The sequence below is a fragment of the Emydura macquarii genome, unplaced genomic scaffold, assembly GCF_026122565.2.
Source record: "Emydura macquarii macquarii isolate MOO-44397 ecotype Brisbane River unplaced genomic scaffold, CSIRO-AGI_Emac_v2 contig_18, whole genome shotgun sequence".
Classification (NCBI taxonomy): Eukaryota; Metazoa; Chordata; order Testudines; family Chelidae; genus Emydura; species Emydura macquarii.
Window position 1 is genome coordinate 783122 of NW_027130155.1, and position 137086 is coordinate 920207.

General features: G+C 40.1%; 1 protein-coding gene across 6 annotated transcripts; it reads right to left on the bottom strand.

Annotated features, from left to right (window-relative positions):
* Positions 1-10542: 10542 nt before the first annotated feature.
* SCHIP1 (schwannomin interacting protein 1) lies at positions 10543-121170 on the bottom strand. Of its 6 annotated transcripts, XM_067545105.1 has the most exons (8): positions 121001-121170; positions 120013-120681; positions 44947-45065; positions 34100-34217; positions 32940-33137; positions 30557-30680; positions 25794-25887; positions 10543-15682 (listed from the first exon to the last, which is right to left on the bottom strand). In XM_067545105.1, the coding sequence occupies exons 2-8, from the start codon at positions 120661-120663 to the stop codon at positions 15631-15633; spliced, it is 1356 nt and encodes a 451-aa protein (XP_067401206.1). In that variant the 5' UTR covers positions 120664-120681; positions 121001-121170; the 3' UTR covers positions 10543-15630. The 6 variants fall into 6 exon arrangements, with proteins under 6 accessions (XP_067401206.1, XP_067401383.1, XP_067401294.1 ...); XM_067545282.1 differs by lacking the exon at positions 121001-121170 and having other exon boundaries at positions 120013-120824; XM_067545193.1 differs by lacking the exon at positions 121001-121170 and having other exon boundaries at positions 120049-120681.
* Between the last annotated feature and the right edge of the window lie 15916 nt (positions 121171-137086).

Genomic DNA, 137086 nt, shown 5'->3' on the forward strand with positions numbered 1-137086 from the left:
AAAGAAATGTTTTTATTTCATCGACAATTTTTTTTGTTTTGAAACAAACCAACCAACCCCAGCCCACTCACATTTTTCATTTTTTGATAACCAGAAACCAGTTTTTTGATTTTTAATAACCTGAAAAATGTAAACAAAAAGGGGAATTTTTCTTTTGAAAAATTTTGTCAAAAAGCCATTTTTGAATGAAAAAGAGTCTCAGTGCTATTTCAGCAGAATGCTGACAGCTTCAAGTCTGAGTGCTTTGTCGGTCATGGTGTGAGAACAATATAGTCAGTTATAGCCTCACTCTGCTCCCAGTGAAGTCAATAACAAAACTCCCATCAAACCCAGAACAGGACCAGCCCATTTCTTAGATCTGGTTAATAACCTTCTGGGTGGGTAGAGAGCACAGATAGGGAGCAACAGTGGAGGCTGTCAAACATCATTCAAGCAGAAAGAACAGATGATATTCTATATGTGCCCAACAACATAAGGATAAATGAGTTGAATAGTGGTCTGTTACTTTGCATTTGTTTTCCCCTATCATATGTGTATTAGCCCCTTTCTCTTTAGGAATGGATGTGGAAGGGGAATGAGATCCTTATCTATCTATTTGGGTTTTTATAATGTTGCCCATCAACAATGGTATCTAAATGCTTCGTTGTGGTACCTGAGTGCCCAGACACAGAAGTATGATATGCGCATACAATCTCTAGATAGAGACGGTGTTGTTCCTCCTCAACTTCCATGTGAGGCTCTTGTGTGAGGATGCTTTCTTCATGGCCAAAAAAAGGAACCCAAGCGCCAATATCTCTTCTCTACTTTGACAGGAAGTGGCTAGGACTGAAACTTCTCATATAAAATATATATATGCTAAGCAGTTTTGGTTCAATTTCAGAAGCAAGCTAGTCCTAAGCAACTGCCTACAACAAAAACAAATTTATGTTTAAATGCAAAATTGCATGTTTTTCAAACTGAGGTGGTCCAAGACATGTCAATTTAACACCAGGAAAAATCCTCTGATGCAAGGAAGGTGCAAAGATGGATAGAGAAAAAAGCAGCTTTTCTCCCTTAATGCTGGTATTTCTTGTATCTTAAATGTACTGAGAGATATTGAAATGGCAAATATTTTTATCTATTTATACGCTCAAAGTAATTACACGATTCAGTACCATATTAGTACCATATACTTTAATTTATGCAAATACTAGGTCTTCTGTTTAAATATCATCAGTAACATCAGAATGCTGGGTTCTTTCACAAATTGCTTCATGTAGTGGAAATATAGGGCCCAGTCCCCAGTTGGTGCATATGTACCTAGCCCAACTGAAGTCAGTTGGAGCTATACTGATGTACACCATCTGAGAATCTAGTCAAAATATTTTAAAAGCCACTCTTTTTGTAGTTCTTAATATAAGTAAAGCTGAGCATATACCACTATAACAACTAGTGCGTGGGCACTATTTTGTTTGTGTGTACAACCATTATTTTAAAAAACACATTTTTTGATGCAGTGATCAGTAGCAAGAACCAGATTGGTAGAAAATGGAACATAAAGAGATACAATAAATAAAACATCTTTTTGCTATTTCACTTTTGCAGCCCTTTAACATAGTCATCAAATAGGTTATTTTAGATTACGATGTGCATAATTTGATGTTATTTTGTTTTATTATATCATTGCAATTGCTCTGTTAAGTCAAACCATCTAGTCTAGAAGTCTGTCTCTGACAGTGGCCAGTTACAGATAGCTCAGAAGGTTCATAAACCCTCAGAGTAAATAGTAAGAGAAAGTATTTAAAAAAAATCCCTTTCAGTTAGTGGCTGGAAGATGCCTTGATGCATGAGGGTTTGTATCCCTTATAAAAAAAATCCTATGTAGTTTTACTTTGGATATTTTCATTATCCATATAATACATATTTTGTCATATTTTGAAGTCTGCTCTGTTGACCTGATAGCCACAAATTAAATATTCATTGCAAATTTTTTCTTTTTATCAGTTTTTAATTTATGGCCTTTCAGTTACATTATATTATGAGAGAGTAAGTAGGAATGATCTGTTGACAGCTCTATGCCAGTCACTATTTTGTATACTTCTGTTATTCATGTCCTTTGCAGACTCAACAGTGTCAATCATTTAATATTCCTTACGTGGAAATAGCTTCATGCCTTTAATCAAGCAACCCATTTCTGAAGCGCTTCTGTTTCTTCTGTACATTTTTTAGCGAGAATGATAAGAGCTGGAGACACTGTTCCAGGCCACAGCATACCATTGAGATATACAATGGCACTATAATATTTTCAGCATTATTTTCTAACCTTTTGTAAATACATTCTTAGTATCTACTTACTTTCTTGATTCCCCCATTGCACATGGGGTACAGGCTGTCACTGACCTGTCCACAGTGATGGCCAGATCGTTTTCCTGAGTAGTTAATGTAGCGCATCACGCTGCTCCTTCAGCTGCCCACATGGGGCTGTTTTAGACTGATGACGAGGCATCACCTCCTCTTGCTGGCCTTGGGAGCTCAAATTCTCATCTCCCACTTTGCAGGGACACTAGATGCCAGGTTGTACACTTATTATAACTAGGCCAAGCGTTCACATTTGTTTACCATCAACTTAACCTGAAGCCCACTGAATTCAACAAGTGTGAAATCCTGGCTCCGTTGCAGTTCCTGGGAGTTTAGCCATTGCTATTAGTGGAGTCAGGATTTCAGTCCATTGACTTAAGTGGGCTTTAGAGCAAGCCTGTGTACAAGTCAGAGTTAGTGCACACACTTGGGCCTATGAATAAGCATTTGCTTAATTCTCATTTTTCTTCTTAATTATTTTAGAACTCAGAACTTTCTGAACAAAATATAGTTTATGATTCTGAGTAGTTATAAACAGTGGCTTTTTTCTTTAGTTTGCAAAGGAAATATTAAATCTCTTTCATTGCTAGATGGCAAATTGGATCTGGAAAGCTTTCTGGTGGGTGAGAGCATAATTCTTTTCTGTTAACTTAGTTTAGAAAGAAATTGCTACTCATCTCTATAAAAATCCAAAATATTTTAAGGCTAAACATTGCTTATGGGAAGTCTTATTATCCTCTTTGCTTTTCTGTCTTTTATGGAGCAGTTCTAGCAGCATTATGACTTCATAGCTTAATGAAATTGCTTATTCAATTTGCTGCCACTGAGAACAGCTCATATCTGGCACTGTTGTAAGATCACAACTTTGATGGTCATTGTTTCTTCATAGTGAGTATTTGGGTCATGATCCAGCTGGATCCAGCTGGGCCATTATCATAGAAAGTAGGAGATAATAACTTGTAACATTCCCTGTGGCCCATCAACAGAAGACTAGTCAAGAGGTTAGCTGTGCTCAGCAGTGGGGTTCTTGCAGCTAATTAGCAATGGCCTCCTCAGGCAGTGCTACTACATTCAGGTTACTATGAAAAGATTTTAGTGGTATATGAATAACTGTCTGAGCCAACGGGAGTTTAACCTACTTCTCCAGTCCATAGACTAATCACATTTTGCACTGATCTCTACCCACATTGAATTGAGTTTATTTAATCTCTATTTTTTTTTAAATATCCAAATATTTCTCTTTTAATTTCTGTCATGTCAGGAGCTGTGAAGAATTGCAATCACCACTACACTCCTTGGGCTAGCCCTATGGCAGAAATCCCAACCTTAACATAGCATCTTGGGGGGATGCCTTGGAGCTAGATTGCGCTGATAGGCTAATGTCTGAAGACACAGCTGTCAGTGCAGGTTAATTCAAAGGTGATGTTGAAATTTCACATCAACACTTCATGCTGGTGACACTTAAAATTGATGTAGATGCAGCGTTTGTTTTGGTTTTGATCCCTGAGGTGTCTGCTGTAGCATGCCAATTAAAAGGTAATTTCAAACAAAACTATTTTAATACAAATATGAAATCAAAGTTTATCATTATAGTTTTCTTAAAGTAATTTAAAAGGGATTTGTGTGTGTGTGAATCAGATAGTTGGGTATTACTAAAGGGATTTAGAGTCTTCCTGAAAGCGTCAAAAGTTATTACCCTCTAATGGCTGTTCATGCACTAAGTGAAATTATTATTACTGATGATGATGTAATATTTGTTTATGGTAGCACCCACTATGTTCTAAGTACTTTCCAGGCAGACAAGAAGGAACAGCCTCTACCTTGAGGAGCTCACAATTTAAGGACGGGTTCAGCTTCATCGATGAGGCAGTGCAGGGATGTTTTCTGTGCTGTAGCAGCTGTTCTGCAGATAAAAAGCTCCCCTTTCCCGGGTTGTTAGGCTATGACTTTTCACAAGCACTAAATTGACACACACATATTGGAAAAAATTGTGGCATAGGGCTCAGTCATTCTAGCTGGTCTAGGGCTTGGGACCAGGGCAGAAATGGAAATGGAGCTTGGAAGGACCCCCTTGCTTTGGATTCTTGTAGCGTTTTAGTATTCTTTGCAGCACCATTTGGATACTTGCTGCAGTTCCAACACAGTGGGAAGTCTTGGAGGCCTCTCATAATGACAAAAGGAAAAAGTAAAGCAGGCAGGCAGGAATTTTTAAAAACATTTACCCAAGTGTCATAACTAGCATCCAAATGGCTGGCTTTACTCAACTGAAGTGACCCTTTTTTCAATGCTCTCCAGACAGAAGGGATCTATTTGCAAATTGCATTGCACACCAAGTCTGACAGCTGTGTGTCATACTGTACCTTTGCCAGAGAGACATATTGACTCCCTTTCTTTGAAGAGCAATAACCTAGCTGGCTAGAGAGGAAGCTGCAGAGTGACACCTAGGGCATGTGCAGAACATGACCTCAAGCTTGTTGTAAAGTTGCAGTTTGCTCTTAAAATCTGACAACCCCTCTCCCCTCATAATGGCAAGATATTTGAGAGTCTGGAAGACCAGAAAAGGGTAAAAAAACCTAGACTTGTCATAGGATCTGCAGTCTCTGAGGAAAAATAATCAGTGCTTTGTTTAACTTAAACGAAAAGAGAGACCCAGTTTGAAGTTGTTGGGAGCCCTGGATGTTTAGCATCTTTTGAAGTCAGAGCCTTATCCTTAAACTACAAATTAAACAGGGTTGGGAGGTGTGAGGGGAAAATTGTTACTTTTCTCCTTGCAAACGCCTGAATTTAAATAGAATTTAAAATATTGCCTATGCAATCCCCTCAAGGTACATTTTCCTACTTCTGGATCAGATCATTCATTTAGTTATATTTTACTATTTGATTTGCAGATGGATTAGCAGACCCATTGTTTGTGCTCTGAGACTTCTCTCAAGGTTACAGACAGTAACAAGGGACAGCTGTTATCTTTCTCTCTGAATGCTGTAAGGCACTTTTGAGCTGGGAAATCCCAACCTGCCACTCCAAAGACTCCCATTGTGTCTGTGAAGGCTCTAGAGAGTTTCTGTTTCTTGGTATATGTTGAAATAACCTAGAGAAGATGCCAAATTAATGTATTGTTTTCTGTCTGTAGTATTAAATTAGGGTTGGAAAAAGATTGATTAGAACAAAATAGTCTGCTGTTTTTAAGGGCGGCTGTATTAAATTAATCGATTGCAAATTCCTAGATGGTGAATGGATGTTGTGTTACTGAGCTGCAGTATATTAACTGAGAAAACACGTGCAGCACTGACGTTTATAATGTCAGCTGTGCCATGAAGAACTGTTTGAGTTAACTCATTACTACCTGTCTTTATCTTGCTAATTTAGACACCACAAAATCAAAGAAAAGAAATGATCCAACTAATAAGAATAGGAGCTTTTTAAAGATTGCACTAGTCTGCTTTAAGCAATATGTATTTATATGTCATAACTGGGGCACGGAAAGTTTTCACAAAGAGTTGTATTATTAAAAATATAATTTTAAATATATTTTAAAATGAAACACTTGTTTTATGGGTTCAGTGGTGTCCCACTAATTCTTCGTATTTCAGTTGTTGAGTCTGTTTGAATTGTTTGCCAATAAAATGAAAAACTATTAACATAATTCATGTGAAAGGTGGATTAAAATGGTGGATAGACATGTAAATCCTGTGCACTTGGGTAAACTTCACCTGAAGAGAACAGAAGTAGCTACCGGTGAGGACACAACTATTAACTTCTAGTGATTATTGCTTAACAGTGTGGCAGATTGTTCTGCTTATGTACAACATTATAAATGGTATAATGGCTTTTTTTATTAATAATCCCCAACTGATTTTCTGCCAAGGGGAAGAATGCTTTGAATTATAGCTTTCAATTTACCATTATTTCAGATTAGCCCTATGGACTTCTTTCAGTAGAAAATATACACTAATAGGACCAGCATTTCACCCCCTAAAGCCAAGGGCAAAACGCCTATTGACTTCAATGCTAAGATTTCATCCCAGGTGAAGTAATACCAAGATACTCCATAGTTATTTTCCTGTATGATTTCACAAAGAAGATGGGTAGTAACATATGTTGGGCAAAACTTAGTTTGCAAGCTGAGGTGGTTCACTCTTGGGGGTCAAACCTGTAGAGTGGGTGTTGGTTTAGAATTATTTAATTTAGCTGTATCTGCTCATTTTGCTTTGCAGTCCACAAGAGGATGGTAGTGGCAACCAATTGCTCTTACGAGTCTTCCGCACATATTCACCGAAGAACTCACACTTGTAAATCAGAAAAGAACTGAAGCAACAAACTACAGTTTAGCTTAATGAGTCCTTGTGTGCCGATTGCTATGGCATTCTAAATGGCGTGGTAGCAGAGTAGAACCAGCCCAGTTTTGGGTGGTTCCTGTTCTCTACCTTTCCCCCTCTTTAAAGCAGGAGGCAAGCACTTTCCAATGCTGCCCATTGTTTACTCTGTCAAGAATAAATACCACCTTCAACACAAGTGCTTGACACAATGATTTAATTTTACTTCTGCAAACTGCGGTGTTTTGGGGAAGATGGATGCATAAGGGAACTAGCTCAAAGGCATTTCAGTGGTAGCAGCGAAGTACTGACAAAACCCAAAGAGGACACCCGATGAGGATAATATGTATGTCAATGAAACTGAAACCACCAGCAGAAAAACCAAACTAGCTTTCATTCACTGTAATGATCATTCGCTCTCTGTGCAGGTGGGTGGACTGTAGCGTTCTCTTTCCCTCGCTAAATATTTACATATATCGTGTGGGTGTGTTCAGGCAGCTGCCTGAAACAAGTTCAGTACAGTGTTTCTTGTAACTTGGGTGTGTTCATTAACATCATAATGGAAACTGCTTATTACTGTATGTGCTGATCTTACTGTACCAAAAGGAACCATTTGACGAAGAGCTCCTTGACTCTCTTTTGGGGAATTTGTCTCCTGTGTTAGCAGACAGATAATGGGAATTCTCAGTGAAACGACACAAATCTCCCCATTCATTTAAAAAAAACCCAAAAAATACAGCATAAAAAAAATGAAGTGCACACTACGTGTGCTGACCTATAGTTCTACCAAACATCTCACTCCTGCCCCCCACACCTGGTTGCTGCGATTCTGGAAACTTTATTTCCTGTGATGTTTAGGAAGAAGAGGCTATAAAGCCTGGCTTTATTTCTAGTACTTGTGTTTTTACACACCACACACACACACACACCCCCCCCCCCCCCCCAGGTAAAATTCATACACACACAAGTTTCAGGATATAAAAGTTGTATTAAATGTATATAGCCAAAAATGACCGTCACATGCTAGGGGGCCACAGCCACGTCAGTGCTGTGCCCCGTGCAACTGCGGAAAGGCATCTGAGTGGTTAAGATGGTTTGTTTTTTGTTTTTTGTTTTTTAAAAAAGGCAGCTTTGTATTGCATCTGGCCTAGTGGGTCTGATCGTCAGACATGCTGAGGATTCTAAACTCCCAATGAGCGCTATGGGCCCTCAGCAGTTCTGAAGATCACTGTAAATAGCTATGACTGGTATTATGACCAGAGATGCAGTATAGTCTAGTGGTTAGTGCACTAGCCTGTGTTGTGGGAGACCACCATTCAATGCCTCCTGTGCCACAAACATCCTTTGTGACCCTGAGCACATCATTTAGTCCCGCTGTGCCTCAGTTTCCCATCTGTAAAATGGGTTAATAGCTCTGCACTACCTCATAGACTCAGGCTAACTACATCAATGATGTACAATGCTGTGGGGGGCCAGATAAATACCTAAGTACGAGCAAGGGAGTGAAAAATTGCACATTGCCAATAGTACTGACAGCTTTAATTATATCTAAGGATTTGACATTTACAGCCTTAGTTTCTGTAAATGTTTAATAATACGGCTGAAACATTGGTGATGGATTAACACCGGTCTAAGGGTAATGCATCGTTAAGGTAGTGGCCCTGTTGACTGTGTGTTGAACTAAGCAGGACGCATGCTGGAAAGGGCTTTCAGGACCTACAGCTACTACAGCTTTAATAGAACAGCCCTGTGCTTATGGACATTAGGTGATTCAAAAAATTTTTTTTTGCTGGCTATATTAGGTAGTTTTCATAAAGTTAAGTTCTTAATCTTGGTACTTTTCCAAGTAGGAACAGTCTGTCCTATTGCACACAGCTAGAGGAAGGTGGCCTGTTATAATAAAATATATATAATCAAATTCAGTGCCTTGTGTGAGTTAATTTTACATTTGCTGTAAAAGACAAAGAAAGGAGGACGTGATAATAAATGGAGGACAAGTGTCACAGGCCATGGGACCTGAGCATATAGCATGGGAAAAAATGAGCTAGCATAACTATGGGGAACATACTAGTTTTTAATTATATATACTCACAAAACAGAGAGATTTAGACTACACTGTAATTTCATTTTAGATGCCCAAGGGCATGGACAAATCACTCAAGCTTTCCACAGGTGGATTTTTGTCATTACTGAAACTCTCCATTTGGAATTAGAAATTTTGTACAATTTGGGGTACAAGTGAATTAGGTGTTTGACTGCCCAGAATCTAGTTTCAAATCCATAAATAGTGTAAATATTCCTTAGGGCTGCAGCTCCCAACTGCATGTTTGTGTGTGTGTGCATGCATACATACAACATTTTAAAAAGTAGCTAGTGTTTTTGAGTGTCCAGCTTGAGCCATCATTAAAAGGGGTGGGATGCTCAGCACTTTGAGAATCAGCCATTTTAAGGTGGCTTCAGTTGGACATCCAAAATTGCCTCAATCCAGGGCAAGGTTGTTATCCTTGGATGAGGCTACACTCTATATTTTAGACGGGACATTGTAAGTGATGGTGGTAATTTTTTTTAAAAAGGGAGAGTAAGGAATTTGGTGAAGCTGAATACAAGTTCTGACACTAAGAGCCAACAGTTAATTAGTTTAGGCAGTGCTCACTTTGTTTTTGTTTTTTACATGTATTTGTACTAACAGTTCTTCTAGTTGGTATAGCTGGAGGGATTGGGCACAGCTGAATGAGGATGGTGGTGAGGTCTCAGATACCATGGTATGAAAAACCTAGCTAGGCTTTAGAAACTAGGGATTTCCAGACCTAGAGGACTGCATGGAAGGAGATGCAGAAAAGCAGAGGTAGAAGGAAACAAAAGGAATTTTGCGGCTGGCATTGAGAAAACAGGAAAAGACAAGGTCATAGATGAAGGTACTACACAACACATTTTTGGTCTAGAGTAAGGGCTTGTCTACATGGTGTGGAAATGCACACTGGGGTGTGTGTGATGGTGGTTGATTTTTAAAGCACACCAATGTATTGCACATTAATTGGTCCAGGTAGACCCTGTTGGTGCATGCTAAAGGTTGCTCAGCATGCATTAATATAGAATGTCATAAAGCATGCTAGTAAAGCTTTAGTGCACACCAGCGTGGTCTACACATGATCAATGCACAACATGTTAGCATGCCTCAGAACTCACATCCCCTTTGGGTGCATTGTCTTGCCATATAGACAGCTCCTAAGTCTACATTTCTCAAATTCTCCATAGCTACCACTTTAGAGCTATATTAGGAAATTGCCAGACATACCTGTACGACTATTCCATTTAATATGTTAGGCTATGAACTTCCTTTTATGCCACGTAGAAAGGCAGCAGTGGTGTAAATGGGCTCTGAAAGTAAGATGGGGCTAATGATACTGCCCTCCTTTGTAATGTACTATATAAGAGCGAGGTATTAGTTATTATTGAAATCCCTGCTTCTGGCTGAGGGAGGAGTTCCCTAGAGGGAAGAGAAGAGAAAAGCTGCTTTCTGTGAACCCCCTTAAAAATCCTGGTGCAGGAAGCAGGGCTGCAGTACTGCAGTGATGCCATCAGACTGGGGAGGATTCCGTAACGTAACTAGGTTCCCAGGACTGTCTGATTTACTCTATGGACTTCTCCAGCTCCTGGAATACGGAGAGAGTGCAAAAGTGGTTTAAAGCTATCTTAGCTGCCCACCCCTCTCCTCGGCCCATGAGTTCTGTGCTGCATGTTAGCCAGCACCAAGCAAACAATAACCAGCACAGTAAAGGTATTGGGTATCCCCTGCTTGATAGGCATAAGCAGGCAAACACTGCGTAAGGCTTTGTAAAATATGACTGATAGGGACCAAATATTAACATTTCAAAGATTCACAACAAACTCGTGTGTTAAAAATGTAATTTAATCCATTAATTCTACAGCATTGTCATCATACACATCAGCACAATACTCAAGTACATTGGACAGATATCAAAGAAAGATGTAATTACCCAGCAATATTATTTTGTTAAAAAAAGAAACAAACGTCTACAGATGTAACAGGAAAAAATATTGGTAATAATTAACAGCAGGTTAATTGACTAAACATATGTCACTACTTTTCATTATCAAGTTTAAAGGCACTTATCAAGTTAATAAAACTCCAATTTGTCTAGGCTTCCTGTCTCTCAAGTGCCCGAAAATCTGAAATCTAGAGCGGCCTGAAGACCAGTTTCTGATCTCTCCTACCTTCCTATAAACTCCATAGAAGTTAGTGGGGAGTAGGATATTTCTGAGATCAGGAAATGGCCCTTAATATGCAGGCAGCGTTATAAAGCCTCACCGTCCCACAAGCAAATGTCTCTTGCCACAACTGTTGTCTGCTCCAGCAGCATTGGCAAAGGTTTCCTGGCTTTTGGACTATTGTCACTGCAAACAACGGGCCCAGTGTCTGTTTGGCACTGATGTAATGGCATTGATTCCCAATGGCATTATACCAGAGAACGTGTGACAAGAATCAGGCCCTAGCACACCAGATCACAACTATCAGCCAACTGCTGCACTTAGTTGCTGATATACCATTGTGCATAGGGCTGGTGACCTTTTGCTTGCCTGAAACATTTCTCATTCATGATGGGTCCGTTGCTCTGTCCCAGTTATTTCACAGCAATGATCCAAAACAAATCAAATGCAGCAGATGCCTGCATGCTTAGCTGTGCTGTGAAATGACTAGCTCTTGTGCATCGTAAATTATCTACTGCAGTCCTGATTGGACCACATTTTTGGAGGCAAGCTCTCTAGACGCTGCTGAGTTAGGGCCAAATCCTCCCCTTAAATTCATGAGTGGTATAGATTGTGTGTGGGAAGCTCCCTGCAGGCAAGTTTTGAGGGCTGATTTTGGCCCTAATCTCATAGTCAAGGGGGATTGCCTGAGTGAGCACTGAGCAAAAAGTAGCAACTAAGATCTAGTTACCCCTTCACTTCTAAAAACTTGCAGAGGAAACTGAGGTGCATGTGGAAAATGTGGGAAGCTTGACTCAGGTTACCTTGCAATTTCCCAAGGTTATCTTGTTCAGGAGATGGTGGCAGGATTTGTTGACCAGCAGAATAAATGGAGGTTGCGGGGTGGCTAGCTGCCAGAATCTGTGGATTTCTAGTGACTGACTGGAGGTCATGGCCAGCCATGCAAAGATCTTTCCATAATTTCAGGTTTAGGGGCCCACTTCATCCTGTACCTAGACAGCTTGGCTTCATATGCTGACAGACACTGCCTGTACTCTCTTCTCCCTGGAACAACCATTATAAAGTGATTTACAGCCTTCAACTGTATTAACTTTTGAGCTCATGTCCTGTCCTTTGCTTGGAGATGGGGCACACTATGTGCACACTATGTCCACCACACACATGAATCCCTGTTCCCACAAAGAGGTATTGGTGCAGTCCAAGGATGCTGCTATCTTCCCCGTGCCCCAATTCTTGGTGAGAATGGCGAGAGGGACTCATTCAGACAAAGATCTGAGCCTGAACACAAGACTTTAAACCTTCGAAATCCAAGATGACTGATGGATGGGGTGAATCAGAAATCGGAGATGGAAAAGGCCTATTGACTTATCTAGTTCATTTACCTGCAAGGGCAGGGATTACTTCTTATAATGTATTTTCTAGTGCTTCATGGAAAGCTATCCCTTTATGGAGCATTCGGGTCTAACCAATGTTGTGTGAGTGGGTGTTCACTGTTCTTTTTAGCAAATGGATTGAACAGCAACTCACTATTAGGGATGATACAGGCTTGGGACTCCAATTATATTTAATAGGATTTGTGTATACATCTTGCAGGAGGGAAACCCCCATTAAATCTTCAACTCTACACTTAGCAGGAAGTTAATGCTTTATAATAAATTAATACATCATAACTGAAGGTATAGCTTTTCCTAGAACACAGCAGCACTTGCAGTCGAACTGCCAGACATCTTCAGCTGTGCCATGAGGTTCATCCAACTACACTGTTCATGAGACATAATTTTGGTCTCCATTGCACATATTCAGTTATAGCATATCAGTAGTGTTAAATAATCTGAAAGTCTTTATCACAGGTGAAGGTATGTGCAAGAGGTGTTACTATTGTATCTTTATTACTGTATGTTATCTCACACACTCATACCAGGATTTGATTTTATTAGCCCAAAGTTTTCAAATTTGGGGCCTTGAAGACAAGCACTTTCAATCCAGAGTTAGGCACATGAATAAACAGCCTGATTTTCAGAAATGCTGAGCATCAACAACTCCAATGTCTAAGAGAAACTGCAGATGCTCAACACATCTGAAAACAGGCCACATATATATGTGTCTAATTTTGGTCTCCAAATTTGAAAATTTTGGCCTTAAAGCACTGAACACGTGGAACTTTACAAAGCAGAAATATAAAAATAGTTGAAGCACAGTGCACAACATCAAGACAACCAAGCCATACAGGGAAATTAACATCCAAAATATTTTTCTGCATAGATTCAAAGAAAGCAAAATAAATAATCTCAATTTTACATTCCTGTTTTTTCTGTAGGCTAACTCAGCAGTTCTCAAACTGATCACTTCTTAAAATAGAGATGAGCTCTCTCCTTGACACCTCCCCTTTCCAATTTTCTAACCCCAATTCAAGTTTTGGTTACTTACAAAACTAGTTTCAGGCCACTATTAAGGAGACAGAAAGAAAATCAACTTCTTCATACATTCCCACATTTTTTTCATGTGCTATTTACTCTCTATCTCTGGATGCTTGGAAAAGCACCTAGTGCTGGCCTAACTCTGCTCCTACTGAAGTCAATGGGAACAGTTTACCAACACTGAGCACTTCTGAAAATACCACCTGTAAGCTCCTTCCAAGCATCCAGAGATAGGGAATAAATAGCACATGAAAAAAATGTGGGAATGTATTGGGTTTATTAGTACTAAATCTCTCCTTGGTGCCTTTTAGCATCCTTGACCTGATTTAATCTCTTCAGGTGAGTTTGCACTTTGGTCAGGTGTGCCTGTGTGTATGCTACCTCTCCATTTTGGTGTCATCTCTATGCTTGAATCCAGAGCAACACCAGAAAGCATGCTGATGCAGCCACGTAGAGAGAGAGCAGTGTGTGCTTCATTTATATATTTTAAAAATAAAGTCCTGGACTGGACTGCAAATGGCAGGAAACACCGACTGGAGACTGCCAGATGCTTCATTAGCAGGACATGCCTCCTGAAAGGATCCACAGACCAGTCTGAGAACCCCTGTGCTAGCTTCAAATTAGTACAAACCTATAGTGGCAAATTCAGAGCAATGACATTCTTCCTGCTAGACTTAAAGGAAAAACTGTGAACACTTCCCTCATGAAAAGCTGCAGAACAGCAAAAATTTTCTAATAATAAAATACATCAGTGCTAGAAAGTGTGATCCATCCCATCCCCACTGCAGCAGATGCAATCTGCCGTGTGGAGACCACACTTAAGAGAAGTTTCTTACAACACAGTAGGGCTCTGTTTAAAAAAAACCTACCAAACTCCACAGAGTTTTGGCGCCTCATTTATGGACTGCATAATTTGTGATACACAACAAAATAAAATGATAAATAATTTTATAAAATACATTCTTCATATAAGATGAAATTTTAAAGTACCATATGGCTCTGTTAAAGCATCCTGAATAATTCAATAGCTATAACCTTGCTCAAGATACATTTATCACACCTCAGAGAAAAAAAATAAAGCAAAATGTAAAAGATAACCTGTTTTGCATAACGTATATTTCAGCTGCTGGCTACAGCTATCTAGTTCTAGGAATAGGTAGATTGACCTGGTACGTCAGTATTAAATCAAATAAATTAAAGATGGAAGAGAACTATAGTTTGGGCACTAAGGACTGACTAGATAGAAATATGCAGCAGATACTAAATTGATGAGGACACTAAATGTGATCTCAGCCAAAAGGTAGTGAAGTGGTTAATTACCATACATAATACATTTAATGTGTTAAGATTTTGCCATATTTATATTTTTTGACAGTTGGTGAGTTATTTGAATATTTAGCCCCCGACATTAAAATATAAAAACATCTACTGTATGTACCTGCTGATTCTAACAAGAGTCATGATATTAGGATTCCTAGTGAAATAATACTATATATAAGAATATCCTAAATCCATGTCACATATACTTTATGAACTTACAAATAAATAGATCTATAAAAATCCGGTCCTGTCTCCATTCTCGCTCTCTCTCTCTCTCTTTTTTTTTTTTTTTTTTTTGTAAAATGCGATATGCAAAAAAGGCTCTTTCTGGTGATGAGAAATTAGGAATTGCACATTTAGTAGGATGAATATATTACTGGTGCAACACCTAAGTCAACCACTAGTCAACAAAAAGACATCATATGAAATAAAATTTTAAATTTTATTTTACATATTTATACATAAAACTTTCAAGGTAACTCTGAATCCAACTAAACGTTAATAGCACATCTAAAAATGAATGTCAGATAGTCAACATTCACAAAATGTTGAAAACTGATTAAAATATACATATTACTGAACGCTACAATTTCACTACAAGGCAGGCATTTTTTTTTTTTTTCTTTACTTGTATAGCACCATCAATTACAGTTTCTTTGTTTAAAACTACAGTGAAGAATAAAAAGTAGTCAATGGTAAAATACTGTTCAACTTAAAATCTCTAAACAAACAAAAATAAAGGTAAACTACCTTCTCTTCTTATCCATCATTTGTAATGTAATAAGTACTGTACATTTTTTTGTAATAATATTATTAAAATGCCTGATATTTAGTGGCACAAGTAAAAAATTAAAATAAATTAAGGAGCAGAGGCCAATCACTGGACATAAAGCTTCAGACATTATCAATGACTAACACTCATTTTCTTGTGCGCCACCTTGAGCATCAGCATTTGTACAACCACAGAAGCAAAATAAATGCTAGCTTGTTCTCTAGTCTGATGGCTTCTTGTTTTATTTTGCTGGCATTTTCTCTGCCATGTGCTTCTGCTGACTTTCAGCATGTCTGGGAAGGGGGAAAAAAAGCTATGTTACTAACTACCAAGAAAAATGAAATTCATTACTCAACATCTTAAAACATACTTCAATGTAAATAAGGCTTTCCCAATGAAGAAAATATTAAGCAATTATCAGTTACTCTGTTCAGATTAGTTAAGTATAACGTTTCCTTCATAACTTTGGTCAGGTTACCTAGTATAAAATACATGTTCAGACGAAAGGAACATTCCTTAGAATAAACTAAACTCTCTGCAAAATTTTCCTTGCTCCTAGCCAAGGAAATTAAATTTGTTAATTAAAAACAATTAGATGGTGTGACAAGCTGACATTAGCCAGGAATTAGGGTTGACTGCATCCTTTGCCTTTCAATGACATGATTATACAGTGTAATATCATTAAGTGTAACAATGAAATACACCGCTATAGACACTTCTAAATGTTTAAACAATTTTATTTTCTTAATTGATGCAAAATGTTTTCAGAATGCTGAAATGTTTTTTGAAGCACAAAGAAATAGATGGAACATCAAACGCACACTGCAAGGTAAACAATGATCATAAGTGGTGTAAATCCTTGTGCAAATTTATATTCCTGCAGTACCCTTTACAACAAAAGGAACATACAACATTCTAAATATTATTTGACAACACAAGCATCACTCATTACTAGGATCTCTCAGAATTGATTACTGTCCAATCACCACAACTGCTGTTTGGCACAGGGTAGTAGAGGTGTTAGCTGTTCTACTTCAGGGAGTGGTCAATCCTGCCCATGTAAGCCTCAAGTCTCACTGGCTCCAATTGGTAGTACCGGATAAGGACCCCAGCTCAAGATAATGAGCAAAGATTAACAACAGATCCAGTTTATGAAGGCCAAGTTCCCCAACAGTGATAAAAGTGGATGAGGTGGACCACACAGGGTGAAAGAAGAGCTCTTCAGAATGGTCATCCATGCTGTCAGGAAAGAACAGTTAATTACCTCGTAACTGTTGTTCTTCGAGATGTGTTGCTCATGTCCATTCTGAATTAGATGTGTGTGCACCGCAAGCACCGGTGCCAGAAATTTTTCCCCTAGTAGTATCCGTAGGGCCAGCTCTAGCACCCTCTGCAGTGGCGCGCATATGCGCTCGTATATAGGGCACTGCCGGCCCCCCTCCCACTCAGTTCCTTCTTGCCAGAACTCCGACAGAGGGAATGGAGGGTGGGTTGTGAATGGATGTGAGCAACACATCTTGAAGAACAGCAGTTACAAAGGAAGTAACGGTTCTTTCTTTTTCGAGTGCTTGCTCATGTCCATTCTGAATTAGGTGATTTGCCAGCAGTGCCTCTGGAGGCAGGCAGGAGTTCAAGGCCGTGATGACTGCAATACCATCCTTCCGAATCCCACATTGTCTCGAGCTTGCTGCGTGATGGCATAGTGGGACACGAAAGTATGGACCGAAGATCATGTGGCAGCTTTGCAAATATCCTCAATGGGCACATTAGCCAGAAATGCTGCCGAGGAAGCTTGTGCTCTCGTGGAGGGGGCTGATGTTAGCGCTGGAGATGTTACTCCCGCCTGCTTGTAGCCAGCCCAAATGCAGGCCATCATCCACCCCGAGATAGTTGCATGGAGACCATGCTGCCCTTCATATGGTTGGCAATCGCTACGAAGAGTTGGGTTGAGCGTTGGAAGAGCTTAGTCCTGTCCAAGTAGAACGCCAGAGCCCTTCTCACGTCCAGGGAGTGGAGACGCCTCTCTTCACTTGACCTGTGCAGCTTCGGATAGAAGACTGGTAGAAAGATATCATGGTTCACGTGGAAACGGGAGACCACTTTCAGCAAGAATGCCAGGTGCGGACATAATTGGACCTTGTCCTTGTAAAAAACCGTACAAGGGAGCTCTAACATCAGAGCCCTAATTTCTGACTCCCTCCTTGCAAAATGATGGCTACCAGAAACACCACTTTCCAAGACAGATGAATGAGTGAGCATGACACCAGGGGCTTGAAGGGAGGCCCTGTCAACTTAGAGAGGATTAGGTTCAGATCCCATTGGGGGAACTGGATCTCTGACTGGTGGGAAGAGCCTCTCTAACCCTTTCAGGAAGTGCGCCACCATCTCGTGAGAGAAAACTATCCTACCTTGGACGGAAGGGTGAAACGCCAAAATTGTTGCCAAATGTACCTTAATTGATGAAAAGCCAGGCTTTCCCGCTTCAGGTGCAACAAATAGTCCAAGATCACCTGCATCGGGGGGGAAATGTTCTGATGTGCCAACCAATATGTAAAGTGCCTCCACTTTGCTCAGCAGGATGTCGTTGTGGAAAGCTTCCAACTTTCCATTAGGACTTCTTAGACCTGAGCTGAACAGAGCCGCTCCTCTGCACTCAGCCATGCAGCATCCACGCCATCAGGTGCAGGGAGGCATGGTCTGGATGAAGTAGCTGACCCTTGTCCTGGGAGATGAGGTCTGGCTGTAGTGGGAGCTTCCACAGGCAGGCCACTGATATCTCCATCAGCTTGCTGTACCAATGTTGACGCAGCTATTCCAGGGCTACCAGGATGACTTGTGCCCTATTGCTCTTGATCTTTATGAGGACCTTTTGCTACAGTGGAGTTGGAGGAAAAGCATACATGAATGAGGTGACCTGACCAGGAGAGGAGAAATATGTCGGTCAAGGAAGTACTGTCAATCCCTTGGAAAGAACAAAGCAGGTTGCATTTTCTGTTCTCCGAGGTGGTGAAGAGGTTCACCTGGGGAGTGCCCCACCTCTGGAAGACAGAGTTCATCATCTCTGGATGTAGCGACCACTCGTGGTGAGAGCAGAAGGATCTGCTTAGACGATCTGCCAAAGCGTTCCTGGCTCCGGGAAGGTGTACCGCTTCTAACTGGATGCCATGGCCCACACAGAGATCACAAAGTCACAGGGCCTCCTGGCAGAGGGTTCATGATCTGGGCCCCCCTGCCTGTTTATGTAATACATCGCCGCTGTATTGTCTGTAAGGACTCGCACGACCTTGTTGGAAAGTCGGGGAAGGAATACTTCACATGCCAGATGCACCACTTTGAATTCTTTTACATTGATGTGCAGTTGTTTTGTCTTTGGACCAGAGACCTTCAGTCTGATGCGCTCCCAGGTGCGCTCCCCATCCCAAGTCCGATGTGTCTGACACCAATGACAGTGATGGCTTCTGGGCCACAAATGATACTACCACCAACTCACGTTGGGATTTTGTCCACCAGCCCGAGAGGTAAGTATCTGCGGGGCGATGGTGAGCATCCTGTCCAACCGGTGACGGGCTGGGGAGCACACCGATGCTAGCCACATCTGCAGAGCTCTGAGATGTAATTGGGCATTCCAGACCACATAAGTACAGGCCGCCATATGCCCCAGAAGGCTGAGGCATGTCTTTGCTGTAGTAAGAGGGTGGGCTGACAGGATGGCTATGAGATCTGAAATAGTTCAAAACCTGGCCTCCAGCAGGAATGCCTTTGCTTGAATAGAGTCTAAGGCTACGGCTATGCTGATGGCGGCAAAGTCGCCGCCATCAGATCGATTTCTCTGGATCGACTTACTAAGACCACCTTCGCAAGTGGCGCAGTGCAATGAAGATGGCGCACAGAAGAGGAGCCCAGAAGTTGACGGGAGTTACGCAAGTTTTTTGCGTCACTTGCGTAACTCCCGTCGATTGCCGCCGAATCCCGGAGGTAAGTGTAGACAGGGTCTAAGAGTGCCTCTATGAACTCTATTCTCTGCACTGGTCTGAGCATTGACTTTTGCTCGTTTATTGGTAGGCCAAGAGCTTGACAGGTGTTCCACACAACCTCTATTCCATGTTATACTTGCTGCTTTGACTGGCCCTGAATGAGCCAGTCATCCAAGTACGGGAAGGCCTGTACGCCTCGCCGCCTGAGATATGCTGCTACCACCGTCATGCACTTGGTGAACACACAAGGCATCGTGGATAGGCGGAAGGGGAGCACCATGAACTGAAAATGCTGATTGTCCAGCATCAAGCGGAAGAATCTCCTGTGCCCCGGGAAAATGGAAATACGCATCTTGCAGGTCAAGAGAGGCGTACTAGTCACCTGGATCCAGAGAGGGTATAATGGTACCAGGGACACCATGTGGAACTTTAACTTCCTGAGATATTTGTTGAGGTTTCACAGGTCCAATATGGATCTGAGTCCCACTTTCGCCTTTGGGATCAGAAAATAGCGAGAATAGAATCCTGTCTCTTCTAGCTCCTGAGGGACTTTTTCCACCACACTGACCTGCCAGAGGGGGCAACCTCTTGAGCGAGAAGCTGCTCATGAGAGGGGTCCCTGAAGAGGGACGGGAGGGATGGATGTTGGAGCGGATGGGAGGTAAACTGGAGGATGTAGCCTGTAGCTACTGTGCTCAACACCCAGCCGTCCGATGTTATAGCTGACCAGGCTGGGAGGAACGGGGAGAGTCAGGGGGAAAACAGTTTGGAGACTAGATCCATGGCCCTCGAGCATACCCTCAAAAAGTATGCTTGCCTCCAGAGGAATGGTGGCTAGAACCTGACTGGTGAGCAGTGGCTGGGGAGCGGCTCTTGTGGCACTTAAATCCTTTATTATTTTTTCTGTAGAGTTTGTCACGATGATGACCCCTAGACCTCTGTGACTAGTATGGCTTAAAGCATTTTCTGGAAGAGGAAGGTGTGTAGAGGCCCGGGAGTGCGGCCCGCAAGTCCTTTAGCCCATGTAGCTTGGAGTCCTTTTGGTCGACAAACAACGCTGCCCATATCAAAGGGTAAGTCCCGTATGGACTGTTGGACTTCAGTGGAAAGACCCGAGGCCTGGAAGCAGGACGCCCTTGTCACAGACACTGCATAGGCCATTGCCCTTGCCGCTGAGTCCGCCGTGTCAGATGCTGCCTGCAAGGATGCCCTGGCTACTGCCGTTCCCTCCTCCAGGATCGCTTCAAGTTCTCCTCTAGCAGACTGTGGCAGGAGATCCAAGAACTTATTGAGGGACTGCCATATGTTATAGTGGTATCACCCAAATAATGCCTGCTGGTTGGCCGCTCTCAGTTGCAGGCTAGCCATTGAATAAACATTTTGGCCAAAGAGATCTAGCTCCTTTGCCTCTTTATTTTTAGGCATACACCCCGTTTGGCCCTGTCTGTCACGTTCATTTGCCACTGTGACCATCAGCGACCCTGGTGAGGGGTGAATGTACAAATATTCGAAGCCTCCAGCCAGCATGTGGTACTTCTTTTTTGCACGTTTGGATGTGGGGGGGCAGCAAAGCTGGAGTCTGCCACAGTGCCTAGGCCAACTTCAAACCCCTTCATGTACTGAGAGGGCTATTCTGGAGGGGGCTGCTGATGCTAGCACACCAAAGAGGTTATTGGCTGGCTCCTTGAGTTCCTCAATTTTGAGCCCCAGGTTACTTGCCACTCATTTCAGTAAGTCCTGGCGGGCCCTGAAGTCATCCAATGGGGCCAACACAGAGAGGCCCGCCACTGCCTCATCCAGGGAGGGGGAAGATGAGGCTTGTCCCTGAAGTGGCACTCTCTCCTGTTCCTTAGCCAGGGTGGCCAGTTGACGAAGCCCCTTCCTGTTCCGAGTCCACTTGATTCCGGTGCCGCTCCTTGGGTCACCGAAGGCCACGGCACCAAGGCACTGGTAGTCAAGCAAGGCTGCGGTGCTGTAGGCCGAGGGAACTCCCATGGGTTCCAGAACTGCTAGCTCTTACTACTGTCCCTGAGGCCAGGAACCCATCTGAGGCAGCACAGTGAAGCCCGTTGGATGAGGGGTGGGCTCTTGGTGGGACTACCACCTCTCCCTCCAAGTCCGAGGAGATGTCCCTGGAGTGACCATTGCGGGGCTAACGGTGCCGGTCTGCTCCTGTCTTCCCTTGACCGCCGGTACTCTGGCATTGTGGAGCGGTGCCAGGATTCTTCCCACTGGGGGGTCCCACCACCGCATCTTATCCCTTGGCTTTCTGTACGGGGTCAGTGATTGGTGCTGGAGTCCTGAGGACTTGTTCCTTGAGTCTGATCGGCACTGCTGTCTGGATGAGTGGGAGCATTTCTGCGAGCGATGCCTGCTCTCCAGGGACCGGTACCAGCTCCCTGGGGAATGACGGCAATGTTCTAATGAATGGGCCGGAGACCGAGCGCAGGATCCCAACCTCTCACAGCACTGTTCCAGAGACCGGTACCATCGGCTCGGCGACTGCCTCCCTGCAGGGGAGCGTTGAGGTCATTCTAATGAACACTTTCTCCTCAATGAGCCCCCCCAAAGGGGTTGATGGCTCGCGATATGTTTGCCTCCCATCCCTAGGTGTAGGCAGTACAGGAGCTGCAAGCAAGTCCTTCATTCCCTGGAAAGCTTCAGGCATGGTGGAAATCACCAGATGCCGCGGATCTCTACCACTACTTGGGGGTGGCAGTGGCACGGGCACCAGGTTCAATGCCCTTATGGGTGGAGCGTCCCTTGGTGCCAATAGTGGCGAGTGGCCTGACATAGGTCTCACTAGCGCCCCTGCCTTCTTAGCTGGCTTCAGTGCCAGTGATCGTCCCCTTTCCTCCTGGCTCTTCCTTGAGTGCTTCTTCTGTACCGGGGACTTTGAACAGTGCCGAATGGACTCTGAGCCCATAGGTGCATTCCTTGTCGACGTCGTTGTGCTCAGTGCCGAATCCGACCTCAGCTCCGACGCCAGTGTAAGGGCTGACTCCATCACAATGGCTTTTAGCCTAATGTCTTTGTCCTTATACGTTCGAGGATGAAAACTTTTGAAGAACTTGCACTTTTCCCAAACGTGTGCCTCCCCCAAGCACTTTAAATAACTTAGGTGCAGGTCACTCAGGAGCATCGTTTTTTTTGGCAGGAACTGCAGGGTTTAAACCCCGGGGACTAGGGCATGCCCCGACCCTGGGTAAAGTTAACCAAACTCACTGAGTAATGAGACAAACAACAGTAATTATATACATTAATTAAGAAACAAATCATTAGGAGAAAAGTCGCTTGCACAAGCAAGAGAGTATTCCAACACCTTCACTGGTGGTAAGAAGGAACTGAGAGTGAGGGGGCCGGCAGTGCCCTATATATGAGCACATATGCTTGCCACTGCAGAGGGCGCTAGAGCCAGCCCTACAGATACTACTAGGGGAAAAATTTCCAGCACCAGTGCATGTGACACTCATACACCTAATTCAGAATGGACATGAGCAAGCACTCAAAGAACCACCAATGGCATCTGGGGGAAGAGTCCATGGGAAGGGGAATGGTGTAAAAAACCCAACCCTCTGTACCTCCTCAATCCCAAAGAGACAGAACAAAATGAAGGGGAAACCAGCCATGACGGCAACAGCAGCACCAGAATTACCCCCCTCTGTTATTACTGATTCCTGGAGAGATCTGTCTTTCAGAATATGACAGGTATGACTGAAACCCCGCTCAAGGAAGGCAAAATCCCCAAAAGTCCAAAGCAGACATCAGAGGCATGTTCCATGTTGCCAGATGGAACATGTTAAGACTGAACGATACTGGATATAAGACAACCCTTCTCAAAGAACTAACACACTATAAAATAGTAATAGCTGTCATCACAAAGGGTTGCCTGCCACAAAGTGATCAAGTCATTGTGGAAGAAGCAACGTTCTACCATTCCAGTGGGCCACACCAAACTGCAGATGTGGCATTTCTTCTTAGACAACCCCTAGCATGGACCCTCATCGCCCAAAGCTTATTTTATGCTTGGCTTCAACACAGCCGTGAAAGATTACCTATTGTGTGGCCTATGTGCCAATCAATGGAAGATGCATCACCTGTGGAAAAGGATGGATTCTACCACAGCTAGCAGCAAAAAATCCAGTCAACTCTGCCATCTGACATTTTTTTTAGCACTCGGCGATTTCAATGCTGTGATTGAACCAGATATCAGACTGTGATAGGTCCCTCTGTTTCAGGCTCCCCGAATGACACCACCACCACTCAGCTCCTGACTCTGTGTGCCACCAAGAGTTTGTCTGTCTTGGGCTGCTATGTTAGGTGTCTCAATAACCATCAATGGAACTGAATTTCAAAAAATGGACATCTGCCATGAAAGAAATTGACTATATCCTCATTGGAAATCACTCCATAGTGTAATCTCATTGGGTCTTAGCTGGTACAGAAGCACCAGCAAATTCAGATCACAACTATTTGTTGCTCAGCTCTCAGAACATCTTACAACTTCTTGCAAGCCAGATGTCCACCAACAGTACAACATCCAGCACCTTTCCAAGGATCCTTTTGAAGCCATAAAATACATACACGCCATTGAAGATCACATACATAATCCTGGCACTCTCTTGGATGATGTGAAGATTGCGTGAAGTGGTATCTGTAATGTTATATCACATGTTGCTGCTACCAATCATTGCACAAGAAACGTTGGCTTCCTGAAGAGGCCTTTGATATATTTGTGAAAAAGGCAGAAGCACGCAAGCAAGGAATTGTCCAAGAACATAAATGGTTGAAAGGCATTTTCCTGGCCATGGAAAAATGTGACCATGAGACCTACACACCAACTTCCTGGTTGACAGAGCAGAGGATGGCCTAAAGCACAATAATCTGCATCCTACCTACAGAGCTATTATGTGCTTGGCTGACAGCTATAACAGCCTTCTAATATACACATCATGAAACCAGATGACTCTCCCTGCCCATCAAATGGACGTGGGCTTGGGCAGATGGAAAACATTCTAAAAGTGTGCTGAATTATGCACCAACTCATGACTTCCAGGGCTATGTGACCTAACAAACCATATGGCAGCAGATGCAGGGATGAACAATGATCCTCCATCTCTCAAGGAAATATAAAAGGCCATTCAAAAGTTATGGAATGGATGTGCTGCTGGATCTGATGGTATTCCATCCAAGCTGCTCAATGGTGCTTTGGAACCAGAAAGCACTGGCCTGCATGTGTTATTAAAAACATGGGCATCAGGCAGAGTAGCAGCAGAATGGTAAGACACCATTATAGTGTTAAGGTAAAGGATCTCATGCTCAATGGGGCAACTACAGGCTGATCTCATTGCTATCAATCCCTGGAAAGGTCTTTGCTCACACTCTTCTTGGTAGGGAACAGCTGCTCCTTAACAAACATCATTGTCCACAGCAATCAGATTTCACTACTGGGTAGTCAACAATGAACACTGTCCTTACTCTCTGATTTCTGGCTGAGCTGCACAGATAATTTAACTGTCTGCTTCATGTAGCATATATAAACATCAAAGCATGAGCCACCAGAACCCGTGATACAGGTGGGGTCAAATACGGTGGAGAACACTGGCAAATTAATTTGCTTAGGGTACAGAGTTCAAACAGTCACAGCAAACTGGACGTCCTTTGACAAATAGCCTCGCCAGCTCTTGGATGAAGTCCATGTCTTTCCTATGGACACAAAACCTCTCTGTGCTAAGACGAAGTTCAGATCTATCAAATGTGTGTACTGCCTGTATTGCTATTGAGTCAGAAACGTGGACGGGAAGACTTGGAGTGGCTAGAGGCATTCCATATGTGCCATCAATGCCAAATCCTGAGCATAAAATGGTCTGACTGTGTAAAATGCTGGAATCTTGTAGAAATCTGGCCTTCCTCCTGTTTCTCATTATATTCAAAAGCAGCATTGCATGCTCTTGGCCATGTCACTGGGCAGTTCCTCCAGGCAGGTGTGCTTTTGCTGACTGGGAGGGGGTCTGGATGCATGCGAGGATGAATAGGTCCACCTATGCATCCTCACATGCACACAAACTGCACAGCCCAGAATCTTGCTCTGAATGAACTGCCTGTGAGGAAGCATGCAAAGGCAGAAAAAAGATCTATTATTGTGCAAATCCTTCCACCCCAAAACAAAAATATGCAATTAGTGATCAAAGTGGTATCTTCTTCTGTTTTTATGATATCTAAATGCTTACTCTGGTGGTCCAATATGGTATTTGGCAGAAGGAAAATTTGTTCATTTCAGCTGCTCTGTGACAGCTTACAGATACAGGGTTTACCCATCAACACCGACTTTCAGGCCTGGCATTCTATCCAAATATTGCTCCAAAACGAAGAAGGTAGATGAAACTTGGAATATTATTAGCAGCAGTATTTAACAGAAGATGGTACTTACCTGGTCAAGTCTTCAATGTCTACCAGCATTGCATCCTGCTCTGTGTGCAATTCATCTCGAATAAGAAGCAGCTGCACCAATTCTTCATTCAAGCCTGATACCAGAGAAAAGGAGTTTATAATTTAATTTAACATAGATCCAGGGACTAATGATTAGGAATCTGTTAGTTTCTCTTTAATCATCATGTTGAATATAGTAAACAAGTGCTTACATGGAGAAGCAGAAAGATTCCCTAGGTAAGGTTTTGGTCTCCATAAAAGGAAGCATATCACAAACTGAAGTAAAAGCAGGGTTTATATTACCAATAGAGCTAGAACAAATATGGACTTTTAACTACTATGGGTCTCATGAAATAACTGAATGAAGCATCCTTTCAACTCAAACTTTTGGTTTTAGCCAGTCCATCTACTTAAAGACAGTTGGGGAAGACTGAATTTTTGGTCCGACTAGCCTCTACTTACTAAGAAAAAAAATGTGAGAAAAAATAAAGTAATTCAAAAAGAAAATGTCTTTAGAGCACAACGAGCTTCCTGGAACTCTCCCTTTCTCAATGCTGCCATAATTGCAAGCCTGACAGTTCTTTAGCCCAGAGAATCTGCATCCTGATCTGAACACAGGCCTTTTCTGTTCAAAAAGAAGAATGGAAATGAAACTGAAGAAACAGGACAGTATTTCAAAACAGCTCAGCCAGATGAAAGAGCTGCACTTCAGTAAAAGAAATCAATGGCAGATTTGTGGTAATGCCAGACATCTTGAATACTGCTACAACAGACTTCCTGAGCTCCTGCAGCCTGTAATCAAAAACCTGTGGTTTGTGTGGTTTCATATCTAATTATAGGTTAAGGAAGGTAGTGATTTTGAGCAAAAATACAGCCGAAAGGTGATACAAGTGACAGTGGGTAACTATATAAATGTTACAGGATCCTGGTTCTGCTTTGCCTGGAATACAGTACATTGCAATTCAGAATTGAGTGCAGATGGTTCTTCCTTAATATTGCAAAATGATATGATGAGTCATTCTGGAGAGAGAGAGAGGATTACCCAGTTGCTGTCTGGCTTCTAGCTAATCCACAGAACACCACAAAGGAGAGTGTGCTCACTCCTTTGTGCACACACATGTGCACACAAACACTACTAGCTTGAAAGGCAGATAGTAACACACCACAATTTAACAGATGAAGGTAAACAGAAGGAGGCCTGGGTGGGGAACAGACAAGAACAAAAATGATGGCTGACTGAAATGTCCAGAATAAAAATCTAGTGATACAGGTCATGGTTCTGCTACTGATTCACTGTCTGTCCTGCTCAGAAACTAAAAATAACTGAATCGGAGTAAAACTGATTTTTCATTGATTCTCTCCTTTATGTACCATTCACATATATGTTCTAAACAGCTTGACTGGTGTCCTAGGGCAGTGGTTCTCAAATGGTGTTCCGCGGAACCCTAGAGTTCCGTGGTCTGAGCGGAAGGGTTCCGCGAATAAAGTGTACCGCGCTGCTGAATGTGAGAAAAATCCGGTGCCGCCGGTCAGCTGATGGGGCCGCCAAACAGCTGCTCAAGCGCCGCTGGTCAGCTGATGGGGCCGCCGAAAAGAGGAAGATTTCCTTGACTTTTCGGCAGACGGTATGGCATGGGCGGGCAAGGGTTCCGAGAGCATGGCATGGGTGCGCAAGGGTTCCGTGGGTGGAAAGAAATTGAGAAACACTGTCCTAGGGTATGTCTACATTAGAAATGTAAGTCGACTTATATTAGGTTGACTTACAGCCATTGTGCATGTCCACACCACCCTTCTTGGCTTGGTGGAGTGTGTCCTCACCAGGAGTGCTTCCACCGACCTAAGAGGGACAGTGTGGGGAGCTGAGAGCTCGGTCTCAGCTCCACTGGCAGCTCCCTGCCAGGAACCTGGCTGCCCCACATGCTCCCAGTGGGCTGCCCGCTCCCTCCCCCACTCCCTGTTGGGAGGTGGGCGGGGGAAGCCGCCTGGGGCTTCTTGCCTCCATTTCCAGCTGGGAGCAGAGGAGAAGCCACTCAGCTTCTCTCCCCCAGGGAGCAGGGTCCAGCTGCCTGCCTTCTTCCCCTTGCCACTCTCCACCAGAGCCTGGCAGCCTTGTGAATTTCACAGTTCCAGCATGTGAAATTGACAAGACAGCCAAGGTTCCCAGCAAAAAGCAGAGTTCAGCCACCCAGCTCTCCAGGGGTGCAAGGAGCAGCTGGACTCTAGCTGCCAGGGCTCTCTTGTCAATTTCATGGCTCAAGACAGCCAACAGCAGATATAAATAATAAGCCTTATGACTCTTGTGGAAGTGGAGTTATTATGTCAGTGTAGTAGGGCACTTACAGTGTAGACACTGACATTTAGGTTGATGTAAAGTGCCTTACATCGACCTAACTGTAGAGTAGACCAGCTCCTAGACTATAAAATGAACATTCCAATAGGGTCACTCAAAAACAGCAGCCTCTGTTGCAGGACTTCAGGGAAAAATCATGTGCATTCCCAGCAGAGGCCTAAAACAGTAATTAACGAGTGCAATAATCTAAGGAGCAGTACAGTGCCCAGCTAACATTTTTGATTTAGAGCCACCGGAGTACCTTAGTTCAACATTAATTAATTCTGAACACTGGAAGGTGGAGGTCTCTTGGGAAAAATTCTGTATCTATCAGAGAGAGCAAGGAGAGAATAGGAGGCAGGGCACTGTCATCACACACAAATGTAATAACTCACTATTAATGCATTAAAAACATTGTGACAAAGTATAGTAGGAAGTTAACAAAACAGTGTATTTACCCTGTAATGTAATATATTGGGGGAGGGGAGAAGAAAATTAGAGATGAAAGTATCAGAAACAGAGAACACATAGGAAAATATTACCCTTTAAACCACTCTAAAAAAATAGTGCACGTTTACTGATAAACCTTCATTACAAAACAGTTTGGAGGAAAAGTAAGAGTTTTTCCTTCCCTTATTATGCGAACATGAACGAATTAACACTGTCTGGTAGATGCAGCCAAGTTATAAATTAACTGAGAGATTAAAAAATTATACTGGTCTGAGATCTCGTTACCTGCTGTTTTACAAGGGATAAAAAAGGGATAAAAAAGTCACATTTTTTACATAAAAAGTCAAAGGTTTTTACATAATATTATTAAAAGCAACACCTATGATTACTGAAACTGAAACTGAAAGAAAAACGCTTTCCTTTTCCAGTTTGTTTGCTTTCTGTGTTGGACACCCCGTTTGTGTGGGTCTTTCATGTAGCAATATAACAACAGGGGAGAGAAAAAGGCATTTTGAGAAATAGGAAAATGCATTCATAATAAAAAAATTGGTAGGAGGCCTCAAGGGAAGGTTTAATTTTTAAAACAAGCTTTAATTAACTGGATTTTGAGTTGACAATGTCCCTTTAAATCCTGGAGGCAGTTCTAAACCCAGCATTGCTGCCTCAGGAGCAGTAATTGTTTTAGGTATGATTTTAAAAAGCCTGATCTGTAAGGTGTTGAGAACTCCTAACTCTTCCTAATATGCAGGGAAGCTGGTTTTCAGACCTTGCAGGAACTGCTCAGCACTTTGGAAGATTGGGTCCCACAGGCCACTGGATATCTCTAAGTAGATCAAAGGGGAATGAGAACTTAGACTTTTAAGATATCAAACCTGTAACATATGCACAAAGAACTGCTCAGTTCACCAAAGCAAATGGACCATATTTTTCTGTGGTGCAACTCCACTGACCCATCAACGCCTGATTATGGCTGAAATTACTTTACTATACTATACTAATCATGTAACTTCAGATTGTTTTATCATATGAATAAGCTACGAGGTCACACATTTTGTAGCTTGTATAAACTGAGCTTATTGCACACACCAGGAGCTCCTTGCATTCTTCCCTTCCCCCAATACAAGCTCCCTGTGTGCCATCATCCTATCCCCCTCTGTATCAGGGACTCCTTGAAATTTCCCTCAGCCCCTCCCTCTCTGTGGGGCTCTGCAGGCCCCCCTCATTGCCCACTCTGCCACATGCCAGGGTCCCCAATCTCCCCCCTACCTCCTCCCCAATATGCCAGTGGCTCTCTCGGCAGACCCCATTCCATCTTCCCCTCCATGACATGCAATGCATGCATCCCCATTCCCTCTTCCTCCAGTGCCAGGGTCCTCCAATCTCTCCCCCAGCCGGGTTTCTGTCTCCCCCACTCCATTTCCCCCCATGTGCCAGGGGCTTTGTTCAATGCCCCCATGCTCCCCAACCGCATTATTCTTTCTGCCTGGGAGACAAGTCAACATGTTTAAACTTTATTGGGAGGACAGGCAGAGCTGAAATAAGGATACTGTTATGCTATAAGGTGTTAATTGAGGTCATCAACCAATTGTTTGATCTACAGACAGTTGCAGAAGTGTTTGAAGCTGTGGCTATGCTAAATCAATGGCCCTGTGCCCCCGTTTCCCCCCTTGTTTGGTTTTCCCCCAAATCATTAGGGTTCTGCCCATTGATGCCTAGAACAGTGAGTGAAATTTGGAAATTGATCGGATGTGGCATTTAAAAATTATCACGTTGCATATGGACAGAGAACAATACCAGTGAGTTGAATGTAAAGCTCACACAAACTCGGCCAAATATGATTTTTCACGTACAAGTTAATACATCAAAATGAACACAAATAAGACTCTTTCTTTCTTTCTGTGGTAACGTACATGTTGCATCTTTTCCCACAAATAAGTAGCCAATTAAAAGGGAAATACCAAAGAATTAAAACAAAATTCACTTACTTTCTATCTGTGAGTGGAGATCATTGACTATCACTTGTAGCTGCCCAATAGTCATGTCTCTCAGATCAGTAGGTTTTAAACTTCTTTTCATCAAGCATTCACTTATATGAGGCATATGTGGCAACTAAAGATGGATTAAAAGACTTTTAAGGTTATTACTTCTTCAAATGGTTTATATTTCTAAATAAAAATAATAAAAAAATGTGTTGACATTCCAAGTACTGCCTTCCCTGTTCCACTCCCCCATGCATGCACATACTTTCATGTGGCTAGAGAAAGCCCATTGACTGAGACTTCCAAAATGCAAACTTGTGATTAATGTTTAAGTCAACCTTTTAAAGGAAAGAACAAGGACAAATAAATCCTGTTATGAGAAATTGTCACAAAAATGATCCCCCTCACTGTAGTCATAACCTTCTAGCTATATATCACTTCAGTTCCCGCACAGATAGCACTGCATAATGACCCAATCCAATGACCCATGTTGACCCTGCAACTATTGATTGTAATTTCATGCCAAAATCTCTTCGTTTATATGCAGTTATACATGGTAATTGCACATCCCTTTGGCATATATGGATATTCTTGACTGAGCCATTTCTAAAACACTAAGAATCAAGTTTAAAACAAAGTGTTTAGCCACTGGGCTGTATCTACATCACCACCAATATAAATGTTGATGTGTCATTAAACTAAGAAAGTGTCAATTTAAATAGAAAAGTTATTGAGAAAAGATATCTGAAAAGACAGATGTTACCAATTACTGACTGGCTACTTTCTAATTAAGATATCACTTTAATTCTCAACCTGCTTTTACGTATAACAGAGGCAGACAGGATAGATGGATAGCCTTCCTCTTGTTGCTCTTCAGAGACTGATTTATACAAAACAGAGCAGGAGAGATTTATTGGAAAACATATGGAACCATTGTAAATCTGGGATTAACTTTTTCCTATATTACATTACTATATATGTTGGAAGAATGACTACAGAGTGAATGTCTCATCTTTAAAATGTACATTCTTCCTTCAAGTCACTTTTATTTTCTGTGGTTTTCTTTTCATTTCTGCGTAGAAGAGCTTTGTTTTTGTGCATTTATTGGTTCTTTAATTACTAATCTGTGAACAGATATGTGAACAGTAGCAGTAATGATTATATAATTCTCTCTCTTAGTTCTCTCTATATACACATTACACACACAGTTAAAAAAATTAACAAAGGCTTATTAAATATGTAAAAAATTGATTCTCAAACATTTACTGATAATGGGAGAATGCAAATTATCTCCTTAAATAACATTTAAACCTTTCAAAAATATTATTAAAATTATTATTTGTAAATGTTTATGGCCTGTCGCGACCCAGTAAATAGTCTGGAGTGGTTTTGGTCAAGTCCTGTCTCCTGGGGGGTGGGGGATGGTAGGGGTAAGTCCTGCTTGGCACTCACCCCCGAGTGGCAGCTCTCTGCTGTGGGGTTGGCTGGGCTTAACTCTCTGCTCCGGGTATTGAGCACCAATCAGGTTTGGCCCTGCCCCTGACTGGACCCAACTTGTGTGAGTGGAGGAGCTGTGACCTGGCTCATCGGGTTGCAGTGCCACTCACTCAAATTTGGCCTGCCTAGTCTCCTTTTGTCATGATGGCTGGGTCAAACCTGAGGTTGCAATGCCTGGAGCAGGAAGTCGAGCCCAGCCAGCTCTGTGGGACAGGAGCCACAGGAGCTGACATGCAACCCTCTGAAACATTCTGGAGACCCAATTTTGGGTCTGAACTCATTGGTTGAGAAACTCTATTCTAAAGATGGTAATGTCCAGCTACATAATCTAAGATAATTTTGTAACAAATAGAAGTTTCCTAAGAACCTCTCTCTCTTTCTCACATACACACACACACACTCTCTCTCTCTCTTATTTATATAAACAGATACACATATTTGAACACAAAAACTTCTCTAACTTGTAAGATTGTTTGGCTTCACTGATATAAAAATGTTAAGTATGGTTTTGATCCTGTAAATGTTTACTAGCAGATGTAGTGCTTGATCTAAATAAGACTATATGTGGCAATAAAATAATAAAATAAATAAAATGTGTTTGCAGGATCACAACTTAAATCTAGATGACATTTCATTATATAAAATGTATTTTCCCTACATTCTTGGACCATAATGAGTACTAAAAATTACTTAAATAAGTGTATTTTACTCTTTGTAAATAAAAAATTCTTTCTTCATGTAGTTTTGGAGATGTCTGAATGCACCAGTACAGAAGTTTGATAACTGGAAAGAATTAGTTATTGTCAATTGATCAAGTATTGCAACAAGAAAACAACAAATTATTACATTTGGTGGTTATTTAATGCATACTAGCCTTTGGTTTGATACTTACAAGATCAGCTACTGGGGATTTTTTCCTGTTCTGCTTTTCTACCTCTACTTGCATTTTGGCCATTGGTTTTGCCATAGCCAAAGCCATTTTGGCTTCAGCTTGCAGTTTCTTTTGTCTAGTGAGAAAATCCATGTCATCTAGGGATTCAGATTCCTCTTCAGTAGTGTCTCTATCAGAGTAGGAAGAGCTTTGCTTGCTCTAGGAAAGTGCACACACATCAATTGTAAGTGTAAAATAATGTTCACACTTTAAGATAGATAATTTGTAAGAAATTTTAGCTTTAAGCTTCAAAATTTTCATGTATGCAGGTAGTATGATTTCTTCAGGGGAGATGAAGATTGTATAATTTTATTTATTTGCTCAACAAAGTTATTTTTAAATATCAAAAACCATTTTTCAAGACAGGAAGACTTAAATGCTAATGGCAACTTGAGTACTTTTAGTTAGAGAGAGGAACCTGCTAGATCAGTGAGTGATTGAAGGGGGTGAATTGAATCAAACTCGGGAAAGGGTTGGAGTAAGGGTTGGAGTAAGGTAACTAGTAAGGATTGGAGTAAGGTAACCAGTAACCTTATGTTATGTTAATATGGGGGGAAAGAGGGAACTGTAGCAGATCTGATAATTTCTTTGCTACAATATTGTTCAGAAGGAAGGGGTGGTGGGAAGCTGATGCTACTCCATACCATTCCTTTCCTTACTGTTACCAGCCCATAAAAGGAAAGCATGATAGGAGGGGACTTATTCACATATCTAGCACATTAGTGCTACCTATGAACATGCAGTGTTGTAGTTGTATTGGTCCCAGGATATTAGAAGGTGGGTGAGGTAATTTTTTTTTTTGATCTCTCACCAACAGAAGTTGGTCCAATAAAAAATACTACCTCACCCACTGCAGCTAGCAGTCAAAGTATTTTTACTGATGATCAAAGACTGTGCTTAAGTTTTTATAACAGTTTCTATGACAAGCTCCTTGTTTGCTTATACGCCAGTTTATCATTTTTCCCAATCATAACTTAATTTGTACCTGTCTTAAATATATAAATGACACATGCATGTGCTAAAGAATTTTTTAAGTGACAGAAGCTCATGTACATACTTGTGATTTAAAATGTTTGTATTTCTTCACTAAGGCCTTTTGTGAGACTAATTATCAGACCTACCATTGGAGACAAAGGTGTATCCAAGCTTGTTTCAGTCTTGCTGTCATCGGCATCGCTATCCTTGTCACTACCACTGTCATTTACAAAACAAATCTGCAGGTTCATCCCACTTTGTAGCCTGGGAGGAGGAGGAAAAACAGGTACAGGTGTTAGTATGCATAATCTCTCTCGACAACAAATCCAAAGTATTATCACCAGCAGTCACTGGTTGCTTAACAAGATGTGCTAACATATTAGCAAATATAAAGGCTCCAATCCAAACCAACATTGAAGGGTTAATTGTCTCTATCAACATACCCTTCGGAGAGCTAGCCTTATTTCTAACAGAAAAGAACATGCTAGCGTGCCTTATGCACAGGTTATTTACTTTTAAAAGAATGCTGTCAAGTTGATTTTTTTTCAATTTGTATAAAAACAAAAAACAAAAGTGTTTCCACTGGTTTTGATTTTTTTTTAATTAACAGAAGTATTTGTTTTTAGACATAATGAATATTTCCCATGGTATTATTTGAAACCTAAACATTTCAGCACTGAACTTGAATGTGAAATTGACTATAAACAAAAGTTGACTTAACTGATTCTCAGTATTGAGGAGAAAAATACAGAGAGTAAACAAGGAGCATAGTCTTAAGTAAAATTCTTTCACTCTTAATAAATCTAGGGTATTCTTAGGAACATAGCTGAAGCAATATATTTAACAGATAGGGTCAAATCCTCTGGTGTGGAATGGCTGCTTTGCCTTGCATTGCTGGTGAAATTTATTATTATTATTAATAATTTGTATTACCAAAGTGCCTAGAAACCCTATTCATGGACAAGGACTCAATTGTGTTAGGCACTGTATTAAAAAAGAGCAAAAATCTAACTGAGGAGTTGGTGGATTCAACACTGGAAGGAAGACCCCAGTATAAGGGAGATCCTCTGATGGCCAAGAACCCCCAGAGAAGCTCTTGTACCACTCCCCAGCCCTGCTGCTGGCACGGGCTCTCCATCATGCACTGATCCCCAGCAAAGAGAAGTTAAATTCCCAAACTCAAAAACCAATTCAATAGCAAAGCCAGGAACAAAACCCAGCTCTTCTAGCTGCAAGTCTTGTGCTCTACCACAATATTGAACTACAACAGCTGATTTTAAATTGTAGTTACTGTGTTCCAACTAAAAAGCTCCCCAATGCAGTAACAGTACTGTGCTTCAGCTGCCATCTGTTGTTGAATTTTAGTATTACTAAAAGCTCTACCAAGTTTGTCATTACATCTTTCTTGCTAGGAAACATGAAGTTTGAAATATAATGCACAACTGCCACAGTGAAATGATATTCACTTAGGCTTTTAATTTACAGAAATCCTGTTAGTGTTTTTGCATAACTTGACTGCCTTTCAGACCAGCTCCAGACTAGACATTCCCCTCCACCCCCATTCATTTTGTGCCTTATCTGGCAGGGATGCTCTCATATTGTGTGTTTATACAGTACCAAGGGACTGGGTCCCTGATCACAGTTGGGGCCATTAGGTGGTACTGGGATTAAAAAGTAATAGATATGCCTTTATTGGCCAAAGAAGGCAAGGACCATTGCTGGTCTTTCTAACCTTCTGGCTGTGAGAGATTTGCCTTTTCCAAGAACACCTAAACTCATTTTTCAACTGAGTTTTTCCCAACTTGATGGCTTTGAACGAGTCTGCAAGGTGTGGTTTCCAAATGCAGATAAAGCAGGTCAGTGGGTTTTTAGGGAAAAATTAATGGTTCTAATGCTGAGTTTTGCCCTACTTTTGCTCAGATAATGGTTATCCCTTTTATTGGATAGTGAGTACTAAATGTATCAGGAGGGGAATTTTAGAAGCAACATATGCCTTAACCTTACCAGCCTTTAGTTCAAAGATTCATAGAGTTTAAGGCTAAAAGGGACAATTAGATCGTCTAGCCTGACCTGCATATCACAGGCCATAAAACTCTACCCATTTGCCCCTATATTGTGTTTGGATAAAGCTTAACTTTTGTTTGGCTAAAAATATACCTTCGAGAAAGGCATCTGGTTTTGATTCGAAGACAGCAATTTATGGATAATCCAGCACCTCAGGGGAGTTTTTGTTCCAGTGGCTAATCACCTTTACTGTTAAAAAATGTCTTTTTTCTAATTTGATTGTGTCTGGTTTCAGCATCTATCCCTCGGTTCTTGTTAAGCCTTTCTCTGCTAGAGTAAAAAGCCTTTTAGTACCATTATTTTTTCCCCAGGAAGGTACTTACACAGTGTAGTCAAGTCACCTTTCAATCTTCTTTTTGATAAATTAAACAGATTGGGATTTTTTAGTTTTTTATTGTATGTAAGGCATCTTCTCAAGCCCTCAAATCATTTATGTGGCTCTTTCCTTCACCCTCTCAACATCCTTTTTAAAATTCTGACACCAAAACTGGATGAAGTATTCCAGAATCTGTCTCACCGATGCCACATGCAGAGGTAAGTATGCATCCCCACTTCACTATTTATACATCCACAGATTACGTTAGCCCATTTTGCTACAGCAATGCACTGGAAACTTGTTTTTAGCTGATTGTCCACTATGACAGTAACAGAGTCACTGTTTTCCAGGACACAGTCCCCCATTCTGTAGGTGTGGCCGGCATTCCTTGTTCCTAGATGTATAATTTTGCATTTGATATATTAAAATACATTTTGTTTGAATGGCTTACCAAGTAATCCAGTTCTCTCTGTATGACTGCCCTGTCCTCCTCATTATTTACACTCTGACAATCTTCGTGTCAGCTGCACATTTCTCAGCAATGACTTTATATTTACTTCCAGATCACTGATGGAAATGTTGATTAGCATCAGGCCTAGTACTGATCCTTGTGGAACCACCTAGAAAACCCCCTTTTGATGGAGATTGCCCCTGACAAACTACTTTTTGAAATGTGTCAGTTAGCCAGTTCTTAATCCATTTAATATGTACTCTATTGATATTGCATAATGCTGATTTTTTCATTAGAATGTCAGCTCTACAGAGTCAAACATCTTTAAAAAGTCTACCTATCACATATGCAATTCATTTTATCAACCAAATTTGTAATCTCATCAAAAAATAAAATCAGATGTGTTAGATAAGATGTATTTTCCATAAAGTCACATTGACTGGTATTAATTATATTACGATCCTTTACTTCTTTACTGGTTGAATCCTGCATCAGCTTTTCCATTATTTTGCCTGAGATTGATCTCAGGTGAACCTGCCTGGGATATCCCACTTACCATATTTGAATATTGGCACAACATTAAAACTTCTGGAAATTCCCAGGTATTCTAAGATTTATTAAAAATTAACATCATAGAGCCAGAAATCTCAACTCATTATTTTAGGATTGCTAGGTGCAAGTTAATTTAAGATTAAAGTTTATGTATAAAAATGCACACCTGCCTCCCCCCCATCTCCACAGCCACCACAATTTCCTAATTACAACCAAGATACACAGCAAAAGTAAAAAGTATGTAGGGGGTGTTTCTCCATTGTACATATGGGGAATTATGTTACTCCTGAAGGAATTCTGCACCACTGCGTGCATGCAGAATTCATGGCCCCCACAGATTTCTTTGCTTCCCTGCAGAAAAATGACTTTCTGACAGGAAAGCCGCAAGAGCAGTCACGCGCCCTCCCCAGCAGCACGGGCACATTTCTGGTGCCTGGAGCAGCCAGCAGAGAGGTAAATCACTGGAGGGGCCTGGGGACATCCTGGCTGGTGGCTCCTAACCTGCGCCAGACTCAGCTGCTAGTCCTGGCTGAGCTGAGGAGGATGGGACTTCCTCTTCCCCTGCAAGAAACGGCCGTGACCATGGTAGACACATCCCAGAAACCTTCTCTGAGTGCAGGAAGCTCTGCAACCACCCTGCTTCCCTGCCCCTATCGCTTCTCAGCCGCAGGAGAAAGGGGTCACTGTAGGTGAAATGCTCCCCCATCTGTCAACACCCATGCATTCAGACCTCCCGTCGAGCCCCCCCATCTAAACCCCTACTCTAACAAGCCTAACCCCCTGCAACCAGAGCTCCCCTACCCCCAGAACTCCCCCCACTAAGCCCCCTGCACTCAGACCTCCACCCCGATGAGCCGCACTCCAAGAGCAGATACCATTGCAATCCCTACATGCAAAGGGCTTAAGACTGCTCTGTCCATGTACCCTCAGAGGTCCAAATCATTACAAAGGAGGTGGGGGAAGAAGATAGGGAGCTGAGAGAGTATATCTCCTGAGCTACAATACTTGTTTGATCTTGGGGCTCCCTTGTAGAGGAAAGAAGTTTTCAGGTAGTTGTCTCAATCAGAGGTGTGTACTGGGAAGGTAAAGAATTGTGCAAGTTTCTATCCCCCCAACATCATATTTTTCTATCCTAATTTTAAATTAAGGAAAGCTGTACCTTTAAAGTGCTGAACTTGATTTATAGACATCTGTAGAGGAATGAGTCAGATTTAAAGAAAGCTAATTTCTAGGCCCAAACTTTGCACGTACTTTCTGTTCTTCCCAAACATGCGTAATTTCCATAAGGAAGTGGCGATTTGAGAATTATTCACAATTCATATTTCACTATGAATTTCAAATAAGAGGTTGAAGTGAACATATGCACACTCAACACAGTGTAACTCTCAAACACAGGCTCTGATGCATGTTATTCATTATTCCCAGCAGATTTGCTTATATTACTATTTAGTGAGAATGGCCAGTAGAATATTATTTTCCATTTATTTTAATGGCTCTTTTGATGTATTAGTATGCAACATAATTATGAATAATTGGACACTTACGTGATGTCACATGAGGTTTTCAGTGGATTGTAGGCATAAAGAATGCATTACAACTACCCAGGGAAACTTGTAACACAGTACACTGTTCTACTTTGCTTACATTGTATTATTGAGAGAGAGAAAGAGTTATAACATGCGAGTTTGCACAACTCAGACCCCTTTCAGTTGCACAACCTGAGCATCTCAAACATAACTGAAGAGGGAAACAGTTCAGGTCAGAGAACAAAGAGCTCACATGGGAGATAAATGTTAAAACTAGATTATATTGATTGTAATGCATTAAGAACAGCTGTATTATTCAGGGCAGATTAAAGTGCTACACAGATTTAAAGAGGAGACTCTGACTGTTTGGTTTAGCAAATGATTGCACTGAGAAGGGAATTTGGAAAATTGAGACATTGAGCTGGATTTCCCAAAAAAGCCTCGTTTTAGGATACATAGCTGGAAACAAAGAGAAGCAAGAAGATTTTTCATGTGATGACTTGTCAGATGTTTATATGGTCACAGCTCCTGGGGGCTGCAGTGGTTCAGTTTGCATGGAGAGCTGTTTAGGGTTTTTATTTTTATGCCTGCATACATTTCCACCAGCAATGACCTTTCATAAGACTTAAAAAAAAATCTACAATCATAAAACGTTAACATGTATAAATGCCTTTACTGACATTATTTGCTCTCAGAATGAACATACTTCAGAACTCTAAAACAGTATGAGAAGAGATTTCTTGTTACATTAGAGCAGCGCTATCCTAGCTATTAATATGAATTCTGTACATTACACACATTGACTGTAGTTGTGTTTTTTAATTCTATTTAACAAAGAAAAACTAAATTTATCAAATAAAAGTTACACTGAACACACATTCATGTTATAATAGCTACTGTCACAAAGTTCTTCTACCTTCGTTGGTCTAGTGCTTCCTTCTAGCGGTAGGTCAGGGAACTGCTTCACCATTTAGTGTTCTTCCACCCTCTAGTGGTGGGTGAGGGTAATATAGCTGCTCTAAGATGGCCACTCCCTACTGGCTCCCAGTCCTGTCTCTGACTCTTGTAGGCCCTTCTCTCTTCACCAGGGCTCTTGAATGACCAGTGGGATGGGAGGGGGACCTGGTCCCATCCTCGACTCTGAGCCCCAACCCATGGACCCTACAGGTAGCAGCTTCGCGCTGTGGCGTCAGGAAAGCTACTAGCTTCCCTAGGTTACTTCCCCGTGCCCCTTGACTTAATGTCCAGACCCTGCTCAGACAGGGGCCGTTCCTGGTCTCCTTGCCAGGCGAGGCTCTTGACCTCCGACAGTCCCACTGGGTGCGGGAATGCCGAACCCAAATGTCCAGTTTGATCTTCCCCTTCTGGCAAGGTCTTTTTCCTCGGGCCTCCAGGCCTGGGAAAGATCCTTTGCAGTCTTTGGGCAGGGCTCTTCTTTCCCCCAGTCTTTGTACCTCTGGGGTTCTTCCTTGCCAGTGTTTTGCTCCTTTTCCTAAACCCTTCTGGTTTCTGACAGCGTCTTGCCTGCTCATAAACTCTGGTAGCTCACCTCACTCCCACAACTCCAGCCACACCCTTTCTCTGGAGGGGAGGCTATTAACAGGTTCCAGGTGGGGCCTTGATTGGCTCCAGGTATGATTATTAACCTGGAGTAACCCCTGCTCAGCTACCAGGGGAAAAGAGACTTGCTGAGCCTGGGGCTGATATATTGGCCTCTCGTCAACCTCCTCCTAGCCCTGGCCAAAATGGCCATCTACAAGATCAGGGGGGGGGGTGTTCTGCGACTGTGGGGCCTACTTCTGTTCCCTCGTACACTCACGCATCTGGGCAGAGTTTCTCTGGGAAGCATCTGCTGGCTCCCTTGATGCCTTCCAGGGGCAGTGGACACTGTCCGGGGGGTTCTCTGCTCAGTGTCCCCTTCTGGTTTTCTTCATTTGATCCTGTGACACCACGCCCCCTCCTGTTTTTTCATTAGTTGTCCCCTGTAATTAGTTGTATCCCGGGCTCAGTGGCTTTTCCTCTTAGGCTGGGGGAGGGGCCTTTAGCAGTGGGCGGGCTTGCGACCGCCCACTCTCTGGCTTACAAATAGTAGCAATCTCTGGTAGCCATCTAGTCTGACCCAATCACAGTATCAAAAACAAAAAATACAGTAATGAAATGCACCTTTACTGCACTCCATGACGGGAGTTCAGCCTTCCACAGGAATACTGTCATTTTCATTATTTTCTGCCACAACTGTAAAATTCTTAGAATATATTTTATAGAGAATTGTAATACATCCAAGCACACTATTATGCATTATTTGTACTACAATAGTGCCTACAGGACCCAGCCAGACTGGGGTCCCAATGATTTAGGCACCAGAGATTGATCGATCGATCAATACATCAATCGATCCCTGCTCCAAGAACTTATAGTCTTAGGCCTTGATCGTGAGTCCCTGATCCTGCAAACCTCTGTGTATGTAGGGAGCTTTACTACTCTGACAGATATCAATGTAACTACTTACAGTAATAGTTAATCATGCATGTAAGTGCTTGCAGGACCATGGCCTTAGTTTAAGACACTGTAATGAGTGAGTTAAACAGTAGGGCAACTGTAACATGAGCATGTGCATAATTTCTAGGCACGGAAGGTTTTTTTGTTTGTTTGCTGCTAACAAACAACTTTCATAATCCTCATTTTTTGTTTTGAAGTTTTGTTTGAGAATTTCATACTCTTGAAAGATGCCTGTGATGTTAATCTGGCAATTCACTCTTCTATTCATTCTCAGAACAGGTACAGTCTGAGCAGCAATTTTGCAAACTTCCTTATATGACTCCTGAGGTGGAGGGACCATCTTAAGAGGTAAAAGTCAGTCTCCATTTCCATTCACTTCTTGGCCTGTCTGCTGAGGCTGCAAGGAAGACTGCCAGTTGGTGTTAATTGCAAGTGGTAGTTTTTGCCATATGGACAGCTGTTCAGTGGGAACTAACTCCAAAGGCCATTAAAAATAAAATCATCTTCTGGTCACTAACAACCTGAGCTGGATTCTTAGTATGTAACTACTCACTGGAAAATCCTCTCTCTTTCCAAATCAGTTTTCCATATATGCAAACAATGCACCTTCCACACAAGTGTTGACTGAATTATGGAGGGAAAATACCAACAGTTGGACACGTGTGCTTCAAGAATAAATTATATTCACTATCCATATAGTAAAGGGCTTTTATTATGTTTTTGTTTTCTACATAATATATCCTATCTCAATACGAAAGCATTCCTATGAAGATTCTTCCACCCCCTATAATAACAACCAATGTGTTTTAAAGTTCTGACTGGTGTATAAATATTAACAAAATTCAAAAGCATTTAGTACATCTGGTAATTTCACTTGGTACATCTGCCAAATTCTGCTTGCATACTGTTAATTAGATCTGCTGTATAATTAGAAGATGGGGTTACTGGCTTTGCTTTAAAGGAAAGTAAGTTACTAAACAAAGTCAAATTGTTTTTCCTTTCAAATTATTTGAAGTTAAGCTTGATTTTATAATTGTAGCCTCTCTCAAATAATAGTTACTCTCTCCTGCCTTTGTGCATCTCTAAGATCTTGTATCTTGCCACACCCTGGCAACATGTACATCTCTACTCTTAACATGGGAGTCCAAACAGAAACTTCCCAAATGAGGTCAGTTCTGTTATGGAGAGAACAACTGGTTTATTCACCACTATCTGCGTAAACACACCTCTCTGGACGATTTTGAAACCTACTGTAGGTTTGTGTAATGGGACTGTCATTTTGGTATAAGCACCAAACATAATAGTGAAGTAGGAGAAAGAAGGGTTACTTACCTTGTAACTGTTGTTCTTCGAGATGTGTTGCTCATGTCCATTCTGATTTAGGTGTGTGTGCACGTGCCACATGTACCGGTGTCGGAAATTTTTCCCCGAATGGTATCCATAGGGCCGGCTCTAGCGCCCTGTGCAGTGGCACGCATATGCGCTCGTATATATAGCGCTACTGGCCCCCCCTCCCCCTCAGAGCTCCTTCTTGCCGTAACTCCAACAGAGGGGACGGAGGGTGGGTTGCGGACATGAATAACACATCTTGACGAACAACAGTTATGAGGTAAGTAACCATTCTTTTTTCTTTGAGTGCTTGCTCATGTCCATTCTGATTTAAGTGACTTACCAGCAGTGCCTCTGGAGGTGGGCAGGAGTTCGTGGCCATAAAGACTGCAGTACTGCTTTGCCAAATTGCACATCGATGAGCACTGCAAGACTGGCAAGCAGTGACCAGTTGATGGGGAGCGGGGCAGTTGCATAGTTGCTAACATCCCCTTCAATGGATCCCCAACTGGCGTATCCACTCCTTGGTGTGGGGGGCCTACCCTCTTGTGGTGTAGGCGGCACTGGCATGGCCAATAGGTCTTTCATCACCTGGAATGGTTAAGCGTGGAGGGGACCAATACATGGTGCGGGCCTCTGCCATTCCTCGGAGGCGGCGGCAGTGGTGCAGGTGTCGGGCTCGGTGCCTGCATGGGTGGACATCCCTTCCAGGCTGACTCTGGCTTCCCCAAACTTTTCTTAGCCAGCTTCAGTGCTGGCGAACATTCCTTCCCTGGATGCACCTTCTTTTGGCGCTTCTTCGGCACCGGGGATACTAAATGGTGCCGGGTTGACTCTGATACCGGAGGAGTGCTTCTTGTCAACACTGCGGTACTCGGTCCCGAGTCCAATCGCAGCTCCGACGCCAGTCTGAGTGCCGCCTCCATCAGAAAGGCCTTAAGTCTAATGTCCTGGTCCTTCTTCATTTTTGGGTGAAAGCTCTTACAGATCTTATATCTGCAAAAATTATTGTTGCCCAAGGGCAATCCTATCCTTTTATGAGTCCTGACCAACTTCCCTGGCTTCCTATTGGCTTCCTACTTCAATACAAGTTCTGGAAGTATTCATGTGTTTTCCTTATGTTTAACTCCTCACAAACAAAATATCTACTAAACAACAGATTAACCAATGCAATATATTTTTTCACTGTCCAGTTTTCTAGTGGCACACACAAACCAAGACAAAAATCTGGTTCTGTTTTTGAGAATGTAGATACCTAGCTGGTTTTATGCTGTAATAATACCATCTCTATTCCAAGCCTCTTGTACACCTTCAGGTAGTTAGTGTTAGCTTGGGTGAATGGTGGGGTGGGGGGAAAGAGCTGCAACATTCCCATTCTCCAGAGCCATGCTATTAATGGGGCTAATTGATGGGATGAGACATTTGCTTGTGTTGATTTTATTTTGGGTATGTTCAATAACATAGCAACAGCAACAAGAACAACAAAAGGATGCTCCCAGAAAGGTCAGATAGGTCACTTTTTGAACTAAAACCAGAATTTTGTTTGCCTGCATGTCGAACAACTGGTTTCTGCTATGTTTTCATAGCTAACCAACAACTTGATCCTGCAAGGTGCTGCGTGCACCCAATCCCATGGGAGTCAGTGAAATTTGAAAGTGTTCAGGCATCTTGCAAGAATGAATTGAAAGTTCTGTTCCCTGTTGCCTTATAGCAGAAAAATAAAATATAGTGAACACTTTATGGTGAAAGAATTCAGCTCTATATAAAGCCCTTTGCAACTGTAATATCACTGTCAGCACAATGGGCAAGAAGGAGGCATCTGTTACAGAATTCTAGAAATTAAAAGTGGCAAACTACAGGGTAGGCTACCTACTCCATCCCCAGCCAATATTTTATAATCTCAAGATTGTTCATTTCTTTTGTAATTTATTTACAACAAACTGATGTGGCAGATACCCAAAACTGTGAGGAACTTAGGAAACCATGGATCTAAAATGAGGACCATTTAAAAGATATGGTTGTCATTAAAAATCTAGGGAAGCAACCAGAAGAGGAAATGGAGCCTATGAACAGCAGGGGGGCCTCCCTCAATATTCTAACAAGTTTCTGATAGGAGTTCACATTAAAGATATAATACACTATCCAAAGCCACACATTAGTTTTCACCCCCCACTTATTCCCCTTTAAACTCATCCTGATGCTATGCCACATGAAATCCATAAAAATTAGGAATGTTCACTATGCCATTTTACTTACCGAGAAGAAAGGCTTGGCTTGCCACTTTTGCTACAGCTGGTATAAATTCCTGGGCCATCATCAAAGAAACTTCCAAGGGCCAATTTCTGCCTGATAGATTCCCTCTCATTTTTCTGAGCCTAAAAGTGCACGTAGACAACAAAGTATTAATCCGTTGGCTATAACAAGTTTCTGTAGTCAATATTCACGTTAACTGTAGTACAGAATTAGCATGTACAGTATTGTAACACTAAATGAGCAAAGTTAAAAACCCACTACCACACTGAGGACACTTCAGTGGCTTTATATTAAATTTAAAATCTCCTTTCAGTTGCCACTGATGTACATACACTATTTATCTCAGCCGTGTTCATCTCAGGCTTGTCCAACCCACTCAGCCTCAATGCTTTAACAAGCAGTTTCTTTATTCTTCCCTTGTATTGATTGTCGCTGCAGTACCTAGTCTCCAATGGGAGAGATTTAGATTTTCTTGGATTTGATTAAAATGTTTTTTCCCTCTCTCTCTCTCTTTTGCACTCACATGCACACAGGCATGCACCAAAGCAGAGATAGAGCTATCGAGTCCCCTGTCCCCTCCAAAATAGTTAGTCATTGCAATGAGCCCTCGTCTCCAGAATTAAACAATGCACTTTTTTTTTCCCCTGCAGCTGGAGCTAGCTAATAAAACAAAATGTTATACCTAAACCATCCAGCATTATTATTTTAGTTTGAAGGTTTATGTTTACTTTTGCAATATTAAGACATGAACAAAAAAACCACTATTATTACTTAAGAAAGCTGGTTGCAGAATCCTAATTTAGGACTTTTGTTCTCTAAGGGGCACACCCTCAGTTGCTGCAAACTGACATGACACCACTGAAGATGGAGCTATGACAATATACAGTAGCTAAGGATCTGCCCCCTAAGACTTAGTATGAAACTTTAAAGATTAGCCAAGTTTATGCTTCAGGGAGAACGTCTGGGATGCACTCTCACCTCCACTTCTTGTATTATACCAGCCGTTATATAAGGTAGCATCTGAAGCAGTGCTGGCCGGAGCCAAGTATCCCACATAAATATACAGTTCCAGCACGATGGTGGTAAATGGGGATGAAATGGTGGTTCTAGAACAAAGGTACTGAATGAAACCAATGTACCCTTTTGAAACCCTGTCTACACTTACCTCCGAGATTTGGCAGCAGTTGACGGGAGTTATGCAAGCTACGCAAAAAACTTGCGTAACTCCCGTTGACTTCTCTGCTTCTCTTCTGCGCGCCGTCTTCACTGCACTGCGCCGACGGGAACCGTGTTCTCGTCGATGCAGTGCTGCGCCACTTGTGAAGGTGGTCTTAGTACGTCGATTTCTGGATTGACTGAGTGGGTCTTCGCTGACCGCTCAGTCAATCCAGAGAAATCGATCTGACAGTGGTGACTTTGCCGCCGTCAGTGTAGCTGTAGCCTTAGAAATGACTATTTCATCAGTTCCAGTTGAGAGAAACTCATACTGTTTATGCCAAACAACCGCATTGTAAACCTAGAAATTACTGTTACTTGGATTATGGACTCATAACATTTTAAGAAAGATTTTCCAATACATTAGCAAAATAATTTCATATTGAGCTAACAACATAAAAATATCTGTTCAAAATGAAACTATAACTATTATAGAAAAAACAGAGTGAAAACATTGGATCATACTACATACAATATACAAATGTATTTACTTTCCTAAAACTGTAAATGATGAAGATAGTTTCATAAAATGTATGCTTTCAGATTTATATTTTAAAACAACAACTTTTATAGTAGTAGTGCCAAAAATATACCAGGAAATGTGAAAAGACACCTTTTTTCCTGTCTCAGAGATCTTACATTCTTATCTTTTTATATATGAATTGATACAAAATAATTGCTGAAGCAGAGTAGAACAAACATCTGAAAAGGAACCAGACTAATCTGAACTGGATTACCACAATAAAATGTATGTTACTTCTTCTATACATATTTTATGTGATTGTTTCTTTTCCAAATAACCTACTCATGATATATACATAATGGCTATTGCTGAATTATTCTTTACGGTTCTTTTTATATTTTACATTTAAAAAATTTTAGCTACAAAACACTTTAAAAAAAAAAATCACCGATCAATGGTTGTATACTTGATTTTATATTGCAACTTAACCAATCAATATGCAGTAAATGAAAATTTTATATATACCTAATATTAATATAATACTGTACTAGAGGGCCATACATAATTATTGTGCGTCAATATTGACAGCAAATACATGTAGGAAGGCAAAGGACTAACAGAAAGAACATGTTCAGCCTATCAACTGCTCCAAGACAATGTATAGTACATGCTGTAAAATATGTAATAGACAAAGCAAAAGTAAACTGTGCACGTCTGGGTTTATTTCTGATATCTTAACATAAATTTACTTGAATTCGTTCACTTGTTTAATTTAATTAAAGATAGAGTATCTTTCCAATTTCGGATGGTAGTGTAAAATTACATACAATTTTTTTTAGTACAAAATAGCCAGATAATTATGTTTTAGTTATGATCTCAATCCTGGATATTAATTTTACATTATTATATCATCCATTATATTGTCAGACTCTTATTAAAATTTGGACTTCCTTTGAAACCTGATCTCTCCTCACTTATCACAATCTGACCCCAAAAGATTATGGGCAGGCCTGGCAGCAAACCTATAATTAAAGTTGCCTACCATTTTAAATAACAAGTTCCAATTTTCAGATGTTTTAACTTTGCCAGACTAACTGTTCAGGCTAAAATTTTTCATGTTTCTTTCCTGCCTCAGACTGATCTTAGATATATTTATTTTAGTTTCAGCAAAAATGGGTTAGTCATTTCAAAGAATAAGTTTAGGTAAAAATAGGTAGTTTTGCCAATACCACTTTTTCCTCCCAACCATTTCTTATTTGTTACTTTATTGCCTCTCACTGGAAACATCTGAAAACCAAAATACTTTTGATAGCTAATGATGCATGGGTAACTCCACACACAAATCTTTCCACATTAAGATAAAATGATATGCCTTAAGACTATATCCTTTTGCAGACTTCAGCAATTACTAGTAGGCCATATCCTAACATTGATTTTTATGCCAAACCTTCATTGACTTCAGTGAGTGTTGTTTAATGAAGAATGGCTGGATATGGCCTACTGCACCTTTTCCAACATAAAACTGTGCATTAGGTTTCTAATTGTAGCAGCATGCCACCACCCCCAACTTTGAAGAACAGCATTAGGAGAAAAAATTAGAGAGGGAAAACAAAGATAGCAATCCAAACTAACTTCAGCAGTTTCTTCAACTAATGAATAAAATGCACATTTCTGAGGACACGGAATTTATTTTTAAATCTTAATTTTATTACATTTTACCTCATACAATGAAAGCCTATGCTAGACCATGCAAATACTTCCAGTAACTGTCTCTCTAGTGATCAGTACATAATATATTTAGTTACAGCAGCTAAAAAGATAGAAGAGAGTCTACTTCACACAGCACAAGCCAGATAAAATCTACAGAACACCTTTGCATTAATTCCTTGTTTGTCTTACTGTTTGTCTTACTTTGTTTTTTAGCTTACTGTTTGCCACATTGTCTGTTTTGAAGTAATTACATTAATCCCTCAGCTTCAGTGAAACCTTCTGTCTAATGAATTCCGGTAGCCTCCTTTAGTAGCCCTAGTTTAGTAACGAATAAACCTAGATTTTGATGCTCATTGTTTACTGTTTTCTCTAAAATCTACAGTAATTTATGGTCTTTCATTCATCTAGTACATAGTTTTTCTATCCAAACATGGAGAAGTAACATAATGCAGCCCGCGCGCGCACACAAAAAATCAATAGCTTTAAGAGCACATTTACTGAACTTAATAAGCTGGTATATTCGTTTTCAATACACCAAAAGTGCTGATACCATAAAGTAAACCCCAGCAAATGTCTCCTTGATTAGATTTTTCATGCAATCTATTGCATATCGAAGATGCCTGTACCATTAATCTCTATCAGCATTTTCTAAAGCTAGAAAAATGTCAGTTTGAAAAGCAAATCAAGATGTGAAAAAGGCACTCACTAAAGAAACAAAATATAATCCTATAGTATCAAAAATCTAAATACAACAAGGTTAGAACAAATACAGGTCAATCCCTGCCACTTCCAGTTCTCTTATCCTCTTTATTTTTACTATGCATTACTATTTTTAACTCTCCAGTGCAGGGGTGGCCAAGCAGTCAGAGACGAAGAGTCACAAAGAGCCACATTTACCTTTTCAGTTTCCCCTCATCTCTTACCCTCCGCCGAAAATTCGTGCTGATCTGTCAATTTTGGCGGCAGCTTGTCAGTTTCCCCTCCGCTCTTACCCTCCCCCGAAAAGCTTGTCAATTTCAAACAGCAAAGAGCCGCATGCAAAGAACCGCGAGCTGCATTTGTATGACCAAAGAGCCGCATGCGGCTCACGAGCCGCAGGTTGGCCACCCCTGCTCCAGTGAGTTCTGTAATAGGCCTTATATACCAATGGGCCATGTCTCAATACTAGAAGCCAAGAATTCCTGAATTCTAGTGAATACTAATACCTACTTATCTCTCTCACAAGGTTGCTGTGAGGATTAATTAATTAAAATCTGTGAAGTGCTTTGAATATAAAAAGTACTAGATTAGTGTTAGATGAAAGATAATTTTTTAAAATGTGATTACTAATTATAAGTAAGTAAACCATGGCATACCATATTTTGACAGCATTTTGCCCCCTCAATATCACTAATCCGGGTTGTTTGCCCTGGACACACAGAAAGACAGAAAAGGTGTGGGGCTGCATCTTTAGTAACAACTCATTTGGGAACTACCCAGGTAATAACTTGTACAGTGCAGGTGACATTTCTTTCCTTAATCATTTCCACCTAGCGGAGGGTTGTCGTCAATCCCCCACCACTCCACACCTGGCCTCCAAGGCCACTGTTGGGACTCCTGCCCTCCCCTCATATAAGAGTTAAGAGACAGGGAAAGGGGGCTGCCTCTTCACTGTACCAGTCATTAGGAGCCCCTGCACCATTCCCCAGCTTCTTTAGGGGATGCCTTCCATTAACTCCACTTCCAATTCTGGAGTATTAGGGAACCCACACTCTCTAAGGAATGAGTATCGCACTAGGCATGTTTTGCTGATGAGCAGTCTGATATAACTGATCGACCCAGTGTTTTTAGTATATCATGGGTTTACACAAACAGTACTAGTCAGTAATTAATAATCTTTTAATGGGCACTCTTTTCATACAACATACTATATACTAAATTAGTCTAAATCTACACAAATTTATATTTTTGACTTTGTATTCAAATGTATTATGGTACTTAGTGACAATATTTTGTCCTGTAGATGCATAAGGATTTCTGAATCAATACAGATGGAAAAACAAAAATGTTACATTAGTATCTGAAGTTTAATATAAAATTTAGGATTATTTTGAGGCTTGCAATTTTAAAGCTACATAGTCATCACAAACTTTTTCTAAATATGTATACACACACACACACACACACACACACAGTGCTCATTTACACTATAGACAAATTCAAAGAATTGTGTAATCTAAACATTAAAGGTAAATCCACTTTAGTGACGTCTATATTCTGGGCAAAGCTAGTCACAAAATTGAACTCAAGCCTGTAGTCACCAGTATGGTGGATGATAGAAGTCCTCACAACTTAACAGATCTCTTGTGATTCTTTAGTCATTTGGGTAGGATGCCTTTATCTTCAAAAAGGCTAGAGAGATCAGAGCTATAGATAAAATTTACTCAAAATCTTTCAATTAACAAGGCATACTTTACTGTTGCAATATTTAGGAGTTTTAATGTAATCTTCACATGTTAGTTATGACATCTTAGATGACTGGGCTAGGATATAGAAAACACCTATTTTCTCTCAAGATTTTTAGCATATGATAATTTAACTTATTTTTTACTCTTTCACTTACGTTTTTTTACAAAAGCTTTTCCCACTCAAACAGCAAACAGTACTGTGTGTAGTGTTTATTAGCATGGCTAGATCAACCAAAACCAAATGGAACAATTCATGGTAGTAGTAAGCACAATGCTCTAAATTTTTGCAGGATCAAAGCCTGAGGCTATGTCTACACTGATGGCGGCAAAGTCGCTACTGTCAGATCGATCCAGAAGTTGACGTACTAAAACCACCTCCTCAAGTGGAGTAGCGCTGCATCGACAGGAATGCGGTTCCTGTCAGCGCAGTTCAGTGAAGATGGCGCGCAGAAGAGAAGCACAGAAGTCGATGTAACTCCCGTTGACTGCCACCGAATTGCCGAGGTAAGTGTAGACCAAGCCTTAGTGAGGGGGCATCAGACAGCTATAATCATGCCTCATCCTATGTACTTTCATACATCTGGCATATTTTAAGTAGAATGTCATTAATGTTTCCGAAAATTTGTTGAGATTCTCAGATGTAAAAGTGCAAGATTTTAGTAAATATTAGTATTAAATTAAATTCTGTGTCATTTAGTTCAGTGGTTCTCACCCTTTTTTCATCATGGATCTATGTGCTCTATCTTGGTAAGGATGAAGACAAGGAGCAATGCTAAAGGAGAGCAAGCTCTTGCTTCTCTCTCTGTCCTAGTTTGCTCCCACTGGGTCGCAGTGACAGTAGTTTTCCTCTACTTCCTTAATATGCAACTGAAGGCCATGCCCCACATGTTGAAAAACACGTCTCTACTCCAGTTATTGCAAAGAGCAATATTTTCTTCCATTTAATCTACTCTTAAGCCCTCTGCTTAAGAAACAGTGGCTAAGGTACTGGATTGGGAAGGTCACATGGTAAGGTACTGTGGTTAAGGTATTACAATTAAATATTTACATTAGAGGAGTAACTAAAGACCTCAAACAACGAGGCCCCATTGCACTGGGTGCTGTACAAATGCAGAAGAGAGACAATCCATGCTCTGAATTGGTTGCACGTTGATTATAGCTTTATGGTGTTTGCTCTTCCTCAAGTCTATTGCTTATTATTTCTCTCAATACTGTAAATATATTAATGCAAATTGAAAAAAAGCATTATCTCAAATATCCCTTTTCTCCAAATCACACAATTAATTTCCTTATCTTCTAATCACATTTGTGGCCCTTCATCAGATTCTTATGTATCTATATTCTTTTAGAAATGAGATGCCAAAAATACATTACTCACTTCAAGCTGACGAAGTATTTTTAACACTTCCCATGTTCTACCATTGCTAATCCTACATTCAGATCCGAATGGCATTTGCCTTTTTTGCAGCTGCACTACATTTTGACTTCATGTGCCATCTGTCAATCTCTGTCATCTCACAGATTTTTCTGAAGTACTGCTCTTTAAGTAGCATCCTCATCTTTTATGCTTGTGCTGGGGGTTACTCTTCCCCTGCTTTTTTACTTTTACACATTTTGCCCCATTTAGATTGCTCTAAAACTTCCAGATCATTCTGTAATTTTGATTCATCCCCCACTGTGATTGCAGTTCTTCCCAGTTTGATATCTGTACATTTGATCAATCTATGATTTATTTTATCCACTAAATCATTACTGGAGATAATTCCCAATACTGAACCCACATTATCCCACTTTATAAGTCATCCTCTAGAAGATGACCATAAGGAATCAGTTGTACCATTAGTTGTTATAAAACAGAGAACAGTTCCTAAGAAGCCTAATATACTTGAGAGCTAGATTTCATGCTAAAGATAGATCACTTTAATAGGTACACTGAATATTCTGAGAAAGATATTAAAGAAACTTGGTTTCAGATAGGAACCGAATCAATAATACAATTCCTCAGCTACCAAGAATATTTAAATTATTTTCTACATAAAAAAATCACTATGAAATACTTGGAATATCAAAACATTAACAAAGAATATTGTATTATATACATGTATGGTCAAAGACAGGCATTTCTGTTAAATCTGTACTGAGATACACGGATTTTCATTACAGAATCAATTCTGTGGCTAAAGCACAGTCTAAAAGGTTTAGACAGCAGAACTTTTGTAAATGAGCACTATAATTTTAACAAAAAGTTTCTTTAAAAAAGTTGTACTTGTACATGTTAGCTAGGAGAACGCAAATGTTACATTTCACTAATTTCATGAGTTTGCCTTCTATTCCATCACCTAGAGTTTTACTGAGCAAAAGAGGTTTGAATTCTTAATTCTTCCCAAATTATAAATGCTATAAATGAACAGCGTTATTATTCTGAACACTACATCCTGCACTAGACTACTTCTTCAAGGAAAAGGAAACATTTCATAATCTCTTCCTTCCATATCCATTGTAGGATCTAATTTTAATCACAGGAATAGAACTGTTCAGTTTTTATTTTTTCTTTTAAACAATGATACCAAAAATATTTACAAGAACATCTAAAAAAGACATGTTGTATTCATCAGGATATATCAAGGTCTAGCACAGAACTCATGCCTGGATTAATTTCCCCAACCACTGATTGTGTGTGACTAGGTTCCTAAAAACCTTTTTGAAAGTTAAGTTTCAAGGCCAGTTTGACTAAACCAGTAAGGTATCTGTGGTTTAGTCAAGGAGAGGAAAATGAGAATCTCTATATCTAAAACACTAACTTCAATTAAGTTTACATTAAGAGAAGTGCCAAAGCTTTCCTCGGTAATTTAACAACTAAAATGCCATGGGGAGGCCATCATTATGACCATCTGTGATCACATTCTACCATGCCACATCTATATAATTACTGCTTTTAAAAATATATATTACTTACAGCTTTGTTGTTTACTGACCCATACATTACAATTTATTTTCTTATTCCCTATCTTTCCCACAAGAAATGAAAAACCTCTCACCCATCTGTCATCCCCATAGCAGTAACTTCCATTTACCACATTTGTCCCACCCATTTACCATCTGTTCTTTCTTGCCAAATATTAGAAAGGAGAAACATCCCTAGAGCTCCGCTGACACAACAGCACAAACTAGAGGCCTATAAAAAGTTTTATGTATTATATATATAAAAATAAAAGCCTAAGCCAATCTCCAGACTTACAGTACTATATAAATAAACAACACATGCATCTGTTATTTTTCATTGTGTAGTTATGTATGCCACGTTGTCTTACCAACACATTAAAAAGGCAAGTATTACACACTTCATTTGGAAGTTGGAGGGTTGAGAGTTATGCTATTAACCTTCGGGCACCTGCCCTGGCAAAACAGTTACAGAAGTTAGTCAATCTGTCCAAAGATCTTTTAGTAGTGGCCAAATATTCCTATATGACAATATAAAGTTGGTTCCATGAGTCATGTATTCACTATTTAAATTTTAATTATTAATGTAATTATCTGCTGCCTGAACATCTGAACTGACTTGTATGTTTGAGATGACAACTTCCTCAGTCACTAATAGCTGCTTTTTGGCAATTGATCTACAGTCCTGTCACCCTCACTACTGTAATGACCTACTCTCTGTTGGAGGGTGACATGCTGTTTTCTGTTAGTCTGTAAATTCACAAGCATGACAAGACCAATGTGGATAGGAATTATGAAAGTTTCTTGAGAGGTATTATATATCACATCCGGTGGAAGGGTAGGATTTAATGATGTTTGGACACATTGAGAGAGTACTATTTAGTATCTGGAAAACTGGCCCCTGTAAGGCAGTCTTTTTCCAACAGATTTTGTACATAGACTCAATTCAAAGGGGTTTTTGCCATGTATGAACAGGGGGTTAACAAAAAAGCTTTAACCGTTTTTTCCCCCACAATATACCGGATATTTGAAATATAATGCATTTGTTGATTCAACACAACACAGGTGGCAAGACTTTCATCAGTTACAGATGGGCCAATCCAGAGAAACTCCACTGAGTCATTTGGGTTTATACAAGTGTAACTGAGAGCAGAATTTGACCCAATGATCTACATCCAAGGACTAAGTAAGGTGAACAATACAAATGTTGCCATGCCTCTGGCAATTAAAGGATTAAGACAATTGTGTACATGTTGTCAACAGTTTACTACTTCTCCTTTGCTTTGGCTACACCCACTTTCCTTTGCTGGATTAACTCTACGTTTTCTTTCTTTACTTTAGTTTGTTTGTAACATCCTTGGGATTAACAATAAAAGAAAAGGTTTAAAAATACTTTGCTGCCACACCTCCAATTCTTACTTATCAAATAAGATAGGGCAAATTTATTTGACAAGAAAGCTCTATATTCCTCAGAAAAAGGAACAGTCTAATACTGAGTAGAGTATTGGGAGTACAGGTACTATTGAGTTGTTTTATTTCTAATTAAGCCAGTGTCGGAGAGTGCTTTAGACAACATTTACTAGACTAGCTTTCCTGTTTTGCTCAGTTTTATTAATGTTGTTCCTGAAATATCACTGGCTTATTCCCATCATTTATACTGTATGTTAACAATTTGAATCCCACAAAAGCAACTTGGAACATTAGTTGATTGTTATATGTGGAATGAAGTGTACACAAAAGCAGGTCAGTAAAAGATAATGGTCTAATACATTACTACTGATGGATGAACAAACAATAATTGACTCTGATATGGGATTTAACAGTTTGTATATACAATAGATTTTATATCTATCTATACAGTAAATTGATTTAAATATAGAGTTATTATTGAAGTACTTTTATTGGGCAACAGTGTGAAATTTGTTCCAAACATGGCATCTTCCCTTACAAGAACTTTCCTGCAGGGGTTGTTAAGATGTCATTAATGTGGATGCTTATCAGCTCAGACTTTTCCCCCTTTTGGCAATTATACAACACTGAAAACAATCTAATAGTGATCTTAAAGTCAAAAAAGAGAGTCATACAAAAAGTGGAAACTAGGTCAAATTACAAAGGATGATTGTAAACAAATATATATTATACATTATAAACAAACAACAAGTATGCAGGGACAAAATTAGAAAGGCCAGGGCACAAAATGAGTTTAAATTAGCTAGAGACATAAAGAGTAACAAGAAAACATTCTACAAATACATTAGAAGCAAGAGGAAGACCAAGGACAGGGTAGGCCCAGTTACTCAATTGCCGGGGGGGAAGGGGGGAGGGGGAGAGACACGGACGACAAAAACAGAAAATGCGGAAATGGCAGGGGTGCTAAATGACTACTTTGTTTCGGTTTTCACCAACAAGGTTGGTGGCAACTGGACATCTAACATAGTGAATGCCAGAGAAAATGAGGCAGGATCAGAAGCTAAAATAGGGAAAGAACAAATTAAAAAATTACTGAGACAAGTTAGATGTCTTCAAGTCATCAGGGCCTGATGAAATGCATCCTAGAATACTCAAGGAGCTGACTGAGAAGATATCTGAGCCATTAGCAATTATCTTTGAAAAGTCTTGGAAGACAGTAGAGATTCCAGAAGATTGGAAAAGGGCAAATATAGTGCCCATCTACAAAAAGGGAAATAAGGACAACTCGGGGAATTACAAACCAGTCAGCTTAACTTCTGTACCCGAAAAGATAATTGAGCAAATAATAAAGCAATCAATTTGCAAACATCTAGAAAATAATAAGGTAATAAGTAACAGTCAGCATGAATTTGTCAAGAACAAATCATGTCAAACCAACCTGATAGCTTTCTTTGACAGGGTAACAAGCCTTGTGGATGGGGAGAGACAGGAGATGTGGTATATCTTGACTTTAATAAGGCTTTTGATATTGTCCCGCATGACCTTCTCTTAAACAAACTAGGGAAATACAACGTAGATGGAGCTACTATAAGGTGGGTGCAAAACTGGTGAGAAAACCATTTCCAGAGTGTAGTTATCAATGGTTCACAGTCATGCTGGAAGGGCATAATGAGTGGGGTTCCGCAGGGATCAGTTCTGGGTCCGGTTCTGTTCAATATTTTCATCAATGATTTAGATAATGACATAGAGAGTACACTTAAATTTGCAGATGGTACCAAGCTGGGAGGGGTTGCAAGTGCTTTGGAGGATAGAATTATAAGTCAGAATGATCTGGACATACTGGAGAATTGGTCTGAGGTAAACAGGATGAAATTCAATAAGGACAAATGTGAAGTACTCCACTTAGGAAGGAACAATCAGTTGCACACATACAAAATGGGAAATGACTACCTAGGAAGTAGTACTGCGGAAAGGGATCTGGGCATCATAGTGGACCACAAGCTAAATACGAGTCAACGGTGTAATGTTGTTGCAAAAAAAAAAGCAAACATGATTCTGGGATGTACTAGCAGAAGTGTTGTAAGTAAGACATGAGTAGTAATTCTTCCACTGTACTTCACCCTGATTAGGCCTCAACTGGAGTATTGTGTCATGTCCAGTTCTGGGCGCCACATTTCAGGAAATATGTGGACAAATTGGAGAAAGTCCAGAGAACAGCAACAAAAACGATTAAAAGTCTACAAAACATGACCTATGAGGCAAGACTGCAAGAACTGGATTTGTTTAGCCTGGAGAAGAGAAGATTGAGAGGGGACATGATAACAGCTTTCAAGTACATAAAAGGTTGTTACAAGGAGGAGGGAGAAAAATTGTTGTTCTTAACCTCTGAGGACAGGACAAGAAGCAATGGGCTTAAACTGCAGCAAGGGAGGTTTAGGTTGGACATTAGGAAAAACTTCCTAACTGCCAGGGTGGTTAATCACTGGAATAAATTGCCTAAGGAGGTTGTGGAATCTCCATCATTGGAGATTTTTAAGAGTAGGTTAGACCAAACACCTGTCAGGGATGGTCTAGAAATTACTTAGTCCTGCCATGAGTGCAGGGGACTGAACTAGATGACTTCTTGAGGTCCTTCCAACCCTATGATTCTATAAGCCATGGCAGGCCAATAAACAGCAGTACAGCATGAGTCAACTCTGGGGATTTACTTACGGTATCTTCCAAAGACGTGAACAAAGTTCATATTGTAATACTTACATCACCTAAGTGATTAGGATGCAGTCCATTGTTTTAATATATTTTATACGTTAAGATGTCATCTGAAATAGTGAGTAAAAGTGTATACAAAACTTACTAAAATGTATATTTAGAACTAACATGTAGTAGCAATTATACTATGTAAATATTACCTCACCTAGGCAAAGCTTTATTCAAGGACACTGACAACCTATAGAAGTGTTTGAAAGATAAAAATGTTTTATTCTATGAACATTTAATTGGATTAAAACCCCAGCCCAGGGTTATGGCAATTTTTTATTTAATATTAAGCCAAACGCTGGAAGTTGCTGATGTTAAATACAATGGGATGGATGCTGTCAGGTGCTGTAGTTACTGGGAGTTGAGGATGGTGGGTCGGTTATGGAATGATACTCCTATATAATGTGAAACAGTTTAAAGCAGCACTTGCTTCATTGGGGAGGGGGGAGAAGTTGCATAACATCCCAGCTCTGAAGGGATAAGCATATACTTGCAGTTAATGTCAGGACTTCAACCATGCAACTGAAGCTATTTTTGCCTTCGGTCTGTTATTACCAGATGTAGACAATTACTATATTTAAAGTTCCAAAACTATACATGGCATACTTTATTTTTAAAAGGACAAAGGCTATCATATTTATAAAATCCTGTACCCATAGAACAGTTGTTTTTGTATCTTTCACTTCAAGATGTATTTACAGAGAAGAACAAATAAATTGAAAACAGTCAAAATTTTCATTTCTTAAACTGCATTGTCATTTGCCTTAAAAACTAGGGGACCACAATGTTTCTGAATTATTTCTGAAATAACAGTTTAGACAACTAAATGTAGAGTGTCAGAAGTTTTTCAGAACATGACAATACACCAAACACTGAATAAAATTTTAATGAAAATTAGTCATGTGTTAAATACACCAGAATGTTTCACTATTTTAGCAAATAAAGATAAAAGTAATCATGAAGAAACTATTATCTGGATGAGCTGTAACAGAGTGCTGTGAATGGTATTTGGCAATTTTTCAGATTTGAACTGTTTCTCTTCTGCAAAAACAGAGCAATTGTTAAAAGACAAGAGTTCTTTTTGTCTCTTACCTTTTTATAATTCCCCTCCATCGCCAACATGGATACTTTACTGATGATGTCATCCATTCCATCACTGTCCAAATTCATTCTTTAACTCTCAAACCCCCTCACTGGAGATTAAATATTCCCTGTTATAATCACTATTCATTGTAACCATAATTTATTAGTCCATACACCAAAATTTGTTTGGATTTCTCATTTTTAAACTGAACTATCAGATGAAAACTGAAATTCTGTCAGCGTCCTTACTCTTTTACATTCAGAGAGACTGTCCAGTGCTTATTCCTTTGTCTCGTTCACTTTAGTGTGAGGACAGCTGCCACTTCATGCAGTTAAAATCTGATTTCTTGCTGACACTTGGGCCTGTCAAGGTATGGTCTTCTCACAATCTGTTATCACCTTCCTCTGAATAATTCTGCTAGAATCCTCTTCAAAGCATGTTTCTTTTCCCTAATAAAGTAAAAGGCTGTCTTTGAGCCTTAGCCAGCTGATTACACTGAGTTCACTGCTTAGCAGTGTGTGTTGTAGCTACAAGAGGAAAGCAGCAGTCTTTCTCCAGCCACTGGTAGTGCAGGATAAAAATAGATGGAAACTTGCCGACTACACCAGGGCAGACAAAACCTAGTATCTTATGACAAAATTAAAACAGTCTGGTTCAAAGTCAAGGCTGCACAAGGCAAAGCTGTGAGCTCACTTCTGGGATTTTCATTTACAACCCCCTCTATACATACAGCAATACTTTCCGTACAGATTGGATGTCCTTTTTCAATATCCAGGTCTTTAGTCTATTAGGGGAAGCAAAAAAGAATTCCATAATTTGTTTGGAAACTCACACAGTGCCTTTCCAAATTCAAGAGGAGCTCTTCATTATTTGTATTGCCTTTCTTACCTCCAAGCATTTCATGCTTTGCTTACTTGCTTAAGAAACAAGAGTAGCAACATCTACAACGGAAGGAATTTTTTTTCATCCATTTCTTTCACAGAGTACATACACTCAGGAATTTTCTATTTTAAAGGTGATTTCTTGGCTGGAATATTTTTTTCAGACACAATAAGGCTTTTAGGTGAAACCATGAATCCAACCCAGTGAAGAAAAAGAAAGCATTCAAATATAAAGATTTCAGTTGTCACAAACCTCTAATATTTCCAGAGTCAGATTAAGCCCCACTAGCATACGCATGTATAAATTCAAGGAATGCTGTGAAACCTTGCTCTCCAGCCAGCCACCACAAGTAAATTCCTCACCAGTCCCCATACCTGGATTCGTTTTGCATTTCATAAAGCCTTCTACTCACTCTGGACTTGTGGGCATAGTAATTAATTTGTGAATGGTATTTATGAAGTCATGGATTCCATAGCCCTCCATCTTTTACCTAAACCCAGTGTCTTTCCCTTTGCTCAGATCGAATGTGTAATTTCCATGGAAAAAACCCCCACTGTAGGTCACTCAGGAGTGTTTATTCTGCTGCATGCCAATTGTCAGTGGAGGAAGGGAGAAGGAAAGGGGAAATGAGTGTGTGTGCGAAGATCTTTCCATTGCATAGGGCGATACAAATATCCTGTTGAATGTGGGACACTGGTGGCCAGTGTCGGTGGTGCTCCCTCTTCCCCCTTTACATGGAGCCTGGATGTTATAGCATCACATCCCCCTTGCAAGGAAAGGGTTAAATTTTATGAACGGCATAATTACAGAAACATTCACATGCTGCTCCCTCTAAGGCGACCCCATTGAGAAGGTGTTGGAGCCTGGTGTCTGATTCAGGGACAGTGAGACTGCGAGGAAGGAAGAGAGAGAGAGCAGATTCCTCTCCTTCCCTCATAAAAGCATCAGAATGGCCATACTGGGTCACACCAATGGTCCATCAAGCCCAGTATCTCCCCAAACACTGCATGGGTGGTTGATGGAGGAACTCATTTCTTGGATTCTTCTCAGCACCCATACATGCCTTCAAGATACATCATCCTTCAGTTGTTCTTCATTTTCTCAGAGAAGAGTGAAGGGTTATTGGCAGTTTCTGCTGCAGGCACAACCAACCAAGCCAAGAATGGTAAAAGCACACAAGGAATGAAGAGTCCGCTTATGCCTGTCCTGTTGGTAGGACACAGAACAGAACATGTCAAGAACAGGTAACAGAGATAGGAGCTCCAGCTGGCTAATGGGAGGGAGGCTGTGATTATGTCTTGTTGGTTTACACTCTGAAGGCGATGTTACCAAGGAAAAGGGATAGGAAAAAAGTTTTTTTTTTTACATGTAGGTTTAAATGTAGGTTTTAAATGTAGGTTTCCACCAGTCACTTGGTGCTCTTTTACAGCCTGCCAGAGCCCAATGGTTGATTATGACATTCTTAATTTGCCAGTAGGTTCCTAATGTGCCTTTCCCTAAGGAAACAGCAGAAGTCTTGCACGTTAGTGCTAAGATTTTCAAAGGGATTAAGGAATTTGCCACCCATTGATCTTCAGCTCCGTTGAAAATCACAGACTAGATTTTACCAAAATCTTACAAATAAAACTCATTTGAAGATTTTTTTAAAGCTTTTTTGAGCTATGGCCAAAAAACATAAAAACCACACTAAACAACTCTTCCAGTACCCATACACTAGAATTTTCAGAACATCTCCCTCTGCCCCCCCAAATCTCAAATTTCTGGACAAAACTGCCTGCTAGCCACAGACCAGATATGCAAAAGTTGAAGTGGGAATGAGTTTCAGGATTATTTTAGAGTTTGGTGTAAGGGGGAGGCAAGTTTGGCATCGAATGGAATGCAAATTTTAGCCCCTATTATGCAACGGCTTACATTTCTCTATAATGTAAGAAACTGGGTTTTGTTTTTCTCATAGCAGCAAATTTTGAGGTCAGAAAAAAGGGATAAATTGCATTGTTGCCTGCCTCCTACACAACAGGTACTAGCTTTTATAACTAGAAATCTGTATTCAAATTCTGGCTCATTTCTCAAGTGAAAGCTAGTATGGTAGTTCTTTAACTAGATTCTGGTAGAAATATTTAGGCTGCAGAAATACACTGTCATGATTGAGATACTATTTCCAATTTGTTTTAGTCAGAGCTTTATAGGTCAGAAGGGAGATTAAGTGCCTGAGCTGTCTGGCAACGCTTGCAGAGCACTTGTCACTTTGGTTAGCTCTAATCTGATGCTATTAGTCCATTGCTATCACTAAATTTCACCTACTAAGACTTGGATCCAGGAAAGCACGAGTCAATGTGAATCTTCACATGCTAAAAGCTAAGCATGTGTTTAAGTGCTCCACTGAATCAGGACCTAAATTTCTAAAGGATAAATCCAAGTAGAGTGGGATCTGTGTTGCCAGGCTACAATTTTCATATCTGTGACAGCAACATTGATCTTCAAAGGATAACATATAAGCAATAAAAGGCTGGTATCTAGTACACTATGATTAAACGCTATATCAGATTATTAGAGTAACAGTCCTAAATTGCTTTTAGGTCTCTTATGGAATACCCAAATTGTACTGACATACATTCACTCAAAATACATTTTGCCAGTTAGCTTACTAGTTTTAATGATGTACAAATCATGCATAGAAATATTCTAAAACATTCTACTCAGAAATTTCAAGGAAAAAGCATAATTTGAGTCGGCTAAAATCAATTATTTTCCTAGTGGACTGTTTTGTAATTACTTTGCTGCGCAAGGGATTTATACTTTTGTGCTTGTTTTTATTATTTTTAGTTCCTATCCATAGCTGACTCAGTGTGCCATTTTCCAGTGTTACTAAAATTAACTTCCTGTTTCCTGCAACAGGGCTTCTGATTTTTATTTCTGATAACATCACTTGCTTTCTCATCATTTCCTTTCAAAATGCACTTACAGATGGTTATTGGCTAAAGAGAAGAAAAAAGTCCTTCCCTATACTTCTGCATAGCTTTAATAAGTATAATCAGTTTTTTTTTTTTTTAAAGTACGACTTCCCTGGATAAATCCTATGAAATATCCTTCAAAATGACAACAAAACATTCATACTATCATTCACTTAATCTCAAAATATTAAAAAAACATATTTAAGGTATATAACAAAGGGATCTGTATGTGTTTTGGGCATGAGGGTGGGGGCTAAGGTCTGGTTGGCAGGGACAAAGCTTTTTACCTCACTCAGTAGACATGAAAATGAATCCACACCAATTAAATGTGACTTCACTGAAGGCAAAAATCACATTTCACTGCTTTTTTGCATATATAAAGTTAACAGCCTACCTAGTAATGATATCAAATGCTATCAACACACACATTCAGAATCTTCAAATTTGGGAACAGAGCACATGGATTATAACCATTGCATTATACTTTAGGAATATTCAATTTTTATTAAGTAGTTATGCATTCTGGGATTTAAATATTGTATAATAGCTGGCAAACTAATTTTCAGAAATAAAGCATGGGACGCATTGAAGAGATTTCTCTTTGTGCAAGAAATGTTCTAAGTGAACTTGCCTGGACAGTATATGATCATTATTAGACAGCATAAGGATTCTTGGAATTATACTTTTTTTTATTTATGGAAAGCAAATAATTGCATTTTTAAATGAAAAACACCTGAATGGAAGAAACAAGACAAGTTTTCTCATAAGCCTTTACTGTTCTTGTATACAGGAAATATTGTGTTTATACTCAGATGTATAGTAAATACTGATTACACCCTCTATCATTTCAGTATAGATTCATCAACATGAAGACCGGATGTTTATTCAGCTATTTTACACTTGCTTCCAACTTAAATTATTTGAAACTGTGATTAACCCCAGTGATAAATACTGTGCATATTAAAGCTAATATTCAGAAATGCCAACAAAGTATTTTCTACATGGTATTAATACATTTCATGCAAAGGAGAAGGTTATGTTGAAGCAGTAAATCACTATGGGATGACCATTCAGCCCTAGATAAAGAGCATGCTCTTTTTACACTTCCTGACAAAGCAACACTAAAATAAATCAGAATAAGTTTAAAAAAAAAAAAAAAAAGGCAACCAAAAACAAAAGATAAAACCACACCCACCCACTGCAGGTCATGAAAAAAGCATCTAAACTGTTAACATTACAGAAACTTCACAAAAGTTTATACATCATTTTTATTTAATCCAAGAGAAAAGATAGTTTTAAAGCACTGGACTGGGACTTTGGAAATCTGGGTTCAGTCCCCAGCTCCCCACATCTACTCTTGGACAGTCACTTACTCCGGGTTTTCATTTCCCCACCAGTACAAGGAGAATAAAATTTCCTGTTTTATCTACTTAGATTGCAAGCTGTTTAGGGCAGTGGCTCTCTCTTACTATATGTATGTACAGTACCTAGTACATGGGGCCATGCTCATGGTGGGGACTTCTAGATATTATGACTGCATAAATAATAAATTTAATTAATGTATTTGGGAAATCCATGTGATGTTATTTATTTTACTTCAATAGCACTAAAGAAAAAAAATCTAGTTTTTGTGCTTTGTAATTATGTTTCAGAAAAATTAAATTAAATCACACACCCCCAATGCACTATCCAACTCATAATAATATGCTTCTTTAATTAGACAAAAAGGAGATGGGTCCTATGTAAAATACATTCACACAGAATTTTTAATCTAAATGGCCTCCTTACCCTTCACTTATACTTATGCAGGCTGATTATTCTGTCATCCAAGTACTGTTGGAGAAATGTCTTCGCTGAGACTCTGTCAGGACTAACCTTGTAATGAAACCATCCAACAGATGGTAGATTAGGGTCTAGAAAATGATAATTCCAGTTTTAACTCAAATCACAACCTTAAATGAAAATTCTTTGTTCAATGAGAATCTTCTTTCAAAGAAGAGAGAAGAAATCAAGCCAGAATACTATGGTGGACAATAGGTTTCTGATAAAACAGAGTCTCTTTGCATAATCTAAATACCATTCCTGGGGTCACATTGCAGCCACCAGCATTTGTCATTCGACTAGAGTCGTTGTACAAAGGCATCTGTGAGAGGGTGTGCCACTATCAATATTTAAATGATTGCCTTGAAACCTGAACTGTAAAGCAAATCTATTTCTGGGTTGTCACAACATTCCAGAGTTGACTGGGCATTTCAGTAACAGCTACTTTCTTCCCATTTGTAGTTTTTGGCAATAAAGCCAATTGGAGATGATTACACTGCTGCTGTACATGTAGTATCCATTCAGATAAACAGTTCAGTTCTTGAGATAGTCACTCTGGCACCCTTTATTTGCTTTAAATATACACAGACAAAATGTATTGCAATCAGTTTAACAACACATACCAGGCTACATTATAAGGTGCACTGAACTTCTGTATTATTAGCTAAGCATTCATTTTCTGCCAGAGAAAAGTCCATGTCAAATTTCACCAGCTATGAAACTGGAACCATAGTTATAGTTACAAAAACTGCTTCTTCCTTCAGTGAATTTAAATGGTAGCATTAAGGGACAGACCGTTTGAACAATCTGAGGTTGTATTTGAGTCATTCTAACATAAGAAAACTGGAAACCCATTTGTAGTGCAGCTCTGCTTTATTAGTAGTAGTATATCATCACAGTTACAATCTAGAGGTCCCAATCAAGACTGGGACAGTCTTCATCGTGCTGGGGCAGTATATACATGAAGGTGAGAAAGAGACTGCCTCAAAAAGTTTATAATTTAAATAGATGAGAAAAAGGAAGGAAAAGTTAGCAGAGGCACAAAAAGAAGTTATTTCCCCAAGGTCACAAACCGTGTCAGTGTCTGCGCCAGGAACAGAACCAAGATCTTCTAACTCTTTGTTCAGTGCCCTATCCAATAGGTCATGCTGCCTTCCTGAAACTCAAGTTGCTACAGTTAAGGATCTACTAGATTTATTAATGTAACAACCTCCTCCCCACTCTTTCACACTCAAGGATCAAAATTAATCACTCCCCTCCACTTCAAGATATGAAAACTATTTTACATATCAGTTTCAAGCTAAACCACATTTTTGTGCATGCAAAGTTTGGGGGAGACATGCATTTCAACTTTAAGGTTTTATAAAAGCAAAAAAACCCAAGACAGATTTACTTTTATTCACCCTTAAAATTAAAAACTTGGTTTTTCATACTGATAGCATAAGTCATGAAACAGTGTCTTCTGCTATTGATTTTTTTAAAAGGGTTACTACAAATGAGCAATACAAGTGTAAATGAAATCTGTATAAGTATTTTAAACATTTAGATTTAACTATGCATGGAGAACACTCATCTGAGTCAATGAAATAAACTAAACTATAAATTTTCTAAGGTATGCCATAAAGAGAATGATAGAGAAGAGGCCATAATAATCATCCTGTTTCAAAGATCCAATATTTTTCAAATAGGGCACGTTAGCAGATTATCATGATAATCAGACTAGAGTACCTATACGTATGAACACCTCTCTCAATAATCTCAAAAGCGGTGCTAGTTTGCTGTTTATTAGTATAATTTACAGCATGTTTTATATATAGTTAGGTTTAGACAGGTTTGGAAGGATTTGGTTTTTATCAGTAAATGTCAGTAAACATTGCTTTCACTGCACACACACAAACCTCAAAAAATATTTTCATCAACAGTCATAGAAGTGGACAGATATGCAAAGTAAGAAAAAATGCTGCTTGAGAACTTATTAGAGTTTGATTTAAGTATATGTACTTTGTACATTTTGACATGCGATGCTGACAATTTCCATTTTAATGTTTATAAAGCTTTATAAAACTTTTTGAATCTCAACTATTATTAAATAATTATCTGACCTGCCCCATAATTCTCTAAAGCAGTAAATATTTAAATTGATAACAGAAAAAATGATTAAAAATGAACAAATTATTCAAAATTATAAAAAATAAAATTCTTTCAAGCCTAGAGAAATTTCATATCATTGGACAGCTATTTAAGGAACTCGTGTGTCACTGTGAATGTCTGAATGGATTACTTTAGAAAAACGTTTTTGAAATCAGTCCTTATTATGAAAGGACCACTCTGAAGCCTGCATTCCCATTCATACAGACATGTCTGAAAAGTTTCACAGAATGGGCAGAAAGCACTTCCATGTAGCTAGGGTGAGCTTCTTTCACAGCTCCAAAGAGAAAAGAGAGCCAGCCTCATCCTTGTATTCTAAGCTGTCTGTTAAAGGGCTCCCGTGACCCCAACTCTATGGCAGCAGACTCCTTGAATTTATTTGATAGTAGTAGTTTTTCTACTGGTGAACAGTGTGTCCTGGAGCTTTTGATCCTAGTATAACCTATTGAGTTCAATTCCCTTGTTACGAAATGTTTTGTAGCATTTACAAAATGCAAAAATCAGCTGAGCAAAATAATTATTTTGGAAGGTGGGATGGGTGCCAACTCTTGTGATTTTATCTTGAAGTCTCATGATATTTGGTGTTTTTCCTGAGCCTCAGATTTCATTTCTTGTATTTATGGTTGCCAAGAAATCTTGAAAATGTGATTTTTAAAGGCTCAAAAACCAGAAAGCAAATAAAAGGACCTCACATTTTTTATTTTTAAAAATCTAATGATTTATAAGCCAAATTTCATGATGGGGAGGAGGGTTGGCTAATGATTTTTCAGTGGTTAGTATTAGCATTACTGAGACTGTATAAAACTACAACCCTCTGAAGGTCTAGTTGTATCAGTCACGGATGTGAAGAGGAGTTATTCCTGACTGTCATGGCGGTAGCAGCAAAAGTCCCTAAATGGCCTGAAACAGTGAGTAGTTAGGTCCTCTCTTTCTTTTCACCAAGGAAATAAGGCAACTGTTGGCATGTCCTTGATCTAGACAGTCTTTCTTTGAAAGGACTCATTTCAAAATTGAGCCCTTGTGGCCTATAATCTGACCAACTCCCTAAGAAGTCTGCAAAGGAAGAGGCATGTACTGAGAAATACCACTCCCTCCCCCTTCTTTCTATACAAGTGTAGCCAGTCCAACTGATACATGTATGAAGGGGCAGCCTGATGTTTCAGCATATGTATGTATCTGTCAAATTTTGTGCTGCTCCATGTGACATTAATGCAAATTTTTAATGAAAAAATTGCCTATTTGTAAACCATTTGTATGTAACTTAAACAGCACCTTCAGAAAAATGTGTTTTGTGCTGGTGAAGGATGGCAGATTACAGCCATGGTGAGTGAAGTCCTCTTAACAAACAGGACAGCAGCAGCACTGCAAGCTTCACACCATGACAGCATGCCTGAAACCTGACTGGGGGGTGGAGGAAGAAACTTCCTCTAGGGTACAAGGGGCAGTGGGAACCTGGGATGTGGGGAAGGTGATGATGATCATGTTTTAGTTCCATTAACACACGGAATTAAAACAGTTTTTAGCCACAATTCAAGCTGTACCAGTTATCACCAATAGGTAAATATCCTAGTGTACACAAAGTCATACTATCCAAACTGCTTCTAAGCAGGTCTTGTCCCATGAGTTGTGTCTCCAAGGCCCTTCCTGAAGCACTTATTTTAGGCTAGTTCCAGGACTTTTAAGAAAATAAAATCTAATTTGGTCATACCTTTTTTTGGTCTCTTTATGTGTATAAAGCCCAAGAATGTTTTCCCAAGGTGACCTTTCAGTTAACAGAAATAGATATATATCCAGATTGATGCTTGTCTGCAAGCTGAATGGCTTCCATGGGCAATTTTCTGTTTAGGGAAAATTTATTTATGTATTTGTTTATTATACAGAGGCTCAGTCTCAATGTTTTGGAGTCCAGGAATTGATCAACTTTTAGAAGAACATCAGAAATAAGCCTGAGCGGGTGATATTTAACTTTACTGCCACAGTAGTAGTAGTATTACGGTAGCACCTAGAGGCTAGGGTCACATTGTGCTAGGCACTGTACAAACATATAACAAAGGCAAACTCTGATCTGAAGAGCTTACAATAGACTCATCAAGATGGAGAAAATACGCAAGAAGTTTACATCAGCTTGAATTTCAAGTTGTTACTCCATGCAAAAGGGCACCTGCAGGATTTACTGGTGAACTGAAATGTTTTATCACTTAATACTGGTTAAGGTCCTAAATCATTAAAATAGTAAAAATTGCAAGGAACTACATATAAAAATATTGTAAATATTTCCACTTTTATTTACTTATCAGGGCCTAAGTTAAGGTTGTTTCTCTCCAATGCAGGCTGATGACATGCACATTTGTTAAAGTACTTGAGACATCTGTGAAGTGTTGGTGTCTTTCATGTCCAACTTACAGGAGAAAAAATAGTGCCCTAAAACACAGGACTTGGGAGATTACGAGAAAACACACCTGTAGTTTACTTTTAAATTGTATTTATTCATAATGTTAACAATACATATGTATTCTCTTAAATATTTCACAGATCTTAAAAAGTCTTTGATATTACTTACAAAAATAATTTCAATCACTTTTAATGGAGCTGTAAAATGGAGAATACTGACATGCCAATATGACTGAACTGGAAGGGTTATCTGTAATGGTAAAAGAGTCCATGCCTATTGAGTCAGTATTAGTAGGGATGGCAGTGGTTTGTGTAATACTTGTCAGCTGGGAACTGGAAGGAGGCCACTAAACAGCCTCAGGTGGTAATAACTTTTGGTCACCACTGACCTGGTATGGATTCAGATTGATGATCTAAAACTGAAAGGATTCATATTCCATTACCATTTGACATTCAATTCCACTACAATCAATGTATAATTCTTCCAATTTCCTAAGAGATTCTATATATAAAAGCACAGATCTTTAACCTTCCCAGGAAGATCACTGTATTATTTAGAATATGATCTAAAATACTTTTTAATAAGCATCTAGCATTTTTCTTTTTGGAATTTTCAATTCTGTTAATTAAAAAAATCTAATCTTATGGATCATTTTCTCAAGAATTTAGAAAGCAGCAGCTATATCATGCACGATCTGTGTAGCAAGAAGTGTATAAACAAATTGCTTTTTGCTGTCTCAGGTCATAAGATAAAATTGTGCGGCTGATCCTTTGGGTAACATACAGTCCTGCTCAGCGTTTAGAAATTGTTTTGTTTTTTGTTACAGGCACTGCATAAGCACTGGGTAATTTTAGGGGTTTAACATGTAAACTGTATATTCCTAGAATTAATGTGTTGTAAATTTTCACTACACATGGGTCTTGCTCTCTTTATTAGCTGTATTTTAAGGCTTCGATAAAACCAAAAGCATGTTTCAAAAAGGTATCTGACCACAGATGTCACACGTGACAATAGCAGCCTTAATATTGACATTTTCCCTTCCCCGGTCACAGGCAGTATTTAGGGAAGCCACCCTTCCTCTCTAGCATGCTGAAATCCAATCATTTATGTCTTGTAGTTTGATTCTAAACCCTGGATTGCTCATCACAGAAGGATTAAAACTTGGCCTCTAAATTAATGAGTTTATTTGGGTTGCTTTGCTGCTCCATGCAGCCAAACAAATCAGAAAGATCATTCTCTTATGATTTTTTCTAACATTCAGTATTTTTGTTTTGAAAGAACACTTTGTAACTAAGAAGCAGATTAAAATTATGTAAAATGTAGCCATACTATGATCACATAAAACCAAATGCTTTACTATGCTACCCAGCCTAATAGTAGCAGCCATTCTTGAGTGACTCTATAGTATCTTCTCACAGTTCCCAAAAGACTAGCTTCCATTTGAGAAGAAACAATAGACAACCTTTAATCCTTCAGTTCCCAGAACTATGCTGGGAAAACATTCTCAGACACACATCAATGATGCTAATTATTAAATTACTAAGAAATGACAAGTTAACAGTATCAGAAAAAGATTGAAATGCCTTTTTTTAAGGAGATAATTATTTCCATCTATTTTAAACTGTTAATTGAATCTAAAATCGTCAAACTCAAAAATCATTTTTAAACTCTTTGCCATGGGTATATATTGTTACTTCGGTTTATTACCCTTCATGCTATAATGCTACTTTATGCATGAAGATACACGTGTTTAATGGTAATTTACAAATAGGACCAAGCCCTGGGAGTAAAATCTTCAGCATAGATGTGTGTAGGGTATGGTGGCCAGATAGCAAGTGTGAAAAAATCAGGTGGGGATGGGAGGGTGCAATGGGCACCTATATAAGAAAAAGCCAAGTGTAGGGTTGCCAATTTTGGTTGGACATATTCCTGGAGGTTTCATCACATGACAGTCCTGGAGGGTTGGCAACACTGGTGTGATAATACCGTCCCTCTTATTGTTAAGAAAAGTGAAGGAATGTCAGTGTAAATTCAAATTCTTACTTTGCCTTATGGAAAATACATTAATCTTTGTTACAATTATCTTCATCTCTGGTTATTAGTATTGTGGCAGTGCCCACAGGGCCCAACCAGGATTGGGACTCCATTCTGTGCTGGTGCTGTACAAACACATAGAAAGGCACAGTCTCTGCCCCAAAGAGCTTGCAATCAACTGATCTGTATTTTGATTATCAAAGTAACAAACCATAATGTAACAATGAAAAGACAGCATTTGAAAATGACAACTACATTTTAATGCAATCTACTATGATAGGTAATTACTGACAGTGAATATAGAACTCTTAAAAATATTAAATGCTAAGTTCTCTTCAAATATAACTTCGAAGGGCTAAAACAGCTACTTTGTACAAGTAATTTAAATCAAGTACTCTCATTTGTACTTGTAACAACAGAGTAAGTGTTGAGGCATTATACAATGTAAAATGCATCTCGTGAAAGACTCAGATAAATACATATTACTGAATGACGTAAAGCAGCAATGAATGGAAGTGTTAGGGTAAATAAATCAGTTATCTTTTCCATTTAGTTCATCTAAAGATTTTTACTATATTAATGAACATTTGTAGTGTACAAAAAAACTTAGGCATTGACGCACTTAAAACTAACATTTAAAAATATCTTTACTATTATTTTATGCATCTGTTATTTGTTCCATAATTTGGTCCCCAAAATTATTTCCCAAATCTTAAACAGTTCTTCATTGAAAGGAGTTTCTCTATCCATATAGGCAGACATGTCAGGATCGATTATACCTATGATAATTCACATTTTGCAATACAATGAAGCATTCTTTTCTACACTGCTCATCAGATCTAGGATTAAGAGATTTCTGTTTCTGTAAACAGAAATCTCTTATTTAGAACAACAAACCACAGTACTAACAAAACCAGCGAAGCCGAAGAGAGGCAACCTGCTGCGCTGAAAAAGGCAGGCCTTTCTCTCTCCGAAGGATGCCTGTCATCATAACAGAGCTTTAATTCTTACCTGATACGAACAGTTTTCCTGGTGTACCATCTCAGTGCATCATACAGAGAGCAGACACCAAAGCCAGGAATGTGTACAGAAGCTGCACAGTTAAAATTTACAGCATCTGAAGGAGAAAAGAACGCCCTTGTAAGGCGAGAGGCTTCCTGCAGATTAAAATGGATGCTGTTTCTGCTGTTTCAACCTGCGCAATGGCACTGCCTTTGCTAGTGAGGAGCATAGCAGTGCTGTTCTCCTCAGGGAACTAGCAATGAGGATTAACAACATGTAGCTGAGACTGTGATGGGGGAGGGGGTTCACTCATCACTAGCACAATCGACCAATTATATTATAGACACAAAGAAAAGGATCAGTCTGAGGCTGGTGTGACCTTCTGGTGCTTTCTGAAGGCAGTTAACTGATGTGGAAACATTCTAGTCCTCATTAAAGGGAAAGGCAAAAAAATAATCAATACTTCACTTAAACATTTCTGATCTTCAGCATCATTCTCCCTCCCTATCGCCATTCTTTGATTAGTGCAAATAAATTTTACTACTGCTTAGAAGTTTTAATGATGCTTACAAACAGCCAGTCACAATGTTGTATATTACAGAAATATAAACTATCAGACATTTCTTTCTTTGCACAAGACCATTTACAGCTGAATAAACTCAAACTCAGAGGTACATTCCATCCACAAAAGCGTTGAGCTATGTATTCCATTTCCCAAAATAGGTTTTTAGATATTGAATCATTAAATGATAGGTGGGAATGCAGTCCAGTTTTCTTTTACAATGTATCTGAGAAACATAAAACTTGTTCTTGAAAATGTTTTGTCCATTTCCCGTGAATTGTAACCGTAGGGTGCAAAGATGTTAAAAAACTGTTACTTTCTATGTTATAATGTCCATTTTGAGCTGGAGTGCTGAACACAGATATTATCCAATTTAGGAAACAGTTAACACCACATCTGTATTCTCTGCAACAGTCCAAATCAAAAACTAGGTTGTTCCATAACTAAATTTTACTGATCAAAAGAAATCTGAAGATCATACAAATATCCAGAGGACACTTTATACACAGCCGCAGTTGGCCTGCACAGCATTTTTAGGAACAACTATGTCTTAGAGTATTACAAAAGTAAAACAACAGCTCAGCTCTAAAATACTGTCACCCAATCCCCAGATGTGAGATAATTAGGCCTGAAAATTCTTAGGCTGGACAAATATTCCAGAACAGCAGTGATAATTTTTTAAGAATAACAAACATTAATTTTTGTAAAATTTTCTGTTGCACATTCAGAATAATATTTTGAGATTATACACTGGTTTTGCTAATGATGATAGTGCAGGCCAGGCTGTAATTCTCAACATATAAAAGAAACTAGATACAAACTTTTGTATTCCATTAATAAATAGACTTATAGAAGACAAAATGAAAGGAGAAATAAAGGACTATTTTACAATTTCTCAGGATTTATGATTTTGGGCTGGAAGTTTTAGCAAGTAGCTAGCTCATGGAGTCTCTCTCAGGAAGGGGAGAACTTGGAAACTACTGGTTTTCTAACAAATGTACTTCAACTATAACAATACTAAGCTATACTATCTATTTAACAATTTTTTTTTAAATGCAGGTTTTCTGAAGGATAAGGAGGACATTCCAACTCTAACCATGCACACAGTAAGAGGAAAACTGAGGGGATGTCTATCTGTGCAGCCACGTAAGACTTCAGACGTACCACATGAGCAACGCAAAGCATGCATGTGGGTGACGGACACTACTCTGAACAGTTCCGGCTCCAGCGCATTGCGCACATGTGCACCCATGTCTGGAATCCACATAGGGACCAGACTCGAAGAAGAATGTGAGATTTCAGAGTCACTTTCACTGCTAGGTGGTTCACATTCGGTTTAAAATTCAGTGAAAAAGTGTTAGGAAGTCCTGTTAATGTAACAGTCAAATTTTAATCTGTAAAACATGCAAAGCCAGATTGTGCCAAACCCTTGTGCAGATTCTAGGACACCAGAGTATTCATTCAGCTCTTGTATTCAAGAACTGCTTCCTTCTAATACCCCTTGGGGCACTTGCCATACAGAAAAGGGCATGGAGACATTCAGCCCTCAAGAGAAGAGCACCCTCCTATGGTATGTTGCAGTGTTCATGCTTTCCCTTGAATGCTAGAGAACTTTGGAAGGGATTTGTCGTTGTTTGACACAATCCCTTCTAGAGTTTCTCCTGGGGTGGTGCGACTGCAGCCAGTGCCTATCACGCACAATTAGTGTTCAATGTTAGCAGATACCTTTGAACTCTGCTAGTCTTTGCATAGGAATATTAGATGTATACCAATCCTGCAAAATGCCATCATCTGGGATTGCCCCTTTAATAGCATATCTGTGACGTGCCAATCTCTTGCTAGCTTATGTAATGATGATATCAGTGAAGCCAAGTTTCTTTCACTGCACTGCCAGTGGAGAAGATATGTTGACCTGAAGTACACCGTAATACCTTGGAGAAGACTGCTGCTTGATGCATTATAAACTATGCTATTGGTAAAACATGGTAAAAAATTTAAATGTACTGAGTAATATTCATTTTTGCACAATATCTTTATGGTATGAAAAGGCACAAAACTGTGTCTGCAATAAAAAGAAACAATGTTTCACCTTCCTAAATCTAATATTTCTATAAATTTAACAATGGCAGTTTTATTACTAAAAAGCTACCAGTGTATCCCTTTTATTTTATATTAGCACTGCTTCCTAGCCTGAATTCACAAATTTGAACGGCTATGGGAAAACAGGAATCTTGAGTTTCCCTCAGAGCACCTGATTCAAGTGCCAAAAATCCCTGACCCTGGATTTCTCTCTCAAAAATAGCCTTGCATGATGATTATTCCTACCCCCTTTATTCTCAGCTTTTCATCCTTGCAAGTACATTCAAAAAGCAGGGGAAAATGTGGGTGGATGGAGATTCACCAGAGTTCTCTCACAAGTGGGAGGGCAAAGAGCTGAAGGGGAGGAAAAAATCCCATAAAAACCAATAATTTTTTCAGTTTCTTCTTACAGGGCCTTAACCAGTATCTCAGCAAAAAGGCTGCTATGTAGTAGTGATCACCCCCACAACCACATGAGGAAATCTCAGCAGAGATGCGCAGGGAATGAGGGGTCAGTCAACAACTCTGTGTCTCTCAGTGTCCATCCCATCCGGGTAGGAATGCTACGTGGCTGCAGTTTGTAAGGACTGTGAGAGAGGAACGGCTCCATGCTGCTCCGAGGGGAGAGAACAGAGCAGAAATAAGAACTCTCTTATCTTGGAGAGGGAGGTTTCAAATACTCTACTGCATACTGCAGAGGTGTTTGGATGGGGAGCAAGAAAAGGGCATCTCTTCCAAAATTTTTCAACTTTTATAAACAAACAAAAACCAATTGGTTGGGGAAGGAGGGAAGAAAAAGAAGTCTGGCTGTTAGGAAGCCCTGAACACTTTATTCCTTGTTTTGGCTAAACTCCAAAATAGAATACAGACAACTGATAATGATGGCCAGACATTGGCTCCTCCAGGTGGCTGATGTTCACTCAGGTGGAGAAGCCCCAATTATGAGTGTATCTAGGGATTTACTGTTCATGCTCAGCAAATCTCAATATAAATTACCCAAGATATTAATTGCCACATATGGGATAATCATAATGGAGCAATTTCTAAACTCCAGCTCTGGGAAGAGGGTCAAAGATGGGACTCATATACCACAGGTGGTAGAGAGGAGATAAGCCCCCCGAAGGTAGGGAGTAGTCTGTTGCCGTGGTGCTCTGGAATCAAGGCAATTTTCCTCAGCTAAAGTTTTCTTTTTGGCTGGATCCCTCATTCACAAACTGACTTTTTTTTTTTTTTTTTTTTTTTTTAAACTTATAAAAACACATCTTTAATTTTCTGTTCTGAAGAAATGGAAAGGGATCTTTCAGCAAGATTTTTTTTTTCAGAAGCTTCCTTTACAGTGGGTAAAATGTTGCCCCAGAAAGACAAAAAACCGAACAAACAAAAAAAAACAAAACCCCAAATCCTACAACCTAAACCCCTTCCTTAATGCTAAAAGCAGCTTCCTGTGTTACATAATCTCTTGATGACATTTATCATGTGTGTCATAAGAAAGACTCATGAAATTATCCCACTCTTCACACATTACTGGTTTATTTATAGTTGAAGTGATTCATTTCACACAAAGCAGATTTCTGACAATTATAGCATGAATCTTGTTGGACACAGCTTTGGCACAGTGAGGTGTGAAGTATGCAAAACCACCCTATTTAACAGTTTACTTCTTCTATAGGTATTTGTTCAAAAAGGCTGCTTTATGTTTAACTTTTGGTTTGTTGTACAGAATCCCTCCACCTCTTCCAATAAACTGTTTTTAACAGGCCAGCTGGTCTGGTTGGCCAAAGTTCCCAATTCTGCAATGAGCGCTGTGTGGACACATGCCTGCATCCATGCAGAGTCCCATTAAAATCAATAGAGATCTACAAGGATAGGGGTTTGCCTGCATACAGTTCATTGCAGGATCTGGGCCTTAGACACCAGAGTTACAGGCTCCACAGGAATTCATTAGACCAAGCAAAGGGTCTTTCTTTAAAGTGAAAGAATAAAAGGAAGAGTGTCTGTCTAGATGATAGTGTATTAGGCTATGAGCCAGGAAAACAGCTGCACCTATTCTTTCTTCCTCAGTTTTTGATTACTAAGGATACAATTCTGTTACAGGGGTCACGGATTCAGCGACCTTCTGAGATCGTCATGACTTCTTCCAGGGCAGGGCTGGAGAAGCAGCTGTCAGCCCCTGCCGCAGGAGCAGCAGGCTTCCATGAATTTTTGTTGTTGCCCGACCTGTCCCTGACTTTTACTAAAAATACCCGAGACAGAATTTTAATCTTAGTGATTAGCCATCCAGAGGGCAAGTCAGATAGTAGGTAATAAATAAAGCATGGGTGTTTCACATGAAAAAAGGTATTTGGCTGTCTCCCAAGAGGGTCTCTACAAAATGGTGTTCCCTGCTAAAGAAAAGAACAGGTAAACATTCCTATTGCTGCACCTACATGCTGCCAATTAAAATGCCTAGGAACCTCTGACAGTCCACCCAGGGAGAAAGGGGTCTAGAAAATAAATTAAAGGTCACTGCCCTAGGAATCTCTGTCTGAAAACAGCTTTTGATGACATGAAAACATCCACTCTGCAATGTTTTGAGAAAACATGCAAGTATGATTATGATGCTATCCTAAAAATTCCTTGCTGCAAAGAGATGCATCTCTCCATCTAGGAGAAAGCTACTGCACGGGTAAAGAGAGCTCTTAAGCTCAAACCTCTCCTCCTCTTCTGACTGCTTTTAAATAACGGAATATTTAATTCACCTTGCCAAGGTGGTCTTAGAGAAATTCTGCCCCACCAAATAAAAGGGAAAATGTTGCCTGACTTACAAAATGTTTTCTACAGTTGAAATAAGATACAAGGGTCTGATATATGTCTAGAGTTAGACAGTGCTACCTACTTACAGGGTCAGACATGGATTGAGGAAGAAACCCAGGAGGAAAGTCTCCTGGTTGATATGAAAAAGGGATAACATTTTACAAAGAAAAGCAGGAACAGTACACAGCACTACTGGGTCTTAATGAAAGACTAGGTCATAAACAATAATATCTAGCTGTTATTTGGAACTTTTCATCAGTAGATCAAAGCACTTTACAAAGGTGGTTAGTGCCATCATTTTCCCTATTCTACACATGGGAAAATGGGCAGGAAGGTGAAATGACTTACCCAAGATCAGCAGGCCAGTGGCAGAGCCAAGAATAGAACCTAGGTCCTCCTGAGTCCCAGTCCAGTGTTCTGTCTAACTAAGCAGACCTTCTTGGATGAACAGGTTACTACTAAGTAGCAGTTAGCTCCAATTTTATGAAAAGGAGGGAGAGAGAAACAGAATTTTTGTTTGCCTGGGGAACACAGGCTCCTCAGGATAAACATAAATCTCAAGAGAGAAATAATCCTCCTTCCAAAAACCTATTTACCAGGGTGGGAGCCTGCCAGTGTCCTTTGTTCTCCCCAAATGGACCCCAAAGTGAAAACCTGGAACTCTCAGTGAGCTAGGGGATAATCCCTTAGGGAGCCCCCTTCACAAAATTATATGGGTTGTTAAAGAGACAAGTTCTTAAAGCAACCATCTCCCTAAACTTGCATCACCACTAGAAACTCCACTGAAAGTCCACCTGCAAATTGGATTTGGAGAATGAAGGAAAATGCATCACTACTTAAGGAAGTCAAAATCTGTTCAACTGTCCTCTTTCTGAACCCAAGCCTTAATTGGAGGGGAGGGGGGGGGGGCGAGAGAAATCTTGAGATCTGGCATTGATTTTTGTGACAGCAGGTGTGAGTACCAGTGCCACATATTAAGCTTACCATGAGCAGTCTAGGAGCACTAGAGCAAAGCAAGCTCTGACTTACTGAATTGTTTGGAGAATTTTATGGACAAAGGCAAGAGGAAATTAGTTTGAAGGGATTGGCTGTTAAATCTAAAGAGGACTGCCCCAGGTCTAGGTATCAATTGCACATTTTCTACTGAGGTGAAGTGATCAGGAGAGTTGTATAGGGGGACTAAGAGGCATGTACCTTACAAAAAACAACAAAATGTTTGGTTGTTAAAATAATGTTCTGTCCATCTACTGAAGAAGGAGCAGCACCTAAGTATTTGGTGTTTTCCCTAATTCAGAAAAGAAATTTTATTTATCTGTTAACTTCAAGTCCTGTGCACATCTCTCTATTCTTTTATTCCTGAAATGCATCTGTTTCTTTAACTGCCATATGTTAAAAGTATTCTTTTAAAGAATAAAGAATTCTGTGCAGTAAGATACCATTTAAACTCAAAGAAGCCTTCCTGAATCAATGCCTATGTAAAGGACTAAACTGCTCAGCAGATTGTATTTTATTTTTACTTATACTTTGCTATCCCAAATTTGCGAAGATCTGTGCTAAATTTGTCAGAAGTCTGCTCTGTTTTAACAGTTTACACTGTGCTAGTGTTTGCTTCGTTACTGAATCAGAGGAAAGAGTGTCTCCTACCGAATCACCAACATCACTTCCTACAGCAGTTACAGTAAGTGTTTCTTGAAGATCTTGCATCCAAAAGGAGAACTGGCTGGACCCTATTTATCCTGCATAATCTTATGGGATCACAATACAAGGTGCCACACAGATTGCAAAGCTTTCTGAGCTTAGATTTAATAAGCCTCCTGGAATGTTTTACAGTCCATACTGGCTGACCATTCCTCCCTCTCCCAGAATTCAGGTATGTCTAGGATTTGAAAACCTTAAGGACTCACATTAACCAGATGAAAGGAGAAAGAAGGGAGATAACGTGGCAATAATTAACTTCCTCTATAACCCCTGCCACTATCTATGCAAAAAACTCCACAACAAAAAACCTGTACATTAAAACAAAATACAATATTATGCACTGTGGCAGAACACTAGAGTTGCTGAGCACTCATCCCACTGCCACAAAAGGGGAGTTAGGAAATACAACGGTATAACTCACCTGGAAACCATAATCTTATTCCTTCAATATATGTAGTACCCCACCACTCTTCATTATATTTAAATGTACGATGTAGCTGAATTTCAGTAGCTGCAAGAACTTAAAATTGAATTTACAGACACTGTTTTAATTCTTAACCATAACATTGCACTAACAAATATTTTTAAATAAATGAATTTCCTTTTATATTTTTTAGGTTAAAAAAATGAAAAACAAGGCACTGGTCTAGACATTATTTGGATATTTACTAGTAACTTGCTCCCTTAACTTAATTCTTGGCCAGAGCTGATCCTAGGTGTTCTTGCCCTAAATAAAATGGGAGTAACTCTTTCCCTGTCCACAGACACTCTCACAATAAAAGGTCACTCAATATTTTGATGCCTTATGCACTTGTCCTGTTTTTCTGGGACAGCTGGGAGGAAGCTGGATTGCCTGGCTAAGAGTGGTTTACAGGAGACAATGCTAGGATTAGTTTTAATTTAGTTTTTAGAACTTCATAATTAATATACACCTGGTTCATGTAATGAGCAAAGTAAAAATCTGTTAGGACTTCTTTAAAAAGTTATTTACATGTAATATCAGAAGAGGTAATTAATTAAATCACTGACTGGGGTCACTTGTAGGAGGAAGTTATATAACCCTTATTCAAACAAATGACAGGTCTGCTATGCATACCTATCCATAGTCGGTGAAGAAAAAGGGAGTATGACTAACGGCCAATTTTTTCACAAACACTAGAGGCAATGCTGTTTAATTAGTGCTTGCATAAGTATAATGTATTTTCAAGAAACTATAAAGAATACATGCAGAATTACTGAGATTTAATGGTAATTTGCTCAGGATTTACTTGGAGTTATGTACGTAGCTGTACTTTAGGTTAAGCTACAATTTTTTCAGGATTACTGAACCTGGCAAAAATATAAGAAATGTTTTTTTGAAAACTGAGCAATGCTAGCTGTTTTGACAACACATATGCTTGAAAATTGGAGTATTTCCTCAGATTACTTTCATATATAATACTTTAAATTAATTTATTTAAATAGGATGCTGCTGAGATGTCTTCCATAATTTTGAATATATCACTGTTCTCTAATAAAATAATCCTTTAGAGGCTTAAAAAATTCTTTGCACTTCTACGGTGAATTTCAACAAAGATTCTTAAAGTGTTTTACAAACCCTAAGCCACAAAAATCCCCTAAGAAATGTAGTAGGATAGAAACTGAAATGTTTATTTCATTGGTTTGCTTTAGGAAGTGTGTCCACTGTAAATTTTAGGGTAAAACTCTCCCACCAATGCTTTACCAACAGTGCACTCCACCTGTGGTAGCAAGTGTGAGATTGCTACAGCAGATGAGAACTGGGTCTTTTACCATCATTCTCCTCCCTCCCTTCCCTTTCTCATCATATTAAAGAAAAAGTAGGCTGCTGTACTCTCTTCCTTCTCCACATATCAAGGTTGCAGGTGGGAGGCGAACAGCAGACCCCAAACCTTGTCAGCCCACTCACCCAAGGAAAGTTTCAGGAGAGTTTTTTCAAGCCTCGAATAAAGATACGCCAGGCAATTACTGAAAAATTGTTTACTTTCTCCTGTTTACTATATAATTATAAAATAAATCGATTGGAATATAAATATTGTACTTACATTTCAGTGTATAGTAGGATGTAGAGCAGGATAAACAAGTCATTGTATGAAATTTTAGTTTATGCTGACTTCGCTAGTGCTTTTTATGTAGTCTGCTGTAAAACTAGGCAAATATCTAGATGAGTTGATGTATCCTCTGGAAGACCTCTGTGTATCCCCAGGGGTACAGGTATCCCTGATTGAGAACCACTACTCTAGCCAGCAGTCAAGGTTTATTCTCTCTTAGACCTGACTGCCTTTCCCTCAGCCCTGTTCTAACTTCCTGGCTTCCCCATGTCTGAGTTTGCCAGCCCAAAGGCACTTCCCATCTCCCAAAGGCGTGATGCAGACTTTCCCAGCAGCTGCTCTGCCTCCAATTTCTTGTCTTTATAGACCTAGTCCAGCTGTTCCTCCTGAGCTGGGCCCCTCACTCAGTCATGGAGTTACTCAGCCACCTGATTCCCCTAGTTGTGGCCTGCTGGGTTACTTAACCCCCTTCTCAGTCTGGATTAATCCTTTCATAGTCAGTGTGTGGGGTGAACACCCCATCATATATGTTCCTTTTTAAGGATAAACATTTTCCTGATCAAGAATCAGCATCTATTTTATACACATTTTCTTGTTTTTTTTTTAATGCCAAACGTTTGAGCCCAAATCTGCTTCCTAGTATACTATACTCCTAATAAGCAATGCATGCATGCAAAAAAACCCAAAAACAACAACAACAACAAAAATCCTTTAAGTGTATGTTCCAGAGGTAAGTGCTTCCAAGTCAGAATGGACTTGCAGCATTCTCTCTTCCCCTGTGAATAGATGGATACATTCTTTCTATACATGATCACATATAGATTCCAAAATAGGATACACCATACAACTTTTTCTAAAGCATAATCCTTATACATGCCTTTGTCCCATATTGTGTGTGGTCGGATGTATGTTTGTTTTATTTGTTTGGGTGGGTGTGATGGTATATAGAACCCCCCAGGGGACCACCTCGAACTGGGGTACCACTGAGCTCTCTGTCTGACCAGCCTGGGCTCCCTCTCACACTGTGATGCTGTGACAAGCCACAAAGCTCAGGCAGGATGCACTTGGCCATCCACAGGCAGGGACCACACCCAGCTTAGTTCAATGAATGCTTTCCCCAGCCACTCAGGAACCGACAATAGAGAAGGTTCAGCTAGCTCCCCAGCCCAGCACCCAGCATCCTGCTCTGGCCAAAAGAATGACTAATACATTTATTGTCCATTCTGCCCTTCCTTGAAAGTGGAACTCTCCCCCAGTCCCCCCCCCCAATTTCTGGCCTACAATCCACAGGCGGCACCCTCCATCGTTAGTTCTCAGAGTGCAAAAAATTACTTACTATGCAGTTGCGTTATATGAGTCAATCAGTCAATTACTTACTCTAGCTCATCCACTGGGTATTATGGAGGATAGTGAAATGGCAAGAAAAACAACTGTGGTTGTATTAGTTTGCAACGTCACTTCTTTGTATTCATGAGAAAAAATAGTACTTTGGATCGTTAACATACCATACAGAAAAAAGGACATGGAAAACACAGGCTTTTTCTTGGATCTACATAAAAATGCAATTGTGTGGGGTTTTTCTGTTTGCACTAATGAGAACTAAATGGTGCAGCCCTCCTACTCTGCAGCACCATTTTTGCTACACTTGGGAGACGAGCAAATGTATCATGGTTTCAATTTCCATCTACTAAAAGGCAATTTCAACATTTCTGGTGCAATACACACACACACACACACACACACACACACACACACACACACACACACACACACACACACACACACACACACACACACACACACACACACACACACACACACACACACACACACACACACACACACAGAATCTGAAGTTCTATGAAAGCAGGTGAGTTTATGGATTAACTGGCATATACTACAATTCATTCAGTTATTGCCTATTATTCTACATCATCTCAACTCAACCAAAATTAAACCTCCTCCATCAGCTTATCCCTGCAGAACGAATACAAAAAGGCATCAAATGTAAATTAAAACCTAACAGCATTTATGGCTGGCTGATAGGCTGAGATTTAACTACTTCATACTAGTTGGGCCCACATTTATTATATTTTCTTTAGCAAAAAGAGCCAAGTGCAAGTCAAAGAAACTATAAAACCAAAGTGTTAAATGGGCAAGTCTGTACCAACTAGGTGAACTGACCATAACTAGCACAGTAGTTCCGTCACTTTAAACTTTGGGAGAAATTACAGAAAGCAATGGAAAATATTGATTAAAGTAATAGATTTTTCCCTTCAGAATCCCACAATACACACTGTGCAGCTCCCTTTGCCCTAGAAGGGCCTTCTTCAGGCACCTTTTCTGCAGAGGAAGTTAAGAAAACTCTATAACTTGATTTAAAAACTGCACAAGATGAATACATCACAGATTGAGAGGCAATCATACTGTGGTTATGGAAGCCATATAGTTACCTAAGCTGGGGCTGAGGTTGATAGCACAGTATTCATACTGACTGAGGTCCTTCAGCTCTGTCCCTTCTCAGTTGCTCAGGCACAGCACTCTCTCCACTCCTATTGCTAGGTCTTGCAGGAAGCTTACTGCTCCTCTCTAATTAGGAAAGGCAAAGAGCAGCCTTGGCCAGAAGGGAACAGTATGCTGAATTAAATATGCATATGCAGGGAGAGTGGTAGAGGAAGCTGAATCAGAGAACGGTGTGTCGTGGTGCAAAGGAGAGAAAGATGAAACCGTTGAAGAAGAGAACAAAAGATGGCCCTGGTGACGGGAGAGAAATGACATGAGGGGGAATTACATGAATCTGCCTAAAACATTTGACTTCCTCTCCAAATTTTGAGTCTATCCTCCCTGCCCCCACCAAAATATTCTTATCTACAAACACATATCTGAGAGATTACATACGCATACACACACCAGAGCAGATTAATTAAGTGCAGTGGCAATGCAAGCATCCCCATATTTCCCTGTCTATGTGTCTTACATAACCTGGAGGAAGCTGAGTGAGGAGTCCATGCTTTATAGCCTATTTATTCCTTGGACCCTGTGAGAAGACTGCCAACAAGAGGTGCCACCTGAGATGATCATTGCCATGATATAAACACTTCACAAAAAGAGAAACTCAATATTTAAATTAGTCAGTACAACAGATGAAGGAATCATAGTTTACTAAAGACAGAATTCCAAAGTGTGTGCATAAAAGGAATGAAAAGATGCTTGTGTCCCACAAAACAAAACAGTATTATTATGTATTCTATTAACTTCATTCATTTTCTAATTTCAAGCTACTGCATAAAATGAGCTCTCACTAGCAGATTCACAGAATGAAGCTAGACACACAAGTATCCTCAGAATCAAAGTAGCTGTAGTATGTAATGCAATTTTAATCACTAGAGGTCCCTGTGACACAGGAACAAAAATACAAAATACAAAAATACACTTAGCTGAAGTAAAGTAAATAGTTTAAAACAGAACTTCAATAAATCACTTGCTCATGAATTCATATTAATTTGAAATGTAAAGATTTTGTAAAACTACTTTTTAAAGAGTGATTTGCAAAGTTCTTTTTAATTAGGCATTTTTATACATCAGTAGAAAACTTTTCCTTTTTTTACCTCTGATTCTACAGAAACACATTAAAGCTGGAGTCAAAAAAACAAATCTAGCCTCTGAGTGCTCTCCTTGATTTTAAAAGGACTAATTGCCTAAAGTTAAGCATGTGTGACTCAGCAGCTGGTGCACCCCCTTGTGGCTGGGCTCGGCATTGCAGGCTTTCCTCTCTGACACCAGTGATGTGCTGCTTCTCATGGACTTGGCTTCCGGCCAGGTCACCTTCAGGTCAACCCATTCCCGAGTAAGAGTTCCTCAAAACAATGATCCAGTGACCTTACACCAGGTTTTAGATTCTGGACCCAACGTTCCTTACATCTCATCTCAAGGCTTTCAATAATCCATACCCCTCATATGAGGGGGTTCCACCTTCCTCACCGCACAGGGTGGGAATCCAGGCCCTCCCTCTACTCTGGATCCCAGTCCAGGGATGCTGTAGCAAGCAGATAAGGTATACTCCCTCAGACTCTTTGCTGCTTCTCTGGATTGTTTCCTACCTTGGCTTGTCTCAAGCTCTTTTCCCCACCCCCTTTCCAAGGTAGGCAGAGTTTTTTCTGCTTTACGTAATAAAACCTCGTTGGGTTTTCTCCCTGGAAATCCAGTTCCTGCCCTTCACCCCTGTGGATTTTCAATGTCTCTCCTCCTCTTTAACCAGAGTTTCCTTCTTAGAAGTAGACCCCAAAATCTATTCTCCTCCGGGTTTTCTTCTTCCTTCTGGCCTGAAATCCTTCCTCTATAGTAGCTGCTCAGCTCCTCCCTATCTGGGTCTCATTGTTAATTGAGCCCGACAAGCCCTGTAGCTGCCACCAGGTACCCTAACTGAACTCGCCAGCTCTCCTTAACCCCTTCAGTGCCAATATGGGGTATACACCCCATCACACAGGCCTAAATGCATTGGCTAGACCAGGGTCTGGAACTGGAATGCATTTCTTGGGATAGATTTAAAACCCAGTCAACTTTCTATGTAATTCTAATTGTTTAGAGAATTTACAGGAAATTCCACATCCTACGGTCAAATACACCATTACAAGTCTCCCACCAGTTTGGGGAACTGACCTTCAAGGTACCCAGAGTCATTTTATGCATGAAACAATTAAGGCCTTTTAACTGTGAATGATCTCCTGAACAGAGGTCTGGCAACACAGGAATAATGATTTTTGTATGTAACTAGGATACATACCTCTGACCTATTTGTTTTTTCATTTGGCACATATCAACATGGAATAGCTTTAAACCACATGTATCTGACAGTCATCCTAATTGCACTGTCACATTGTTACTTCCCATAACACAGGAGATGAAAGCCTCTAGATCTCAGGAAAGATGGGCAGCTGTAGTAATGACCCTCTTCTATTAAAATACCCCAGCCAAACCATACTACAACCACCACCACCTAAGCCCAAAATATACCCACTGTAACTTTGTGTGCATGAGTAACCGATGTTGCCCTCTGACAGTTGGCCCACAGAGAGGATAAAGAGACCTTTCAGTTCAAGTAGAGAACAAGAACCAAAATTAATTCCCAGGCTTCCGAGTGAGTGAGTGAGTGAGTGTGTGTGAGGAATATGGTGATATCAGCTGTCTGTGGCACATCAATTCTCTTTTATTCCCCGTCAGGCTTCTGAGGAGGGAGTGGGTTGAAGGCTGGAGAGTCTGGGGGATAATTTATTTATGAGCAGTCTTTTCTATTAGAAGATATTTTAATAGGACATGTGCCCAGAGCACAGGATAGGCACTTAAAGATTATATAAATATGAAGAAATAAATTGCATCACCGCCATGAAATTAAAGTTCTCCTTTTAAAAATATACAACCAGATAATACCAACATTAACACACTCACCCCTGAACTAAACACACAATAGTAAATATAATTCCATACTAAATAAATGTGGGAGGCCCAGTAAAGCAGACCTTAGCCTGAGGCATGGTCAGGCAAGAATAAGTGGAAGATAATTCCTGATGTAGTTCTAGAAATTTAATATTCATATTTAAGCATACAATCAATGGCTAGCATAATCTGAATGTATAACTTTCCAAAACTAACAGGCCTCCAGTTGGGAGATTCAACAGCTAAAATGTCAGCACCTCAGGTTTCTTGGGATTCTAACATGCAGAATAAAGTCCTACTCCACTGAGTAAGGGCATCAGAATCTGGGCCTTAATTATGTTTAGTCTACATTTTAAGTCTTGGTTATATTAAAAAATGAATGTAAAGGTAACTTTCCAAATTCTCAATCCAATTGTCAGTTGATAAAGAGTAAAATTGCCATGCTTAAATTTATTCAGTAAAGTTATAATACACACACCTTTTTTGCTCAGCATCCTCAGGTGCTGGCTTGTCTCTAGTGGGATTGGCAGGAAGCATGGCATAACCAGGTTCTACATAAATCAGCCAACAGATCATATTATACTTACCTCTGTTTAATAAGTCTCACGTTTTGAAACTGACATCAAATAGTTTAGACAGCTATAGTATTCATACTGAAAGACAGCAATCAAAAATGTTTTACTAGTCATTTCTGAAACCATTGCCAAGCTGTGTTCTTAGAGAAGGAGAAACTACTCCTAATATGAACATGATTCTTGTGTTGATAAAACTGTATTTGAAATCACTGTGTGAGGATGTAATTTTTGAAAGGGAGGGCCCACTAAGCAGTAGGATGTAAAAAGCTAAAAACAACAGGAAAAGCAAGGGTGGGTCTCCAGTGAGCTTTATTAGTCATGGAAGGACAGAGTACACTCACTGGCTATTCATATTGTGACAAAGAGCACCATTTAAAAGCAAGAGACAGTAGCTCATGTCTTAAATCGGAGTTTTCTTCCCTCACTTCTCACTGGTCATATAAGGACTTTTTTCCTCTTAATATAAAGCTACTCTACTCCAAAATGTTGGAAACTTTCTTCAGTTTTTCATTACCACTTTTTGGCACACAATTTTACACGTATTAAATGCCATTAATATCAAAGCTGATTATTTCTTGTCTCTGCTTCAATGAGAACAAAACTGATGAGAAGCTGTGGTAGTTTTGTTGATCATAGCTCATTCCACTCAGGATCAAACTTTGGGTCAAATTCAGCCCTCAGCTATCTTTATGTGAAGTCAATGGTGGTTATCACTATTCACGAAAGGGCAAAATTTGGCTCTTTTTCACAAACTTGGGAGGACATGGAGAAAGAAGGGGTGAGGTGAAATGGCAAAGATTTAAAGATAAAGCATCAAACACACTATCCAGTGTAGATCAATAATAATTTAATAAAGATTAGTTTTTTAAAATCTTCTCCAAATCTGATCTAAGAGCAGCCTACCAAACACAAACTTAATTATTCCTATTTCCCCTAATTTCCTCTCCTTGTTCCTCAGTAGTTATAATTACAACGTATTTCTGCAATACTCCATCTTTGTCTAACATAGGACCAAAATGAACAGAAAAAGGATTGCCTCGTCACTGAGTTACTATAATACATTACAATAGGTCTTCACTAAAATCAATACAGAAAAGGTATGCAGACCTCTGTGTTCACTGGCAGAAGATCTTATTGAAGAATGCTTGTGAAACCGTAACCCATACACTTATCAAAACAAGTTACAAAAATATGTGAATTTAAAAAAATACAGAACCTTTTACTTCACTTCACCTGCATAGAAAATGCATCCTGGTAAAGTGGTGCTATCCTGCCTTCTAGTAGCTCCAGTGGTGTACGGTGGGTCTCTGGCACCCAAGGCCAAGCCTGCATTTGCACCCTACCCCAGGCCTGAGTTCCCTCCTCTCCCCACAGGGCAGGAGGGGTCCCTGGCTCCCACCAGACGGCACCACCCTCCAGCTGCCCCAGGGGAGGGAGGTGTCTGTACCTGCAGAGAGGGACACGCTGATTACCTCCTCCTGTGCAGGCAACTTTCTGCAGCTCATTGCAGCGGCCGCTCCCCACATTTACCGGCGCACCTGCCTCTCTTGCTCCAGCCCCACATTCTGGCGCCGGCTCGGGTAGGGCAGCCTCAGCCCCTGGCCTGGGGAGGGGGCGTGCTTGGCCAGCCCTTCACGATGTGCAGAGGGCACAGAAGGCTCTGAGGGGTGGCTGACATCCAGTCGCCCCTCAGAGCCACCTGCACCCCCTCGTGCATCATGAAGGGCCGGTACCCGGAGGCCCGCCTCCCCCACCCCACGCCACTGAGTAATCAATTGATAAAACACAGCAAAGTGCTCAAAAACCTCTCAGATCCCCAGTATGACTCTTTCAAAACTGTTGGAAGGGTGGGGGGGAGAGGAATGACAAAACATGAAGTTCTTGTACATAGTTAATAAGGGTTAAGATTTCACACACTACTCAATTCTTCATGAGGTCAAAGTGTGAATAGTTAATATTTGCCCACATGCTAGGAATGACTACAAGCCACTATAAGGCTAGAACATAACAAAAATGAATGCTGTCTGACATTTCAAACTTCTTGTATTTCAATATGAAGCCCAGACAGAGTATAATATGTTCAGATCTCATTAAAGATTTCAGTGCATTTTACAGCAACAACAGAATCAGGATGACTATACAGAATAATCGAGGTTTAACACACAAATATTAAATGAATTCAGTGATCAAACAACACAAGGAAGGACAATAAAAGGTAGGAAGCTCTACTGCAAATACAAATCTTAGACTAGAAGAAGGGGGGAGGAAGCTGCTGTACAAACGGCATTACAAAAACATTTCAACCCTGGTAAGATTTTTATTTATGGGGATATGTACCATTGATTCCTGAAAAACAAGTGTCCCAGAATGTGAAATTTAGTCACTAAAGAAATATTTTCATCTACGTTTGGAACATCAGCAGCTCCTCATTATGATTTCTACCCTTTCAGGCATCAGGTGATTTTCACGCTTATTCATCAAATTAAGTCAGAATGAGAGATTTGTTTCCTGATAAGAACTATGAACTAAGCCCTGCCCCTTCAGCTCAGGCCACCAAAAAAGTTCTTCCACAGCTGTTAGAAACACTCCAGCAATTTATTAGCATTAAGACAATAACTTGATATACTAACCTTAAGAAAATGATGTCCAAGTTTTCCCTAGAGAAAAATTTCTATTTGTATTTTGGTCATTTACCAGACTACCCGGGTGGGTTGACTGAAGACAGAAGTTAGTAACAGAAAATTATCAGGTGAGAAATTTTTCAATCTATTGCACAGCGTCTCTCCTCATTCATTACTAGTGGGAAGTACTGAGCAGTGAATCACAGAAATAGGAGGGAAAGGATAAGCCGAGTTTTAAATTATTATAACAGAATAATAGGCAGTTCCCCCTTAGCTTTGTAAACTAAGGAGTTATGTGGGAACCAACCTGGTAGCACCTTCCTATCAAAGGATGCCTCTGAAAAGGAATGGAAACTTACTCTGCAATTTCTCCCCTGAGAAGGCTCATTTTCCCCTCCATGCCCCTAGGGACTTCTGAAGTTTCCCAGATGACCAGCATGCAAACTGATGCAAGATTTTAACCTCTTGCCTGCAGCAATTTTGAGGCCCTAAAGCCTCGGTATTTTCAATGGAAAATATTTGTGGAATACTATTAATCTGTATTACTGTACTGCCTGGGAGCCCTAGCCATGGACCAGAACACTAGGGATGCCCGTTTACGCCAGAACTCTCCACAGGAATGCTAAAGGTTAGAATAAACTCATGGGAGAGCTATTGCCCAGGAATTGTAGAAAAAGGAACTTAACCATGGACAGAGATTTTCCTTTTCCTCATGAAAACAGCACCATGGTTCTTAGAGAGAGAGAGAAAGAGAGAGAACAACAAATTCCCAAACCTGCCTTTTGGAGATAATGGTGACTAGGAAGGCCAGCCAAGACTTGTATAATCTGCCTGTCTTTCTGATTAATCTTGACAGCTTTTGATAGTCACATCAGACTATTTGAGTATCTGTATAAGGCTGCTATGACTGGGACCTATATTTTTATGGTGGTTGGTTGTAGGATTCCAATCAACCATTCTGGAAAAACTCATGGAGCTAGATCACCAGAACTTGCTGATTATAATGTTTGTATTACGGTAGCATCTAAATGTGAGGTCCCCATTGTGCTGTGCACAGAACAAACAGAGTAAGTGCCTGCCCAAAGAGCTTTCCGGTAGTCTAGCACCAGCAACATAATTTGGCCAAGTCAATGAAAGAAATTTCCTGGCTGAATTCTGTTTAGATATGAAAATGCACAAGAGCCTAATGGAGAATCCCTGCTGAACTACATTTCTCTTTCAATGCTCAAGATATTAACTGTAGGTGTTCCAGGTCTGGATGAAGGAAAAGTCCCTGCTTTGAGTAGTCTGGTCTTTTCTGCAGGTGCAATGTGCATTCCTTGGCTACCTAGCAAGTCCAAAGTATCGTCCAGGCCAGTGAAGGGCTTCAGCTTTTTCTTTTATGGAACCTTCACGTGAACTATATTGAAAGGTAACAGATACTTCTTTGTCCCAGGATATTATTTCCGTTGCTGTGGAGCAGCTTTGACCCCAGGTTACTCCCTTGTTTTGGAAGGATTAAACACTCTTTCCTCAATAATAAGCCAATAAATAATAGGAAGAGACTTCCCATGTAAGCACCACAAGTACCTGCTACATGCTTTCTTGCACCTTTTTCTGAAACAACTGGTACTGGCCACTATCCTAAATAGGAAACTGGACTCATTGGACCACTGATCCAATATCGCCATGTTTGTGTACCGTTTTGTTGTTGTTCAGACACATGACTGATAGAGCTGTCAAAGTGAACTAAAAGGATGTGTAGTCTGAGATTTGGGAAATTTGTCTTCCAAGTATGCTCCTCACCCTGAGAGTACAAGGGTCTACAGTGAGAGCTGGATTGGCTTTTAGCATGTTTGTACTTACCCAGCCAAGAAAGGACATTTGGATATGATTGGAATCTGACACGAAATTCTGCACTGAAATTTCTGAAGGCACATTTTAAGAAACGTTCAGGAGATGAAGCCAGTGCAAGGCACCCGCAATACCAGCCACCACCTATATAACTGGTTACAGATGACCACTACCAGGAAATGATGCATGCAATGAAGCTTTGGATCTTTACAAATCTTTACCATATATAGCAAGGTAACGTTATAGTCAGAACCATTTTACCTCTCAGTGAGCAATTCTCTGCAGTGGGATCCAAAAACTCTTCTTGACTTTTAAACAACCACTGGATATGAATCCTTTCCAGCAGCTGTTAAGTTATGAATGGGCACTGATTGGCATGTTGTCTGAATGGGGACAGGTGCGTAATTTGCCAACTGAGCCTTGCTGTGACTAATACCAGCTGTTTCTTAAGACTCTGGGTGCAGAGGGTGGATCAGAAGGAAAAGTGTTGTACAGGAATGGAGCTCATACACAATTACTCATTTTGTCTCTGTTATGCTGAAGATTTTGTTCGTTTAGAAGAAATTTTATCTAGGTTTCCTTGGAAGCTTCCGGGCCAGATTTTATCCTCTGCTAGGGGAACAGTCCTTTCTTTGCTACTGTTTGTGTTAACTCTGACCAATGGATTGCTATGCTGGCTTTGACAAAGAGGGCTGAGGCCTACCTGCTATCTCAGCTACTAATTTCTCTTTCCCCAAACAGTTCCTCATCTGTAAGTTTGGACGCACAAAATATTTGTTTCAGATATCTGACTGCTATTCATGGATGTATCACAAATTCCTTGTAGCCAGCAAATTAGAAGCCAATGGTCTAGTAACAAATCACATCAAGAGTTTGACCAGGACAGAACCCAAGATGTATGGGATATGTAGGGTTAAAATCAGAGAGGCTATAGTACAAAAAGAGTAACACCTAGCACAGGACATAAAAGGAAGTAAGAGGTTCTTTCAATACATTAGGAGCAAGAGAAAGATGAGAATACATGGAGATTCACTACTTAGCGGGGAAGGAGAGCTAATCACTGATGACATCAAAAAGCCTGAAGCATTTACTGCCAATTTACTTCAGCCTTCACTAAAAAGGAAATGGTGACCCAGATACTGAACACAATTACTATTAACAACAGGAGAGGAATGCAATCCAAAATGAGGAAAAAACAGGCTAAAGAATATTTAGATAAGTTAGATGTATGCTAGTCAGCATGGCCCGATGAAATTCATCCTAAGGTATTTAAACCACTAGCTGAAGCAATCTTGGATCCATTAGCAATTATCTTCAAGAACTCATGGAGGATGGGTGATACCTTAGAAGATTGGAGAAGGGCAAAGATAGTACCTATCTTTAAAAAAGAGTAACAAAGAGGACATGGCGAATTATAGACGAGTCAGCCTAACTATGATACCTAGAAAGATACTGGAACAAATTATTAAACAATTAATTTGTAAGCACGTAGAGGATAATAGGGTTATAAGGAATAGCCAGAATGGATTTGTGAAGAACAAATCATGCCAAACCAATCTAACTTACTTCTTTGTCAGGGTTGCTGGCTTAATGGGTAAGGAGGAAGGCAGTAGAGGTGATACAGCTTGATTTTTAGTAAGGCTTTTGATACAGTCACAAATTACATTCTCATAAACTAACTAGGGAAATGTGGACTAAATGAAATTATACAGTAGGCACATAACTGGTTGAAAGACCAGACTCAAAGAATAATTATAAATGGTTTGCTGACTCCTGGGCGGTCGGGGTGGGGGAGGGAGAATGTATTAAGTGGGGTCCTGAAGAGTCAATCGTGAGGCTGCCTAATCAATGTTTTTATGAATGGCTTAGATAATGAAATGGAGTGTGCTTATAAAATTTGAGGATGACATCATGCTGGGAGGGGCTGCAAGCATTTTGGAGGACAGGATTAGAATTCAAAATGACCTTGACAAATTGGATATGAGTTCAACAATATTAACTCCAATAAAGACAAATGCAAAGTACTTCACTTAGGAAGTAAAAAAAAACCCAAACGCACAACTACAAAATGGAAAATAACTGGTGAGGAGGTACTACTGCTGAAAAGCATGTGGGGGTTTTAGGGATCACAAATTGACTATGAGGCAACAACATGATGCAGTTATGAAAAAGGCTAATATCATTCTGGGCTATATTAACAGGAGGGTTGTATGTAAGACATCAGAGGTAACTGTCCTGTTCTACTTGGCACTGATGAGGCCTCAGATGGAGTATTGTGTCTAATTCTGGGCACCACACTTTATGAAGTATCTGGACAAACTGGACAGTGTCCAGAGGAGAGCAACAGAAATGATAAAAAGTTTAGAAACCATGACCTTTGAGAAAAGGTTAAAAACTGAGCATGTTTAGTCTTGAGAAAAGAAGACTGAGGGGGGGAACTTGATGATAAACTTCAAATACATTAAGGGATGTTATAAAGAGGATTGTGATCAATGTTCTCTGTGTCCACTGAAGGTAGAACAAGAAGTAATAGGTCAATATGCAGCAAGGAGATTTAGGTTAGATACTAGGAAAAAATTTCTATCTTGGAGGGTAGTTAAGCCCTGGAGTCAGCTTCTAAGGGACGCTCTGGAATCCCCACCATCACTGGAGGTTTTAAAAAAAAAAGGTTACAAGCACCTGTCAGGGATGGTCTAGGTTATTAGGTGCTACCTCAGCACAGGAGGCTGGATTTGATAACTTATCAAGGTCCCTTCCAGACCTACATCTCTATGATATATCTCACTGCAAGCAAGGATCATATACCTGGACGAGCCACTTGCTTGACACCAAGAAGGTCTTCCCTACTAAGTACATGAACAATCTTTGGTTTGATTGGCTATAAGCAGAGGCTTTGAAATTGCTTTGCAGTGTCCTCACTCTTATGGTCTATGGAGTCTTTTAGAAGGAAATCTCTTCCGAAGATATGACTGTCTTTCACCAATGTAGCTACTGCTACACCAAACTTATGTTCCCAAAACTTATATAAAAACAGATATTTTACTACATTTCAGTTTAACACTTGGTTTTAAACAGAAATCCTCATGCGGATGTGCTGATGTCCTCAAAGAAGGAGTCTATAGGAAACTGTGCATCTAATAATGCTTGTTAATACTGATGAGGTCTTTGCAAACAACTGGCATCCTGTCCCAGAAAAGTCCTGCAGTTTATTTTCTTTTAGTTGTGCAGGTATGGTACTTCTGCTGGCTGTTTAAGGGGGCAGGCAGCACACTATTTATCCTGGCTTGAAGACGACCTGCTTCTTTTCACAGGAAGCTGAGGACCCACTTCCAGTACCTTGGGGGGGGGGAAGAGAAGGGACTTTGGATGACTTCAGAGCTTTTTTTCCCCCTCCAGCCCAGGTCTATTGTGGAAGTACTCTGAGTTGGCTGGATTGTGAACCAGGAGGAGTTGTGTCCTCCTCATCCTTACAGACTCTCTTGCCCAGAATGCTGAGAAGCTCCTGATTGGGCTTTTCTGCATTGCATGTCAGTCTGACTTACCCTGGCAAAGCAAGGGTGGGTTGGCTGGCTGTGAACAGGCAGGGCATAATTCACCCTCTGTAGAGCGTGAGAATGCTTGGTGTGCCTTGGAGCTTCACATAGCACCACTTAGATTTAACCTGGTGTTTGCAGGACCGTTCAGTCACACATGAATGGGGGCAGAGAAGTCCTAGAAGGGAAGCATTGGAAGTGGTGGATCCAGGTAGCAGAAGCCTCTAATAGGCCCAAATACCAGTTCTAGGGGAGGAAGGAGAAAGAACTTTAATTGCCCAAATTGCCTCTGAATTTCAAGGATGGGGGGCATTACACCATTAGTGATTAATGAGGACAACAGCAATGTAACAGAAAGGGCTGACTTAACAACAAGTTTTTTAAAGTACTGAACAACCCAGTATAGGATTGTGCTGTAGAAAATTTCAGATCACACTCCTGTATTTTAGCAGATAATTAATTTAACCAGAAACTGATGATAACACTGGATTCAGGATTCTCAGAGAGGCCACGATATTTCTCCACATCATACAGTTTACTCTCTTCTCTCCAATTTTACACAAATCTCCTCTACTTCTGTATCTAAACACATTATTTTAAATCAGTAATAATTTCACTCAAGGTTAGTTGGATTATTAACCTCAAATGTCTTAACACTAAACCAGAGGTTCTCAATCAGGGGTATGCGTAACTCTGGGGGTATGCAGAGGTCTTCCAGGGAGGTACATCAATTCATCTAAATATTGGCTCAATTTTACATCAGACTACATAAAAGTCAATATAAACTAAAATTTCATACAAGAACTTGTTTATACTGCTCTATATACTATGCACTGAAATGTAAGTACAATATTTGTATTCCACTTGATTTATTTTATGATTATATGGTAAAAATGAGACAGTGAACAATTTTTCAGTAATAGTGTGATGTGACACTTACAATTTTAGGTCTGATTTTGTAAGCAAGTAGTTTTTAAGTGAAGTGAAATGGGGGGAGGGGAGGGAAGAAGAGAAGGATAGGCAAGACAAATTAGACTCCTGAGAAGAGTACAGTCACCTGGAAAGGTTGAGTCTCTCTCTTTTAAACAAACAAATGAAAACTATCTTTGACTACTAGTCATCACCTCCAGGGGGAAAATCCTGGCCCCATTCAAACCTTCATTGACCTGAATGAAACCAGGATTTTGGCCCAGATGCCTAGGACATTTCAATGGAATTTTCTATTTTGTCTAGTCCAGTTCATTATAAATCAAGACACAAATAGTTACCTTAAAATACAGAATAATAAACAAAATATATTTATGGTTAACTTAAATATAATTCCATTTTTCCCCTAAGGAAAAATACTTGTCTCAAAACCAAACGCTTGTATAATATTAGTTAAATATTTGTAAACATACTATACATATATATGTAGAACTATTACTACCATGGTAATATTGAGACCTTATTTTACTTTTCTAGTTTCTGATGGAACCTTCACAAAATAAATATAGCAATCATGCAGAGAGTCCTGAGTGTCAAACAGGACTGCAAACTTCAGTACAGTAAATGCGTGATTCCTTTAAGTGATACTGAAAAAAATAAAAATTAATCTCCTGACAAAAAACATTTTTCCAAAAGGTTTTAAAAATAGAAGGATACAGATTACCAGGTCCCTAATCTCTGCACTGCACCTGCCATTGATTTACAATCATGGATGTTCCCCTGATTTCCTACTCCCTTTCACTTCTATAGATCCCCAAAAAGTTGGGAAAGTTTCCTGAGACTTGGCGTGAAATCCTATCTCTACTGAAGTCAATAGCAAAACTCCCTTTGACTTCAGTGGAACCAAAATTTCACTCCATTTTCATAATTTAATTTTGCTTCACCAAGACTCATCTCTCCTTGCTCTTTTTCTGCTTTTTTTATCAAGCAAGAAAGACTGACATTCTGCTTAATTAAAAGGTCTGTTGTTCCCCCCCACACACACCTTGTAGCCTCTATCTCAGGGAGGATCAAAACCCTGTTGTGCATACAAACATGTTGTTTTCCATGGCCACTAAGAGTAGGACAAGCAGTAACCAGCTTAATCTGCAGCAAGGGAGATTTAGGTTAGATATTAGGACAAGCTTTCTAATGAAGAATAGTTAAGTACTAGAACAGGTTATTAAGGGACACTGTGGAAACCCTGTAATTGGAGATTTTTAAGAACAGGTCAGAAAAACAACTGTCAGGGATGGTCTAGGTATATTTAATACAGCCTCAGTGTGGGGGGAGCAGAGGTGAAGGTGAGGTGGACTAAATGAACTCTTGAAGTCCCTTCCAACCCTACATATCTATGCTTCTATAATAGGACATGGCCCATGCCCTAAAGACCACAAATAGACAAGATGAGCATTATTCTATTAATAACAATCCCCTCCCCACTTGTAAATCCTTTCCTCCCCATACAGATTATTGAAACTAATCAGACTTTTTGAAAAGCTAGAAAGTGAACAGTGTACCCCCTCTCCTCCACCCAAAAAAAATTGCTTTCTTTTAATTCACTGACAGAAGTGAGGCCTAAAACTCAACTTGATGCCATTTCTTCATCTGCCTATAATGCAATGACTTCTGAAGCCCATGTCCAATCAATTCCACAATGTCAGGGAATGTTCTAGGCATCAATGGTGAGATGCCAATTGATTCTGGTGACAATGAGAAAACCAGAAAAACCTAATTCCACAGTTTCCAGGCAGAGGTGACAGAGGTAACTCAGCTAATCTCTTCTCTCCATTTCATTTGCATATTCAATCTCATTTGTTGAACGGAGGCAGCAAATAAAACTGCAAATCAGGACTGAGATGATAGAAATCTTGGGGAGGGGGAACGAACGGTTTCAGGACTGGATTAACAGGGGCTACTTCAGATCAGGAGTCATACTGGCTGAGTAAGAGTGAGGCTGGAGATCTGCTCTGTGGCTCCCTCCACACTATGCTTGGCTCAAGCAATATCATTTATCTCTGCCAATTCTGCCTGAAGCACCAAATGGGCACTGTCAAGGGAAGAGATGACCAAAGCAGGCAGTAGGGTTAGGACTACTGGAGGAAATGAGTGATGACCAATTTAGTTACCTCTGATGTCACAGTACTGCTCAGGCCCCTCTGTACGACGCACCGAATGGGCACTGTCAAGAGGAAATTGTTGAATTGAAATGATGAAACAAAGAGAAGACAGTTTAACAATAACATTTAAGTTTAGTGGCAGTGTTCTGTAAAACTCCTCCAGATTCACTCACCTGTCAGCTCAGCCTACATAAGCAACAAAGTGCACAACCCTCTCGTGTTCTTCAACTGAATACCTTTAGAAAACCACACCTGATCAACTCCAGAATGTCAGGAAATGTTCTAGGTATCATCAATGGGCAGAATTCTATTGATTTTAGTGAAAACCAGAAAAACCTGATTTCCACTAAAACCATGCCTGCAGAGTGCTCATTTGGTCATGCACAATACCAGACTCTGCAGCAGAATTTAAGTGGTTAAGAAGGCTTGATAGCCTTACTATTGCTAAGCCTAATTACACATAACACAGAAATTTGCATTTTGTGCTAATATTCCTCTCCATGATTAATTACAGCATTACTGAGATTATAAATCTTGCCCCATCCTTCAAACTAAGCCAAAAATGATTATGTAGTCTTGTTGTAATAGCTGGCTTTCCAGTATTGTTAGAGGTGATCCACAAAGGGAAAATAATTGTTTGTGCTCTTTTTTGCTTCTGTGTAAAGAACTGAACTTTATTCCTGTTTTTCAAGAATATCAAGATTCATCTTCCCTGATTCTAACGGAAGATAAGATAACAGGAGTGGGAGTTCTCAGCCTTAATTTGAAGAGATGGGAAGCCTGAATCTAACAAAAAGATTTTCTGCCAAATATATAATCAGGAGCTGGAGTCAAATAAATGCTGGCAATCAAACAAAAAACCAACTCAATCCAGTTTTATATAGTCAGATTAAAAACCACCAACCCCATCCTTGTCAACTGCTCAGATTTAAATCTTTTATGATGTCATAAGTGTATTACTTTTCCAGCTATCCATGGGGTCCTCTAGCAAAAACAGGTTAGTCAAGATCTGATATTTCTAATGTAAAACCAAACAAGGAAAAAAGGAAAAAAACAAAAAAACAAAAACAAAAAAAACCCAGGTCTTCCTCACACATCATAAATGGGGGAAAGGGGAGAGAGAGGAGGCAAAAATGGTTCCCCTCATTTGCAAGTCACTTTTAACAGAACTCTCTTTTCAACATTGAACCTGAAAAACAACAACATAAAAGAAAAAGGAAACTATTTTGAATAAGAATCTACGCTAGAATATTTATTGAATATTAAGGTCACATCCAATATAAAAATGATTAAAAAGATGAAAAATGACTCAGTGGGTAAAGTTTTTGTAATTGATAAGAACAGTTTGATGTAAAATTACTACATGGCAAGGAAACTCTACAGTACAAATACATGCACCATAGTGATGGCTATGTAAGAAACAAATAAGTAATACTGATTTTCCCCAAGTCCCACTTTAATAAATTCATTATAAGAGTTACATTAAATAAAAATTTAAGATTAAATTTTTAACAACTTACTAAAAGCATTTCTATTCTCTGTGGACCATATGCACTACCACTGAAGCAAGCTTTTGTATGCATAAAGAATTAAGCATCTTAACAGTTTTCTTTATTCACTATTGCTAATTACTAGTTAAAAGACATCTAGGTCTCCTTTCCATCCCTCTCCTTTGAACCTTAGACAGTTTCTACTTTATACGAATGTGCATGTTTTTAACTTTTAAAATACTTGGTTACGTGTTCCTTGTAGAGTAATTTTTTCATTCAAAGGAGCGCTGTAGGGCATCCAACAAGAAGCCAAAATGGTTGTGTTGACAAGATTTATTACCTCCAAGACCCATACATACCATGTCACTCTCAAATGCCTCCATCATTTGATATTAAAAAACAAAAAGAAAGTATAAAATGACAAACCACTAGAAAAGTAGGAAACTCTCAGAACAGTAGGAATACTCCAGTATTTTCAAACTTGAGGTCCATTTCTCATACTCACGGGAAAATAATTTTTGTACGTCATGATCTAATATATTGAAATGAAAGAAGATCAAAGCACACTAGGAAACTTTTAGTGCACAGCAGCAGGGTCCAAATCAGTGGATGTCACCTATTTACCTTTGTGGGCCACATAGGCACATCTCTGTGTTATATGGGCTGCATCCACAGAATATATATACACTACCTGTATGGCCCTGAGGATGTCACATGGGCCACAGCTATGTGCTGACTGGACTCCGAGTTGAGAACCACTGGTCCAAATGGACAATTAATGGACTGCAAGCTAGTGCAGGATAGATTTTCTCCCCAGCTTGCTGTGGACTAACTGTTCATGCAGACAAGCCCACACACTAAATTATATGAAGATCAATGTTCAAAACCTTTTAACACCATTAACAGGATACTTCAACCACACTCAAAGATACTACTGCATCATGTAGCTGATGTCTATACTGCTGCTACATTTGTCTAGAATGACCTAATCATAAGAGTGTCCACGTATCCATAGTAACTCCATCTACAGGCACAAGTGTCAGGAAACACAAAGATATTCATGCAATCTGATCAGTTTAAGTAAGCATTTGTTTTCTAAAAGAATACAGCTATACTGAGCAATGAGCATGAACTAGAAGAGTCAGATTTTCTTTCAACTACATTTACAGAGTAATTATTTTCATACACTGAACTGGGATTTTATAGTGTCATAAAATTGTGACTTTTTTCCCCCAACACTCCACAAAATATCAGATTTTCAGCAAAACCACATTTCTTACAAAAAACTGTCTGCCATTACCAAATTTAGAGAGTTTGAAATGTTTGCTCCACATTTTTATAAACAAGACCCTTTGAGGTGTTTGTAATTAAAAATTGAAATGTAAGGTATTTCTAATATTGCCCTGCAAGCAACTTCCATTTAATTTAAATTTTGAATTAAAGATTTTTTTAAATCTTATTTTTTGACTTCTGCATGTGAGAATATTTTAATTTTTGAAGGCAAGAACTAATATAGTCTTCAGAGACCATACTTGTTAATCAGCAGGAAAATCCTTGTTTTGTTATTTAAATCCTCTACTTGGCAACAAACTATCCTTTAGTCAAATTAAAACAGGTTATTTTTATAGTATAATGCGTGTCTGGCTTGACTTCATTTTACTACTATACCTGGAAATTTTACATCTAAACACACACATTTTTTTCCTCAACCAAAAAGATGATAATTCTGAAGGGATTTATTTACAGCCATTTTATCACATTTCAGCATTTACCACAGATTAGGCCTCAGATTGTGTCACTACTTAATTCTCCAATTTCTCCATGATCAAAATTTAATCACTGCGCAGTTATAGGGAAGAGAATGAAAAATTCCAATTCAAGGTAACGTGACTTTAAAATGAAAAACCTAATACATTTCTGTGGTGCAGTAACTGTTTTTTATTTTAAAATTACCAAATTAAAAAATATATAATAGAAATTAAAATTACTCAGTAAGTTTCTTTTAAATACAGCAACTTTTATAGATGCAGTAAGCATAAGATACTAAAGCTTATTGAGTGTCTCAATTAAAACCTCTGTGATCCATCCGTGCCAAGGGTAGCCACCTGAAAATGCCAAGGTCAGGGCAGGCTGCAAAAGAAAAGCAGATTCTCCCAACGCTGGTGGGTGACACTGAAGTCAGACTTCCCAACCAGCCACAAACAATGCTTCTGATTCTCCACACTGGTTATCAAGAAGCTAAAACAAAAATATATACAGCCCCCTTTCTGCATTTCAATCTCTGGCTCCCAATAAGCCACTAGGTCCAGTAAAAAGATACATTATTTAAAACTCCATGCTCTTTACCAGAAAGGTTCTTCTGGCCCCAAAGGGTCAGCCACATTACCAGATCAGTAGAAGTTTGGATCTTACCCAAATACCGTGCTGCCAGCCAATGCTTTAATAACTAAAACTAAAGGTTTATTATAAAAGGCAAGAAACAAACGATAAGAGAAATGTTAAATGATTAAAGCAATCACATACATACAAATGATTGGAAAGTCCATATATATATCAGGTTTCCATTAGAATTGGGGAGCTTGCAGGCTTGTATAGTCCCTATGGTGTACATCCAGTACCTAGATCAGTCTCAGTCCTTTGAGTCACAGCTTCAGTTGTAGATGAATTGATCCAGAGGTAGATGAAGACTGACAAGACAAAATGGATGTGGTGCAGCTGCCTTTTATGTTCTTTGGCCTTTGCCAGGTTGCTTGTGGAAATTTCCACAAATAAGATGGAGTCCATGGTCACATGAATAAGTCTTGGTGACTCATCAGGTGTAGCCCCAGCTTCTCTCCCCAGGGCCCATTGTACCTGTGAGTTTCCTTAATGGGCCATTAAGCAGCTTATTGCTGCTGCCATCCTGACTGGGAGTTGCCCAGAAACACAGCACAAGTTGAAATACAGTTATATCAAACATATACATAACTTCCAATATAAATATGACACATACACAAACAATATCATCATCCTTAGCAAACTATAACCTTTCTAACTGTACCTGACATGGCCTATTTCATATGAATTATTGTAATTTTGAAATATTGATGTTAAATAGTATCATAAATGCCCCCCCCCCCAATCCAGCCAGCATCACAACATCTACTTGTCCGAGAAGTCCCATTTATTTAAATGGGATTACTCATAGGGGATCTGAAAACTCAAGGTATTTTGTACTTTAGAAACCTTATTAACTCTTAAGAAGGGCTTTATTATCATAGAGCAAAATGGTCTGGCTCAAATTTGGGTCTTTACTTGGTAGCCTGCAATGGATATGAAAGGGATAGTTCGTTTTTACCTTCTATACTGTCTTTGTTTTTGCAGGGGAAGAGGTAAAATTTCAAGTGCTTCCCCCAAACAAGGATAGACATTCAGAAGATACTTCAGGTGAGAGGTAAACACTCCCATTTTTCTTCATTCTAGGATTTAACTACAAAGTTAGATTTAAGACTGGAGGGGGAAGGAAGAATCAATACTGCTGATGGAGTTTCTGAAATAACTAGCGGTCTCTGCAATCTCAGCTGACAAACATTAAATGATTCCATTGTAACAAACTATTCTTCTAATGATGTGGTATTCTGATTCACTGCTTACTTTTATCATGTTAACAAGAGCTGAAATGTTATACATGGGAAGTTCATTATTTTATTAAACTGAAGGGGAAAAAAGAGTTGCTATATATTTTATATGCAGGTACTCTCTCACACATATACACAGAAGACAATGACTCAGGAGAAGAATAATTTAAAATTTGTAGCCCAGAGGAAACAAAATTTATTGCCTTGTTTTCTATCAACAAGAAAAATTTTATAAAAAAACCTTCTGTTGCGAATACCACTGTTGCACCAGTGGTGGGAATTTTTTGTAAAATCATCTTAGACATGACTGATAGACGATCTATATGAGGCTTCCCTTAAGGGCAAAGTTTACACTAGAAAACTGTGCCCATTTTCCAGCAACAGTAGAGTTACAGTAGAGAAGGCAATGACACCATCATTAGTGTTCACAGGCCTCCGGAAGAAAATGAAATTCTCTAGCGTAAATAAGGCCAACGAGTAGAATATATTTCATGGATAACAGATGAGCAGCACTTACCCTCTCTCAGGAGAAACTCAGACTGATGCCTTTATGGCCCACCCTTCATAGATATACAAAATGAACTGTGGAACAGTATGGTGCTGAATTTGCCAGTAAAAAGTCTCTTAGCAGATGTTATTTATATTATCGCATTATTATGGGCCAATCAATATTTATACATTCATTCAAAAAACAGGCAGTAGCTCTCAAACTCCTTGAGCCTGGGACCCTCCCACCTCTTTAACCAATATTTCCCAAAATTTTAGGACCCTCTTGATCAAATTTTTTATTAATTCAAATCAAGGTGGGGTTCTTTACTTGGTTCACTCTACTAACCCCTACCTACAGCAGTCCTCACTAATTACTGTCTATTTTAAGTAGTATATTTACTGAGGAAATTCTTAAAAGCAGCTAAGGTGCAGAATAAGATAACTTACCCAAGCTCATCTGAACGTTTCCTTTCTCTGAGTAATAAGGTTGACAAATCCATTGCTCTGCATACTTCAGCTTGCTTACAGAACCAGAGCTGTCAATCACTGGCAATCCCTAAGAATTCCCTGCCCCATTAGAGTTAACTACAGGTGCAAAAACTTCCAGAATAATTACATCCTACTTTCCTAAGAGATTGTATTAAACTTTTAAACTTTTAAATTAAACTTGGGAGAAAAACAAACAAGTTTCTCCTATTGCGCAGCATGGGGACAATTTTCCCTCATGAAATAAGCCTGAATCTCTGAATGTCAATTTCCATTTCTGACTCTGAATTACCCCTTTGTTTCCAGGGTGGGTTGGATGTGTGGACCTTATTATTTGAAGAAAGGAATTTTTCTAAGTTCCAATGCATTTTTGTTTCTCATTATACAGAGGTCCACAAGTCTGTTACACTGAGATTTCCATCAAGATGTGCTTCCAGGGTAAAGCAGGATCATCCTTTAAATATGGATATCCAAAACAAGGCAAGTTATATCTTGTATTCCCTTTATTAGAGTACTATGGCAGGAAAATGATTTCTGCAGAAAAATGGAACTGGCTGAAGACCAATCTGTAGAATTTGGTGAATTGATGGCCACATGGCCTTCTAACTTCTCTCAACATGACACTATAGGACTTCTCTGCCCATTAGATTTCCAGTGCTTCTGAAGAATGGACTATGATATCTGAGAGATAGAAGAGCATTTCTTGACTCCTGTGATAAAAAGTTAAGTTTACTAAGGAATGAATGTTATGACAGTTGTGAGGATGACCTGTCTGAATAAAAAGTATAATAGTGGGTTTCAGAGAAAGCTCTGAACTTCAAAAACGCACCTGATAGGAAATAGTGGCTAATGGGAAGAGTACTTTAATAGACTGAAAGTATACTGAAACTTTCAGCACTACTCCAACTGAACGCTTGCAGAAAGGACCAGAACCAAGTTCTGAACTTGTGGGACTGAATCATGGGAGCACTTAATATCAGAATTTGTAGAAAATTTAATGATCCTGAATAGGCTGAGAACATTATAGCGCTGAAAGACTGGACCTTTTAGCCTGGATACTTCCCTCTCGGAGGAACACACGACATGTAACAGATAAACCATAGACTTTGCACCAGCTGGTAGAACTAAATTCTATTAGCTGGCTTCTTTCTAGAACCCACGAGAGTGGTAATCACCTAATCCAAATTTTGAACTTGTCTTGTCCTGGGATGGAGAATTCATCTTTGGGTAGAGGCATCAGGAGGTTCAATGCTAGGTTCATCAGTCTTGAGAACCACAGTTCCTTAAGCCAGAACAGTTTAAACAGTATCATTACTGCACTCTCCTTCCTATCTTTGTATCATCCTGAAGAGCAGTGAAAAGTTCTCTCATACGGACCATTTGAATCTTCATTTCCCCTGGAAGCCACAGCCTGGAATGTCAGTAGGAAAGCCCTGGGAGGCCTATTCGCTGGGGGGAGACAACTGAGCCTGAAAGCCCACACAACTCTCTCTGCTGTTGGCAGTGTCCAAAACCCACCTCCACCTCTCACTTCCTGACCTGAGGCAAAGCAGAGAGGGAGGAGGCAACTGAGCTCTGCAGTCAAGGACATGCCAGGGGTTCCAAGGACTCGCTACTAAAAAGCCTACCAATTTGTCTGGCTCTTGATCCACTGGGTTCTGGAACAGGTGGGGCAGCAGCAGAAGCTCTGAGGATCTGAGGGGTTTGCAGTGGTCCCAGCATTTTTATATCTTTTGCCAGCTTTTCTAATCCTACTTGCCTCCTTTTCTGCCCTTTCTGCATGGGAGGCAGACCAAAGCAAACCCACCCTACTGCAGTGCCTGCATCTTGCCCAGCACAGCCAGCCTCTCCTAGTCCTGCCTGGCTCTTATCGTGGAAGGGCATATTGAATGGGGTCCCGCAGGGATCAGTTCTGGAACTGGTTCTCTTCAATATCTTCATCAAGGATTTAGATAAAGGCACAGAGAATACACTTATAAAGTTTGTGGATGACACCAACCTGGGAGAATTTGCAAGTGATTTGGCGGATAGGATTAAAATTCAAAATGACAACAAATTGGAGAAATGGCCTTAAGTAAATAGGATGAAATTCAAGTACAAATGCAAAGTACTACACTTAGGACAGAACAATCAACTGCAAACATCATTCTGAGATGTATTAGCAGGACATGAGAAGTAATTCTTCCTCTCTACTCTGTGCTGATTAGGCCTCAACTGAAGTATTGTGTCCAGTTCTGGGTGCCACATTTCAGGAAAGATGTGGACAAATTGGAGAAAGTCCAGAAAAGAGCAACAAAAATGATTAAAGGTCTAAAAAACATGACTTATGAGGAAAGGTTGAAAAAACTGGATTTGTTTAGTCTGGAGTAGAGAAGACTAAAGGGGAACATGATAACAGTTTTCAAGTACGTAAAAGGTTGTTACAAGGAGGAGGGAGAAAAATTCTCGTTAATTTTTGAGGACAGAACAAGACGCAATGGCTTAAATTGCAGCAAAGGAGGTTTAGGTTGGATATTAGGAAAAACTTCCTAACTGTCATGGTAGTTAAGTACTGGAATAATTCTCAGTCAGTGGAGATTTTTAAGAGCAGGTTGGACAGATACCAGTCAGGGGTGGTCTCGATACTGCTTGGTCCTGCCTTGAGTACGGGGGACTGGACTAGAAGATCTATGACCAGTCCTATGATTCTATGATAAAACTGGCAGGAACTTCAGGGGGCAAGGCATTCCATTGCTGCCAGTGACCAGCAGATCTGGTCTCCAAGCACACAGAAATACCCATTGTAACAGCTCTGTGGCCCATCTCTTGATGAATCAATGTTTTTATTCCTCAATGTTTCACACACCAAAAAAATTACAACAGCATTTTTGCTGAGAGTTTTTGCAATTAGAAGAAAAAGAAACTGAGAAATAAAGACATCTGTCTGGCTAAGAAAACTAATACATACATTTTTTGACCCCGTTTCTAGCCAAACTTTGAAAATAATCACTATGAGTATTGCTCTTTATTTTTTCCAACTAGCAGAAACAGATCACCAGAAGCATCATGAATTTAAATCAGTTTTGTAGTAGGAAGAGAAACAAAATCTTCGTTCTTGCTGCTGCCACTCTAACCTATACTGTATTTGTTAAGCTTTTCAGAGTTTTACTAATACCACTTAACAAAGAATCTGTCTGTCTGAGGAACTGTATAACTGCCCTAAGACCCGTTGGTATGGCAGCAGTGATTGACTTGTTCTGGAGTTGATGACTGTCCTATGATATAAGTCTGGAGGCTTGAAGAGGGCAGGGCCTTCTCCACTGAAGGCCTATGACTCAGGCATGCTTGCTTTCCTTCTGGATATATTCCAGAGTAAATCTGTACCATCTTTTGGGCTGAGGCTTTTTTTAAGTGGTATTTGGAGGGAGGCAGCTATTCCTTGGTTAATACAATTTGAAGAAGATAATGAATTCATGTTTTGGCCCTTTTTTATTATCTTCTCTCTAATTACACTTGGGCCATATTCCTTTTTATTTGCAATATTTATCGTATTGTATTAAAGACCCAGAGGACTTTGGGCATGGAGAGACATATTTATTATTGACAAGCTTTGTCAGCAGCAGTTAACTCATTTGCTCTGGGCATGTGATTAGATTCTATATTCTAATTTTCTATAATGCCAGGTGTTATATACCCCATATTATTTTGCTGAAAGGTAGAAACTTACTATTTCACTTTCATACCAAATCTTTCACTTCTACACTAAAAGTAATGATTTTTATACAGCACGTGTCTATTATGAGTATTAAAATCCCTGACCCTTTCATTTATTGCAGCTTTCATGTGCCAGATGCATAAAAACATTACTACTATCATCTCAAGTATATATTTTTGCTTCCTACTGTGTCCCAACAAAAAGATATTTGCTTACATCTAAGTTTGAAAGAAACATTGAAATGTTTCCCCTCTCACCCCCAAAGATACTAGACTACAAAATACCTTGGTTTCAAAAATTACAAAGTATATTTTTGAAGTAAGCTTTTGCCTGACACAAAATTAATAAATACAGTCTGCTTTGGGGAAATGAACTGTTAGATTTGTTTTTAGAATGCAGGATTTTAGTATGCTGCTAGTTTCTATATCAAGTGCAAATACTTGAACTGAGTTACTTTTCCCCCTAATCATTTCAACTACAAGAATAGCTGATTCCCTACCACAAACAAGAATATTAAAAAGACATTTATTGTTAGCTGAACTCACATAAAGTCTGTATAAATAATCAATTAATTTTAACCATCTCTACATACTGTATGAAATGTTCACTTACCCAACGATTATGAAGTGCAGCCAACTTATTTGTATCCATAATTTATGTGTTGAGTACTCATATATAGAACAGCCATTTATCAAAACGTTTGGCTATTCCACCTGCTTAGCTCTTTCCTTAAGGAAAGCCTTCATAGTGACAAGAGAAAGTAAACTTTGAGCTGAACTGAATAACTATAGTGATCTTGCTGAACTACTTTTAGAAAAAACATCCTTTGATCTATGGAATTCAAAATGCTCTTCAAGAAACTTTACATTGTGTATTAGAGCATTTTCTTAGCTAAATGACAATGCACTTTTTGGTCAAATCATTAATATCTTGCCAGCCTCATCTAACCTTTGAGCTGGGTGGAATGTGGCCAAAGTACAGTGACACTTTGCCACATTATGTTGTGAATGAATCAATGATGTATCACCCATTACATTACAACAGTTATTACAACCAACTACATCAGGAAAAAAAGCCATGCAAAGCAAGTAACCTATTATTTGGTTAAAGACATAATATTTTCTCGGGCTAATGAAAATATTCATTTTTGTTGTCAATTAAGACAGAAAACAAATACTGACTGTACCTTGTGAAGCTCTCTTGTCAAAATAATCATTTTCACTGCTCATTAAATCAACTTTTGAATAGTTAAATGATTTATTTCATTACATTTAATTAATTTAATTAAATGATAACCCCTATTATAAAAGTGATCAGATGGAAGGAGGTCATTCAATATTCATCCTTTTGTGCTCCTGAATTGCAGGGGCAATACAGGCAGAAAGAAGTTACAGCTCAATATTTTAAGCCAGACATTCATTTTCAAAATGAATTTGTCTACTGGTAAGGGTGGAGGAAAAAGCATGTTTATGTTACGGTTCCCCGGACAAAAACTGACAAATGCACACTTTATAAGCATGAAAGAATCCAGCGTGTTGTTCCCATGCTCATAAACTTAAATGCTCCTCCCGCAAAGCAGTGAGCAAATAAACCACTAATGGTAGAACAACTCAAACTCCCAGTGAGCAGAATAGAGACAAATATTCTTCTTGTTTAGAGTCAAAGATCTTCCACTATATGTGTGCACAAGTCAAGTTTTATTATATGCATAATGTGGATAACCTGCCCAGATTAAATGGAAGCTTTCCCCCCCTTGCAGTAACATTGTGTTTTGTAACTGAGCTAGGCTGACTGCACTATCTGATAGCCTGACTGTACACTACAGTATGAAGTCACCCTGTTTCATCCTTTCACACATTCCAAGGCACATGCCCAATTATTCCCTTATTTTCTCCTGGCAATCTTGTATGTGTGCATGCGCTCCTCTGTGCACTCCCTAAATCTCCTTTCCAAGCCAGTCTGCCTCTCCTTAAAACGCACTTCTTCCCCAAGGCCAATAAAACTTGAGTTTAAATACTTTGTTTTAAGGATTTAATCCTGTATTTTAGATCTACATTATAAATGCACCTGAAGGTCTCAGTGTCCAAAAAGAGCAAACAATCAATCAATCAATCAACGCCAAAACAAAATCCTGTAACCCTCAAGATGCCCACAGAACTAACCTGCCAAAAGTAAGCAAATATTTGTATTGGTATAGATCTAGTCCTCTTTTCTTCTACCTCATCCTCTTTGTTTTCACTCTGAATGGGATCCCTAAAGCCTTCTGGAGAAATAAAGAGCATTCTGCAAGTTTATGTAAGTTAAAGAAGATCATGAGAACTACATGACTCAGAAGATTGATTGCGGGATATAGAAAATTTCACCTTCCGATTGTTATTTAAGCAGTCAAGAGATAAAGAAGGAAGAGCCTCTCATGGATCACTGGTTAAAAGAAGGAAACAAAGGGTAGGAATAAATGGTTAGTTTTCACAGAAGAAAGCGGTAAATAGCAGGGGTCCCCCAAAGATCTGTACTTGGACCAGTGCTGTTCAACATATTCAGAAATGATGTGGATGAAGAGGTAAACAGTGAGGTGGCAAAGTTTACAGATGACACAAAATTACCCCAGATAGTTAAGTCCAAAGCAGACTGTGAAGACTTACAAAGGGATCTCACAAAACTGGGTGACTGGGCATCAAAATGGCAGATGAAATGCAATGTTGATAAATGCAAAGTAATGCACACTGGAAAACATAATCCCAGCTACACATACAAAATGATGGAGTTAGCTGTTACAACTCCAGAAAGAGACCTTGGAGTCACTGTGGATAGTTCTCTGAAAACATCCGCTCAATGTGCAGTATAAGTCAAAAAAGCTAATAATGTTAAGAACCATTAGGGAAGGGATAGATAATAAGACAGAAAATATACTGCTACTATATTAGTCCATGGTACGTGCACACGTTGAATACTGCGTGCAGTTCCGGTCATCAGTATCAGAAAAAGACATTAACATTGCAAAAAAAGTACAGATTAAGGGTATGGAATAGCTTCCATATGAGGAGAGATTAAAAAGACTGGGACTGTTCAGCTTGGAAAAGAGACGACTAAGGGGACAATATGATAGAGGTCTATAAAATCATGAATGGTGTGGAGAAAGTAAGTGTTATTCTGTATTCACATAACACAAGAACCAGGAATTACCCAATGAAATTAAGCAGGTTTAAAACAAACATAAGGAAGTACTTCTTCACAATGCACAGTCAACCTGTGGAACTCAATGCTGGGGGTGTTGCATAGGCCAAAGGATAACTAGTTTAAAAAACCAATTAGATAAGTTCATGGAGGATAGGTTCACCAATGGCTACTAGCCAAGATGGTTAGGGATGTAACCCCATGCTCTGGGTGTCCCTAAGTCTCTTGACTGCCAGATGCTGGGACAGGACAATAGGGGATGGATCACATGAGTATTGCCCTGTTGTGTTTATTCCCTTTGAAGAATCTGGCATTGGCCATTGTCAGAAGACAGGATACTGTACTAGATGGACTGGTCTAACCCACTGTGGCCATTCTTACCTTATGTTTAAATTCTGCTAAATTACGTAGTAACCAAATTGTTACTATCTGAAGATTACTTAATGGTCTGTGTGGAGTTAGCTGGTGTGTTTCAGTTTAGTTCATAGCAAACAAATATGTACAACACAAAAAGCTATATAAAACATGCTTCTTTACAATGCACATAGACAGAGTTTAAGGGCTGAGTGGATAAAAAGAGACAGGAAACTACCTCAGATCTGCATTGAGGAACAGTCCCAGTGGCTGAAAGAATAAGCTTGTATTACCACTGCCCACTGTAAACCTGGTCCATGGACACCAGAATTCAGTTATAATGCCTTCAATCCAGCAATTGTCACAAGCACTAGAATCACTTTTTAAAAGTCATCTGCTAAGTCAATTTACTAGTGTTTTCAGGATTTTAGAGGCTAGGAAATACATACATTATCATTTTCTGAAAATACACTTTTGATTGTAGTTATTGTCCACAGAGACATGAAAAGAATGGTATTAAGCCCATTAATGCCATTTTTGTAAGAACCATTACTAAGGCTGCAAATAGAGGGGGACTATTTCCTATTCACAAAAGAAGGCCGTATTACAACAGATACTAAATACCATAAATCATGTAATGACACGTTTATTATTATTTCTAATGCAGCTATGACTCAACAATTGAACAGAGAGTAAAGAAGAAATATTGGCAGCAGACTTTCAGCATCTGGATGGTGAGATTAGTCCAAATAAGCTTTCAAGAAGTGTTCTAAGCATTAAGTACCTTCTGAAAAGATGTAATTTCTTCTTTATCAGATGAAGGTCTAAGATGCTAAAGAGGTGTCTAAAGAAACCTATCAATCCATAGCATGATGTATGCAAGTTAGACTTGGTATACAGAAGGACAGTCTCTCTGCAATATGTGATTAATGCTGTAGTTAGAAGAGCTGCCCCCAAAAGAAACAAATAAATGTTACGAGCATGTAAAGTTAACTCTTTCACACACATCCACAACCTAGCAAAATGTTATGAAAAACTTGAGACAGCGTAACTTCCAAGTCATTCAGTAGTAGCTGATGAAATTATTCAAGACATTGCACAAGTCTGAGGGAGATGAAAGTTTTAAAGTAATTTAAATTGCTTGATTGATATTTATTATTCTTTAAAAAGTTAAATCACACTAAAGTCTTGCAATTGCACAATGCAATATAGGTCACCACTTATGGATGTTTCCTTATGATAAAGTCAGTTAATCTTGCATTGGACAGACAGCAAACATCTGATCTCCCTTTTCAAGAGAACTGGTGACAATATTGCTGAATTGACACAGCACTTGTTAAAAGCTAGATTTTAAAAGGCAGAATAGAAGTGAACAGTATTTTCATGTAGTTAATTCACACTGCTGCAAACATTGAAGGCATTGCAAAAATGGTGGCTATAAAACCATTCTTTCCCCTAAGAGAAACATTTGGTCATTCACCTGTTAAATAATCAGATATTTGGTGGAATGTGTTTTATAGAAGATCTTTGTGACTAGTAAGTGTTTGCAAAACCAATGAGTATGGCAGCTACTGGAGACATTTAGTTCGCAGCAAGCTACTGTAACTTAAACAGCAGCCATTATTTCCATGTAGTTAACACCCAATTCTGTAGTTCCCTCAGCTCTATCTCTGTTCCTTCCAGCTACTAGTGCAGGCTGCCAAATGCCACAAAACACCCTACTTTCTTGTTACTGAATACCTCAAAGACTTTATTTAGATCAGTTGTCCAAAATTCTTGAAGTCATCCTTGGCCCTAACCTCATATTTACATCCCACATCTTCCTTTCTTGTAAATCTTTCTACAACATTCTCAGAATCCATTCCCACTTTGAGACTCAGCTGAAATCCTTATTTATACTTTATGCAAGTCCCATTTCAATTATTGAAATTCCCTCTTATGTTCCTAAATTCTTAAGGGAAACTCTAAGGGATCCAAAAAGTCCCAGAAATACTCCCTTGCTTCAGGAAGTAGGACCCCACCACTTGTATCCTCATAACTCAGTGACTGGTAAGAAGACACATGTCCACCTCAGAGCTGCTAGTTCAAATCCAGCCAACATCAGAATAGTGCATGTGTATAAGCATATGGTCTGACTGAAGTTATATGATATTGCTCCCTTGGAGAATGATGGAGCCTTATTTTAAAGCCCCTTCGACAATCATCAGCACACAAAATGCAGTCAGCACAGTTTTAAACTAGTGTTTGCACTAGTAATTTGTCCTATAATTTCCCACTGCTGCTACTACTTGTTCAAGTCTACCAGTGGTCTCTCTTATAAACGAGACAGAAGAGACAGCAAGCATTTTAACAACTGTGTTCAGAACAAGTTTAGACACAAGGCTGGATGTTAGAAGTCCAGTACTGCCTACGAGCCCCAGTAATAGACTAGGATCCCATTGGGCTAGATACGATACAAACAGAACAAAAAGATTATCTTTGCTCCACAGAGTTTACAATCTCAGATGTCTAACAAAAGACAAACAGAAGGATAAAACAGACAGGGGGAGCACAAGGAAACAATGATGCATGAGTTCTTCCACTGTTGCTGCTACAGGGAGAAGCAACAATGGGAAATTTCAGGGTGGTGGTGATGAGTTAACGTAGATAAGGGCAAAGCGTCCAGTGTTGATAGGAAATTTTTGTTCAAATAACTATTAGCAGAAATCATGCCATAGACTAACCTCCTAAAGCATAGCTTTAGCATAGTTCTAAACATAACTGTATTTTTTTTGCATTAGTGCAAGATACAGATACAAGCTGTATTACAGTAGTGTCTAGCCAGAGCTGTTCTTAAAACTAGTTTAAAATACATGAGTATTAAAGTGAACAGGACCACTAGTTCAGAGCTGATGACTAATTTGAGATTGCACAAACAAAACTCAAAGAGGAAGATCACCTATTATAAACTGGAGTATTTGGGAGACTAAGGACCTGAAATATTGACTACATTAAACAATTAGATAAAGTGAATCTACCACTCATCCAGTACTGAGATCATAAGCCAGCCAAAGTATTTAACTAATACTAAAGTGTTAGTTCTTGGAAAGTGCTAAAGAGAATTTTAAAATAAATACTAATTCCAAAAGAACTCTTAATTTCCCCAATTTGTAATCAGGCTTGTGCTGGCTGTTCTTTTGATAATATCATATAGAATCTGCAGGGAAGACACATTAATATCCACTTTTAGAAGTAATACTGTCAGTAAAAACTAATACCTCCACACACATGCCTGTTACCAACACTATTTTAAGATTACTACAACTAGAATAATTTTTTAAATCTTATTTGTCTTTTTGCATTTCACTTAACTTTGGCAATCAAAATAAACTAAACAGTTTCACTTTTCAGTCATTTTCAAATCAGTTTCAATCCGTAATTCTCATTTTCAAAGAAAATTTGTGAGTTTTCAGCAATGCGAGGAATATTTATATATTTTTTAAAAGCCCGCACAAACCCCAGGAAAAAATAATGAAAACGTGTCTACTTCTATCTGGGTTTACAAAACTCTCTTAAGGGAGTGAGTCACCTAAAATTAGCTGACAATGCCTTAACAGCTAACCCCAGAAGTCAAATGAGGCATCCTACTCTATAAGACTTCAGATTTTACTTAATATTATTATACCTGAAGTTCCTGTCACAGGTTTCAGTAAGTAATCTAGAATTAATTCTGCAATATTTATAGGAGTTTCATTTAAAAAAAAGGTATTCTTGTGTTTATGGCACTGGACTCAGGAAACCTGGATTCAATTTGCAGTTTTTCCACATGCTTCCTGTATGACTGACCAAGTAACTTGATCTCGCTGTCTAAATTCCTCACCTGCAGCAGCAGCCCTGCCTAAAAAGAAGAATCTGCAGCTGTCTCAAATTGCAACAGACTAATAAGATGAAGAGCAAATAGGGGTACTTGGGCTCTGCTATGCCTGCTTCCCCATCCTCTGAGAAAACCTAGGAAAATTTGGCAGGAACTCCCCCACTTAAGCTTGGACAGATGAGGACACGAAGTATCTTTGATTCTCCTCCTCTGGCTTCTCAGTCCAAAAGAGCCTGAGACAGCCAAGAAGAGGTGTACATCTCTAATATCAGGCTGGATGATGGAGAAAAAGGATTGTTCACGTCCAACATGGGGAGGCTAGAGAGAACCCTCAACATCCACAAAACAGCAGGGGAAAAAGCACATGGGCTCCCAGCCTCAAAGGGTATGTCTACCCTGCAATTAGACACCCATGGCTGGCCTCTGCCAGCTGACTCAGCTCATGAGACTGTTTAATTGCACTGTAGATGTTCCACCTCCCACATCGCATGGTCCTAGAGTCCAGGCTCCAACGTGAGCCAAAATGTATTCTACAGCACAGTTAAACAGCCCCTTAACCATAGCCCTGTAAACCCAAGTCAGCTGGCATGGGCCAGCCACGGGTTTTTAACTGCAGTGTAGATATAGCCCAAGACGACAGAGAAAACCCTCCCTGAAGATGGAATACAGCTGAGTGAATGGATGTTAGAGAGACTATTACCACAGGAGAGCACAGCAAAATTTATTCAACTGCCCATGATAGCAGAGATCCCCCACTTCCCCACTATTTACTCACCCTGACCATCTCTATTATAAAATGTGAGGATCTGTAAACACGAGTCTGTCTACACTTCAAGCAGTCTAATGCAGTGTACAGTCCTAAAATATGCCCATAGGGCACAGATGCTAATTAGAAGGAACAGATCCAGGACTGAGACAAGAGAAATGAGATTCTTGCAGTAGTTCAGTGGTTTTGACTGATTCACAGAACTGATGCACACAAACCAAATAAATACATAAACAGAAATATACGAGGAAAAAGACAAAGGCGGCCACAACAAGCAACACAAACTGTTATTTAAGGGTGCTGGAAAATTGCTGAGGGAAAATTGGTTACAATTATCAAGAATTCTTCCTAGTATCTCACATACTGTAAAACAGATACATTTATAAAAATGGGAAATGCTAACTGTGGCTTTAAGCTGACAGGCAGCTCAGCAATACCTAAGAGAGAAGATGTGTATGTGCTCTGTCTCTGCAGATGCAAGCCCACTCTCATTAGCCTGATCCGATCTACTGGAGTGCTCTGTGTCTATGTGGGACAGTACTGTGGAACAACAGCAATTCTGTAGCACAGATTAGGCTTCCATGGAATCTCTTGCAGATTGATCTATGTTTGTAGCAGCTGAACAAAGAGGAAATATGTACTCATCTTCCTGGCTTGAGGCAAGGTGCTACAATTACTATAGGAGATATGGATTAATATATAAAAGAACTAATGGCAAGGGTAAAGGGACACAAGAAACCCCAGTCTACTCCCAGCACAGGTAGTGTAGAGGGAGGATTCTGGTTTGGAGAAAGGGTAGCCAAAGCACTCAGACTTGACAAAGGGGGAGAGTAGGCCCAAGAGAGGTAATGTTTGGTTAGAATTTTTAATGCATTGGCTCCAATTAGGACTTTTTCTTAAATTTAAGTCCTAGATTTATTGTAAATGGCAATGATCCAAAAACCTTTGAGGGTAACACCTCATTTAGGCGAGCACACAACTAGAAGGGAAGAGTTCCTACATCTGCTGCTGTTGCTTAGTTAGAGGTGGTTTTCTGTAAACCTGAGTGACCAAGAGTATATCAGTTTACGTTGCTGAGATTATCCTCATAACAATAAAGGAGAGAAACCGCTTTAAAAAAAAAAAAGCTTAGTTTCTGCATAAGTCACTATCAATTACGAGACCAACTAAAAAGTATGGGATCAGTGATTTTATTCATGTCATTTCCCAAACCCTCTACATGCTGCTGTTATTAGCTCATCCTTAGTTCCAAGTCTGGTCTTTTTAAAATGCATTGCATGGTAGCGGTCATGCTACCAGACTGGCCTAATTACAATATCCAATAACCACAAGATTTTTCTACAATAATTTGTAATGTTCAAGGAATGATTCATTCAAAGTCATCTCAAAACACAGACAATCAGTATCATATGAAGCATAGATGCCTGACTAGAAGGCCAGTGCTGCAAGGTAGTCAGCATCCTCTCTTCAGCTGATGTAAGTAAGAAACGAGGGTGCTGAGCATCTTAGAAAATCAAGCCCTAGGTAAGTGAATTTATAAGCTGGAGGTTAATGGAGGATACCAGTTTTATTGTTCGTGACAAAGCAGTGTTTTGTAATGTACTTTTAGAGAAAATATTAGGGGATTTCATCCCTTCTTTTAATTTACATGTTATAAAAAAAGATTCTTAATGAATGGGATTTCGTATATCCCTGGACAGAGTGCTGTATACCCAACCCACCACTGACACGTGCTTATTAGAGTGTAAATATGTGCTAGTTTCTTTTTCTTCCTTAAAGATTCCAAAATTATTACTTCATATAGTAAATCATATAATATGACATTTCACAATAGACTATTTGTGCTTTTAAGTCATTATTGTATATGAAGTAGTTTTCAACTTGACTGTGGCTCTTAAATCTCTGCAGTACTGGGTTCCAGTTCTGGCTCAGGTTACAAGTGAGAACATGTTTTATGTTTTCATCCTAGCTGTTGGGGGACTTTGTTCAGCTCTCACACAAAGATAAATAAATGAAATAAACGGCCATTATTTTGTGTGATAGTCTCTGCTCAGGAATAGCTCAGGACTGAAATATCATTATTCTGGCCTGTTAGGAGTGTAGTTCATAGGCAGAGCTGTACAGGGAAGCCTGAACAGCACTTGCTCTCACTCTAGCCAATGCCATTTAATCTCTCAAGGCATAGGCACCTAAATCCACATACACACACACACACAAAGACAACTTTCACAGGTCATATAAAATCTTCATCAAGGCTATGAATGTATTGAATGGATATCAAGTATTTAAAATAAAGTGACTTCAAGCATCTCTTACTGCTGAAACTAAAAGCCATTGTATTATTTTGTTACAGTTGCAACAACCACAGAATGAATACAAGCAAAATTTTGTTCTTTGCCTTCATACTTTCTAAAAGGTGCTCCAAATAAAATATAGACATTAAGACCGTTACCAGGAGGAGATTTTTTTTTTAAACAATGTAATAACTTTGTGTCTAACAATGATAATTTCTGGTTGCTGCTTAAAGGGCATATTTACTGAATGCTGATGAAAAGAATAGCTATGAAAATCTGCTGTACAGCAGTGATTAAAGGAAACATTTGAAACACATAGTGGATGTCTGACAACCAGGTTCTGCTAAAATAAAATAAACATCCCCTCCTCTCTTTTAGTAGAAGCAATACCAATTACACTGAGAAAGGCTGTTACTTGTCCTCATGTTCTAAAGTCAAAGTGCAGGCATCCAATTTCAAGTAGCCTGAGGCCCTGCATACTCAAACCACACCCCAAGGCAAGGTATCAAATGAAAAGCATACTGTAATGTTGTCACATACTTTAGCTTGGTTAAAGTATGCAATCCTTGTTGGCTAAGGTACATATTTAAATGCTTGCATTGTTGCTATACCTCAGAAAATAAAACAGCCAGGGAAACACCCTTCAAAAAGGATACCCAGCCTTTTCACTGGGCCAGATCAGTATTGGGAAGTGTATTAGATGGCCTAAGACTCCTGCTTATGTTTATTTCATCCCCCCCACCTCCTAATGCCACCCACACTGTCTGGCTTTCCTGTACCCAGCCAGGTGTCTTTCTGATAAGAAACAGGAAGTGCCTCTGAGCCCCACCAAAATCTCAACATTCACAATACATGATAAATGGTCACTGAGTCAGGGACTTGATGTGTTCACACACCCTAGCTCCCCAATCCTCCTCAGGCCAGGGCAGGTCAGAGTCTAGACTCTAGCCATTTCTTCCATAGCTGAACAAATGAGACAGGCTGCAGAAAGACAGAAATTCTTTGCAGATCTGCAAGAGAGGGGGCAGATCTGGATTCAAACACAATGAAGCTTCGTAATAGCAACAATGGAACCGGAATTGCCTCCTAAGGTTAGAAAGGTGAAAAACCTGTCACAATTAAAGGGCGACCGCGATTGCCCTTTACCCCGTTACCATCTATGGCAATGCTCCCTATGGTCTAGGCGAGGGACGTGACTCACTGCCTAGTAACATGTCTTGTCTCCACAAGTAATTCCGTTCACACTGACTCTCCCTCCCCCCCTCGCTCCCTCCCCAAAGCCACAGACCTTGCAAATAACGGGGACCAACTTACTGAGGTGTAGTTTGTTTTCTGGCTCTGGTTCCGTACCTCCTGTTCCTGAAATTGTAACCCTGCCAGGTGTTTCTCCAAAGCCTCCCAGTCCATAGTCGGGAGCTGGGGCTCCTGCTCTCTCAGCCAAGTTCCTCCGGCGGAGCTGTCCAGGGGGTGCACGGGGGCGACACCCCCTCCACCGCGGAGCCTCCCCACAGCAGGCTGGGCTTTGCGCCCGCCCGCCCCTCCGTGCCCCGTCCTGCGGCCGGAGGCCACCAGGTTGCCGTTGTGCCTGAGGTGGTGGGGCGGGCGCGGCTGGTGGGGCGCGGGGTTGCCGTTGGGGGCGGGGGGCGGCATGGTGCTGGAGGCGCTGCTGCTGCCGCTGCTCCTCACATCCTCCGGCTCCTCCGCTGAACTCCGGCGCCTGGCAGCTTCTGCACGGCAGCGGTCACCGGCGGCGGTGCGCAGCCCGTCCTCCTCCCACTCGGCAGCCCCCTTCCTGCCGTAGCCCAGGTAATCCTCCTCCGAGTCCGAGTCCTCCGAGTCCCCCAGGGCCGCCAAGTCCAGGCTGCTCGGGGAGGGGGAGGATTTGCACTCGGAGCAAGGGGTGACTTTGCTGGAGCTGGACTCCGAGCTGGAGCGGCTGCTGCAAGCGTCGCTTCCTAAATCCATCCCATCCTCTCGGTAATCCTGACGGGGAGAGAAGGAAACACGCAGCGGGTTAGAGAACAGGAACCAGCCGCCTCCTGTCTGGCCGTCGGCGCGGGAAGCGCATCGCCTCCAGGCACGAGAAGCCCAGCGCAGCCACGGAGGTGCCTCTCCCCTGACTCGCGCGGGGGGAGGCGGGGGGCTCTAGCGACCCGCCCCCAGGCCAGGGGCTTCCCTAGTCTCCCAAAGTTTCCTGCCACCTCCCCCGCGCTCCGGCCGCAGGGAGCAGCTGCGCCCGCCGCGCGCCCACTGTGGGGGCGCGGGTCTCCGGGTCCCCCCGCGCCCGGGCACTGGCGCTCACCCCCGCGGCGGGAGGGGCAGACGCCTTCGTTAGGGCTCCATGGTGTGGTCAGGAGGCGGCTGGCTCCATGGCCCGGCAGCAGCTGTCTCCGCTGCCGGGCCGGCTGCTCCTTCAGCCTCCCCCTCCCCAAGTGCTCCAGCAACTTCCTGCCCCCCTCCCGCGCCCAGCTGCTGGGAGCCTGAGACCCGCCGGCAGCGCAGCAAAACGGGAGGGGTGGGAGCGGAGGGAGTTCGGCAGGCAGCCGTGGCACGAAGTCCAGTCCCCACGCTGCCGGCGTAAGAACTGAGGAGCAAGGGGAAGCTGGTGCTCACACCGCCCCCTGCGGCACAGCCGAGGAGATCCTGGGAAGACGCAGAGCGGCAGCCAATGCAGGGACCAGGGAGGGAGAGACCCTGTTGCTGTTTCTCTTTTTTACTGCCCCTCCCGAGCCAAAGCCCGCCAAGGATGCACCCTCTCCCCTCTCGCAGTGGGCGCACAAGAGCCTGGCAGGACAACAATAGAATCTCAAGCTGCACTCAGTTAATGCAGGGTCACAAATCTCCTTCCCCCCCCCCCCCCCCTTTTTTTTTTTTGGAAGAAGAAACACATTCTGAACCTATGAACTTTGGATCAGTTTCTCATAAATGGACTGCTAGCTGGCAGGCTTCCAGCCACCACTTCATCCCTCATACATGTGCTTTCTTTTTCAGGCCCTCCAGCATACACAGTATGAACTGCCTCCAGCAATGAAATTAAGTCCATTATTACAAAAGCAAAGCCGCACAAAAATTGATTGGAGCAAATGAGGAATCAGGCCATATATTACCAGTATCTACATGAACCATCCAGTGCAAGTAGCTCAGCACACTTCAGAATCATCCCTCTGTCTCAGATGTAGATTGTTTTGGTGCAATTAGTGCCTGATACTTATACAGCAGCATGTCATATGGAAACACAAAAGCTGCAAGTTAGTGCACCTACATAAACAGTGTCACATTGTCTTTAACTGTCTTGACTTTTTAACTAAGGCCTAGTCTACATTAGAAAGTTTTGTCGACAAAGGTCACCTTTTGTCGACAAAACTGCCCTGTTTTGTTGACAAAATGAAACCACATTGACGAGAGGCATAGAGATTTTTGTGGCAAACTTTTAGCAACAAATAATCAGTGTAGACACCGCTATATGTTTTTGTTGCAGTAATCAGCCTCCGGAAATGTCCCACAATGCCACTCTGTGGCCACTCTGTGACCACTCTGGACATCTGTTTGCCGTCCACCACTCTGTAGCCACTCCCCCCCCTCCCCCCATTTTAAATCACGGTAAGTTTGAAATATTTATTCCACTTCCTGCTTGGTCAACGTGAAGAGCTTGCATCTCATTTTCCCAGTTGACCATGCCAGCTCCATGTAGCAAATGCTCTCCTGCTTGGAGCACACCAGAGCTTCTGGAACTGATCAGCATTTGGGGGGAGTCTGGTGTACAGTCCCAGCTCTGCTCCAGCTAAAGGAAATTTGATACCTTCAGCCAGATTTCTCGTGCCAATGGCAGAGAAGGGCTATGAGGGAGACATGTTACAGTGCCGAGCTAAAATCAAGGAGTTGCGGCACAGCTACCACAAGGCCAGGGAAGGAAACCATGGATCTGGTGCGGAGCCAATAGGCTGCTGCTTCTACAAAGAGCTGGAATCAATCCTCAGCGGTGACCCCACATCCACCCCCAAAATGCCTGTAGACACCTCCATGGCTCCAGGGCCACCAGATACTGGACTGAACCCCGACAAAGAGGTCATTGATGAGGAAGTGGAGCTGGAGGATGACCCAGAGCCAGGGAACAGTCCGGTTGCTGAGGTTGGGAGTCAGGAGCTGTTCTCAAGCCCAGAAGGCTACAGCCAGCCCCAGCTCTTCAGCTCAGACATTCAGAAAGCAGGAGAGGGGAGCTCTGGTAAGTGTTTTGAAGCTGATGCTGCTTGTGTACTGGAAGCAGGGGGATCCTTAGCTTGGCTTAAACATACAGGTGCTTGAAGGAATAGAAATGCACAGGAGTAGCTCTGTTTGCATGTGCTTTCCTTGCAAGTGCTTTCCTTGCTGACTCTAAGGAACAAGATATCTGCTTCTATGGCCCCTACCTGTGGAGAATGGTGGCAGAATTTGAAATTTGTTTTCTGAATGTACCTGCATTTATGCCCAAAGCGAGCATCCACCCAGAACCTACACCTACTTGGATGGTCATGCCCCCCCTCAACTCACCATTCTTAGGCTGATCAAGTAGCTATACTCTGCGCAAGGGAACAGTGAGAATGAGGTGTGTTTCACAGTGATTCATATGTACTGTGAGGGCACTCACAATAAGGGTTTTGTTCTTTGTTTCTTGTTCTTACACAGATGTGACCTCCTCAGCCAAGGCCCCTACACCGGGGGACTGCCTATGTCTGATAAGGAAGTGACCCCAGAGAATCAAGGAGGAGATGTTCCAGGAACTCCTCCTGTCCTCTGAGGAGTCCAAAAGAGAGAAAAGAGCATGGAGACAATCGATGTCAGAATCTGAGAAGATGGATAGACAGGAATGGAAGGAAAACAAGGAGAGAATTTTAGCTGGCCATGAGCAAATGATCAAGGCCATGGAGGAGCAGACAGAGCTTCTAAAGATAATAGAGTAATTGCAGTCACAGTTCATGCAAGCTCAGCCCCCACCCCCTCATCCCCGTTCAGCCGCAACAGAACTTCTTCCCTTGTGCTCCACCAACTCCCCCTACACATTCCTACCAGAGTCACAGAGCATCTCACTACCCCCTTCATTCCATCCCCTCAGAAAGCTATGAGAACAACAGCTGGACTTACACGCAACTGTCATAGCTGGCACTGACCCCCACTTGTCTTATAATCCATAGAGATGGCATGATAAAGGTTAGGCCTTTTGTGCTTCTGCAGTAGATTATATTACTCAGTGGCCAGGTATAGTTATGATAATGTCCATGCCAGATAAAATGATACCATAATAGGAGATACACAACAAGGGCTCAATTCAATAAGAAAAGGATTCTATGGATACAGCCATATGAAGCTCAGGAGGTCCTTTACCAGGTATGTTTCAGCCATGAAGGCTCATCTGGATTCTCTTCAGATCAACATTTCAGCAGCTATGGAGCACCTAAATAGCTGATACTCAGTGCCATCCTGTCTTTCACCCAGCCCCACTGACACAGAGGGCAAATAAGACACTCAAGCATGACAAGAGGAGATGGGAGCACCACAGATGTCTTGTCTTACTAGGAAATTTGTTCCTCCCTCACGGATAAAGGAATGATCACAAATCAGGAAGAAAAAAAATAGAAAAAAACTGATCCCATGCACAAGAAACGACTGACCTGTTTCGCATCACTTCTAATTTGAAGTGTAGCTTGTAACTAAACAACACATATAAAGACTTGGTAAAATGAACAGTGGGTCAGCTCTTGGGTCGTTTTCAAGCTCCATTCATTAGGTTAGAGAGAAATTTCTGGCCTGTTTCAGAGGTCAACCAAAGAGACATTTGTGTCAATCTGTCAATGTAGACAAATAAAAGCAAGACCCAGACATGGGCTTTGGACCCCATCTTCCCTCAAAAAACCGTCAAAACAAAAAAAGTAGTCATCTCTATACAATACTATCTTCTCTGTCCAACATAATTATTTAATATTAAAAGACATTGAATAGGGTCCTTTGTACCTGGTGTATTTCTTCCACAACTAATTAAATGCTTCCATTATGGGTAATGAAGATACATGTGTTGTCCAATCTTTGTTTTCTGTTAAAATGAAGATGGATGCAGAGTCAATCATGTGGTTATCGGTCTACCTTTTTAATTATATATTAGTATATTTCCTCTTGACCCTTCACAAGAAGCTATTGTTGTTATAAATAATATGTAATTTATCTCTTTAAAAGCCTATATTACATAGGTTGCCTTTCCAAAGCCATGAACAACTTGAAATGTATAGGAATTTTAAAGAGTGAAGAGTATGAACACAAATCCTTGCAGATGAAAGAACATGCTTTATAGTAATTTTATAAAATGCAAAGAGACTTTAATGCATACTAGGTGAGGCAAGTTCACTCAAACTAAAAGATGCATCAGAAAAATAAAATACTACTGTATTTAGCACTTATCAAATTAATGCATGGCCATTTAAAACATTAGCTTGCTTATCTTTACAGGTTATTGCATTTTATTTAGTTGTTTTAAATTCATAATAACCTCCATCTCATACGTATTTCCAGACCACCTCTCTCTCTCTCTCGCTGAAATACATTAGACTGAAGTTATAATGAAGCTAAAATGGTAATGAAATAAATGCAATAACTTGTAATAATAAGCAAGCTAATGTTTTAAAGAGAGAGGGAAAGAGAGAAAGGGAGACAGACAATACATACACACCACTTTTAATTAAAGAAAGTTGCATAGAATGCAAAGTTATAAAGTCCCAAGCAACCTTAACTCTGTTCATGCCCCTTGATATACCTTCCATGTAAGACATCCCTATGAAGGTCTATGACAAGCATCATAATATTGAGCTCCCTCTCCGTCCTGGTGCTCAGAGCCCTTTCTGCCCCCCTTCATAGCCCCACCTATTATGCAATGTGGCTGATCAAGTAGCTATACTCTGCGCAAGGGGACAGTGAGAATGAGGTGTGTTTCACAGTGATTCATGTGTACTGTTAGGGCACTCACAATAAGGGTTTTGTTCTTTGTTCCTTGTTCTTACACAGATGTGACCTTTGCAGCCAAGGCCCCTACATCGGGGGACTGCCTACGACTGATAAGGAAGCGACCCCAGAGAAGCAAGGAGGAGATGTTTCAGGAACTCCTCCTGTCCTCTGAGGAGTCCAAAAGAGAGAAAAGAGCATGGAGACAATCGGTGTCAGAATCTGAGAAAATGGATAGACAGGAATGGAAGGAAAACAAGGAGAGAATTTTAGCTGGCCATGAGCAAATGATCAAGGCCATGGAGGAGCAGACAGAGCTTCTAAAGACAATTGAGTCATTGCAGACACAGTTCATGCAAGCTCGGCCCCCCCATTCAACCACAACAGAACTTCTTCTCCTGTACTCCACCAACTCCCCCTACACATTCCTACCAATGTCACAGACCATCTCACTACCCCCTTCATTCCATCCCCTCAGAAAGCTATGAGAACGACAGCTGGACTTACACCTTACTGTCATAGCTAGCACTGCCCCTCACTACTGTCCCCCCTCTAGGATTTATTTGTGTTGTGTGCTGTTGTGTTTAATAATAAAAGTAAGCTCTCAAAACAAGCACTCTTTATTTATGTGTTGAACATATGTGCACTTACCACAGACACATATGTATCACTGTATAGCAGTCGTAGAATGTCATAGCACAGTTTCAAAAAAGACCTGATGGGTTCTCATTGTCAAAATGGGCCCTCAATGCCTCCCTTATGTATATGGCTCCCCATTGTGCCCCTCTAATACACCTGGCATTTGGCTGCTCATATTCAGATGCAAGGCAATCTGCCTCTGCGATCCACCCAGGGGCAAACTTCTCACCCTTAGCTTCACATAAATGATGGAGCACACAGCAGGCAGCTATAACCACAGGAATACTGTCCTCATTTAAGTCCAGCCTGCCATAAAGGCATCTCCAGCGTGCCTTTAACCTGCCAAATGCATGTTCAACAGTCATTTCGCATCTGCTCAGCCTGTTATTGATGAGCTCCTTGCTGCTGTCCAGGTTGCCTGTGTAAGGCTTCATGAGCCATGGCGTTAGTGGGTAGGCTGTGTCTCCCAGGATCTCTAGAGGCATCTCAACATCCCCTATTGGAATGTTTTTGTCTGGAAAAAAAAGTCCTGCTGTGGCTTCCAGTACAGATCAGTGTTCCTGAAGATACGAGCATCATGCACCTTTCCTGACCAACCCGCGTTGATGTCAGTGAAATGCCCACAGTGATCCACAAGCGCCTGGAGTACCACAGAGAAGTACCCCTTCCAATTGATGTCCTCCATCGCAAGATGGTCCAGTGCAAAAATTGGGATGTGTGTGCCGTCTACTGCCCTGCCGCAGTTAGGGAATCCCGTTGCTGTGAAGCCATCCACTATTTCACGCACATTGCCCAGAGTCACAATCCTTCACAGCAGAATGCAATTAATGGCCCTGCACACTTGCGATAACACAGCTCCAACGGTGGACTTGCCAACTCCATATTGATTAGTGACTGACCGGTAGCAATCTGGAATTGCCAGCTTCCACACAGCGATTGCCATGCACTTCTCCACCGAGAGGGCAGCTCTCATTCTGGTGTCCTTGTGCCACAGGCTAGAGACCAGCTCCACACAGAGTTCCATGTAGATGGCTTTGTGCATTCAAAAGTTCTGTAGCCAATGCTCGTCATCCCAGACCTGCATAACAATGTGATCCCACCACTCAGTGCTTGTTTCACACGCCCAGAAGTGGCAGTTCACCGTATGCAGATGCTCCGTGAATGATAACAGTAATGCAGTGTTGTTTGTCTGAATGTCACTCACCAGGTCAGGCTCCTCAGATTCCTGTTCCGAACTGGAACTCATGATGTACTGCTCGACCAGCTGCGATGTATTCAGAGTACTGAAAGCAACAGTGGAGAGTAGTGTGGTATCCATCTTTTCAGCCAGAGATGGCAGGTGTGCAGTGAATGGCGTGGAGCCGTTGAAAAAATGGCGCGAGTCGCTGACAGCAACACAATGAATGGCAGCATGGAAACGCAATGCACCATGGGACATTGAGCCAGCACCCATGCTGCTCCATGCTACTCTCCCCCATCCCAGAATTCCTAGTGGCAGAAGCTGACGAGTTGCATGGTGGGATAGCTGCCCACAATGCACTGCTCTCACAGTCAATATTACAGCACCAAGTGTGGATGCATTTTTGCATCACAATGATGCTGTGTGGACGGGTGCGAGCTCTGTAATTATAGTGCTTTTTATCACTGAAAAAACTACCTTTGACAAAACTTACTAATGCCTTTGATATTTTTCTGGCTAGGTTTGGCCTCATGTAGCTATTTTAGCAGGAAGGAGGCAGCTGATATTCAAATTTGGTCCCAAGTAAAACTGAAATTGCCAATTTGTTTCCGAAGACCATTTCACACATATTTGAAGGAACAGGGAAGTGGGGAAAATTGCATGTAGACTAGAGTATTAAGTACAGCCCTGTGACAAACCTCTCTAAAGGTGAAACTGTATCAGGGAAAGAAGCATCCTTGAGTGCCATGTACATGCTTGAGTGCCACGAAAGAGAGAGTCCTTAGAAAGATGGTCGGGGTGGTGGCAATCTAGGCAAAATTTGTTTATAAATCCTAAAATACAAATTGCTGCACAGTAATTCATTCTTTATATCAATAGTAATGCAGATTTGTCTTTTCCTTAATGTCTTAACTTTACTTATGGAAAACAGTGGAATCTTAGTTTTGAGAATTTTTTGCTCATGGGACTGAGATTTACATATTTTTTGACAGTAGTCATTACTATATTTAACACAGCTTTCTTTATTCAGTTTGTCAAAAATGAAAAGGAGACCCTAAACCTTTACTTATCCTTAAACTATGATGAGGAATGTGAACATTTTATTCAGTACCTCAGTTTTACTGACTTTGTGACCCCATTTAAGTCCTATGTGACCTCTGGGGCTAGGAGCTTACATTCCTGTTCAGTCAGTAAATAAAACAAACAAAATTAAATCGCTTTGGTTTGCAGAACAGTGGGAGAGTGGTGGTTGGGAGAATTTCATGATAAATGTGCTTGTTAACAGTCTTCTGTTTCATGATCAGTACAGCATATGTGTTATTTAAAATAAATATTCGCTGGTAACTTCAGACAAAAATATTTTTGAAAGGATTGGAGCATGTAAAGACTTTTAATACAGAGTTACAATTTGCTCACCTGCATAACAACTGCAGAGAAATGGTTCAGCTCTAAATGATTTATGACACCTGAATGCCATGGAAAATGACAAGGAGGATTCCTGAACAATGTAAACATCTTTTTGTGTTTGAGCCACTGCATTTTCCTTGGCTTAACTGTTTAACAAGGCTTAAAGACATTTATATATGAACATGTACATATTTGTATACCGAATACTATATATATGGATACTGCATCTGTCTGTGTGTGACATGCTATGTTTACATACATTATTCTAATCAACATTCTCTACTAAATAGAAAGTACTTTCAGTATTGCTGCAACAGCCATAAAAAAGGCTTAATTTTGGTTCTGCTGGTATGAAGACAGCTGCAATAAAATGTCTATTTAAAATATGCTGTTGGTTCTGGCAGTTAGTGCCACATTAAAAACAGGTGCAAAACAAATTGGAGGGTAACAAGAATTTGTGTGTCCTCGTCACTTGAACTTAACAGTCCACCCTTCATAATCATCATCAGCTGCCGCACACAGGAGTTTCTTTGCCTGGAGAGTATTCCCCCTGCAATGGAAGATACCCACTATGCTGAGTTTCCAAATACAGGGTCCAATCCTGCTCTCATTGGAAACAGTCATTGATTTCAAGGGGACAAGGATTGGGCCAAATGTTTGTTTCACCTTCTCACCCCCTCCCCCAGTAGTAGTGTATCAACATATAAGTAGGGGCATGCACTGCCAACTTGCAAACAAGATTCCAGCACGGGTTCTGCCTGCCTGCAAACTTCCGTAGGAATGTTTTCATTTCAATGGTGCACACACAATTTCTTATAGCTAACGCTCTTGCCAAACTTTTTACAGCTTGCAAAGCATAATGTCCTCGCATACTGCTGACTCCCTGCGTTTCATTTAAACTTGCACTGCATCTGATATTTGAAATGATCTCTTATTATTGCTTATTTTACATAAAAGATGTTCTCTTGTCTAAAACTGCATATTAAATTATTAAGATTAGTCTAAAATACTTTTATGTTATATGTTACAAATGCTGCAATATTGATAATTTTACTTACTAAGTTAGAAACGCATGTTTGCTGCATTGCTACACATTTCACTCTCAGCCTTGTTCTTCTAATTACAATTTAGACTTCAGGAACAAAAAGAATATTTACCACCACTTGAATGTGGAAACAAAATCTTGCCATTTCTGTTTGAAAATTAACAGCATCCAACATCACATATTAGAATAAAACACTCAGAAGCTCACCTGTAAACCAGCAAGATTCAAGATATTAGATCTGTCTATCTGCAAACTTCACTGGGAATAACTGCATCTTAAACTCTCCCGATCTTAAAGGGTAGGCCCCTTTTCAACACAGAATGAAGAAAATGGGCACTTTACATTACTACAATCAAATCCTCTTCCAAAAAAGGTGGCGAGTGTTTCCTTTTGGGGCTGATAGGTTTAAACTTTTAAATGTAGCAATTTAATCCTGTGCTTAAAAGGGCTGGGGGTGGGGAGAAGCACATGCCACCTTGAAGATGATTAAAGTTTCTTTATATCTTGTGTTCTGTTGAGACAGAAAAAGGGATGGAGAAGAGGGAAAACTGTCTTGCACTTTTTAATTTTTGACCATTTTTTTGATTTCCTGAAGCCAGTGATTCCCAGCCTTTTCCACTGTGATTCTACTTTACAGTAGCAAAATGTTTCAAGACACACACCCTATTCATAATTTTGGGATCTCCTTTCACCTACCCTTAAAGAAAAGGAGAACGGAATCCCAGGTTGAGAACCCATGCCTTACATCCTTCAAGTGGTGCCTCAATGGACAGTCAGTCCTCATTCTTTTTAGCTAAGAGGAAGTTGCTACAACATGGCAGCAGAGTGTTTGAATTTACGTGTCAGTCAAAGTTAATACCGACAGAAATGTACTTTATAGATATCATAAAGGTGATCTACAAAGATTAACATAATTGGTCTCTTTTTTATTTTATTTTATTTTTTTGCTTCTCTATGACAGATGGAGGTCTGAAATATTTATTTGATTTACTTGATATACATTTTTTTTGCTTGTTTTTTACATTATAAATTCAGATCCTATCTACAGTCTGGAAGACTCTGATGACTGGAGAACTAATGAAATGGCAACATTACAAGAACCAAGCAAGTGAGAAGGGGATTATTTAATTAATTGGTTTTAAACACTTGTTTGTTGGTTTTTGTTAATATATATTTAACTTCAAGACTAATTACTATTTTGGAGAAAGTCCTTGTTAAAGATACAACACTCTTTCAATTAAGGCATGAGAATTAACAATACTGATTATCTGAGAACCTCCTGAGAAGACCTCCACAGATAAACTGAGGCAGATGAGTGTTGCTATTCTGAATATTTCTAAGGGGGGGTGGGAACAACTTTAAAAATGCACACAACACCTTTTAGACTCTCAATGGATTATAAAGGAAGGAACAAACCCAATTATATCAAAATGCATTCAAGGTTACCTTTAGCATGGTAGAGCAGAGAAGATGGATCTGCTGCTTGAAATCCTTGGGAACATGTCATTCAGGAGATCGAACTGGCCAGCTAGGATGGGTGATTTTATTCAAACACTAAGATACGCTCAGACAGACACCAGAAGTTTTATTGCTGCTTCAGTGAGGTAGGGATTAGCACTTGAATATATTTAAACTAAAATTCCACTTAAAATCAGTAGAAAGCAATTGCTACCTTATTGATTTAACAAAAGTACATTAAAAGGCAATCGTCAAAAATTAGACTTCAGTAAGTAAATAGATTTTAATTAAGTTATTAGCAGTCCAGTATCAGCACCTCTCCAAGGAGTCCATTGTTATCTACACATAAAGAGTCTAGTTCTGCTTAACAGTCTCTCTTTTCCCCTCATCAACATAAACATTCTTAAACAGAATTAATGTTGATGATGGTGTTTCTTTTAACCAAGGCACATGTTCATGGGTTCCTTTTGCTTAACTGTTCATTTTTCCCGTATACAGATTTCTGAACCATTTGTTGTCCCACTTCCTCCTCCTTTCACATAACTTATTTTCTCCATTCTAAATCATTGCTCATCTGGGTATTTCCTCTGCCTAGTTTCCTTCCCCTATCTCCCACCTGACATCCTCAACTGCCTGTTTTATCCCAACCATTTGTATCGTCTATGCCTTACCCATTTCCTACATGTCCCTGGACACTATCTCCCAGAAACACCACCATTCTTTCTTCCCTAGCAATCCTACCTCTTTTCCCTGCATTCCTTCCAATGCCCATCTCCTCCTTCACACTGAAATTCTGCTAATCTCTTCTTTCTCTGAAATGCTTTCCATTACTTTCTTCTCCTTGTGAACATGGCCATCTCTTCTGCTTCCCCATCCCCTTCTTCCCTCACTCCTGTTAGCAATGTGAGAATACTGCTCCCACAATCTGGGTCACCTCTGGTGCTCTATTCCATTCCTACTCTGCCTAATGTAAATGTATCTTGGGGGGAGGAAGGGGAACGGGAAGCCTGATCATCTCCCCTACTCTATATTCTACCTTGTGTGACAGTGAGTGCAGAAGAGGATCAGAGAGAAAGGAAAAGGCTGGCTGGATAGAAGCTGCCTGATTAGTTCTTCTGTACCATTAGACAAGAGGGTGCTCAAGAACAGTGGATACTCTTGACATAAATGGTTTTGAGTGCCATTCTGCTTACAGAAAAAAGCCCTCTCCAGTGCCTCTCTACTCCTCAGTAGATTTCTTGCTGTTGTGTTTCAGAAGTACACCATACATCCTGGACACAACTAACCAGGAAGTCTGAGAGATGAGCAGCTCCTGCCAGACAAATGTACGTATTTGCTGGGTTCCATAGCTGGGTGAGGAGGAAGGAGATATATGGGGAGAGTGCAGGGTCCAAGAAAAGGCCTGGGGAAGGGTGGGATAAATATGAGATTTGCTGGAAAGATTCAGAAACTCAGTTTAAAACATTTGAACCCTTGCATGCTCACCCAGATGGAGGCAGAGATTTGCCCAATACTAAACTCTCCTCAAATCGGGACAGTTTTGTACAGGTTTACTCATTGAGCTTGTGAATTCATCTTTCATTTTGTTTTCCATTTGACTAAGCTTACTTTTCTATTTCAAGGCCAGCTCTCATTTGTCAGACACAATTAGGATAATTAAAAATACGAACACTTAGAAAGAGTAAGTAAGCTTGGTAAACAAAAAGCAGGATCAATAAGCTTCAGAAAAACACTTGTCAGAATCTTAGGACAGTTCCTCTATGCTCCCAAAAGACAGTGTGGAATTTTGTGCAATCATCATTGCTTTAAAAAGAGCCCACTTTATAACACCAGTTTCACAGGAACATTTGTGAGGAATGCAAGTATGGAAATAGCTGAAATATTTGAAATACATGGATGCCACAAGCAGTGGCAAATCATCATCTTAATATTTATATTGGTTACTTAGAGGCCAAAGGTTTTAACTCATGAATTTCTACATGCTAAAAAAATGTACATTGTACCATAGGGCAAAAACATTAAATAATTCTGCCCTTGATTACTTGTGCATTGCTCCCACAGATGTCATTAAGAACTATGATTACTGACCCAGGAGCAGAATTTGGTGAGCTGAGAATTGGTAGATAGTGCCCTTTTCCCCACTCCAACCCTGACATTTGCCCTATGCTAGGTTTGGGGGTGTAACTCCTCTGCTCCACGTAACTTTTGGCAGGACAGCAACTGCACAAAGAAGCTAGAACAGGGGGAAGGAATCTGGCCTTCAGTTAAGTTTCAGTAAACAGTGCTGGGTCTCTTTATCTGATATATGCTTTAGATGATCAAAAATGGGTTTTGAAGTTAACTATTAATGAAAATGAGGGAGGTTAACACTGATTGGTACCACAGTATATTTCAGTTTGACTGGCAGCAAAGCAAATGAGACAACAGTGCATTGATTTCAGGGATGGCTTTCTGTATATGTGATGCAACTGACTGCTAGGGTGCTGTGTTTTAGGGCTATACAGTCCTATATTCACTGTACAACTCAGAAGCAGGGAAGAAATTAATTACCAGATCAATCTATGGTCCTGGCTGCAGGACTGGATGGGGAAGCATTTGTTAAGCTCACCTTGTTAGCCTGTGTTTGGAAGATTGGCCCAATTGATCATATAAAAGTCATTTTGCGTCTAAAAGAGATGGAAATTTTTAAAAAAGAAAACACTTAGATTCTGCAAAATATAGCAACATCTGGAGAAAACCCTACACCTATTGATTTCTATTGTGCAAGTCTCTTACTGAACAATGGTTACAAACTTGAGAGATGAAATCATCTATATTTAAAATGCTCTTAAAAAGCTACACATACATCATGAATTCTGCTGAGAAATACCAGTATGCAAATACCATATTCAGCTGTAACTAGAGAGTAAAAACATTTGTGGGATGGCACACTGTTAAATCATTTTAGGCTCAGATTTTACAAGAGGTTGTAGAATATCCAACCATTTATCTGTCCTGTGATGTATACTGATCAGACAATCTATCTTATAATAAACATGGGTAGTCCAGGACAAAATGGCTGCTAAAGGTATGATTTTCCAGTAATGTAAAATCATCTGTCTTCTTATACTAAATCTTTTCCAACCTCAACTTCTAAACTTGTAGAACAATTGAGACTGGTTTGGAAAAACATCAGCATATTCTGAACCATGTTCTTCAACCTCTAGAAATGCACAAGGCATATGTAGAGCTCTCATTCCCTTTGAAAAGGCTGATCATGGAGGGATTCAGGTTTAATGCAGAATCCACCTTGATACAAATATACCCCTCCCAAAACAGTAACATTCTTTGGGTGCATAGGTGGACTATGGATCTATGGACTATGGGATCTATGGACTAGGGAACAAATGGGAGGGCATGAGCACTGGTGAAAAAGATTTTTGCAGGCATCCTTCAAAGCATGGGACAATGATGCATGAATTTATTTAATTACAGTTTAAATTTGTGTCTGCAACTGTTGCTGCTTCCTAGTTGCCATTCAAGGGCAACTGTCACTTGCCCAGAGTGGCATTCATACGTTTGTCGGTCTCTGCATCTTTAGAAGCCATTATACATTTCTATGCAATTCAGGTTTTACAGGAGCGTATATTACTGCTTCTCTTTTCTCCCCAGTGACTTATTAAATGTGTAATACAGCCTTTATGTGAAATGCAGTATAAACATTCTAGTGCACTAAACTGACTGAGAATATACTGTACTTTGTTTGGTTCAGTTCTAACGGACAGTGACAGAACTGAACTTCCTGCGCTACATTTTCCAGCAGCATTCCTTAATTATTTAAATAAATGTGGTGCCTATGAAAGATACTAGCTGGATAACTCTGTAGTCCAAAGACAGTTTCATCCACAAAGCACGTAGAGCACATACAGGGCAGGCCTGCTAACCCTTCCTCAACAACACACTTCAACTCTGCTGTGGAGGGAACATCCCTACAGTGAAAGGGAGGTTCTGTCTCCATGCATGTTTCCTGTTCTTGTTCCCGCCGTTGAGGCTGACAACAAAGCACAAGGTACTGGTTGGTGGGTGGTTGACTGAGACAAACTAATTCATTTCACATGGCTACCAGACAACCTCCAGATGGCAGCACCTTTCAGTCAGCACTGACTTGGGCTGGGCACTGATCCTTGCACTCAGCTGTAGGTCCCAGCACGAAGCTCACTGGATCTTGGGCTTACTTTGAACCAGGAACCTAGTCAGAAAAAGTCTGTCTGTTAACCCTGGGGTCATCCAGCTCCCCTCCCCACAATGAAAATTTAAACAAAAGAGCAAATTGCTTGACATGACCATTCTGCTGCGTTATGGATTTCAGACCATGTTTGAGCTAAATGGATGGGGCTGAGCTGGGGAAAGATATCAAAAAGGGGACAGCAACTGTACATTAAAAACAAAACACCACCACAACAGTGTGTAGCTTGTTCATCCACCACAGCAGTGAAGGTGATCTGTATTATGCATGCCTCTCTTCAAACACAAAAGAGGAAACACTTTTCTAAAATGTACGCTCCTAAATAAGAGCTGCCTGAGGGCAAATTTAGGTTCAAAATCTTTTCCTCATTCACCCCTTTGTGTCATTGAACAGTAAATAGATTGCAAATACAGAAAAGCCATGAAAACATTACCTATTATCATACCTAATAGCTGTGCAGTCATTCCAAGGGTGATTGCTCTCTTTTTCACCTGCTTTGTTTTACAAATCCTTCAATATACAATGGAAGGCTTTTTAAAAATAAATTACTAGATTAAGATTCAATCTAATTATTGCTGAAGACAGGTTTGCTACTAAACCTGTATAAAAATAAGAAGTCTGATAATAAAAACAGACGTCATACAAAGTTTAGGAAAATAAAATACATAATCACAGTACATATATTTATATCAGAGTTGGGGGGGAAATCTTTCCTGATGCTGGATTACATTTCGATTGTAACAGATGCAGCTTTTTATATTTGTTTTCTGCATAAATCTACATATTAGTCTGAAAACTACTTATGTACTTTGTGTTGTCTCAGTTACATCAGTCATTCCCTTTTCTGGTTGATAGTTTTTCTGAGTTTAAGGCTTGATACTGTAATCCTTATTCACACATATAATCCTTACTTACGTGATTAGTCCCTCTGAATAGTTTTTACAGCATCATACGTGTGCATGGCATTTTACAAGGGTCCCCTGATCCCACAAACTCTTAGTCCTTGAAGTTCCATCAGAACAAATGGCATGGTGCAACTAATCTCATGGACAACTCCACTTTCCTGAGGTTTGTTAACAGTTAAAATATTGCCCTACATTTAAATCTTGGTTTTCTGCATATATTGACACAGTATTCTAAAACACTACTTTATGTACATAGTCTTTTCTTCATATTCATTGTATATGGATCCATCCAAAATAATCTTTTAGCTGCCTCTTGGACCATGTAAAAAGAACAAGTGTCTCTCCGACTGTATTCACACAGCAGTTCTGATTATTGGGTAGTCAGAGCTGCTGATTAGTACTGGTTAGGGCACTGAACTTGACTCAGACCTCAGTTCTATTCCCCGTTCTGTAGTTGGCATGCTGCGTGACCTTGGGCAAACTGTTTCTCCCCTCTGTGCTTCTGCTTCCCCTCCCGCCCTTTGTCTGATTTGTCTATGTACACTGTAAACTTGTTGGGGCAAAGC

Excerpts from the sequence above, each read along its gene's own strand:
- SCHIP1 (XM_067545105.1), bottom strand. The coding sequence starts at position 120,663 with ATGGATTTAGGAAGCGACGCTTGCAGCAGCCGCTCCAGCTCGGAGTCC. Across the intron at positions 33,138-34,099 it reads ATACACCTTTGTCTCCAATG|AGCAAGCAAAGCTCTTCCTA; the intron begins GTAGGTCTGATA and ends GCACTTTCCTAG. Across the intron at positions 15,683-25,793 it reads GACATTGAAGACTTGACCAG|ACATGCTGAAAGTCAGCAGA; the intron begins GTAAGTACCATC and ends CCCCCTTCCCAG.